This window comes from Mustela lutreola, chromosome 9 (genome assembly GCF_030435805.1).
Source record: "Mustela lutreola isolate mMusLut2 chromosome 9, mMusLut2.pri, whole genome shotgun sequence".
Classification (NCBI taxonomy): Eukaryota; Metazoa; Chordata; class Mammalia; order Carnivora; family Mustelidae; genus Mustela; species Mustela lutreola.
The window spans coordinates 131,161,014-131,288,629 of NC_081298.1; the positions used below are offsets into that span (position 1 = coordinate 131,161,014).

The window sequence follows — 127,616 nt, forward strand, 5'->3', positions numbered from 1 at the left end:
CCCCATAAGATGCATCTCTTCTCTGATTCCGACAACAGCAGTGCAGGAATCACCCCTGGAGATGACCCCCAAGTCATCGTGCTTGTGAGGATAGCCCTGATCCCACCGGGCTGATGGTGACAAGAGCTCCCTGCGCGGGACAGATAGGGAGTGCCAAATTCTGGAAACCAGGTCACGTCAGCCTTTGCATGTTCTTCGCCTCACCCAGCTGCTTCAGAGGTACCAGGTGACTTCACCACCTCCAGCTGCCAGGGAGAAGACAGCCATCAGCAGTTGCCACTCCCAGAGTCCTACAGGAAGCCGAGCTGGCCCTGTGGCCCAGGCCTAGGCAGGAATGGATTAGGCCAGCCTGTGAGACTTCGGGGTTAGCGTGTCCCACTATCGTTCAGTGGATGTTCCATTGTCCTCCAGGCCTCAACAGGGTGAGAACTGGCCTTGAGTGTCAGGGACTGAGGTCCATTCTGAATTCCCAACATGACCTGCTGGCTTAGAGTCTGGCCTTCTCTTATCTCTACCAGAGAACTCTTCACCCACCAACATCCCTAAAGAAACGCCCCTGAAGATATGCCCTGAAAAGACCTATCTTGCTCCATTTCCTGCTGCTTCCCTGGGCCCAGCCGGCTTCCTTGCCCCCGACAAGCCACACAGCCTGAGCCAGCAGCAGGCCCTAGGGCAGCTGTGGAGGGAGAATCCATGGGCAGACCAGGTTCTGGGGCTAGAGCACAGAGCAGCAGGTTGTGGAAATGACCCTCTGTCCCCTGGGGAGTTTGCAGCAGTTAGAACCGGACCTGAGGTTCTAACTCCTCACAATGAGGAGCTGTGGTGGGAACCTCCAGGGGCTGCTAAGTGCTTCCAGAGTCACCAGCCCTCGGTGACACAGGCCACACTGGTCCCTAGTGGACGAGGTGAGGCAGCCCAGCGTCAGCATCCAGGGAGAAAAAAGGAAGACCCGAACTGAAGGGGGAGACGTCGTCGGCGCTCTCCTGAGCAACCTGGGCCCCTCCCTGTGGCCTCCTCAACTTCTGGAACTGTCCTCTGAGGACTAAAATCCTGCTTGGCCCACAGCACAGGCTCAGTGAACACCTGCCAAGTGAAGGGATGAGTCTGAAGGCGCAGCCTGCTCGCCCTCAGAGGCTGCTCCTGTGGCGGAACAGCTCGCGGCGTCCAAATCCTTGGTCAGGTTGTCCCCCTGTGCCCTCACCGTCTCAGCCCCTGTTCCTCAGCGAGCGTGTCCCTTTCACCCGTCTCACTCGGCGTGGACAGAGTCGGGGCTTGGGAGGCCCCCATGATTCTCTCTTTTCTACTAGTCTGGGCAGAATCCTGCACTCACTCCTGTCGGACTGGTTTGGATGGCTCCATGTCACCGGGCCTGCGCTCCCAAGAACAGGATCATGAACACCTCACAGCGACTTCTCTCTCTGGCACAGCTGAACCAATGTCACTTTCCCGGGACCACGGCCGCTGTGCTGAGGGCAGAAGCAGGGTACCGTGTGAGGGGCTGCGCCTTCCTTGACCCATCTCCTCGAGCTCTGGAAAAAATCCTTTTTTTTTTTTTTTTTTTTGGAAAAAATCCTTATAAACTCCTTTTTTCCCCCCAAAAAAAAATGCTTAGGCAAGTATGAGCAGAACCCTCCTGTGAGTTCATTCCTTCATACGCTGGCACGTGTGTGTGTGTGTCTGTGTGTGTGTGTGTGTGTGTGTGTGTGGTCTGAGGGAATGTCTCCAGAGAAGGTCTTCCTGATGAGGTGAATTTGAACAGAGACCTGGAGAAAGGGAGAAAGGGAGCCGTGTATTTGGGAAGAGTGTGTCTGTCCAGAAAGCAATTCAAAACACAAAGACCCTGAGGCAAGAGTGTCTGGGAGGTTTGAGGAACAGCCGAGCATCCGCATCCGGTGTGGCTTCGGGGAGGGCGAGAGCGGTAGAGTTCAGAGGTAGCAGGGCTCTAGATGTCATGGTAAAGATTTTAGATTTATTCCAAGTGACCTGGAAAGCCATTACAGGGTTCTGAGGGTAGGAAAGACACAGCCAACTTCAATTCTTAGACAGTACACTACACGGTTGGTCTTTTATAGAGAGCTCACCACAGAACTTAAATCCTTAACATCTCTATTGATATCACCATTGAGGGAAGACTAGGGATAACACCTTCAAAGGCCCACTTCCTTTTTAGGGTCTGGTTATTCTTTGTTGGTCACAGGTGATTATCATAAAAAAACCGCCCACCATGCTCGCCTCGGGCAGGGTGGTCCTGTTTGTTCCCTTATCTCTGGTTTCCCAACACCTCCACATTTTTGGGATTTCTGTGAGCCTGATCACAGAGCCCCTTATCTCTCCCTCCCTAGCCCGACCTGTCCTTTACTCAATTGTTTCACACATCTGTTAACCATTCTGGTCTAGGCTACACAGTTTTGGCTTACGTTTGTATTTCAAAAGAGGATTTGCTTCTCTCTAATACGCTTTATGAAATGCTGAATGCTGGCTGTACTCGTCAACCCAAGAAGACTACACGATGGGGCAGTTCTGTTTTCCTGGCTATGCTGTGTTTTCTCTCTAGGAGAAACTTTCTCTGTGAACTTCTGCAGTGGGAGGGGTATTTTAAAGCCCTTTGACACATACAGCTCACCGGAGACCGGAGACCCTGGAGACCTCGAACACTGAGGGTGAGTGAGTTGGAAAGACTCATTTCCTCTGCTACAACAGCTGGAGGGAAAACTGTTTCTTCATCTGCTACCCTTAATACTTCATTCTGGTCACCAAATATGGGGGGGAGGGGTTCCCCACACCAAGCAATTCTCTGTAGGTAACAGCTGGGTGTCCTACAATTCAGTTCAATTCTGACATGCCCTACCTGGAGTTAGAGCATACCCCGCTGGTTAAGGGCTAGTCCCAGAAGACTTCAGCCCCTCCCCCACTCCAGTTACCAATTACAAGTCCACCAGTTTGCTTGTCACATGTACTGGATATAAGTCACACCCATCTTGGATTTGATAATTGGCTACAGCAGCTCACAGAATTTACGGAAAATGGTTTACTTACTAGATTACTGGTTTATTATTAAAGGATACAATTCAGAACAGCCAAATAGAAGAGGCGCTTAGGGCAAGATACGGGGGAAGAGGTGTGGAGTCTCTTTGCTCTCTCCAGCTCCCCCACATGTTCACCAGCCCAGAAGCTCTCTGAACCCCATTGTTTAAGGTTCTTATGGAGGCTTTGTTATATAAGCATGATTGATTATATCACTGTCCACTGGTGATTAATTCAACCTCTTGCCTCCCCAAGAGATATGGGGATGGAGCTGAAAGTTCCAAACTTCTAATTACCTGGATGGTTCCCCTGGCAACCAGCTCCCAGGTTAGAGGTTTTCCAGAAGTCATCTCATTAACATAAAGTTAGATATGATTGGATGGGACTTCTTATGAATAACAAAAGACACTTTATGGGGCGCCTGGGTGGCTCAGTGGGTGAAGGCCTCTGCCTTCAGCTCAGGTCATGATCCCAGGATCCTGGGATTGAGCCCCGCATCGGGTTCTCTGCTTGGTGGTGGAGAGCCTGCTTCCTCCTCTCTCTCTGCCTGCCTCTCTGCCTACTTGTGATCTCTGTCAAATAAATAAAGTAAAATCTTAAAAAAAAAAAAAAGACACTTTTATCTCTCTCAAATCATGAAATTCCAAGGATTTTAGAAGTTCTGTGCCAGGGATGGGGATGAAAACCAAAAATATATTTTTCATTATAATTTACAGTATTGCACTAAGCCTGGTATACTTCTAGGAGGTTTTCTTTGTTTCTTTGTTTCTTTCTTTTTTTTTTTTTAAGATTTTATTTATTTATTAAAGAGAGAGAGATCACAAGCAGAGGAAGGAGCAGAGGGAGAGGGAGAAGCAGACTCCCCCCTTGAGCAGGGAGCCTGATGCAGGGATTCTGTCTCAGGCAGGATCCTGGGATCGTGACCTGAGCCAAAGGCAGATGCTTCACCAACTGAGCCACCCATGCCCCCTACCAGGAGGTTTTCAATAATATTTTGTATATATTTTTCCTGTGGGAATCCATCTCTAGTTTAATGACAAATGGGAAAATCAACTTTCAAAATCTCTATTTCCGGCCATCTATAAAGTAGAAGATTTCAGTAGATTTTCCTTGACACTATGGACTGGTGGTAATTTATCTTTTAATTTATGAGCATTTTTTTGACTCCCTGACTCAACACACAGCCTGAGAATCACCCTAATGGCATGCGAGTCATACTCTGGGAATTATGGAGGTGTGGCATGTCTGAGACACTAGGGAGTCTCCTGGTCCAGTTTTGCCCTTGCCTAAGTCAGAGACATTGGACAAAAAGTCCTAGAGCTCCCTGTGTCCAGGATCTATTCTTTTTTTTTTTTTTTAAGATTTTATTTATTTGACAGAAAGAAAAATCACAAGTAGGCAGAGAGGCAGGCAGAGAGAAAGAGGGGGAAGCTGGCTCCTTGCTGAGCAGAGAGCCCGATGTGGGGCTCAATCCTAGGACCCTGAGATCATGACCTGAACAGAAGGTAGAGAGGCTTAACCCACTGAGCCACCCAGGCACCCCCAGGTGCACCCCAGGATGCACCCCCAGGCATCCTTGTCTTATTTTAAGACAAGGAAGCCCTACTCCCTAGTATGTCCAAATGCAAGAACCAACCAGGTCTCCCCCTGAGAAACTATAACTATAAGGAAGACCTCACTCTACCCAAGAACGCTCCTATTCAGGGAAATGCCTCTGGCCTTCCCTGTAATACTCAGTTGGCTTCTCCTTTGGGGCATGGCACATACAAGGCTATGACAACACTGGCCTCACGCACAAACATTCAGAGAAGATAAACAAACCAGCCCACAGCTGCCACAACTTCCTCCAACTAGAACAACTGTTCCTAGAACGCCATACTGTGATTCAGATCTCCACTGTTTTACTGCCTGTCATGGAAGCATTAATGGGTAGTTAAGATTTAGCTGACAGCGGGGTCTTTATTTTGTGTAGGCTTTAGAGCCAAGGTGGGGATTCAAGCCTGCACTGGCCGTGTTGTTCCTGACAATACCACAGAATGACAGAAGGTAAATTTGGAAATGACTTTGAGACGGGAAATGGAAGCTTTGGAGAAATGCTCTCCTTGAGACTGGAGGCCTCACTTGGAGAACAAGAGATGACTCCATGTTATGCGAGGTCACCCGCTAAGACTAACTAAGACAACTTTCCTCACAGTTTTGAAAATGAGGAAGTGATATAGGCCAATCTTCCACAAATACACAGTTCTTAAGAAATTGGTCCTGGAAGGGGAAAAGGAAGGAAAAGAAAGCTTACTGTGGTTGGGACTCTGGCGTGGCTTTCCTACTGAGAGAGGGCTCTCACCAGACTGCTAGGATAGAAGAAGACAGGAAGCTTAGTTGATGTTGCCATGGTCTGCCATCTCCCGGGCGCTCTTAGTGGACAGATCAAGTTGAACAGCATGAGAGTAGAATGAAATCCTTGAATGGGTACCATGGGCTTTGCCAAAGAATGTTCAGGAGGATCTCTACTGAGTGACCAGAATCTAGGTCCTCCAGCAAGAATCCAACTTCGTGCTGAATAAGCTTGTTCCCTCCTCCACCATGGTTTCCTTCGGCTACAGAAAAGTGGCATGAAACTAAACCCCCTGCTCATGGATCCCAGATGAGTGAGAAAGCTCACACTTGCTAAACGAAAAAGAAAGTGTGCCAGGTCTGCCTGTGGTGACCTTGAGCAGCGAGAAAAATAAGTGGCCTTTCCCCTAGGGAGTTAGGCCAACGCATGACAAGGGGGGTGAGGGGAAGGACACCTCATACAAAAGGCAGAAAACCCGGTCTGAGAGAAACTACAATCGAAGAACAAAGGCACTCTACCAAAAACTTGTTCAGGAACATTCACGGCACCATTATTCATAATAGCAAAAAGGTGAGAACAACCCAAATTTCCATTATTTACTGAACGAATAAACAAAATCTGGTATATCCATGCAATGGAATATTATTTGGCCATAAAAAGCAATGAGGTACTGATGCGTGCTCCAGCGTAGGTGAAACTTGAAAGCATTATGCTAGCGACACCTGGGTGGCTCCGTTGGTTAAGCATCTGCCTTTGACTTAGATCCCAGGATGCTGGGATCAAGCCCATTGGGCTCTCTGCTTCTCCCTCTCCCTCTGCTTGCCGCTCCCCCTGCTTATGTTCTCTCTCTGTCATATAAATAAGTAAAATCTCTTAAAAAGAAAGCACTGTGGTAAGTAAAAGAAGCCAGTCACAAAAGATAACATTTATATCATTCCACCTACACAAAATATCCAGAAGAGGCAAACTATATAGACAAAAAGTGGATTGATTAGTGACTCTTTAGGACTAGGGAGTGGGAAGATAGCAGAGTACTATCCAAAGGGTACTTGATTTCATTCTGAAGTGATGAAAATATTCTAAAATTGTGCTGGTGGTGGCACACATTTGTGGATACCCTAAAACCCACTGAATTGTGTACGTTAAATAGGTAAGTTTTGTGGCATGTGAATTATAGCTCAAGAAATCTGTTTTCAATAAAATAAGAGCTAGAGGGGTGGCTGGGTGGCTTGGTCATTAAGCGTCTGCCTTCACTTCAGGGCATAATCCCAGGGTCCTGAGATCAAGCCCAACATCAGGCTCCCTGCTTGGTGGGAAGTCTGCTTCTCCTACTCCCACCTCCCATTCCCCCATTTCTGTTCCCTCTCTGTTGCCTCTCTCTCTCTCTGCCAAATAAAATCTTTTTAAAAATTTTTCTTAAAAAAATAAATAAGAGCTAGTAATGCTGTCAAAGAGACTCATTTAAATCAACCACCACCCCTCCAAATAGCTGCAGAAAAGATGCAATAAAGGCATGGGAAAAGATTTTTTTTAAAAAGTCACATTTTCTGCAAAAGCTTATGCTGTACTATTTCATCACAAAACTTTAAGAAGTCCTAGAAGGTGATGCATCAGTTTAGGACCTGTCAGGAAAACAGAGACCACATGGGTTAATTTAACAGAGGGAATATAGGAACTGCTCAGGCTGATAAAACAAAAGGTGTGAGGAGAAGCATGAGGAGGGAGTCGAGTTAGTCATACAGTTGCCATCCCTGGGGAAACCAAGAAAAGAGGGGGACGTTAGCTGAACTTAGAAACAAAGGAGGTGGCCCACAGAGTTGGGACTTGGACCTCTGGGGAGGGGGCACCCTGGTTGTTTCTACTACCTCGGGATTTGGAGAGGAGTCCTCAGGGGAGCAGGGTCTCAAGTCCTCTGAGGAGGGGGGCACTGTTCAGCCACTGCTCAGCTTTCCCAGGGAGGATCAGCAGCCTGGTTCTGGAAGCAGGCAAAGAAGTCAGAAACTGGAACCAACTCCTGCACTTGGGCGGAGGTGCTGCCTTGGGATTCTGCTAACAGGAATAACAAGTGGAAAGAGCAAGAGGCTTCTCTTTCCCATCTTCTCATCTCTTTCCATGTGCCCACTATTGACAGTGTTTACCAGGTTGCCCACTGGTGAAGAAGTGTTTGCAGAATCCCAGTCTCAGCACCGCAAAGTTTGGAGCTGGGAGACAGTAGATTAATAGCACAGATGATGAGGAAATGTCAAAATGAGATGAAAGGGATGATTGCAGAGCTAAGGAAACATCAAGACCAATGGTGACATTGCACCATTGACATTTTGGCTGAAAACTGAATTTATCACATGGAGAAAAATGCTTGATGTAATCATAGAGAATTCGGAAGAAAAAGACAAAGATAGTAAAGTAATTAGCAAGGAGATGATACATGTGAGGGACAAGATTTTTTTTTCCCCCAATTTCTTTTTTTTTTTCTGAATTTATTTATTTATTTGACAGAGAGAGAGAAAGAGACCGCGAGAGAGGGAGCACAAGCACAGAGAGTGGGAGAGGGAGAAGCAGGCTTCCCACAGAGCAGGGAGCCTGATGCAGGAGCTGAAGACAGACGCTTAATGACTGAGCCACCCAGGAACCCCCAAATTCTTTTTTTTTTTTTAAGATTTTATTTATTTATTGGACAGAGAGAGATCACAAGCAGGCAGAGAGGCAGGCAGAGAGAGGAGGAAGCAGGCTCCCTGCTGAGCGGAGAGCCCGATGTGGGCTCGATCCCAGGACTCTGAGATCATGACCTGAGCTGAAGGCAGCGGCTTAACCCACTGAGCCACCCAGGCGCCCCAACACCCAAATTCTTTTTAAGAGTGTCTTCTCATTGGCTTTAAGTTGTACAAGATGTTCCAAATAAGAATAACTGTTATCCATGAAGTAGGAAAATCAAAGGTCAGAAAAAAAATATTCAGGGTTGTTTTGCAGAAATATTTCCCTGAAATGATTAAAGAACTTAATTTTAAATATCAGAGTTATACTGTAATAACAAGAAAATCTGTTAGGAACTGATTGACAGCAAGATACGTTGTGGTTAAGACATCAAACTTCAAACGTAGAGAAAAAAACTCTTAAGTAGGTTAAAATCAAATCAGCTGAAGACTTGATTTGTAGAAGTTAAGAGTCTTCCATAAGCACAGTGTCCACAAAGTTCTGGGTGTGAGGGCATTGGAGGGTGCAGGGAGACAGCAAGACTCGAGAATAGTCGTTTAAGTTTCAATAAAACAGGAAGGCATTTTTTAATCTTCTTTTATTTAAATTCAATATTAACATACAGTGTATAATTTCAGAGGTAGAGTTCAGATCAGTCTTTTTTTTTTTTAATATTTTATTTATTTATTTGACAGAGAGAGAAATCACAAGTAGACAGAGAGGCAGGCAGAGAGAGAGGAGGAAGCAGGCTCCCTGCCGAGCAGAGAGTCTGATGCCAGGTTCGATCCCAGGACCCTGGAATCCTGACCTGAGCCCAGGGCAGAGGCTTAACTCACTGAGCCACCCAGGCACCCCCAGTGATACATCAGTCTTACACAACACCCAGTGCTCATTACATCACGTGCCCTTCTTAATGTCCCTCATTCAGTGACCCCATCGACCACCCCCACTTCCCTTCAGCAATCCTCAGTAGTTTGTTTCCTGTTTTTAAGAGTCTCTTATGGTTTGTTTCCTTCTCTGATTTCATTCTGTTTTATCTTTCCTTCCCTTCCCCTATGATCCTCTGTTTTGTTTCTTAAATTCCAAGTATGAATGAGATCATATAACTGTCTTTCTCTGATTGACTTATTTCACTGAACATAATACCCTCTAGTTCCATCCACATCCTTGCCAATGGTAAGATTTCCTTTTTTGATGGCTGTATATTATTCCATTGTATATATACACCACAGCTGCTTTAACTGTTCATCTGTCATTGGACATTTGGGCTCTTTCCATAGTTTGGCTATTGTAGACAGGTCAGCTATAAACATTGGGGTGCAGGTGCCCATTCGGATCACTAATTTGTATCTCTGGGGTAAATCCCTACTAGTTCAACTATTGGGTCAGAGGGTAGCTCTATTTTCAACTTTTTGAAGAATCTCCATACTTTTTACCAGAGTGGCTGCACCAGCTTACATTCCCACCAACAGTATAAGATCTCCCCTTTCTCCATATCCTTGCCAATATCTGTCTTCTCCTGGCTTGTTAATTTTAGCCATTCTGACTGGTGTGAGGTGGTATCTCGTTTATTCATTTGACAGAGAGAGAGAGAGCACACAAGCAGGCAGAGTGGCAGGCAGAGGGCAAGGGAGAAGCAATCTCCCCACCCACCCAGAAGGGAGCCTGATGTGGGGCTCAATTCTAGCACTCTGGGACCATGATTTGACCTGAAGGCAGAAGCTTAACGACTGAGCCACCTAGGTGCTCCTTTCTGCCCATTTCTTGATTGAATTATTTGTTCTTGGGTGTTGAGTTTGATAAGTTCTTTGTAGCATTTGGATATTAGCCCTTTATCTGATAGGACATTTGTATATGCCTCTCCCATTCTGTCGATTGTCTTTTGGTTTTGTCCACTATTTCCTTTGCTGTGCAAAAGCTTTTTATCTTGATGAAGTTCCAATAGTTCATTTTTGCCTTTGTTTCCCTTGCCTTTGGAGCTTTGTCTAGGAAGGCATTTTCAAAACTTCAGGAATATCAGGCTTTCAAAAGATTGCAAATACACTCAAATTCTTTGTAGCTTCTCTCATCAAAAGATAAAGTCTGTTTCTTCATCTTTTTAAAATCTGGGCTGGCCTTATGATTTGCTTTGGCCAGTGATGCAGCAGAAGGGCCATGACGTGAATTCCAAGCTGGCAGTTTCCATTCTCACTCTCTGCCACCGTGCAACCAAGCCTAAGCAAGTCTCCAGGAGGGGCTGTGGGTGTCTTGGTTGACCACCAGACCTGAGCCTCACAGCTCCAGCCAGCCTCGATACCAGCTGGCCAGCTGCTCAGGTAGTTCCAGAAGAGATCAACTGAACTTCCCAGTTGAACCCAGCCCAACTGACCAACCCATAGAACTGGGAGCGAGGAAATGATAGTGGGGCGTGGTTTGTAACCCACGTAAAGGCTAACTGATAAATGATGAAATCCATGTAACTGAATCAAAATCAAATCAGAAATGAAGAAGCTATACATGACAAATACATTTAAATACTGAAATTAAGAAAAAGCAAAAGAAAAATGGATAACAATAGAATGTAAATGGTATAAACCCTGACATGATGAAAAATAATACGAGTCAAAAATTAGGAAGTACGGGGAAGAGGTAGAAGGAAGCGAAAGAGTGTTAATTTCTCTTTCATAGCACGGAACACACTACTGAGCAATGCTGGAGCACATAGTTGAAAAAGTCCCTCTGTCCTAGTATGATTTTTTTTTTTTAAATCAAGTTAACCTTTGAGAAAAATCTTATGAATCAGTCTCTCTGAAAATGAAAAAATATGCATCTGAGCAGTTCCTTCACTTCTTTTGTTAAATTCAAGTAAGACTGAGTTCAACACTGTATTTTATTTTATTTTAGATTTATTTATTTGACACAGAGAGATCACAAGTAGGCAGAGAGGCAGGCAGAGAGAGAGTGGAGGAAGCAGGCTTCCCGCTGAGCCTGAGCCAAAGGCAGAGGCTTTAAACCACTGAGCCACCCAGGCGCCCCTATTTCTTGAAATTTTTATAAAGGGCTTATTTACTTTTTTAAAAAAGAGATTTTATTTATTTATTTGACAGAGGGAGAAAGAGCACAAGTAGGCAGAGAGGCAGGCCGAGGGAGAGGGGGAAGCAGGCTCCCCACTGAGCAGGGAGTCCAATGTGGGGCTCAATCCTAGGACCCTGGGATCATGACCTGAGCTGAAGGCAGACACTCAATTGACTGAGCCACCCTGCTTATTTACTTTTATAAAGACCACAAAGTTGGGTGGCTCAGTGGGTTAAGCCTCTGCCTTCAGCCCAGGTCATGATCCCAGGGTCCTGGGATCAAGCCCCACTTTGGGCTCTCTGCTCAGCGGGGAGCCTGCTTCCTCCTCTTTCTCTCTCTGCCTGCCTGTGATCTCTGTCTGTCAAATAAATAAATAAAATCTTTTTAAAAAATAGCGAAGTTGTAAAAAGAGTTTACAAGAAGTTTCATTAGCAGTCCCAATGGAAAGCAGTATTTTCATAGAGAATATTAAAATGGCATTATGCTCCAAGATTAGTCTGTCTAAACTAGAGGTATGCAATGGCTACATGTTATAATCACCAGGGAGCATTTTTTTTTTTTTTTTTTTTTTTTTTTTTTTTAAAGATTTTATTTATTTTATTTGACAGAGAGAGATCACAAGTAGGCAGAGAGGCAGGCAGAGACAGAGGGGGAAGCAGGCTCCCTGCTGAGCAGAGAGCCCGATGCGGGGCTCGATCCCAGGACTCCGAGATCATGACCTGAGCCGAAGGCAGCGGCCCAATCCACTGAGCCACCCAGGCGCCCCATCCAGGGAGCATTTTAAAAAATATCCATATCCAGGCTTCAGCCAGACCAGAACCATTCAATCAAAATAGCTGGGAAGGGGCCTGAGAATGATACAATTCAGATGTTCCCCCAGGAGATTCTGATGTGCAACTCTGGCTGAGAACCACTTGTCTTAACAGGCCATATAGAAACATTCCTATGACACAACGTGTGTTGCTTGGAAATCAGGCTACTCCTTCCACCCTGTGCCTTTTCTAGCCCACAGGGACATCCAGAGGATCTGTTACTAAAGAAGACAAGGAGAATGAATACTCTTGGTGAGCTACTAGCAGATAGAATTCCTGTCAGCTTGAACTGCGGGCAAGATGCTTTCTTGTTTACGTACAGAAGTAGAGAGAGCCAGGCTCCCCCCACACCCCCTTGCTTTGAGTTGACACGTTTTTGTGTCCCACAGGCTCTAAATGAAAAACACACCCACGACAGAACCAGTTCCTATCAAGTGAGAGGGAATTTTTGTGATTGATTTACCAGTGCTTCTTATACTTTATTAAGTAGAGAAATTGCCCAGGAGTCTTGTTAAAATGCAGAATTTGATTCAGTAGTTCTGGAATGGGGCCAAGATTCTGCATTTCAAACAAGTTCCCCAGGTGATTAGAATGGCTGTCAGGCATCAATTACAATGTCCACCTTAACTATCAGGCACACCTGATATTTACAGTAGCTGAGGAATGCATTTTTTTCCTTGTAGGTGAATATACGAGAGAAGCCAATTATAATCAGAAGGCGCCTAATGAGCAAAGCCAGATTGCAAAGCGTGTGTGATGGCACAGAAGCAAGAAACTGCTCACATGCCAGGTGAATCAGGAGCTGGAGGTAGGCGGAGTCAGGCCGCTGAAGAGTTGGACTTTGATCCGAATTCTGCAGAGCACAAAGCCTCGAAAAGAGATTTACCGGAAAGAAAAGTCTTCCATTGTTAAATTTGTTTGGGAAGTGCTATACACACTACGTCCCTCACTTACATATTTACAAAGCATAATTTGTTTTTAAAGATACTAAGAAGGCTTTTGTCAAATAAAGATAATACCTCATAAACAGTACAGGTTATATAATTTGTGGAGCCCAGTGCAAAATGAAAATTTATCTTTTCCTATTAAGACTTTCTGGAAGGCGATGACAGAGCATTAAACCAATTGTGGAACTCTCCTAAAGCTTCTAAAGCTTCAGGCCTTGTAGGACTGCACTGGTCACATGCCGGTGAAGCTGCCCTGTTCCTGGGGATATTGGGAGCATTAAGTGAAATAATGTATGAAAAGTGCTTTAGGGGCACCTGGGTGGCTCAGTGGGTTAAGTGTCTGCCTTCAGCTCAGGTCATGATCTCAGGGTCCTGGGATCAAGCCTCACATGGCATCAGGCTCCCTGCTCCGTGGGTAGCCTGCTTCTCCCTCTCTCTCTCTGACTGCCTCTTTGCCTACTTGTGATCTCTCTCTGTTTCAAATAAATAAATAAAATCTTTGGGGGGATAAAAAAGTGCTTTAGTGCTTACCTACTGTTAGCACCACTACCAAAGCTACAGTTGGGTGTCAAGCCTGGAATCACCACTACCAAAGCGGCTACCAAAGCTTATATCCTGTAAGCACTAAATAAATAGTAAGGATGGTTTTCACATAGCTTTTAGTGAGGACTCTTGGTTGTAATAGAAACTGACTTCATTTAGCTTAGGCAAAAAAAAAGCAGAATTTGTTAAATGATCCAGGAATGTGTTTCAGAATCCAAGGGTAGAAGCTGCTAGCAAGGTACAGGAAGAAAGGGCTCTCTTTTCCTCTCTCAACTCCAGTTTTCTTTATGGGTTCCTTGTCCACACTGTGGGAAAAATCAGCCCAGAGGTGCCAGGTTCAAGAGACTTCCCGGAGGGATACTGGGGTCTCTTAGTCCTAATTTCACATGCTGAGGGAGGACTCTGATGGCTCCATCAATTTCCACCTGGATGAGGCAACTGTACATAAAGACTCTTCATCTATTATCAGCCCAGTGGAAGGGGAAGAAGGCAACGTATGCGCATCTCAGTGTCTCCCATACTTACCTGATCATGAGACATTTCTTGAAGGAACATCTATTAGTATTGAATAGAACATACTCGGGAAATGCTGTCGTGGGTGATAGGAAGCTATGGAATGGCTAAAGGAGAGGCGAAAGAGCCAGGAATCAGATGTTCATTTTAGATGGCAGGGAGCAGAACTGACTAGACCAAACAAGACTGAACACAAGAAAGCAAAGTAAGAGCTCGCTCTAGATATCCAGACCTGGGAAGCAAGGCTAGTATTAATGAGGATATACGAGGAAAAACCGTCTCCAGAAATATTTGGGAAGTGAAAATTCGGTATGGGGAGAAAGGTATAAGAGAAACAGACAAGGATGTATCAAAGGGCTAACTTGGGGTACTCAATCGGTTGTGGTATACCAACTGTTGAGCTAACACAAGAATTGGGCGATGGGTCTAAGTTGTTTCTGTTTGGTGCCAGGAAGAATATTCAGCTGGAAATATCTCGAAGCCTGAAATGTGGGCCACAGGTAAAAGTCTTGAGGCAGATTCAGATATCACATGCTTTCAGTAATAATTAAAAACCGAGAAGTTCAGGCATTCAACATATAATCTTTGAACACTACTATGGTCCAGGCCCTGGGACACACACACACACACACACACACGCGCGCGCGCGCGTGATAAAACACTCATCCTCCTGCAAGCCCATCATGGAGCTTACAGTCGCCCAGGAAGAAAAATCACACAGCACTCCTTTTCAGAACTACAGAATGTCAGAGAGTTGTGCCAACCATGGAGAACAACACAGTGCCGGTGCCCCTACCACATGTCGGCTGTGTGACAGGGCCAGACTACGGTTGGGTCTCAAGCCTGGAATCATCACTACCAAAGCCACAGGGACAGGACGGTGGGGATGGGCGTGCGGACCTGACGGTGCACTTGGCGAGCGCGGGTGATGAAAAATCGGGCGGCGAGTGAGAATCACTAGCCCAGAAGGACCTGGGTCTCCTTTGTGTTTACCCCGGCCAAGCACTGCGCGCCGGCAATGTGCTGAGCTGGGTCCACTTGCCCAGGAGGCAACTAGAATGACAGTCCATTTTAAGGGGTTCACTTTCCCACCCCAAATGCGTCTCCATCGTCTTGTTGCGGGGAGAGAAGAAGGATGAACCCTATGGGCCTGGATTACTGTCCGGCTCCTGTGGGTGCCAGCACCCCAGAGGCGAAGTTCGAGGAGTACTGCGCGGTCACAGGCAACTGACATCCGCACAGGCAGCGGCGAACAATGAGCTACCAGGGAGGAAGCGAAGGGTAAGCGAATTCGGAAGTCGAGGCTGCACGCGGGAAGACAGAGGCGAACGCGGAGCTCGGCGACACCACGCCTGCGCCGGTCGAGCTCCCGAGCGCGTCCCCGCCTGGCGCACCCGCCGAGCCTAGCACCAGCTGCGAGCCCGCAAGGTGAGGGCGGGGGAGCGCACGCCTAAGGGACGGTCGAAACGCGCGAGCGCAGAGAGCGTGCGCACGCGCAGAGCTCCCGCCGGCCGGGGCCAGAAGCGCGGGAGAAGCGACGAAAGCCACTGAGAAGAGCCGCACGTCGGTGAGTGCTCCCCCCTCCCCTTTCTCCCGGAGTGCCTTGCGCGCGGCCGGTGGGCGGGGGGGGAGGGGAGGGGAGGCGGCGGTGGCAGCCATGTTGTTGTGAGTCTCTGTGTCTCACCCTCGGTACTTCGGTGGTTCGGAGGAGGAGGGGGAGGAGAAGGAGGAGGTGGGGTGGGGGGGAGGGAGGTAGGTGGAGAAAGAAGATATTGCCGCCACCGAAGGCGGAGGAGGGAAGGACGGCCAAGAGCGACGCCGCCGTGTGCCCAACGGTCGGTGTCTCCGGCTGAGGCAGCGCGGCCGCAGCAGCCCCGTAAGTCAGTCCGCGTTTGCTCCCTCTCCCCGTGCTCTGGCGCCACAGAAGCTGGCTTCCTGGGCTTTGTGTGGCCGTCTCGGCGGGAGCAGCCCGCAGGGCGGGAGGGCGGACAGGCCTGGGGGAACCCAGGGCAGCTGCGGCCTGGGGCCCGGGGCCCGCTCGCACAATGCGGGGGGAGGGGTGCCGGAAGGGGGTGTGCGCCCGGCGCGGGCGGGGGGGTGCTCGGCTCTCCCGCTTCCTTTCCTCCCCCACGCCTCTGCCTTGCGGCGCTGGGGGGCCCACCCCACTAGTCCTGGGTTTCTGGGCGCTGGGGGTTAGGGACCGAGCTGTCCGTTCAGCCCATGGTCGTTAAGAGGGGGGGAGGACGGTAGATCCAGAGAAGTGTGCGAGTTGGAAGTGGGCGAAGAGGAAGGAGTGGGTTTATGAAAACAAATACGGGAATTCTTGGGGGCCCGAGTGTGTCCAGGAAAAGCTTTCGGCAGACAGGTGTGGATATGAAAGGAACAGCGACTTGGGTTAGTTAGACTCTTAGGTGCTATTATTAAGGAATGTTATGTTCGTTCCTGGAACAGGCTTTGACACTCAGATATAGAAATTGAAATGAAAGAAAAGATTAGAGGCTTCAGATATTTTAGCAGTAGTTAGTTTGGGCCAAATTTGCGGATAATTGTTAAAAGTTTTATCCCAAACGCTTGTAAAAGTTAGGCTGCTTCTGAGAACACAGCTAGGGAAAACCCTATTTCTTAACTTAGGTTTTCATTCTAACACATATTTAGACATCATGAGGGTTAATATTACCAGCATATAAGGTGTAATAAGACAGTAATGTCAGTTAAAATCAGGATTTCGGGTATTGTGAGATCTTAAGAAAAGTGATGGTTTTTTTTTTTTCGTTTTTTTAGAGAAAGCTTTATTAGACAAATGCTTTTAAACGCTTAAGAGAACTGTTAATATTTGTAAAGGTATATCAAGAAAACAGTTTTAATAAAGGAAGTTACCTAAGGATTTTAAAAGCTTGTTTACTGCTTAGATTTCGTGTTTAATAGGTGACTCACCATGTGACCTGGAGTATCAGAGGACAATTTAAGGAATTCTGGTTAGAAATCCTATTTAGAATACAATTACAAATATTTTTAATGGGCTTACGTTTCTGTTGTTATTCTTTTAATACTTTTTTTAAATAGAGGATTTGCTTCATTTGCACAGGCATAGTGAATAGTTGTTAATATTTCCCTTTGCATGAATGTCTTTTAAAGTTCAATTTTTGGTGAACTTTATTTATTTAGAATTGTCTTTTGGTGTCCGGAAGGGCGGTTTTTTTACCCAGCAAAGACTTACACTGATTTAATAAATTAGTTGTATTTCAGAATCCTGGTTTTTAAGCTTTTTAAGTTCTTTTTTCTTATTTGTACAAGTCTGGCTGTTAATCTTCAAGTTAAATTTGCTATTAACAAACTTGAACATCTTCAAGAAAATTGAAACTTTAATTTTTATACGTAGTTTTCTTAATTTGAGTGTAAAGTTCCCTTAGACGTTTTAATATTTAGTAAGGTTTTAGCTTAAAAGTATAAATTACTGCCATGTTTAAATTGGTCTTACAAGGTTGTCCACTTTAATAGACCAACTTTTCTTTGGCACTACAAGCATATAAGCCAAACTATGCAGTCTCAACAAAGATAATACTAGGATTTTGTGTCCCTTAAACCTTCCATACTTGTTTATAAGTCCTCCTGGTGTTGAAATAATAATTTGTCTTCCTGTGTATGTACTTAGCAGAAGCAACTATGATCAGGGATTTGGGCCAGGTGTGACATCAAAGCCAATCTGGTCAGTGACCAGATAGTCTTGCTTTCTATGGATATTGATAAGATTTTCATAATTTCAAGTGGATGTTGGTTCCTGTCTCCCGGACTCAGGTTCTTTCAATTTGTTGGATTTCTAACAGAGCAAACTATTCTCTTTTTTTTTTTCATGTTTTTAAGATTTAGGATTATTTTAAATACCTGAATTTAAATACCTGGCTTGAATTCATAGTTTTTTTTTTTTTTTTTTTTTTTTTTTTTTTTTTTTTTAAATTTTTTTTTTTTTAAGATTATTTATTTATTTATTTGTCAGTGATAGAGGGAGAGAGAGCGAGCGAGCACAGGCAGACAGAATGGCAGGCAGAGGCAGAGGGAGAAGCAGGCTCCCTGCTGAGCAAGGAGCCCGATGTGGGACTCGATCCCAGGACGCTGGGATCATGACCTGAGCCGAAGGCAGCCGCTTAACCAACTGAGCCACCCAGGCGTCCCTTGAATTCATAGTTTGTGGCTGTTGTACTGGTAGGTGTATGATTAATATAAAAATTGCACTAATAATTAATAAATTGGTTTGTGATGTATTAGGTAGATTTCTTGCTGTTTTTGAGAAGGTATTAAAAATAGTCCGGCTTGGCCCCTCTTGTCCCGCTTTTTTCACTCTGGCCTGATGAATTTGTAAGAAGGAACTGTTAAGACTATGGCTTAGCCTCTTTCCTCTCTTTCTCTTTGGAAGTCTGCCCCCTGCAGAAAGTGCTTTGTTCTGCTTCTTGAGGCCAGCCACCATGATAGACTGCCCCTTTTTGGAGGACCATCAGTTGTCCAGTGCTATCTGTGACCAGTTTAGGATAATTAAGGGGCGTGGTGGTAGGAACCTCTCTGGCCTAGGTCTAAATTAGTCATTCGATTGTAGCTTGGTCAGTAAAAGGAGAAATTTAAATTGCTTGCTATCAGTCTAGTTCTGTGTCTCTCACTTCTGAATTCTGATGTGGTGGAAAAGTTTCCCTTCAGACCTCATTATTTAGGAGCTAATATTTTTTTAAGATTTTTTTTATTTATTTGAGAGGGAGACAGAACATGAGCAGAGGGAACAAGACAGAGGGAGAAGCAGACTCCACACTGAGCAGGGAGCTGGATGCCAGACTCGATCCTAGGACCCTAAGATTATGACCTGAGCCTAAGGCAGATGCTTAAGACCAGCCCACTGAGCCACCCAGGTGCCCTAGAAGCTAATATTTTAATAATGATATTTATATTTAGGAATATAGATGGACCTTTTTCACTTGAAATATATTGTTTCTGTAGTGGGAAAGTGAATTTTTGCAGATTACTTTTGAAGCCTTTCCAATGAAACAGTATAGAAGTAGTACATAGGTAGTAGTTCATGGTAAATGCTTTTTTCTTCTTAGAGTTTCAGGTAGCGGTATGTTACCAGACAAAGTTAGTGTATTTTTTTCCTTAGTGACTTTTTTGTCCAACTCAGCTACTTTATAAATGAAAGCTAAAACTTGTCTAATTAAACAGTGTCACCTACTAGAGAGTCATTTTATTTATTTGTCAGAGAGAGCGAGCAAGCACAAGCCGGGGAAGTGGCAGACAGGAGTAGCAGGCTCCCCATTGAAAAAGGAGCCTGATGCTGGACTCAGTCTCAGGACTTTGGGATGACGACCTGAGCTGAAGGCAAATGCTGAACTGACTGAGCCACCCATGCGTCCCAAGTCATTTAATTCTTAATGAAATTGTGGACATTTTTGTCTTCCCTTGACTTTTTTTGGGGGGGGGGTTTATTGATTGATTGATTGGACAGAGGGATAGAGAGAGAGAGAGCTACAAGTAGGCAGAGGGAGAGGGAGATGCAGGCTCCCCAACGAGCAGGGAGCCCAGTGCCCAGTGCAGGACTGGATCCCAGCCAAAGGCAGCAAAGGCAGATAGATGCTTGACTGAGCCACCCAGACGCCCTTGTTGACCTTTTAAAAAAAAAAAATTTCATTCATTTATTTTGACAGAGATCACAAGTAGGCAGAAAGGCAGGCAGAGAGAGAAGGGGAAGCAGGCTCTCCACCAAGCAGAGAGCCGGAGACACAGGGTCTCAAGTCCTGAGTCCCAGGACCCTGAGACCATGACCCGAGCTGAAGGCAGAGGCTTCAACCCACTGAGCCACCCAGGCACCCCATGTTGACCTTTTTCTTTTTCTTTTTTTTTTTTTTTTTTTTTTTAAAGATTCTATTCATTTATTTGACAGAGATCACGAGTAGGCAGAGAGGCAGGCAGAGAGAGAGAGGAGGAAGCAGGCTCCTGCCGAGCAGACAGCCCGATGCGGGACTCGATCCCAGGACCCCGAGATCATGACCCGAGCCGAAGGCAGCGGCTTAACCCACTGAGCCACCCAGGCGCCCTCTTTTTTTTTTTTTTAAAGATTTTATTTATTTATTTGACAGATAGAGATCACAAGTAGGCAGAGAGGCAGGCAGAGAGAGAGAGGAGGAAGCAGGCTTCCTGCGGAGCAGAGAGCCCGATGCGGGGCTCGATCCCAGGACCCTGGGACCATGACCTGGGCCTAAGGCAGAGGCTTTAACCCACTGAGTCACCCAGGCACCCCTGTTGACCTTTTTCTTAAATGAAGTTTTACTTGACCATTTCCTGGCTCCTTTCTGTATTTTTCTAAAGTGCTTTAAAGAATTAAAAAAGTGTGGGCTATTCAAGCACATTGGTAAAGTCATGGTTTCTTTAGTATATTTCACCTCTGCAAATGCAGCTACTGTAATCCCATCCATTTTTAGTTTACATATTATAGATTTTTACTTCTTATTCACTTACTGTTCTCTTCTGGGAGATTAAAGATGTTGGAGTAGAGTACTAGAAAAATGGAGTAGAGTAATAGAAAAACATACAAATGGGTACACCTTACGTTCATATCTCAGGATTTCACTGTAACTGGCAAGCATAAAAAAGGGGAAGAAGTGTGAAGGGAAAAGGGGTAGGTAGTACTTGGAATGTCAGAATACTTTGGACTGACAATGGGATAGGGAAAGAAAAAAGGCGGTCGTTATTGCCTACCTAAGGTGAAAGGTAACATTTGAACCATAAAACTTGCATTCCAGGAAGGGATTTGGTGAAATTGACTATAAAATGACACTTCAAAACCATCCTTGAAGATAGATTTTTGTGATTTTTTTTTTTTTTTTAAACATACATTTATTTGAGAGAGTGAGAGAGCACACAAGATGGGCGGGTAGAGAGAATCCTCAAGTGGACTCCCTGCTGAACATGGAGCCCAGTGCACTGCTCCATCCCAGGTCCCCGAGGTCATGACCTGAGCCCAAATCGAGAGTCGGTGCTTCATTAACTGAGCCACTCACGCACCCCAGATCTTTGTGATTTCTACTGTATCTCATATAAAGAGCTCTAGATCTCAAGGTGGTGGTCTTGTGATTTTAGGCAGTGGTTTTGAAAGACTTACTTAGGGATCAGTGGAATACTGTCTCAGCTGTGTAAAATGCTACTGGTTTTATTCATTCAGACATTGAAAAGGGTGAATAAATAGTAGAAATAAGCTGACCTTAAGTATAGGTCTTTGCTAGGCAGTCAGATAAGATAAGGCAAATTGTAGGTAGAGAAAAATATGGATGGTTTTGTTAAATACTAAAAATGACATTTTTAGTATTTAGGTAGGAGCCACTTGTGTTTTCCATTTTGGTGACCAGTTCATTTATTACCATCTGTTTAGTATCTGTCAGCACTTTGAAGTTTGAATAAATGTAAAATACTAAATTTTCTGTAGTACAGTCTGAATCTTTACAATCTGATATAAATAAGATTTGAAAGTTTGAGAAGATGATAGCTAAAGTTTTCTCTGGAGATGTTTTCTTGGACCACCTTGCAGTTCAAGTGTAATAGATTGCTGAAAATGAATCCAAGGGAAAGTCTTAACGTCCCTTTGTTCACTCCTACACTAGTAGAAAGGGGAGTACTGAGTCTAGGAACTTGTCAAAGATAAATTGTTTGCTAGTTTGTTGTTGTTGTTTTTTAAAGATTTTATTTATTTATTTGACAGAGATCACAAGTAGGCAGAGAGGTGGAGGGGTGGGGAAGCAGGCTCCCCGCTGAGCAGAGAGCCCAATGCGGGGCTCAGTCCCAGGACTCTGAGATCACGACCTGAGCCAGAGGCAGAGGCTTAACCCACTGAGCCATCCAGGCGTCCCCGTTTGCTAGTTTTTATTGTGAGTCTGTTGGAGAAGATAGTCATGGATTATTATTTGAGGAATATTCAGTCCCATTTGTTACCCTGGATGTTCAAAGTTTTATTTTCTTATCAAGGTAGACTACCAGAAACTTGGACAATATTTTTGAGATTTGTAGGCCTTTGATGTGCCAGACTTCCTTTATTTTTTTTTTTAAAGATTTATTTATTTGAGAGAGAGAGAGACACCACAAGTAGGCAGAGAGGCAGGCCGAGGAAGAGGAGTAAACAGGCTCCCTGCTGAGCAGAGAGCCTGATGCCCAGCTTGATCCCAGAACCCTGAGATCATGACCTGAGCCAAAGGCAGAGGCTTAACCCACGGAACCACCCAGGCACCCCCAGACTTTGTTTAGATATCGGAGGTACCAGGTCCTTGTTATTGAGTGTAAAATTAAAAAAAAAAAAAAGACTTGGAGAAATGAACTTAGTCAAGGGATAGGTGAAATGGCTTCATCGAGAGGGATTAGTGTGGGTAATGACCCTGATAGGAGAGAATGGCAGAACTTGACGTGGAAGTAGGGAAAATTGAGAAGATATGACTAGACAGGGCGTCTCTGTGGCTTAGTAGGTTAGGCATCTGCCTTCTGCTCTGGTTGTGATCCCGGGACCCTGGGATTAAGCCCCATGGTAGGGTACCCTGCTCAGTGGGAGCCTGCTTATCCCTCTGCTTGTGCACTCCCCCTGCTTGTGTGCATGCATGCATTCTCCCCTCCCTCAAAAATTTCAGTTTAGGGGCGCCTGGGTGGCTCCTTTGGTTAAGCATCTCCCTCAGGCTCAGGTCATGATCTCGGGTGTGGGATCAGCCCCATGTTGGGCTCCATGCTCAGTGGGGGAGTCTGCTTCTCCCTCTCCCTCTTCACCTCCCCACCCCTCGTGCATTCTCTCTCTGTCTCAAATAAATAAAATCTTCAAAAAGATTTTTATTTAAGGGGCGCCTGAGTGGCTCAGTAGGTTAAGCATCTAGTCTTGATCTCAGGGTTGTTGTGAGTTCAGGCCCTGATTTGGGCTCCATACTGAGCTTGGAGCCTACTTAAAAAAATTTTTTTAGACTTAAATGCATATAAATTTCATTTAAATTCTGCTTAGGAATATTTCTTCAGAGGCCTTTTTTTGGTATATAATTTAGGTAATCCTCGAAACTTAACAGATTTGGTTTCTCTTTTCAGACATTTGTTTAAAATGTCTGAATTTCTAGGCATTTGTTTTTTTAAGTTATTTATTTATTGTTAAGGCTTATTTGTTTATTTGTCAGAGATAGAGTGCGCACAAGCAGGGGAAACCAGGCAGAGGGAGAAACAGACTCCCTGCTGAACAGGGAGCTTGATGCAGGACTCAATCCCAGGACCCTAAGATCAGGACTTGAGCTGAAGGCAGACGCTTAACCAGCTGAGCCACACAGGCACTTGGAAAAGTTTTTTAGACCTCCAACATCTTTAAGAAACTGATTAGGTTAAAAAAGAAGGAAAGAAAGAAAGAAACTGGTTAGGTCATCTCGCTTCAAGTTACTGGGAAAAAAGTAATCACCAGTTCAAGGCTTGTTCATGAATATTTGAGGGATTTAAGAGTCACAACTCATACTTACGACCTAAAAGATTACTCTTATTTAACTGAAAAGTTTGTACAGCTCATATATTTTTTTCATAGACTACCCATAGTAGTCATCACAGACTGAACATATTCTAAAACTTAACTGTTGTAAGTTTTGGCTTTTCCTAGACAAAAGTTAAGGGAGTTGAAATGTTAACATTTTTTTTTTCCTTTTTCTTAGAAATGACTAGAAATACTGCTCAAAATAACTTCTTTTGCATTAACATATTTACAGAAGAAAGTTATGATAATACTGGATTAAAGTTAAGCAGTTTTAACTGTAGGACTTACTGTGTGAGAATGAATTCTGGAATGACCATGTGCTCAGCTTGCAAAAGAACAAATGGATACCAGGGAGCAGTGTATCTTCAGTGTATTGGACAGGGAACCTTATTTTAAAGAACATTGTGAATTGGTGATTAGGGAAAACACTTTGGAAAATTGTGGTCTAAAGAAAAAAAGTACCGGACTCCAGGGTGACTCAGTCTATCTACTAACTGTATTCCTTTTTTTTTTTTTTTAATTTTTAAAGAAGATTTATTTATTTGTTTGTCAGAGGGAGAGCTTGCACACAGGAGCATAGGCAGACAGAGTAGCAGGCAGAGGGAGAAGCAGGCTCCCTGTGGAGTAAGGAGCCGGATGTGGGACTCTATCCCAGGAGGGTGGGATCATGACCCGAGCCACCCAGGCATCCCTCTACTAAGTGTTCTTAAGCTCAGGTCTTGAAGTCCTGGGACTGAGTCCCTTATCAGGCTCTCTGATCAGTGGGGAGCCTGCTGCTCCCACTGCTTTTGTGTTCTCTCTCTCTCATAAGAAAAATAAAAACATTTAGGAAAAAAAAAATCTTAAAACTGCATTCAAGTCTGCTGCTTTGAATGGTTTTTATTTTTTCTCAGTTGTCTCAGACCATGCACTGAAATGACTTCCTTTAGTTCTGTTACAGCCTTTTCTTTAGGATGTTTCTCCTTGGTGCTATATTGGTTCTGATTGATTATTTGTAACAGTTGAAAATTACTAGATAACTATTTGAGCATTTGAGACAAGTCTTCACTTGTTGGGCATTCAACCTAGTACTAAAGTGAATTGAAAATAACACAGGATCACTTACTTGTACTTTATTCTATGATAAAGTCTCTGAACTGTAATACATTTAAATAGTATTAATACAGGACCTTTAAAAACAAAACAACTTGGTTTTGCTAACTTTAGTGAGCATTACAACACAGAAAAAATGTAAAGATAAAGCCAGTAAGTACCTCCTCTCCTATCAGAGTTCAATTCAGTGCTTATTTTGTCATAGTCCACACAGATACATAATTGTATTACTCCTTTCTTTTAAACAAAAATGGCTTCATATGATACAACTTAGGTGACTAGGTATTTTTATTTACTATCACAGACATTTTACTCAATTTGTACCTGTATCTTAAAACATTCAGTATATAGATTTTTATTTTGCTAAACCATTTTTCTGTTGAGTTTATGTTTTTATTTTTCATTTAAATTCAGTTGATTAACATATAGTGTATTACTAGTTTCAGAGGTTTCTTGTTCAGTTCTTATTTTTAACCACTGCAAGCAGTGCTGCAGTAAATGTTCTGTAGTTTATTCTTTTCATGTTGGTGTTTATGTAAAGTTAATTCCTTAGTTAGAAGATTTTATGTTGATTTTTTAAACAAGAAAATAGTCATTCATTATGGTAGATCATTAATACTCTAGAAAGCACTTATATTTTAATTTCATATATACATATTTTTAAAGATTTTATTTATTTATTTGACAGAGATCACAGTAGGCAGAGAGGCAGGCAGAGAAAGAGAGGAGGAAGCAGGCTCCCTGCTGAGCAGAGAGCCCGATGCGGGACTCGATCCCAGGACCCTGAGATCATGACCTGAGCCGAAGGCAGCGGCTTAACCCACTGAGCCACCCAGGCGCCCCTTAATTTCATATATTATTTCATTTATTTTTCATGATAATCCTATGAGGGAAGCATATACTCATATGCAAGTGGGGAAACACGACCAGTATTCAAGTGTTCTGAGATCATTCACCTCGTTTAGGACAATGAAAGAACTATATTCTGATCTTTTGATTGAGATTCTTCTGTTACATCATGATGAATGATTCAGAATTTTTTATTTGGAAAAGCAATAGGGTGTTTGTGGATATATTTCTTAGCTCTATAATGTGTAAGGGTCTCAGTCCTGGCTGTACAGGGAACATCATCTGGAGAACTTTAAAAAAAAAAAAAAAAAAAAAAACAGTAAAAATCTGCACCTGTTTCCCTGCCCCGACTAACTCAAATAAGTTTTATATAAGTGGGAACTGAGTGTGCAGTTTTAAATCTTCTGCCTAGATTCTGATGCACTGAGGGTTTGAGAACCAGTGGCCTTGAAGTTGGGGTGCTTCATGCCAAATCTTACTGTGGTATGTTTTACTGATGGTTAAGCCTTCAGGGCACAAAACTTAAAAAGTTAGCTTCTTTTAGTGGTTAATCTCATTCAGTCATAATTTGTTCACATTGTTGTTAGGAATGAAAACATAGAACTGGATGGAGTATTTTGGCTTTGGGATTGAGATCAGTGATAGTCTTGGGCAATAGGAGTAATAGAAAATTAAAAACAAAACAGCTCACTATGGGGTGTCTGGGTGGCTCGGTTGAGTGTCCAGCTCTTGGTTTCAGCTCAGGTTATGATCCTAGTAGGGTCATGATGGAACAGAGCCTCCATGCTCAGCAGGAAGTCTGCTTAAGCTCCTCTCCTCCTGCCCTGCTCACAAGTGCACTTTCTCAAAGATCTTTTTTATTTTTAAGATTTATTTGAGGCAGAGCGAGGGCAAGTGGAGGGAGGGGTAGAGGGAGAGAGAATTTCAAGTAGCCTCTGCACCGAGCATGGAGCAAACCATGGGACTCAATCCCAAGGCCCTGAGGTCATAACCTGAGCCAAAATCAAGTCAGGTGCTTAACCAACTGAGGCATCCAGGCATTCCCAAATAAATCTTTGAAAAACAAAATAAAAATACCTGAAAAACAGTTCATGTTTTTTTCTAAACTTTGCCAGTACTTTCTCAGCAGAAACAATACTAGGAGATTTACTTTTTTGAAAGCAAATAATATGGGGGTGTCTGGGTGGCTCAGTTGGTTAGGCATCTGTCTTCTGCTCAGCTCAGTGATCTCAGGGTCCTGGAACCGAGCCCTGCATTGGGCTCTCTGCTCAGCAGCGAGTCTGCTTCTGCCTCTCCCTCTGTGATCTCTCTCACTTACACTCTCTCAAATAAATAATCTTTAAGAAAAAAAAAAAAACTAGAAGTATGAAAGTCAAATACATTGAGGGGTTTAAAAGGTATGATTTGGTTGGTTCCTTTTTTTTTTTTTTAACACTTTGAGGAATATATCAAAAGTGTAGGGTAGGACTAACTGAGATAAGTGGTTGGAAAACTAAGTGCAGTGCCTTTAAATCAGGTGATGAGACAATATTTAGATCTACAAATATTCTGCTTTTTTATTTTTAAAGATTTTGTTTATTCATTTCACTGAGCCGGGGGTGGGGGTTGTGGAGGGTGGGGGGGTGTACAAGCAGAGGGAGCAGCAGGCAGAGAGAGAGAAGGGGAGAAACAGGCTCCCATGCAGGACTTCATCCTAGGATCTCGGAGCTGAGCTGAGCTGAAGGCAGCCAACTTAACAAACTGAGCCACCCAGGGATCCGTAGATTTCTGCTTTTTTAAAACCCAACGTGTCATGAAGGTGTGGCTAGAGATACTAACTATAGTTGGTATTGGGTATGCATGTAAATCCTTTATACTTCCTTAAAAACCCTTAAAAGTTTACGAATAAGACCAGAATTTTTTTTTTCCCAGAATATTTTTCTTTTAAGTGATGGCCTAGTTTATGGGAAAGATGTCTTTCTGGTATGTTTCTTTGTAAGTCATATATAGCTTATGTATATTTATTTGACACAGTGAAGGGGGCAACACAAGCAGGAGGAGAAGCAGGCTCCGTGCTGAGCAAGGATTACCCCCCCCCTGCCCCGCCCATGTGGGGCTCCATCCCAGGACCCCGGGATCAGGACCCAAGCCCAGGACAGTCACTTCACCAGCTGAGCTACTCAGGTGTCCCATGTATAGGTATACTTAAAAAATAGTTGATGGAGGGGCACCTGGGTGGCTCAGTGGGTTAAAACCTCTGCCTTCGGCTCTGGTCATGATCCTGGTGTCCTGGGATCAAGCCCCATATCAGGCTCTCTGCTCAGCAAGGAGCCTGGTTCCTCCTCTCTCTCTCTGCCTGCCTCTCTGCCTACTTGTGATCTCTGTCTGTCGAATAAATGAATGACATATTTAAAAACAAACAAACAAAAAAACTTGATTGACTTCTACCATGTATAAGGCCATTGATTTCCAAGCTCACTTGACAATAAGAACTAATGTGTTAAGTGATTTCCAGCATGTGTATATTAAAGTATCTTCGAAGAGATAAGTAGTGAGTGGGACGTATTGAAGGAGTAAGTAACTCCTAAATATACAATAAAAATTATACATTCCTTTTTCCCAGATGTGTTACTAATAACAGTTGTGTCACAGTTTCTGGTCGTTTCCTCTGTACATACGTATTTATTTTATCCTGTTTTTACAAAAGTTGAATGGTAGCCTGCTTTTCACCTTACCTTTTCACTTATGTCCTGGATTTTTTTTCCCATATATGCCTAAATTTATCTCATGTTTTTAAATGGACTCATAGGTGATAATGTTATCAGTTTCCCTTCTTGTTACACACTATCCTTAGTGTTCTTCCTTTGATCCCCTCCCTCATTTCATGGAACATTGGCGTGACCAGAATAGTTTGCATAATTGTGCTACATGTTTTTTTATCCTAATTCTGATAATAGAGAAGTTTTAAAGTCTTAACAGGTGGGCACCTGGGTGACTCAGTTGGTTAAGCATGTGCCTGTGGCTCAGGTCATGATCCCAGGGTCTTTGGAATTGAGTCCTGCATCCAGATATCTGCTCATGTGGGGATCCTGCTTCTCCTTCACCCTGCTGCTTCCCCTGTTTGTGCACTTGCTTGCTCGCTCTCTCTGTCAAATGGATAAATAAAATTTAAAAAAAAAAAAAAAAAGTCTTAACAGGTAATAAGATATTAGTACATTGAAAAAACAAAAACAAATTACATTCCATGGAAGTTAAGAAAAAGATTGTTTGGGAGTAGGTTTGATGGAGAAAGTGGCATTTGAGCCAAACTTTGAGTTTGCAGTATTTGCATATAAACAGATAAATGGTAAAGATCTGTTCAGGGGACTTGAATAGTAAGCTAAAGGAGATTGGGGTGGGGGGCTTAAGAGAATTGTATAATTAACAGATAAGCTGACTTTCAGTTTATGCTTGGTTGATATGGAAAAGAACATGGAACCCTTGGAATCTTGACAGTGTAAAATCTGCCATTTTAGTAGTTTTGTCTATTAGGATATGGAAATTGGCCACAGTTACCTTACTTGCAAAGTAAGAATACAGTATCTACTTTGCTAGATAGTGGTAAGAATCAGTTATAATGTGCCTAGTACAGCCTCTGGCATCACATGGAGTGTTAAATAAATTTTGTTCCCTGGGGGCACCTGGGTGGCTTGGTTGAGCTGCTGACTCTTGATTTTAGCTCATGTCATGATATTAAGGTTTGTGAGGTCAAGCCCCATGTTGGGTTCCACACTTAACAGGGAGTCTGCTTGAGATTCTCTCCCTCTCCCCACATGTGCATGCTCACTCAAGATTTTTAAATAAAATTTAAAAAAAAAAATTGTTCATTTTGGGCACCTGGGTGGCTCAGTGGGTTAAAGCCTCTGTCTTCGGCTCAGGTCATGATCCCAGGGTCCTGGGATCGAGGCCCGCATCGGGCTCTCTGCTCAGCTGGGAGCCTGCTTCCTCCTCTCTCTCTGCCTACTTGTGATCTCCGTCTATCAAATAAATAAATAAAATCTTTAAAAAAAAATTGTTCGTTTTGGGGGATGGTATTTGCTAAAAATAGTCCAAAGCTGTTTGTGTTCATTTGGAAATCAATTTTGGGGGGGGGTGTTCATTGGCCACTTGTCAAAAATATGGTTGAGAAAGTAATCAGTGATACTAAGTTTATACAATAACTTAGACCCTAAGTCAGTAAACCTTGTGGAGAGTAACTACCTTTGTAAGCTGCAGTTTATAAATGTTTTGTTCAAAAAAGGAGGACTGGTTTCAGATTGTACTTATCCCTCAGGGTCCTGCTTGAATACCACCTGCTTCACATGGTCTTCTGTCGTGTTGTTATATATAAATTTTATTAAGCTTTATTATGGAACTGTTAAACTCAGAAGAAGAATAATGCATTGCATCTTTGGGTATCTATCACTGATATTCAACCTTATGTGAAATCTAATGTTTTACTTTTTTTTTTTTTTTTAAAGATTTTATTTTTTTATTTGACAGACAGAGATCACAAGTAGGCAGAGAGGCAGCAGAGAGAGAGGAGGAAGCAGGCTCCCTGCCGAGCAGAGAGCCCGATGTGGGGCTTGATCCCAGGACCCTGAGATCATGCCCTGAGCTGAAGGCAGAGGCTTAACCCACTGAGCCACCCAGGCGCCCCTAATGTTTTATTTTTTATAGAAGACTATTTCAAAGCAACTCCCAGACTCGAGGCCAGTTTAACCTTAAATTCTTCAGGGCGCTGAGTGGCTCAGTCAGTTAAACGTCTGACTCTTGCTCTCAGCTCAGGTTTTGATCTCAGGGTTGTGAGTTCAAGCCCCTCATTGGGCTCCACAGTGGGGATGAAGAAAAAGATTATATTATGTATATATTTGCATAAATTCTCTTCCTGATAAAGACTCACTAAAATATACATTTCACGGGGGCTGGGTGGCTTAGTCTGTTGAGTGGCTGCCTTCTGCTCAGGTCCTGATCCTGGAGTCCTGGGGTTGAGTCCTGCATTGCCCGCTCTGCTTAGTGGGGAGTCTGCTTCTCCCTCTGTCCCTCACTCCCCTCTCATGCTCTCTCTCAAATAAATAAAATCTTTATTTTTTTTAAGATTTAAAAAAAAAATCTTTTAAAGATTTTTTAAATCTTTAAAAAAAATCTTACAGATTTTAAAAATCTTTTTAAAGATTTTTTTAAAAAAGATTTTATTTATTGATTTGACTGAGAGAGATCCCAAGTAGCTAGAGAGGCAAGCAGAGAGGGAGGGGGAAGCAGGCTCCACACTGAGCAGAGGGCCCAATGTGGGGCTTGATCCCAGGATCCTGAAATTATGACCTGAGCTGAAGGCAGAGACTTAACCCACTGAGCCAACCAGGTGCCCCATAAATAAAATCTTTTTTTTTTTTTTTTAAGATTTTATTTATTTATTTGTCAGAGAGAGAGAGAGCACGCGAGCGAGCACAGGCAGACAGAATGGCAGGCAGAAGCAGAGAGAGAAGTAGGCTCCCTGCCGAGCAAGGAGCCTGATGTGGGATTCGATCCTAGGACGCTGGGATCATGACCTGAGCTGAAGGCACTTGCTTAACCAAACTGAGCCACCCAGGCGTCCCAAAATCTTAAAAAAAAAAAAAAAAAAATTCTCTTGTGATTATTACCATTAACAAAATTCATGAATATTGTATATACTGATTTTGTATTTATATTTCCCTGATTTTCTCAAAAGTTTTTTTTTTATAGTTGATTTACTAAAATCATGATTCAGAGAAGGTTTCCATAATATATTTGCCTTTGAACCTCTTAGTCTGAATAATACTCTTTTTTGTCCTGTCCCTTTTCTGTCCTCTCCCTCTCCTCTGGATTAGATGATTACTTGTGTTATCTGTTGACTTTGTGCTTTTATATTGCTCATGTTTCTGATAAACAGTATTTAGATCTGGTGACTTTATTAGATTAAGGTTTAGTGGGTTACTTTTTTGAGACAATTTTTTGTAGGTGGTGATGCTGTTTTATATTTTATCATGGGACATTTATTTGCTTATTTTACTTTTAAGATGATAGCATTAAATCACATAAAATGTTAATTTAGAAATACTCCCTTTGGGGGAGCTCATTTCATAATATATCTTTGATATTTCACTTGTATCTTTGACTCTTTAGGATCACTTTGTGTTATCTAACAGTTTTTTCTAGCATATCGTCTTTACTTCATGTTAATTTGACCTGCTTCTCTCAGGTGTTACCTAAAAGTGTCAAAAACCAGGATTGATTGAGGTCAATTTATTTTGGAGATCTTCTAAGCAGTATTTCATATTTCAAAATAAAAGGATTTCCTTAAGCAGTATTTTATTTCTCCAAAAAAAGCAATTGTAAGAACGCCTTGTAAAACAAGAGACTTCATAAGGTCGCAGATACATGGTAATTTTCCTTTGAGAGAATTTTAAGGAAAAAAGAATATTGCTTCATATTTGCATATATGTAAGTTAAATATTTATTCTATTTTGCCTCTTTGAAAATATGTTCTCTGTGAGATTTATCCTCAGAGCTAACACAGGCTTGCATGGAAATACTTGATAAATTTGTATTTACTGTCTAAATGCTGATGTTGGAATAATCTAATTTTTGATCTTGCTAGAAGATTTGAGGTAGGGTCTTTGAAGAATTCTGGTTTCTGGAATCTATATTAATACTCAAGTGTATGTGTGCACGCACATGCATGCCAAATTTCATTCAAAATGTAAAACTTGACTTTTCCTTGGTATAGTTGAGTCAGTAATACTGACTGGGAAAACAAGCCTATATAATTACCCCATGAAGTATGTGGACAAACAGGTAGCAAATATTAAAAAATGTTAGTGTGGTTCTTGGCTCAACTACTAGACGAGCTAAGTGACTTGTTCAATACCATTAGAAAGTGTATGATTCAAGGCAAACAAAAGCAAAAATGAACTTACTGAGACTTCAAGATAAAAAAACTTACACACAGAAAGGAAACAGTCCACAAAACTGAAAGGGACCCTTGGAGAAGATATTTGCAAACGAAAGGTTAGTATCCACAGTCTATAAAGAACTTATCAAATTCAACACCCAAAAAAACAGTTAATGCAGTTAAGAAATGGGCAGAAGACATCAATAGACAGTTTTCCAAAGAAGGCTTCTTTCCAGATGACTAACAGCCACATGAAACAGTGCTCAACATCATTCATCATCAGGAAAACACAAATTAAAACCAAGATGAGATGCTACCTCACACCTGTCAAAATGGCTACAGTTAACAACACAAGAAACAAGAGATACTGGCCAGGATGCAGAGAAAGGGGAACCCTCTTGCACTGTTGGTGGGAATGCAAACTTGTGCAGCCACTGTGGAAAACAGTATGGAGGTTCCTCAGAAAGTTAAAAAAAGAACTACCATGTGATCCACCAATTGTACCACTAGGTATTTACCCAGAGGATACAAAAATACTGATTCGAAGGGTATGTGCACCCCAGTGTTCATAGCAACATTATCAACAATAGCCAGACTATAAAAAGAGCCCAAATGTCCATCAACTGATTAATGGATAAAGAAGAGGTATATATATGCAATGGAATATTACTCAGCCATCAGAAAGAATGAAATCTTGCCATTTGCAACAGCATGGATGGAGCTAGAGTATATTGATGCTAAGCAGAATAAGTCAGCCAAAGAAAAACAAATACTGGGGCGCCTGGGTGGCTCAGTGGATTAGGCCGCTGCCTTCGGCTCAGGTCATGATCTCAGTGTCCTGGGATCGAGCCCCGCATCGGGCTCTTTGCTCAGCGGGAGCCTGCTTCTCTCTCTCTCTGCCTGACTCTCCACCGACTTGTGATCTCTCTCTCTCTGTCAAATAAATAAATAAATAAAATCTTTAAAAAAAAAAAAAAAGAAAAATACTATATGATTTCACTCATGTGTGGAAGTTAAGAAAGGAAACAGATGAGCATATGGGAGGGGGAAAAAGAGAGAGGGAAACAAACCCTAAGAGATTCTTCATGACAGAGAACAAACTTAAGGGTTGATGGAGGGAGGTGGGTGGGGAATGGGCTAGATGGGTGACAGCTATTAAGGGGGGCACTTGTTACAAGCAGCACTGGTTGTTGTACGTAAGTGATGATCACTGAATTCTATTCCTTGGAACCAATATTGCACTGTATGTTAACTAGAATTTAAATAAAAAATTTTCAAAGCCTCAGCATTTAAAGTTACACTTAATAAAACGTATACACACACACACACACAAAAGAAAAGTGTTATGATTCAGTTCATGCCTCCAGAAAAAGTAAATTACTAGGTGTTGATGGTGATTAGCAGAAACTTGCAATGTTGGGGTGCCTGGGTGACTCCGTTGTTAAGTACCTGCCTTCGGCTCAGGTCATGATCCCAGGGTCCTGAAATTGAGCCCCCTCATTGGGCTCCGTGCTCAGCGGGAAGCCTGCTTCTCCCTCTCCTACTCCCTCTGCTTGTGTTATTTCTCTAGCTATGTATCTCTCTGTTAAATAAATATATTTTTAATATGTTAAATAAATAAAATACTTTTTTAAAAAAAGAAAGAAACTTGCAATGTAAAATCTTTGAATGTTAATGGTCTACTACAGATACTTAAGCCTGGATAGGTTTACCTTTCTCATGGATAAGAAAAGGTATTACTAAATAAATTTGTTGATAAATTTGCCAGAGTGGTTTAATATGCTGAAGAAATGAAGATACTCTTAAGGACTTTAGCTCTTGTTTGTTTGCAGTGGATACCATTATAGCTCAATGATTATGTCTATTAAAAACTGTCCAGGGGTGCCTGGGTGGCTCAGTCGGTTAAGCGTCTGCCTTTGGCTCAGGTCATGAACACAGGGTCCTAGGATCAAGCCCCGCATCGGGCTCCCTGCTCAGTGGGAAGTCCGCTTCTCCTCCCTCTGACCCTCCCCTTTGCTCATGCTCTCTCTCTCTCTCTCTCTCAAAATAAAATCTTTAAAAAAAAAAAAAAAAACCAGGAAGGATGATTACTAAGAATATTTCATAAGCCTCTTAAGTAACTATTCACATTGGCTTATAGTTAATTAAGTTTTCATGTAATTTTGTGTTTTTTGTAATCGATGCACAAGTAGCCTTCAAGTGTTACAGGACTAATATGGAAAAGTAGTGCCATTGGGAAGTTGTTATCAGACATTTTATGTTGATAAATGTCTTCTTTGTTGCAGAAAGTCTGAAGAAGAGCCTTGTTAACTATCCCATTAGAATGAGCATTGTGTATTAATATATATGAAGGATTTTTAAGCAGGTTTTGTGATCTGAATTTGCATTTCATACCATAAAAAATACTTCTTTTTATTCAAGATATATTGAGCATGTATAGATAGCTAAGACACAGTTCCTAGCCCCTTTGACCCCAGAGCTTAATTTCTACTATCACCTTAAAGTAGAACTAATTATACTACTATGAAAATGTGATTAGTGTCCTGTGGTAGTAGAAAGTGCTTTAATACCATTTATTGTAGCTCTGAGTGGTTTTCCCCAACTTATTTTTTATAGTAGGCATGTGGTGAGGAATTGGATCAGATGTCTGAGAAAAATTAGTACTTTTAATCATATAAATGTACTTAATAAGGCATATTCTTGGTTTTTTTACACAAACTTATTTGAAAACCTTTTGACTTATGTGTTAGTAAATATAAAAACTCAGAACTTAACTAAGTTGTTGTTTGAGGTGCTTTATCTGTTTTTCTCAGTAATTAGCAATGATGCTGCCTACAAAAAGTTGGCTTTTTTGTTGTTAAATTTTGGAATTTCATGGGACACTGTTGTTATTTTAAGGAAACAAAGAATCAACCTCAAAACTTAACTTTTTAATTCAGATTTACCTAGGATTACACAGTGTCTCGGCCATAGAAAAGTTTCTGTTATGTATCTCTTACAGAAACCAGATCCAGTTATTTGTTAAATAATATTGGGGTAGTTTCATGGCTTAATGTCGCAAACAAACAAACAAAAAAAGTGAAGACAGACTTTACACCCCAGGCAGTACTGTATACCATAACTCTTGGATACATTTTCTTCAGATTAACATAGCCTTTTCGGTATGCGTGTCTGGATGCTAGATACTCTTGTTGCTTGTTAGAAGAAAAAAGTGCTCTTTCATCCTAAAATCTTAACCATTCCAGATAAAGTTGTTAAATTCATGTCCAAATTTTTTTTCTCTTACCACCAAATGATACCAAGATTTGTAACTGCATAGGACATACAAGATTGGCATTTTTCAGGAATTTTGAGAGTCCCACTTAATGGTATATGTCACCCCCCACCCCCTAAACTTTATTCTGTTACTGATACGGAGATTATTGGCCTGAGAGTTTGTGTTTACTTTCTGTCCTGTTGTTTTGCCCACTTTCTCCTCCAGTCTAATTCATATATATTAATACACAGTGTCTTTTATGGTAGCACCGTAACCTGCAAATCTGAGTTCGAGTGTTTACTTTGTTTTCTTTTGTATTTTAAAGTCTTTTCCTCATAACCTACTGAGTCACCTCCATTTAAATGTGACCTGTAATACCATTCATTAGAAGAAGAAAATATTCCTGGGGATAGTATAAATGAAAAAGCTGGAAGCAAAGCCCTAATGTTTAACTTTTGGCTTGCTCATATTTGAAAGTGGATTATCTGCCTTTGATTTTTTGTGTGTGTGTGAAGCAGTCAAACCGAATCCACTAGAGCAAAGATCAGCAAACTATAGTCCAGATCCAGCCCACAACCTGTGGTTTTTGGTTCACTTTCTAGAATTGGTTTTTAGATTTTTAGGTGGTTGGGTGGAGAAAGAGCAACATTTTGTTACACATAAAAAATACACGAAATCCAGATTTCACTATTCATAAGTAAAGTTTTATTAGGACACATTCATGCTCATTTATTTTGATACCTGTGGTAGCTTTTGTGCTACAGAGGTGTGTTGAGAACAGAGATCATATGACCTGCCAAAGCTAAAACGTTTACCATCTGGCTCTTCACTGAAAGTTTTGTTGACCCCTGCCCTGGGGCATGATTCACCACAAAAGAAAGAATGGATCCTTGAGACTATGTACATTTATCTGGAGGTTCTTTAACTCACAACCTCATTTACTTTGACCATAGATTAAAACCTGGAAGTAACCAAAGAAAGGCTTCAGTAAAGCTCAGGTCCTTCTTTACTCTTGAGAAAATTTCTTGTTTTCTACTCTGGTGTTTTCATTTTTCTTTTCTTTTTTTTAAAAAGATCTTATTTATTTATTTATTTATTTGACAGATCACAAGTAGGCAGAGAGGCAGGCGGGGGTGGGGGGCAGGCTTCCTGCGGAGCAGAGAAACTGATGCAGGGCTCGATCCCAGGACCCTAAGATCATGACCTGAGTTGAAGGCAGAGGCTTTAACCCGCTGAGCCACCCAGGTGCCCCTATTTTCATTTTTCTTTCTTTCTTTCTTTCTTTTTTTTTTTTTTTGTTAATTTTCACTTATTTATTTATTTATTAAAGTTTTTATTTATTTATTTATTTGGGAGAGATACAGTGAGAGAGAGAGCATGAGGGGCGAGAAGGTCAGAGGGAGAAGCAGACTCCCCATGGAGCTGGGAGCCCGATGCGGGACTCGATCCCAGGACTCCGGGACCGTGACCCGAGCCAAAGGCTCGGTTGCTCACCAACTGAGCCACCCAGGTGCCCTGTTTTCATTTTTCTTAGTAAAAATCTCCCTCTGGGACCCCTGGCTGCTGAGCCACCCAGTCAGTTGAGCGTCTGTCTGCCTTTGACATTGGTCATGATCCCAGAGTCCTGGGATCAGGTCCTGTGTTGGGCTCCTTGCTCATCAGGGACCTTGCTTCTCCCTTTGCCTGCCATTCTCCCTGGCAGGGTTTTCTTTCTCTTTCTCTTTAATAAATAAATAAAATCTTATAAAAAGATTCCTCTTCTTTCTCTCATGGACTTGTAGAAAGGTAATACAATACAGATAAATAGATGAAAAAAAACGGTGTACTCTGATCACTTAAGGACTGTATGAATTTTGGGTTATTTACTTTCAGTCTTTTTTGTGTTTTCAAATACTTACTTGAAAGCACACAAGTGAGTGTGAGTGGGAGGAAGTGCAGAGGGAGAGGGAGAAGCAGACTCCCCTCTGAGCTCGGATCCCCCGCACCAGGCTCGCAGGACTCCATCCCAGGACCCCCAGATCATGACCTGAGCCAAAATCAGATGCTTCATCAACTGAGCAACCCAGCCTCCTCTCCTTTCAGTCTTTCTTAATGTTACCATCTAAGCATTTTCTTAATTTCAAATTCAAATATTTTTAGTAGTTACATGATACTCCATTTTATAAATGTGTTGTATGGCGGTTATGTGGTTTATAATTTCAGAATTTCTGTAATCTGCAAGCAGCACTACTGCAAGCATGCTTGTAATAAAGCTTTATATATAAATATATATATATTTATATAAATAAATATATAAATATATTTGTCTTTACAGGTTGTTTCCTTTTGGAGACTTCTCAGTTTCCAGTATCTCTGGTTGCCTCAAAGTCTGTCCTTTGGTTCTTCAAGCCTTTAAGACTGGATTCTTTATAGGAAATTTGGCACCCTACCTCCAAACCCAGGCCTGTCCTCAGGCAAAAAAAAAAAAAAATAAAAAATAAAAAGGCCAGGGCACCTGGGTGGCTCAGTTGGTTAAACAACTGCCTTCAGCTCAGGTCATGGTCCCAGAGTCCTGGAATCGGGTCCCACATTGGGCTCCCAGCTCCATGGGGAGTCTGCTTCACCCTCTGACCTCCCCTCTCATGCTCTCTCTCACTTTGTCTCTCTCTCTCTCTCTCTCAAAATAAATAAATAAAAATATTTAAAAAAAAAAAAAAGGCCATTAAAAAACTCACTCTATGCCAGTCCTTTCTTTTAAGTGTAGACTCTCTTCCAGTTTGGTTTTTTGTTGTTTTCTATTACCTTCAGGTTTCTCTTTTGTCTAGAGTATATAAGTATTTGCAGAGGATTTAGGTTAAAGGAGCTACACCTCCAATTACTGGGAAACTTGTGCGATTCATTTTAACTCTTTTTTAAGAACAGTGATCATATTTTAACTTTTTTTTTTTTTTTTTTTAAAGATTTTATTTATTTATTTGACAGAGAAATCACAAGTAGATGGAGAGGCTGACAGAGAGAGAGAGAGAGGGAAGCAGGCTCCCTGCTGAGCAGAGAGCCCGATGCGGGACTCGATCCCAGGACTCTGAGATCATGACCTGAGCCGAAGGCAGCGGCTTAACCCACTGAGCCACCCAGGCGCCCCAACTTTTTTTTTTTTTCTATAAAATCTAACACATTGAAGATGTCCAGTAAAAGCTTACTGAGTAAATGAAAGGGTGAATAAAATACTCATTTTGTGAAAACCATTAATGAATCCAGCTTTTCTAACAAGAAAATAGCTTCTCTGCCATCCATATAACTTTTTTGATATAGTATCTGTTCAGATCTTTTGCCCATTTTTAAATTGGGTTATTTTTAAAGATTTAATTTATTTATTTGGCAGATCGCAAGTAGGCAGAGAGGGAGGCAGTTGGGGAGGGAAGCAGGCTCCCCGTTGAGCAGAGAGCCCTTTGTGGCTCTCCATCACAGGACCCTGAGATGATGACCTGAGCTGAAGTCGGAGGCTTAACCCCCTGAGCGACCCAGGCGCCCTGGGTTATTATTTTTTGAGAAAATTTTTTTAAGAGTTTATTTATTTGATGGAGAGACAGTTTGGGAACACAAGCATGGGGAATGGGAGAGGGAGAAGCAGGCTCCCCACTGAGCAGGGAGCCTGGTAGTGGCTTGATCCCAGGGCTAAAGGCAGTCACTTAACAATTGAGTAGTCACCCAGGCTTCCCAAGAGTTTTTAAATACATTCTTGATACAAGTCCTGTATTGGGATATGTGATTTCCAAATATTTTTCTCCTGGTCTGTGGTCTTTTCATTATCATCAGTGGCTTTCGTATAGCGTGTTTTTATTGATGAAGTCAAATTTTTTAGACATTGGTTTTTCTTTTATTGACTCTGGTTTTGATGTTAAAAATCATTACCAGATGCTAGGTCACACAGCTTTTCTGTTGTTCGAGAAATCTTATAATATTAGGTGTTACATTTAGGTGTATGATCTATTAGTTAATCTTTACATTAAGATGTAAGGAATGTGTTGAGGTTCATTTTTTGCATATGGATATATCATTGTTCAAGTATCATTTGATGAAAAGATTGAAGAGCTTATTTATTTATTTATTAAAGATTTTATTTATTTATTTGACAGAGAGAGATCACAGTAGACAGAGAGGCAGGCAGAGAGAGAGGAAGGGAAGCAGGCTCCCCGCTGAGCAGAGAGCCCGATGTGGGACTCGATCCCAGGACCCTGAGATCATGACCCGAGCTGAAGGCAGCGGCTTAACCCACTGAGCCACCCAGGCGCCCCTGAAGAGCTTTTTAAATAGTTAACTTTTTTAAAAAAGATTTTTATTTTCATTTTTTAATTTCACAGACAGAGAGATCATAAGTAGGCAGAGAGAGAGGGGGAAGCAGGCTCCCCGCCAAGCAGAGAGCCTGATACGAGGCTCGATCCCAGGAGCCTGAAATCATGACCTGAGCCGAAGGCAGAGGCTTAACCCACTGAGCCACCTAGGCACCCCAATAGCTAACTTTTTAAAAAAATATTTTATTTTTATGTAAGGTCTACACCTAACGTGGGACTTGAGCTTACAACCCCAAGAACAAGAGTTGCAAGTTCTATGGACTGAGCAGTCAGGCACTTTAATAGCTCAGTTATGAACGCTTATGTACCCAGCACCAATTTAAGTGTTCTTTGTTACTTTTTATGTACCCAGCACCAATTTAAGTGTTCTTTGTTACCTTTTTCAGCTTTACAGTAAGCCATGTGGCAGGTGCTACTGTTACCCTCCCATGAAGATACTGGGAAAAAAGTTTAGGTTACTTGTCCAGAGTTCTAGAGGTAGTAAGCTGTGAGAACTATAATTTGAATACAGTTGTGTCCCCTTGTAAGCTTAGGAGTTTGACCTTATAAGTCAAGGATTAAAATACATGAGTTACATGAACAAAGTATAATTAAGAAAGATAAGTGATTACACTTTGGAGATTAGATTATATGATGGGAATATGGGAGAGGATCATAATATTTTAGGTAAGAGATGGTGGTAGTCTAAACAGACAGCTGGTGGGGCACCTGGATGGCACAGTTGGTTAAGCGTCCACCTCTTGATTTTGACTCAGGTCATGATTTCTGGGTGGTGAGATCAAGCCTTGTGCTGGAGCTGAACCCGGGGCAGGGAACTTGCTTCAGATTCTCTCTCTGCCTTTCCCTCTGCTCCAACCCCCCCAAAAAAAAACCTTAAAAAAAAAAACCTCACAATAATAACCAGACAGATGGAAAATAGATATAAGTGAGGTTGATATTAGTCATAGGATATTGGTGTAAGAAAGGAAAGAATTAAGTTATAAGTGGGGAAGAAAGAAGAGTAAAGTTGAAATTTTGCCCAGGGAATGGGAGGAAGGAGATAATTGGAAATTTTTATGAGGAGAGAGATTTTTGTTCATAAATAGAAATGTTAGAACCAGGGTCCTAAGCATATATATAACAGTGAGAGTGGATTAGATTGCACAGGATAAAGGGCAGAGAGGAGACTACCAAGGATAGAGTACTAGGAAACACTAACATTTAAAATGAGTTGAAGAGACAAATGGAAGTCTGGGAAGAAGCCTGAGAAAAAGCAGCTGGGGGTGGGGGGCAGTGTGAGTAGAAGAATTTTAAGAGACAGAATGGGAACAAAGAACTCCTCCCTTACAGGAAGGACGGAGTGCTTTGTAATGTCACATGCTGTGGATTTTTAAAAAGAGAGAGACTGATTGGGGGAAATAATAGGATTATATTGTAAGACCCCAAAGCTCAGAAAGCTAAATTTGTAGTGGCCTCAGTGTTGAGTGATTTTTCCGCCACAGTGCTTAACGGTAGGAGGTAAGGGCCTCTGACTCCAGAACACATTGTCATGTGAATGATAAACTAAACAATTAGAAAAGGAAAGACAAAATACACTTTAGTTTTAGTGTAAGGAGAAAGGAAAGGAGCTCCTCTTAAGGAAATTCCAATACGTTCAGTGAAATTTTTTTTTTATCATTGGTATCAGATCTACAAATAATGAAGTGCTGAGAAGTTTTGAAAAATGTTAACTGAGGTAAAAAAGTAATTTTGTAATTGGAACTATAACAAAAAATAAACTATTTTAGTATTTGAGCTTGCTTCTTTTCTTCTTTACTTTCCGTCTATTTTGTTCAACTAGTAGGGGTTTCTCTTGATACACAGACTAGCCCAAGAACTTTTGACCCCAGGGTTTTAATTTTAATATAGATTGCTATTATGTGCTTTCTTTAGGAAAATCTGTCTTCATAGAGAAATCAGTTTTTGCCTGTCTCCGCTCATGCTAATAGCAGTAATAGCAGCAATGTAATATAAAAATATTTGATGCAGTCTATTTAAATTTTTCTTTTTACTAATTTTTGTTTTTGTTATTCAACAGGTTTGATCTGTGGATGAAATGAATCATGATTTTCAAGCTCTTGCATTAGAATCTCGGGGAATGGGAGAGGTAAATATTTATTAATACTGAGAATGTGTACCTCACATTGATTATTTGAGCCATTGAGACTTATTCTTGAAAATCATAAGTATTCTTAAAAATAGTGGTTATGTCTTCCACATGTGGGTTTTTTAAAATCTTGGATTATACAGTTTTATAGTTGTGGTGATTTCAGTTTTTGTTTTTTTAACCCCTAGTGGTAATTTTTAGTGAGATTGTGTCTAGTTGATTTGATTGACTTGGTTTAGATCACGTTTTATATTTTGGTAATGAACAATAATTACTTTGCTCTGAAAAGAGCCTTTCTTTATCCTTGTCCTGCTGTTTTATATATGTATGCTGTTTGCTTTTGCCATACTTAATTGTTCACTATTCTCTCTTCTAAAAAAAAAAAGCTCTCCTTGTTCAGTGTTTGCTTAATAAACTTCTAATCCTCTACAAGACTGTACTGAGAAATGAGTCTTATCTATTGTCCCATTGCTATCTGTAGAATTACTTCCTCTTCTGACTTCTCATAGATCTTTGTACATATTTTTATTATATTACTTTGTTACAGTTTTTATATTAGTCTCTTATATAGATTGTTAGCTTTGAATGACTGACCATAGTGAGCATTCTGAATTTTTTAACAGATTTTATCAGTCTTGTTAAATATATGATTTTCTTTGGGGCATTCCATTTAACTGTACCATTACATAATTTAAGGCATAAAAAATGCTTAGTTTTCCATAAACCTAAAGAATATTTAGAAAACTTTAATTGCTTATAAAAACCCTTGTGGTCACATCTTTATTTTGTCGTGTTCTGTAGTACTAAACTAATTGGACTTTGCTAATAGAACATAACCATGAACAGACATAAGATGTGTAATAACTGCTTGCTCCTGGAGATTATTTTACTTTGGTAGATTAGAGACCTTCCTGAGACTCACTCCATCCAATGCTGTGCTCTTCAGATGCAGAAAAAGAGTCCAGTCACTCCTCTGGGCCACAAGAGGGCACCCTGCAGCTAGCTAACCCTTCCCTTCTTCAGAACAGCGTTTTCCAAAGAGTTTGTCATTTTCAGAGGACTGATTTAAGGGTGAGTTAAGGTGCTTAAGCATAAGTATTGCCAAAGTAAACTTGTTAGTCTAGTGCATAAGGTAAAATTATGGTCCCTAAGAAAGATTTGAAAGAGGGAATAATTTTTTAGTCAAACAACAACAAACTAGAGCTTCACTGCAGTACAGTGGCTACTTAGGCTTTATTTACGCTATGGGCGAATAAAAAGAAGCAGTTGAAAAGGGCTTTTTGTTTCCTTCCCTGCTACTTGTTTTCTTAGGTTATTCTGCTTTCTAAAGAAGACCAGTCTTAAAAGCAGGTTTGAACAGTGTTTCAGCCAAGTCTGTGACAAACTTGAACTTGTTTTCTTTTTTAAGATTTTATTTATTTGACAGACAGAGATCACAGGCAGAGAGGCAGGCAGGGGGTGGGGCAGGCTCCCCGCTGAGCAGAAAGCCCTTTGTGGGGCTCTATCCCAGGACTCTGGGATCATGAGCCCGAGCCAAAGGTAGAGACTTTAACCCACTGAGCCACCCAGGCACCCCGCGAACTTGAAAGAGCAAGTGAAGTCACACCATTAACTTAATTCTCTTAGACCGACCCTCCCCTCCAAGCACTTTACTTCCTACATCTACATTGTATGTGTATTTACCGATTGGCTTATTTCCCCCCTCCCTTTCCAAATAGTTGATAAAGGTAAAGACATCTTTGCAGGTAAAAAAAAAAAAGTTATGATCAGAAACAGTTGGAAGAGTTTCGTTAGTTATTTGGGGGTGGAGGAAATATACTTGAGGTTTTTGGGGAAAAGAAGCTGGGTTGGAATAGTATGTTAATCTAAACTTAAAGCTAGGCTTTCTTAATGGAAATTTCAGATATGCCAAGTAAAAATGGCTAGGATAAAAGTGGCTAGGGTTAAGACTACCTGCTTTTTTGGGCAGATAGCAGTACATCAGTGCTTCTGTGAACTTCATTCAGTAGAAATGTATTTTTAAATAAGCTGTTATCACTAATTATTTTTTCTTAACAGTTTACCAGCTAATTCTGTTACCTCTAAGAGATAGCTAAGAAACTTCAGGTTTCTGCCTCTGGGTTCTCTCTCCCACAAGCCTTTCTATCTTTCCTCATCTCACAGGCAGCAGGGAACCTTCTGGGATTTCCTTCTTTGCCTGTCTCTCTCTCACCAGTCTTCTCCTCCTTTCCTGACAGGTGAGGTTTTTTTGTTTTTTTTTTTTATCCCAGAATTCATTCATTTTAATAAATTAAAAAATAGCCCTGAGTTTCTGGCTCTTCAGTTTTCTAAAATTGCTTGTTTTTTAATGTGACATCTTTTTTTAAAGCATTGCTCTATTCTTGACTTTTTCTTCAACACTAAAGTTTTCTTTATTATATCTTAAATTGTTTAGATCTTTAATGTAGGAAGCACTGCATTATGTATAGGACTGTTTTCAAATGTACTGGGTTTTATAGATTGAGATACCTTTGCTGGCCCATCATCAGAAGGGCAGTCTTTCTATTTGGTCATCCAGAAATGGGAACAGATCTGTATTCATCCATTCATAAACTCATTCTTTCCATATTTTTCATAGCATGTTCTTGTCAAAAAACACTGATTTGTATTACATCATATTGCTTAAAAAGAGCAAAGGTAATTCATAGGAGGTTGGACTCAGCTTCATTAGTATAGTATATTAAAACCACACTGCAGAGACACATATCTGTTATTTTACATGCACGCTTTATGTTCCTGTTTATTTTTTTTAAATAGGGGGAAAGAGGCCTCTACCTGAAATTTTTTAGGAAACCCAGAATTTAACTTTAAGTCACTGAGTTAATGTGTTTTATTTGGGGAATATTCATAGCTTAGTATGATAAATAATGCTCCCTCTTTTCTTACGCAGTATGTGTGTATGTATGTATTTATTTATTTATTAAGGTTTTATTTATTTATTTGGCAGAGAGAGAGAAAGAGAAGTCACAAGGAGGCAGAGAGGCAGGCAGGGGGCGGGGAGGAGCAGGCTCCCTGCTGAGCAGAGTGTCTGATGTGGGGCTCCATGCCAGGACCCCAGGACCATGAACTGAGCTGAAGGCAGAGGCTTAACCCACTGAGCTACCCAGGCACCCCAGTACACAGTAATATTTAAAGAAAATTATGTGCCAAGATCCCAGGTGGTGTGGTGAAGTGGAATACTGGATAGGGAAGTAAGGAGACTTCTGTTTTCCCTGATCTACCACTAGTGCTATGACCTCAAGTAAGACGGCTTCTTTGAAGACAGTAATAAGAATTACCTTTTGTATGAATTATATGTATCTCAAATGTTACAGCTCTGACCTGAGCTTTTAGGGATGACTGGAATGGAAACCAGCTACTTGAAGACCGATCATAGTTTTGTCTACATAAATCTTTATCTTAACTATTTTACCTTAAACTTTATCCACTATAATGAATACCCACATTATATAGGCTGAATAGCTTGATAATACCATTAAAGTTTATTATATCTAGTGGTATTCTACTGAGAATTTTCAGAAATGCTGATGATTTAGACTGATTGAAAAGAACCATCTTCTGTGGTAGTTACGTGTAAAGAGAATGAGCCGTGTAATTATACAGATTGATGGATTCACTTCCTGATGCTGCCACTTACTAGCCACATGTATAATGTTGGTTCTGTTTCCTCATGCAGAATGGGACTGTATTAGGCATCTGTTGTTTATTTCATGATCCACCTACAATACTCAGATGGACTTGAAAATATAATGAATAATGACAGTTCTTAAATCAGCCAGTTAAATGTTGCTGGTTAGTATGTAACTTATATTTTACAGTATTAGAAGATTACTAATTTTTAGTAGTAAAGATATCTAATACTTATGTGTCTGCTGTGTGCTAGATACTGTTCTAAGCAGTTTACATAAGCTATTTCATTCTAGCCTCAAGAAGCTCATGACAGTTGCTTTGTTATTATACTTAGAGATGAGGAAACTGAGACTCAGAATGGTTAATTAACTGGCCCAAGATGATGTATAGTAGTGATGGAATGGATGCCTTGACTATTTACAATAATGCTTCCTATTGGAAGTGATGACGTCTACTGTTTTCTGTTAAAGCATATTAGGAATGGAGAAGATTTGGTGAAGTTGTAAGATTTGAAAAAATGAAAAAGTGTTGCTTTCTTTTATTAACAGAAGAGATTAAAGTCTGCAAGAGCACTCTTCTGGGGTTCTAAAGAATTACCTTGTGTTTTTTTTGTTGTCTACAGATTTAGTTATTAACATTTGTGCCCCTCTTTTCTGAATTTCCATTTATAGAGAGAGTCATCTTACATCCTGATTTGCCCAGACAGTCCGGATACATATCTGTTGTCATGGCATAATTATTATTATTACTGTTTTTTAAGTTTTATTTATATGACAGGAAGAGAGAGAGAGGGAATACAAGCAGGGGGAATGGGAGAGGGAGAAGCAAACTCCCCGCTGAGCAGGGAGCTTGATGTGGGGCTTGATCTCAGGTACCCTTGTCATGGTATAATTATTAATAGCACCCCCTTCCTCAAAAGTGTCCCACTTTGGATTTTTATGAACACCTTAATTTAAAACACCATATTGCAGACATAAAGCCTTTCAAATTTTTTTGATTCTTAGGATTATGTTAATTTGGTTGGTTATGTGATTTTTTATGTAACAATTTGCATTTAAAAAATCAAGTGTACCTCTAAAATTCTAGAGGAATTTATTACATATTTTGAGGCAGCATGCTAGGTTTTGAGTGATTTCTTTGAAGATGGAGAGGGCAAGCCATAAATGCTTCTTGAAAGAAAGAACTAATAAAATGGTGGACAGTTGGGGGATGAATTTGTATGTTCACCCTGTCGTTTCTGACTTGGGAGGACAGAGTTGCAAGTTGACAAATACTGAATTGACCTTGGTTTAAAGCTTCTGTGAATTATGGAACTAATACAAAGTGGTAGTGGATCATGTATTGTACAGATCTTTAAGATCTCTTAGCGCTTGTTTTCTGTAATATTCTTCCCCATTTCTACTGTAGTAAAAGAGTCTCCAGGGGCAAATCTCTATTGCTATTCCAACCAGCATACTGCCTAAAATCTTTTTTTTTTTTTTTTAACTGTTCTATCCTGAATTATTGCCTTCCCCTATGTTTAGCTCATTTTCATTTTATTCTTGATCACAACTAGTAGTTTCTGAAAGTATTTGGAATCATGTCTAAACTGTCACAAAAAGTTGTTTCTAGAAAGCACAGGCCTCAGTCAGAAGAAGTGTTAATTTTATTAACTACCAAATTGTTTTCCTGTGCATGATAACTTACACATATTTGCAAAATGAAAAGATATTCTTAGTATAGTGCTTGGCAGAAAGTAGGCATATTGGATAAGTGCTTAACTTTTTTTTTCCCCTGGTTGTATAATTTTGTATTTTAAAGCAGGGATACACTCTACTAAAGCACTGCATGGCACTTTATCACAAAGGCTTTGGAATGGTCTCAGAGAGTTTCTATTATTTCTGCTACCTTAGAAGATTAGTTTTAAGTCTTAGAAGACTTCTGTGTCTATGATGACTGCTTCTATTAAGTCAAAATTTTATTCTCAATCCTTATTTGTTACTGTTACTTTAATATGAGTCTTTTCATGATGTATGAGATAAGTTTATTTTCTCAGGAACCATAATTTTAAGGATTAAGTTGGGTTTTACTATGAATGAATGTTCAGTTATTTATATCAAGTATAGTCTTTTAGTATTATATTAATCAGCTTTGCATTTTGTTTGACCTTTTATAGTGAGATTTAAAACAACAGCAACAAAAACCCCGAAGGAAGAGGTTGCAGATTATTGTTTAAAATGTCTGTGCTTTAAATACAAATCATTTGCAGCCCAGGATGTTCCTAATGTGGAAAAGTGATTCTTTTTAAAATAGCAGAAGTTGTTTTCCTTTAAGATCAAATCTATTTAGTTTAGCAAAAAATCTGTAGATTAGGAACATGCACAAATTGAACTTTCTCCCCTGCCTTCAAAGCTGCTTCTGTAGTACTACCATTTACCTTATTACCCAAATTTAAAATTTTATCAGTCTCCTCCCCATTTGTAATCAGATTCTGTTGACTGCTACTAAATACAGATAACTCTCAAACCATTTTATTTTTCTAGTTCTTTCTGTTACTACCCTATTTCAGTTCTTACCATCTTGGCCCTGTCATAGTTCTGTTAAACTGATTTCCTTGTCTGTAGTCTAGAATATCCATTATTCTTATAGCTTACAACTTGAGTTGTTTTCTGAAATGTAATGTCACTCTTAACAACCTCTCTGGATTCCCTTTACTTCAAAGTAATGTGTACTTTCTTTAGCTTGTCTTTAAGTCTCCTCAGGATCTGATCAAGAAAGCTTTACCAGCATCATCTTTGACATGCTCTCATCTGTTCATCCATCTCATACCTTCTTGTACACACAGTGCAATTTATTACGTTGGGCCTTTGTTCATGATATGCTTTATCTTCCTCGCCTTCCACTCACACTTTCACCACCCGCCACCCCCAGTTTTATTTCTCAGATCCAGTTCAGGTTTAATGGAGTTGGTTTTATTACATTTAGTATGTTTGTGAGCTCTCTGAAGATAAGGTTACCAAGACCCTAAGGAGGCAAACACAGGTAATTTAGTGTGATAAGTGTAGTGTAAAAAGTATACGGGTTTAATTATGAGCACTGAAAGACAGGGTACCTAATTAAGGGCTGAGAGGGAGGAGGTCTTAAAAATGCTTATTTAAAATGCCAAATGCATGTCTCAGAAAACCAGTCTCTTGTTTTCAAACAGACATATCCCAGTCCATCTTCTCTGAGTTTCAGGGAAGGTTGAGAGGAGAGGCTTGGATAAGTATCATTAGGAATTAGCCAGATGTACATTTTGAATAATCAGTAAATCATTGTATCAGCACAGTTTTAATGTGCTGTGTGTGTCATATATATGGTAGATAAAGCATGGGGCTTTTAGATTATTTCAGAAGTATTTGAGGTTCCTTTCTGTGTGTCTTCCACCATCCATAGGTTCCTGATTTGGAATTGATAGATTGCTAGCATTCCAGACCTAGGAAGAGTCATGAAGTTAACTTCCATTGAATAAGTGAAGATGAATTTTCTATCATGGAAGCTGTGGCATAGGAGGTGATCCAAGGGCAGTCCTTGGAAGTAAAGGAGAGGTTTTCATCTTTTTATATAGATGTTTTTATTTATATTGAGTACAAAATTTAGTAAGTTTTTTGAAAAAATTTACAAAGAAAGTCACATGGTGGTAAAACCATTTTAATTATATAGACAAGTCAGGAGGGGACTTTGACTAGGGTTCAGGTTTTTAAATTACTAGAGCCAGTCCCCAAACATTAAGTTGGGATTATTTTCTTTTTAACAAAACAAAATAGAAAATAGTTCTCTCTGAATTTTCCTTAGTATTGAAAACTAATTTCATATTGGTGGTAAGTTTGCTTTCACAAACCACGTAGAATTAGAATAAATTTGCAATTAGAATGAAACTTAAATTAATATTTTTTCCCTCCCGAATAGCTTTTGCCTACCAAAAAGTTTTGGGAACCTGATGATTCAACAAAAGATGGACAAAAAGGCATATTTCTTGGGGATGATGAGTGGAGAGAGACTGCCTGGGGAACTTCTCGTAAGTTATTGCTGTTATGTGTGAGAATTACGACTTGACTTGAATTTTTTGAAACCCTGCCTATCCCGAGACAGTATTTAGAACAAATTTGTGATGTCTTTGTTGAAAATTGTTTAAGTCATTATAATGTATATTTTTAATATAAATTAACCCTTATCTAATGGTCTGCTTGATAATTAGAAGCATTTGTCACAGTAAAATACTACTGGATGATAAACTAACCTTAAATTTTGAGTGTAAATTACCTGGGTGTTTCTTTATTCGCCCTCTGCCCTCCCCCCCTACCCTTGTGCTTTCTCTTTCAAAAATAAATTTAAAAAAATTTTTTTTAATTAATTTTTTTTAAGATTTTTTTTTTTTTTTTTTTTTTTAATTTGTCAGAGAGAACAAGTAGGGAGAGCTGCAGCCAGAGAGAAAACAGGCTCCCCACTGAGCAAGGAGCCTGATGTGGGACTCAGTCTCAGGATCCTGAGATCATGACCTGGGCTGAAGGCATACACTTCACTGACTGAGACACCCAGGTGTCCCAAATACAGTCTTTAAAATAAAATAACGTGTGCTTGAAAACTTGACTGGCAGAAATGTTTTGATTTTTATTTTGAAGGTTGAGTGCTTAATTACTTTATTTACTAGAAGCAACTATTTTTTAAAGCATCTGAAGCAAAACATTTTGAGCACAACATGGTAATGAGAGATTATTTCTAAGATGAATGGTTGGGAAGTATTTTTGGTATGTTATATTTGGAGGACAAGCAATAAAACATTTAAGCAACATACTTACAAACTTGACACTAAAAGAAGTATGTATTTTGAATTTCTTGTGCCACTTCCTTTTGTAACTTAACTTTTTTTAGTTGTAGGGATAAAATTTTAAAGATAAATATTAGTCTTTACCCAGAGATATGAGGAAGTTAGGAATGAATAAAAGATAAGTTATTTTGTTTATAGAACAAACATTTATTGAATGCCAAGTATGTACAGATATGAGTAAGATATTCCTTGTTCTAGAGGAATTGTTCTAAAGAAGAGTGTTTCCATGACTGCAAGAGACTTTATCATATAGTTAGTTTCTCTAGCTGAAGTTACCTTTTCACCCTCATGTTCTTCTGTTTTTTTGCTCACTTTAACTCTTTACCCTTCATATCACTTCCTTTGGAATTCACTCTAACACTGGGAAGGATTAATGCCCCTTATTTCTGTTTCCATAGTATCCTGGATCATTTTTAATGATGCACTTTTACTCTTTTATGATTGCCTTATATTAAACCCATGATCTCTTTGAGGGCAGGAACTGTCTTTTTCTTGGATTCCCCATACATAGTACAATGCCCAGCATACAAGAGACTATAAACCAACATTTGAAGTATATTAATGAATGGGTGAATGATTGAATGAAATATAATAATGACTAATCCCTTGTGGATAAAGGTACTACAATGGAAATGTTTTAATATGCCTTAAAAAAGTAGTAGTCACTTAAAAACATAGGGTTAATGAAATGATGACTGAGTACCACTGTGATAGTTCAGCCTCTTAAGGACTAGACTTAATATTGAGTATTAGATGTGATAACAAATGAACCAGAGTTAGCTTACTGGTGCCTTAAAAATTTTTTTTTGGTAAGTCTATTTGAATGTTGCCTCAAGTGTTTTATATTTGTATTCCATTTGTTCTCTAATCTTAAACATTGTTTTTTTTCTTCTTGTTATAAAAATGTAGAAAAGGGAGGCAAAGTGGGGGGCTTAGGAGGGTAGAGAAGGGAAAAAATGAAACAAGATGGGATTAGGAGGGAGACAAACCATAAGAGACTTTGTTTTTATTAAAAGATTTTTATTTATTTATTTGAGAGAGAGAAAGAAATCACAAGTAGGCAGAGAGGCTGGCAGAGAGAGAGGGAGAAGCAGGCTCCCTGCCGAGCAGAAAGCCTGATGCCGGCTGTGATCCCAAGACCCTGGGATCATGACCTGAGCCGAAGGCCAATGCTTAACCAACTGAGCCACCCAGGTGGCCCTCCATAAGAGACTCTTAATCTCACAAAACAAACTGAGGGTTGGTGGGGGTAGGTAGGGAGAGGGTAGTTGGGTTATGGACATTGGGGAAGGTATGTGTTATGGTGAGTGCTGGGAAGTGTATAAGCCTGACAATTCACAGACTTGTACCCCTGGGGCTAATAATGCATTATATGTTAAATTTTTTAAAAAGCGTACAAAATGTATAGAAAGGTATTCATACCAGAGGAATAATTTTTTTGTTAAAAATGAAAACCTTTAAGCTGGGAGGGACTTTTATTTATTTATTTATTTTAAAAGATTTTATTTATTTGAGAGAGAGCAAGCTGGGGGAGCTGCAGGCAAAGGGAAAGGAGAAGAAGGCTTACTGTCAAGCAGGGAGCCCAATGTGGTGCTTGATCCCAGGGCTCTGGGATCATGACTTGAGCTGAAGACCCGATGCTTAACCAACTGAGCCACCCAGGAGCCCCTAGAAGGGACTTCTAAAAATAATGTTTAGGTGACAGTTTTTACACCAAGAATAGAAATTCTCTGATATTGACTGATTTTTTTCCAAACTTGTTTGTGTTTATAGTTGTACAGCCATGTGTTCTGAATCCATCCAGTATATATAACTATGAGCTTGAGGTGTGCCCCTGCCAGTTTAGGAGTTACTTTTATTCTTCTAGGTTTCACTTCTAAAGATTTTTGGTTTGAATTATAATGAATCATTAAGAAAGCTTTAACATTGGGGCGCCTGGGTGGCTCAGTGGGTTAAGCCATTGCCTTCGGCTCAGGTCATGATCTCAGGGTCCTGGGATCGAGTCCTGCATCGGGCTCTCTGCTCGGCAGGGAGCCTGCTTCTCTCTCTCTCTCTCTCTCTCTCTCTGCCTGCCTCTCCATCTACTTGTGATTTCTCTCTGTCAAATAAATAAATAAAATCTTAAAAAGAAAAAAAAAAAGAAAGCTTTAACATTTAACAAGATGCTATTGGCAGCTGAGCCTTCAGGTTAACGTTTCTGTCTCCATTGACCTTTCTGGTTTGACAGTTCTTAATCAGCTTTTTACTTTTTTTTTTTTTTTTAAACCAAATGACTTGCTTTCTGTGTTGCCAAGAAGTGTGCCCAGGCCAGCGAGTCTCAGCAGTATTAAAGCTTTTTTTCAGGATCATAATAACATTCAAAATAAAACAGGATGCTGATTTTTTACCTTAATATGTTAATTTATGTAGATACATTTTGATTAATTTAAAAGTACAAATGTATAATTGTGTTCTTCCTTCCAAACAGACCATTCAATGTCCCAGCCTATTATGGTACAGAGAAGATCTGGACAGGGTTTTCATGGAAACAGTGAAGTAAATGCAATACTGTCTCCGCGATCAGAAAGTGGAGGCCTTGGTGTGAGCATGGTAGAATATGTATTAAGTTCTTCTCCTGCTGATAAATTGGATTCTCGATTTAGGAAGGGGACTTTTGTAAGTATTTTGAATAAAGAAATATTTAATAATTAATCTGGTTGTTTGGTTATCTTTAAGTCCATTTATTTTTTTTTTTTTGGCTCTTCCCAGAGCAAAGGAAATCTTGGTGCTGTTGGAGCTCTGGTTTTCTTCTCTTGGCCACTTCTTGAAATACATGAAATAGAGAACCAATGGGAATATAATCTTTTAGCCATGTTACAAATATCAACCATATTAGTTAAGAAACATAATTTGCAAGATTACAGTTGTTTATTCATGGTAGTGCTTCATGTAGAAGTAACTAAACAAAATCATATGCCTTAAGTAGAATTTTAATCTTGTCTGTGGTGTTACTGCTTTTCCAGCACCGCTATAGTTAAGGTTGCCTTAGCCCTTCTGTTATAAATCACTGTTTTGTGCGCAGTTTTTTGGCCTTTGATAAATTAGTTGATTACAACATTAAAATAAGATTCAATGCTTTTATTGTTTACATGCACTATAGTGTAGTTTTAGGTCACCTTATGGTGCCTTTTTTTGTGTTCTATTAAATATTCAGAATCAAACAGATTCTTTTTCCTCAGGGCACTAGAGATGCTGAAACAGATGGACCTGAGAAAGGAGATCAAAAAGGCAAGGCTTCTCCATTTGAGGAGGACCAAAACAGAGATCTTAAACAAGGAGATGATGATGATTCTAAAATAAATGGCAGAGGTTTGCCAAATGGAATGGATGCCGATTGCAAAGATTTTAAGTAAGACTTTAACTTTCTCAAGAAGAAAAGCATATCTTCAGGGATGGTACTAGTAGTTGATGTGATTGATTTAGATATTTTCCAATTTTGTTTTATTTTATTTCCCTTTGTATCTTGTGTTAATCTAGTAGATTTATTTTTTTCATAAGGAGTATTAGTTGATTATGCACCATTAAAAAAAAAAATTCCTCAAAATAGTCTCAAACCGTGCATTTCTTTAAAGGAGTAATGTTAGAAGTTGCTGTTATCTTTCTGCTAATATGATAGTCTAAATTTTAACTTTTTCCTCCCTGCTAAAATTTAGTGAATTTTAGGCTTAATCTGTTTTTTCTTGGCAGACTCCTTTGGGGTTGCTCTTGAGCAGCTTTCTGTGGAGTTTCCTCTTCCTTCTATCCTTGTATTGTATCCCCCACCCAATCTAACTCCTAATCTCAGAAATGAGGAAATATTATTTCAGGAGCTGTGACCTTCCTTATTAGTGTTCCATTATTAGAATTTATGGTAATACTTAATATTCCTGATTTTAGGAGGTAAGGAACATATTCGAGACTTTAAAAAGTTAGCTTTGCGCTTAGAATTCTGTAAGTTGTAACGTTTCAGTTGTTTCTTTATGGCAGTTAAATAAGTCTTTTCTTCTAGCTTTGATCTCAGATTAGGCAGTATACATTTACCTAGATAATAGGGAGTTGTTTTCTTCATACTGAATTCCTACATTTTACACTTCAATAGTCAGATGCTTTGGGGCTTATACCTGAAAAATGAGCTGTTTCATTGAGATCCTGTGAACCATGGAATCTCAGTTAACTGAGTATAACCATATATGTGGATGGTATGCTTTTAAATTTATTGCCTTTAATTATCAAAAGCAGAGTGACAATGCTGCTTAAAACAATGCCATTTGTGTCTGTTGTAAGTGCAAAAAAGCATCCAAAACCAGTAAACCTCTTTGATAAGAAATACATTTTAATGTTTTTCAATTTGTTTTAGAACCTTACCCTGATTTTACTTTTCTGCAATTACCTAATCTTAAGTTTTAGTCAAGGGCATATATTTAAAACTGAGTTTATGAGCCCTTCACAGTATGCATTTATAATTGAAGTGTTAATACACCATTAACTATAGCAAGAAAATAGCACCACTTAGTAGCGCAATGCCTTTTTTCTGTTATATCCTCTATTTATTGCTATATTAGAGTTATTTGTTTGAAAGGCTATGCTTCTCCATAATACGAACTTTACTACATTTATTAGCATTCCAATTTTACTCCACTAAGTTTGGGGTATGCATTTAAAGTTGTTTGTGAAATATTCTAGATGTAGTATTGTGCTTGATAGGGTAAAAATGTTTTGGGCTAATAGCTGTGGCCATATGGTCACTATGCTAACATATCACTAATCTGTACATTAATTGATACAGCATCAGTATATAATCACTGGAGTGTAGAACTGAAAGGAAGTGAAGAACTATAGCAAGCTTTACTTTAAAATTAAAGAAGAACCTTTTAGGTTTTTTTCCCTTCCCATATATATTTTTTGAAAGAAAAACCTTCAAATATTCACATGAAAAATTAGGTATGGTTAAAATGGGAAAGGAATTCTTCTAAATATTGCAAGGATAGTGGTTGATTTTTAAATAAAATGTAAGTTCACCTAAATACCTGGAAACCAATTCTTAAAATTAAGTAATTTCGTTAAGTAATGACTTTGTAAAATGTTCCTTGCATGTTAGGAAATTTATCTCGATGTGAAGCTTTTGAACATGGGGGAAGAGTTACATAAGTGTTAACAACTGGCCCTGAAAGCCAGGTGAAATAGTTACTGTTCCTTACTTAATGTACTTAATGTTTGCATATACTGTGAGCTCATGTTCTCAGAACAAACTTACTTCTTGTGACGGAAAAGATCTTGCCTAAAATATTTCTGCAGAAGAAAATACACTGTAAATGAGGATAGATTATGTCTAGGCATAAAGTAAAAATAAGCTTTAGACCATGAAAGATGTTGATAAGAAGGGAAAAGCCGATGCTCAATAAATTTTTTGAGAAAATTAAAAAGGCTTGTTAGTAGGGGAAATTGCTGTTTTAATATGAAGTATACTCTTTTCTATTGTTATACATACTTAATTCTTGGTAAATATGTTATAAATTTCTATTTCTGGTGTTTTTTTTTTTTTTGTGGTGGTTTTTTGTTTGTTTGTTTGTTTGTTTGTTTTGTAAAGATTTTATTAACCTAGTTGATAGAGAACAGGAACACAAGCTGGGGGAGTGGGAGAGGAGAAGCAGGCTCCCCACTGAGCATGGAGCTCAACTCGGGGCCCTATCCCAGGACCCCGGGATCATGACCTGAGCCAAAGGCAGATGTCTAATGACTGAGCCCCCAGGCGCCCCTCTTCCTGATGATTTAAACTGTAACATTTTTGTGGATAAAGATGGTTTTTGGAAAGTTGTCATAGAGGCTTTTCACACTTCCTTTTTTTGCCCTTACTTGAAACAATAAGCACAAGAAGGTTATGTCTCTAGTCTCATTTAAGAAACTAAGGCCTGGAAGATGAAATGATATGCTCAAAATCCTATTTAAAGACAGACTGGAGTCAGCCTTCATCTTAGTTCATGTCCTTTTGCATTGTATCTCATTTTACACTCTAAAGTCATGAAAGCCATCCTTTATGGCCAGTTTTGTTTTTTTTTTTCTGAACCATTATTAAGCAGGATATCGTGGCATAATTTTATGCTGGTGGAGAAGACCGGAAGTGTGGTAGATGGGTTTTGGTTTTGCGTCTTCCCATATTTGTCACTTGATAGTCTGCTATTCAAACTTACCATTCATTTTGTCTGATTTGAAAAAAGTTTCAGGTAGTCTAAGCCTAAATTGTGATATTGGCCAATTTTCTTAAGTGTAAAATTGAGTTACATCTTTATGCTATTCAAATTAGGGAGAGTGATCGTTAGTAGTGTGAACAAAGCAAAACCATGTCTGTTCTTAAGAGGAAGTTAAATTAGAAAAAAATGCTGAAGTGGAGTACGTTAGTGACCTGGTGTGCCTGATTTGCCCTCTGTATTTTACCACCATTTGGTTTTCATGATTTTCTTACTTTTCCATTCCAACTGTGACTGACTGACTACTTTTACTCATAAAGCCTTTCTGTTTTCTTTATATAGTCGTACTCCTGGAAGTCGTCAAGCCTCTCCAACTGAAGTAGTTGAGCGCCTGGGCCCCAGTACTAATCCCCCAGAAGGATTGGGGCCTCTTCCTAATCCTACAGCTAATAAACCACTTGTTGAAGAATTTTCAAATCCTGAAACTCAGAATCTGGATGCCATGGAACAAGTTGGTCTGGATTCCTTACAGTTTGACTATCCTGGTAATCAGGTACCCATGGACTCTTCAGGAGCTACTGTAGGCCTTTTTGACTACAATTCCCAGCAGCAGGTAAAGTGTGACCCTCCTTTAAAGAAGCTCCTCTTTTTTTTTTTTTTTTTTTTTAAAGATTTTATTTGTTTATTTGACAGAGATCACAAGTAGGCAGAGAGGCAGGCAGAGAGAGAGAGAGAGGAGGAAGCAGGCTCCCTGCTGAGCAGAGAGCCCGATGCGGGGCTCGATCCCAGGACCCTGGGATCATGACCTGAGCCGAAGGCAGAGGCTTTAACCCACTGAGCCACCCAGGCGCCCCATAAAGAAGCTCCTCTTAACTGTGTGTTGGCGTAGCCTGAACTGTGTGTTGGTATAGCCTGAAGTGCATTGACCTGAATAACAGGAGTATTCTTAAATACTTGATGTTTTAGAAATAAAATGTTTTTATGGTTGAGAAAGTGATTGAGATCAGTGTTAAAATACATTATTCACAGCTTTCTAAATAGAAATGAAATGCTTTGAGACTAATCTTGGTATTAAATATTTTCTCTAATAGCTCTTTCAGAGGACTAATGCGTTAACAGTTCAGCAGTTAACTGCAGCTCAGCAGCAGCAGTATGCGTTAGCTGCAGCGCAGCAGCCGCATATAGGTGAGTCCAACCACTTTGATGAGACTGTTAGAAAGTCTTGTGTTAGTGTTAATTAGAACGCTTCAGTTTTCTTTTATTGAATGGTGTTACGTCGTGATGTTTCAAAACATCTCATTGAGATCAAAGAGTAATTAATTACATGGCAAAAATAAAGATTAACTAAGAAAGAACCATTTCTGATTATTGTATCCTTGATGAAATGAAAATCTGTATAACTTGATGAAAGCTGTCAGCACATAAGTTTTTTTCTCAGTGTGAAGTTGAGTCAGACACTTGAAAGTTCAAATGTAGGTCTATTATCAATCAATATTTATTTATTTTTTTAAGATTTATTTATTTATTTGACAGAGACACAGCGAGAGAGGAACACAAGCAGGGGGAGTGGGAGAGGGAGAAGCAGGCTTCCCACTGAGAAGGGAGCCCAATGCGGGGCTTGATTCCAGGACCCTGGGATCAGGACCCCAGCCTAAGGCAGACTCCTAACACCTGAGCCACCCAGGCGCCCCCAAAATGTTTATTTTAAAGAATTACATTCCCAGGAAATTTCCTTAAAATGTTTTCTTCATTAAGTTATTTGGGTCTTTGGCCATTAGCTTTCAATGTGAATTACTGTAATTATGCATTTGTTACTGCTGAAGCATTGGTACATGTTGTCCATGTTGGGGTTTTATGTTTGTGTTTTTACTTTTTTTTTTTTTTTTTTTTTTGAAATAATTATAGATTCACATGGAGTTGGCAAGGAGAGTACAGAGAGGTTCCCCACCAGCTTTCCCTATATGGCTACATCTTACATAATTATAGTATAGTACCAAAACCAGGAATATGACATTGGTAAATGTATATATATATGTAGTGTTATTTTATCACGTGTAGATTTACATACCTGTTTTTATGCCTGATTTTAGCTTATCTTAATTTATTTTCTGTGACTTAATTTATTTATGTGACTGTATTCCACATAATCTATGGAAGCAGGCTGGGGGCAAGGTGGGGGGAGGTGATAGAAACTAAGTTGATTCTCTTCTCTTATCTTTGTATTGTTCTTTGTCAATCCAAGAAGGTCTCCTAGGTCCCTGTTTTATTTTTGGTTTTAATCAAAGGTGACCACACGTTTCTAGATGGTTTCTTTCTTTTCTTTTCTTTTCTTTTCTTTTCTTTTCTTTTTCTTTTTCTTTTTAAGATTTTATTTATTTATTTGACAGATAGAGATCACAAGTAGGCAGAGAGGCAGGCAGAGAGAGAGGAGGAAGCGGGTTCTCTGGCTAAGCAGAGAGCCAAGTGCAGGGCTCTAATCCAGGACCCTGGGATCATGACCAGAGCTGAAGGCAGAGGCTTTAACCCACTGAGCCACCTAGGCACCCCTTCTGGATGGTTTCTAATAGCAGCATACATTCTTTGCCCCCAGCTTCCTTTATTCCTATACTTAAGTCCTCCTCATTAGAAATGTAGTGATTCAGGCGGCATCTGGGTGGTTCAGTCGCTTAAGCATCTGACTCTTGATTTAGGCTCAGGTCATGCTCTCAAGGTGATGAGATTGAGCCCCTTAGAGGGCTCAGCACTGAGTCAGTTTAGGGTTCTCTCACTCTGCTTGTGCGTGCATGTGTGGGTGCTCTCTCTCTCTTTGAAATAAGTAAAAAAAATTTAAGAAAAAAGAGTAGTGGGGCACCTGGGTGGCTCAGTGGTTTAAAGCCTCTACCTTCGGCTCAGGTCCTGGGATCCAGCCCTGCATTGTGGGGCGCTCTGTTCAGCAAGGAGTCTGCTTCCACCTCTCTCTCTGCCTCTCTGTCTACTTGTGATCTCTATCTCTGTCAAATAAATTTTAAAAATCTTTAAAAAAAAAAAAAAGAGTAGTGATTCCTGTTTTCTATACAGATGGTATAACCCTTTTTTATTTCTTGAGGCTTTATGGTATGTTTTAATATGTGACAGGCTAGTATACCCATTGCTCTGCTTTTTTGAAGTTTTACATTTTCTTTTGTTAATTGCCTTCTTATATGCATTTTAGTAATTTGCTTATTTATTTACTTCCAGAGATTGGGTTTAAATTTTAAATTAACTTCTAGAAAATCTACTTTGTTATTACATTAAGTAATAAACCAGGACCAGGACATGGTGTATCTTTACTTTTGTTAAATCTGCTTTTGTGTTGTTTATCAGTACTTTAAAGTTTTTATCACCTACGTTTGCATATTTCTTGATAAATATGTTTTTAGGTATTTTGTCTTTTGCTGACCTTGTAAATGGCCTTCTGTCTTTTATTAGATCTTTAAATTGGTATCTGTGGAAGCTCTTGGTTATAGCAGATAGTAAAGTTTATAAGTATTTTCTAATTGAATCATTCTTGTGTTCATGGAATAAAAAATGCATATAATCTCTTAATGAGCTCTTTTAGTTTGCTCATGTTTTATTTAGGATGTTTGTATCAGTAATGTGTACATAAAATTAATCCTTAAGTTTGCATATTTTATATTTTTCTCAGATTCTGGAATATGATCACTGCATGAAAAGAATTTAGAACTATTTCCCCTTTGAATACCTTAGAATATTTCAAGTAACATTGGACTCCTGTTGTCTTTAAGTCTTGGCAGAACTTTGTGAAGCCATCTGGGAAACCATGCACATAAATTTGAAAACCTGAATAAAAATGGAACTATTTCTAAGCATACTTTACAAAATTGACTCCACCTTTTAATCTTTGTTCCATAGTTAAATATATTGATTGTTGACCATCAGTCTTAGTATCCAAGTTTGCCTAGTCATCTCTTGTCTGGCTGAAAGCCCGTTTTGGAACAGCATTGTACAATAGAAATGTAATGTGTGCCACATAGAATTTTAAATTCTTTTGTAGCCACATTTTTAAAAACTAAAAGGAAATAGGTGAAATTAATTTGAATAGTCTATTTAACCCATTATATAAAAAAATGTCATTCTAAATGTGACCAGTATATAATTTACTATTGAGAAATTTAAATTCTTCATATGAAGCTTTCCAAATTAGGTATGGATTTTTCCACTTTAAGCTGATCTCAATAGACTAATCACATTTCAAATACTCTGTAGCTATATGTGTTTTTAACGTAATAGACAGTGTGGCTCTAGAAGATTCTTCTAGAGTGGGGATTGACAAACTTTTTTATAAAGGCGCAGATAGTAAATATTATAATTTTGGAAACTATATGGTTTCAGTCACAACTACTCAACTCTTGTGTTAGAGCACAAAAACAACCTTAAATGACATAGAAACGAGTATAGCCGTATTCCTATAAAATTCTACCATGGACACTGTAATTTGAATTTTACATAATTTTCATGTGTTAATAATAACTATTATTATTTTCAACTACTAAAAATGTTAAAACTGTTCTTAGTTTATCAAAAAATTGGTAGCATCCTGGACTGGGCCAGAAAGAGATAATTTTAAATATAGTGTATTTTTATTTTTTCCTAAATAGCTATCTACACTGAGAAGGGAGAGAAAGAGAAAAGAAAAGGGATTGTTGAGGTGGTTTGGAAATTTTGTAGTATAGGAAATTGTGAGTAAAATTGAAATAAACTGTATAGCCTGCAGAGGGCTGTAGGGGGCAAATAAATAGAGGGCCTACACACACCGGGATTGCAGTTTGAGTCATGCTAACCATGGGTATAGTAAGAGCACCCAGGTCACAAATATAAGTAAGACTTGGTTTGGAGACTTCATGATGTGTAGTTGGCAATCTTAATACCACCTGATGCACAGGTGAGCATAAGAGAATTTCTCCAGTAGTATTGCAAACAAAATTCACAGTGCAAACAAGAAAGATGAGCCAGAAAGCAGCCAGTTGTGTAACAAACAGTAGAATTTACACCCACAATGTAGAAATAAGGGAACCTTAAAGTTTCGGAAAGAACTTTCAAAGGTGATTCATAATCTTAGGAGATAAAGAACTTAAAGCCATCAAAAATCAGCAGTCTTGAAACAACGAAATGGTGTGAAAATCAGCCATTTCAGAGTCTTGTAAGTAAAAAGACCTAGGTGGGCTTCATTATTGAGTAGCTGTCACGTAGGATGAAATGTACTGGAGAATGAAAACTTAGGAAATCTCCAAGAACACTAAACCCAAAATGATCAAAATGATCAGTACTTAGCAGAGACAGAGAAACTAGAAGCTAAGGATTGGAGTCAGTAGTAACTAAAGATGTGCAAAGCATAGCTGACTATACCTTTTCCTGAAGTCTCGAATAAATGTGGACAAAGACCTTTGAAGAAAACTCAAAACTTTATAGTTTTGATGTCCCTTCATCTAAATTAATTTGTAGATTTAATGTATTCTTGGTTGGAATCCCAGTAGGATTTTTTTGGAACTTTAAAATTTGTTTTTGATGTTTGTCTTAGAAAAGTAAAACAAGAAAATTAATGGAAAACTAAAGTGAAATAAGGGGGACCTACTCAACCATATGTCAGAAGTTACTGTTTTCAGTGATTGAAACAGTGTGGTACTGACCTAGGTATATACAAGTAGATAACAGAAAAGAACACTTCACAGTAGACACATGTGCAAGGGTGTCTGTTTAGTGTGCAGGGTAGATTTTAATTTTTTAAAATTTTATTTATTTGACAGCACAAGTAGGCAGAGAGAGAGAAGAAAGCAGGCTCCCCACAGAGCAGAGAGCCCAATGCGGGGCTCAATCCCAAGACCCCAAGATCATGACCTGAGCCGAAGGCAGAGGCTTAACCCACTGAGCCACGCAGGCATCCTGGTAGATTTTAATTTTAATTGACATCTCAAATTAATAAAAGAATGTATTTGAAAAATAGCTTGGAGATAAGTGGGTCCTCTTCCTGGTAGATATAAAATTTAAATGAGAATGAGCCTCGGTGGCTTAGCCGGTTAAGCATCTGCCTTTGGCTCAGGTCATGATCTCGGGGTTCTGGGATTGAGCCCCACATTGGGCTTCCTGTCAGTTGGGAGTCTTCTTGTCCCTCTCCCTCTGCCCCTCCACACCCCACTCTCTCTTAAATAAATGAATAAAATCTTTATTTTAAAAAGTTTTTTGTTTTAGACTCTAGTTCTTTGTCTGTTAGAGAGAGAGAACTTTATCTTAAAATTTTTTATTTATTTATTAGAAAGAGCCAAAGAGATCACAGAGGGAGAGGGAGAAGCAAACCTGCCTCTTAGCCCAGAGTCCAGTGCAGGGCTCAATCCCAGAACTCCAAAAACATGCTCTGAGCTGAAGCCAGACACTCAACTGACCGAGCCACCCAGGCACCCCTAAAACAAACAAACAAAAAAAATTGTTTTTTTAAGATTTTCATTTATTTATTTGACAGCAAGCCAGAGAGCACAAGCAGGTGGAAAACAGCAGAAGGAGCAGGAGAAACAGGCTCTCCTCTGAGCAGGGAGCCCAATGTGGGGCCCCAGCCCAGGACCCCAGGATCATGAACTGAGCAGAATACAAACGTTTAACCATCTGAGCCACCCAGGTGGCCTAGATTATCTGTTGACATAGAAAGGGATCTGTGGTTAATTGGCAAGTGAAAACATATTAAAGTATCATTATAGTCTACAGTATAAAATGTCTTTGTGTGCATTTAAAAATGTAGAAGGACGTATGTTTTTATTTGTGTGCATGTATAAACACGCAGATACAAACACATTTGTGTATATATATGTGCAAACATAAATAAGTATGTATTTATGTAATACACAAGCATATTTGATGTCTAGTACGTTGCAAATATTTCTTAAATGAATCGTGAGCTTAAAACAAGTAAGAAACTTCTTTCAGTGGAAGGTTCAATATGTATCCGTTAGGTAGAACTAATTCCTTGTTTTTCAGCTATCTGAAATTTCACATCTAACATAAATGTAGAGAAAGCTATGTTAAAATTATTTCTAAGGGCGCCTGGGTGGTTCAGTGGGTTAAAACCTCTGCCTTCGGCTCAGGTCATGATCCCAGGGTCTTGATCCCAGGTCTCAAAAATGTTTTTGAGATTTTTGTGGGATGTATATGTATATATGGCCACCAGGTCGATGTGAAATATATTTCATACTGTGGGTCACAGTCAAAACATTTAAAAACTGCTGTAATGTAGAATGAAGTTTCTGAATCTTGATTTTAAGGTATAGATTTTAAGATAAGTGTTTCTTTTAAATACGTTTCATAAAGTTAATTATGTCCGCATGTTTTTATATTCCTATGCCCCCTTCTTAATCATACTTACTTACTTATTAAAGATTTTATTTATTTATTTGACAGAGAAATCTGAAGCAGGTGCAGGGTGGTGGGTAGCAGGCTCCCTGCTGTGCAGAGAGCCTGATGTGGGGGCTCTGAGGGTTCAATCCCAGGACCCTGATCTGAGCAGAAGGCAGAGGCTTAACCCCCTGAGCCACCCAGGTACCCCTATTTATTTATTTTTAAAGATTTTCTTTTTGGGACACCTGGGTGACTCAGTTGGTTAAGTGTCTGCTTTAGGCTCAGGTAGTGATCCCAGGTCCTGGCATTGAGTCCTATTATCTGGCTCTTTGCTCAGCAGGAAGCCTGCTTCTCCCTCTGCCTGCCACTCCCCCTGCTTGTGCTTGCTGTCACTCTCCCTCTAACAAATAAATAAAATCTTGAAAAAAATAAAAATAGTTTTTCTTTTTAAGTAATGTCCTCACCCAACGTGGGGCTCAAACTCAGTAACCCCAAGATCAGGAGTCATATGCTTTACCAGCTGAGTCAGTCAGGTACCCCATTAATCATATTTTAAAATTGAACCTTTTTGATTACTTTTAACACGCCCCTTTTATTATCTCCTCACCTTCAACTCGTCTCCATTATTTTCCAAAAGACACGCCTCTGGTAGTACCTTATGGTAAATATTACACACAGTGATTCCTTGATACCAGCAGTTCTCTTGTCTAATAGGTATTGCAAATGAATATTTTAAAATTTTTCCTAGCCTTTACGAAGTTTACATTGGCATACATTAGATGCAGAAGTTGCCTTAAAGTCACTATACGGCTGAAAGCCCTTCATTTTTCTTCTGTTGCTTTTGGGGTAAAGTCCAAACTACTTACGTTAACCCAGGAAGATCTTCATGGGTCTTCCTTCTGATTATAACTTGTTTTGTCTTCTCTTGCCCTAGAGCCACGCTTCATCCTACCTATTGCTTCTGAAGCTTAAGTACCCCTTCTTTCTGTGCCCATAGCACTTACTGTACTTTTACACTAATTGCTGATTTGCTTGCTGTTTTTTCTCATTGGATGGATTGATTTCTGAGGGCAGATCATATCTGACTTCACTGTTGAATCCTTAGCATATTGTACAGCTTAATAAAGATTTAATGAAAAACTACTGTTGAACAATAGTAGTTCTAGCTCTCAACATTCATTGTGTACCTCATATTCTCACAAAAAATCCTCTTAAGATGCGGTGATACAGCTGTTCATAAATGAGGAATCTGAATCAGGTTGTGTTAGTTACATGCCCTAGCTCATTCAGTTAATCAGAATTTGAACCATTACATACTCTCTCCTCCCCCACTCCAGATGAAGTATAGAAATGATTTTACCTAATGAAGAAAATCATGCTTTTCATTTTCACTCATTATTTCTCCCTTTTTATACGCAGCTGGTGTATTCTCAGCAGGCCTTGCTCCAGCTGCATTTGTGCCAAATCCATATATTATCAGTGCTGCTCCTCCAGGGACTGACCCATACACTGCGGCGGGATTGGCTGCCGCAGCAACATTAGCAGGTACCTCACTGTCCAGCCTTGTTGCTTATTATGGATTTAGTTTTAATTCTGGTATAAACTTTGTTTTTGTCTATTTGGTCAATTTGAAGTACCTAGGAAATGAAACATTTATCTGAAATGAGCTGAAGTTTCCAGAGTTAGATTACTATTTTTCCTATTATAGTGCTAGGAAACAGCCTAAGCCTGGTAACTCTTTCCTCATGCATAGTTGATGTACATTTTAATTTTGTAGTTTTGGAAATCTTACATTGTCAACTGCAGATCTTCCCTTTTGTGACCAGTGCTATTAACCACAGAGACCTGGCAAAATAACGTCACTTCTCATAAAATAAATGGGGGCTAGGTGCTATAAATACCCATGTCAGGGAGAGTATGAGGTAAAGGAGCTTTAGCAATCTTGAGAGAATGAGTATTTAGAAAGTAGTTAGTTTATTTAGCTATTTAAAAATGTGCAAGCCAACTGAGGGGCAAAATGGAGAATTGGAGTTGGAAAAGAACTAACTGCCAAAACTGAAACTACCACTAAAAATCTAAAATGAAAGCCAAAACTATACAATGTTATGTGTTAGTGGTATAGCCATAAAGCTGCGAGGCAAATATTTTTAAACCCAAAACTATATTTATTGCAAGAGTTATGTGCTGGTCAGGTACCATCCTGTTGAGCAAAGCAATTTGTTGATTTTCTGTACGATTATGAGGAGGTTATTTTAGACTAAGTTGGGTATAGAGACAAATTAATGAGTCTAAGGTATGGGTTATTATGTTGGTCACAGGCAGAAACAAGGTAATATCAGCTACAGAGATGTATGTTCACTGGAGTAAGCCTGCCAGTTGAATTTCATAACTCTAGACTACCGTGTTTTGTTTTTTTTTACTTTGTTCACTGATACGAATTGTCACTGATGAATAAGACCGTTTTAAACACCACTGCTGATAGTTACTATCATGACCAAAGAACAGTTACTCTTTTCTTGAGATTTCTGTACTCTTTATTTATACTCAAGACTTAAAATATTAAGAAGTCAGAAAATAAACGTTAATTTCAAATTTTTGTTTGATAGCTTGCTTAGCAGACGGGAACTCATCTGTCATACTTAGTAGTTTCTCGTATAGATCTGCATGTGATTCCATAAAGAAGGGATGAACTGTCTTGGTGCTGGTTAACTGGATGTTAGTATGTAAAGTTTTGGTTTATCATACAATCTATGGAATCGAAAGAAACTCCTTTAAGAAATTGTTAGTTTTGAGAGTTAGCATTCTAGGCATTCTTAGGCAAAAGACCAGTGCTACCCAGTAGAAATACAATTTGAGCCAAATAATGTAATTTAGGTTTTTGTAATGGCTACCTTAAAAAGCAAGTAAAAAAACATAGAATTAATTTCAATATTTGATTTAGCCAAAATATCTAAAATATCATTTTAATATAATTTTAAGTTACTAATAGATCTTTTACACACACACACACACACACAAAACCACTCTGGGAGGAGTCCTCAAAGTCTTGCATATGTATCATACTTCCAGCACATCTCAGTTTGGGCTATCCAGTTTTTTAATTCTTATGTAGCCACAAATGGCCTCTGGCTTCTGTTTTAGACAGAGAGGTTCTAGGTAGGTGTCTTGACTTTTGTTTTGATAATGTATTCTTCCTTCATAAATCCTGTTAATAGTTCTCATTATAGATTGGTTTAAATTATCTTCAGAAATATATTTTATCTAAATTTTTTTAATGCTTTTTACTTTAGTTGATTCAGTCAATTGTACTGGGGTTTATTTTCCTCCAAAACAAAGTAAAACCAAGAGTTTAACTTTACAAAGTGTTAAAATATTAAAATCATATCTGTGGGATTTTAGGCCCTCTTTATTATATCAGTCAGTAATGATGACATCTTACTCATCAGCTTACTAATGGTGGGCCATGTTGTGTACATGGTCTTTTCTCTCCTAGAAGCAAATATTACCTTAAAGTAGAATAGAACAATAACAATTAATTCTATTTTTCCTACTTTGCTTTCACATGTCTGTCTCTGCTTTGTATTACCTAATTCTTTTTTGTCTTTTTTTTTTTTTTAAGTTTTTTTAATTTATTCATTTGACAGACAGAGAGATCACAAGTAGGCAGAGAGGCAGGCAGAGAGAGAGGAGGAAGCGAGCTCTCTGCTGAGCAGAGAGCCCGATTTAGGGCTCCATCCCAGGACCCTGAGATCATGACCCGAACCGAAGGCAGAGGCTTAACCTACTGAGCCACCCAGGCGCCCCAGTTCTTTCTTGGCTTGACTTACTAGTCCATTTTCCTAATCATATAAACACTGAAGTTTCATTTGTTTTCATGTGATTTTCAGTTGTTTTAGGAGAATTGTGACTAATTCTGTTCCAGATGTGAAAAATATGTTTAATAAAAACTTAATTTAAAAAAGAATATTTTTAAATGGAAGATTTACAATTCAAGTAACAGTTGTAGTGAGCTTGGTACCAGAATGTTTCCTATTTTTATGTTGTAGGTTGCAGATAAAAAGATCAAGTGTTTTTTATTGTTTTAATTCTTTTAGTAGTCAGAAAATGACCTTTTTAATAAAGAGAATTTGAATTGAACATAGTAAACCCTACAATTTTAAGAAATCTAATGTTTCCTAAAAATACTATATGTTTTCTAGTATCAAACCCATCAGCTGGCATTCAGTAAATGTTGCATAGATTGCTAAGTGTCCTGTCAATTCATTGGCTCTCTTGACTTTAGCTTTATCATCTCCATTAAGGCCATTGCTGTCACTCCTGAATACTTTGTCTTTTAAAGTCATATCTGAATGAGACTGTCCCCCTAATAGAATCAGAAAAAAAATAGAAAGTATGTAGCAGGTGTTAAGTGAGAAGAGAATTATAAGGACATTTGCTCTAAGTCTTAATATACTGTTCCTTTTTATGATCTAATGGTAACTGACTTCATTTATCTATAAAATGTAAGTAACTCTTTTTTTGGGGGGGTGGGGTGGGTTGTGGGGTTTAGGTCCGGCAGTGGTTCCACCTCAGTATTATGGTGTTCCGTGGGGGGTGTATCCAGCCAATTTATTTCAGCAACAAGCTGCAGCTGCGGCAAACAACACAGCAAATCAGCAAGCAGCATCACAAGCTCAGCCTGGACAGCAACAGGTATAGGCCTGCCTTCATTAAATTAATACCTGGAGAGTCTTGAAATTCCAGGAGTTCTTTGTTTTCAAGATCTGTGTCTTTTCATCTTCTTCAGTGTATAATATAGTACCTAGTATCTAGTTGGTATACAAGTATATGGACTATATTTTTTTCTAATTATATGAATTTAAAGATTTGGCTGTATTCTATTTCTGTGTTTCTGTTATGAAACTGTCTTGAAATTTCTAGCAATTTTTAATTTTCTTTTCATCCCCTCTCCAGGTGTGCTAATTTCCCTATCCAAGTAATTATCACTTTATTTTCTTCTCAGTACTTAAATTACTATTTTGAATATTACTATATATCTGATCAGGAAAGGATTCCTGCATACTTTATATTTTTAAGCAAGAGGAAAATATTTTCACTAAACATTAGATTTAACTTCTTAAAATAGAAAATATTTATTGCACAGGTGTCCCTATCCCTCCCCAACCCCCCGCTTTCCTGGAACTATTTTAATAAATGTGGAAACACTATTGATTTCAGAATTCTGGTTGTCAGATTCTTCATAATTACACCGAAGAAGCAGTTTAATGCCAAGTACAGGATTTACTTGACAGCTAAATTTTGTCTAAATTTCCTTCATATATTTGAATACTATATTGATGTTGTATTGAAACTGTCCTTTGGCTCAGTTCTTGTAGATTATACTACAGCGTGATTTAATAAATTCTTTGGGCAAACATGAAAATATGCTACCTGAACAAGACACAAACCTATGTGTGAGGCTTACACAGGTGGTGTTAACAGTGAATCCCCCTTGTCCTGAATTGGTATCTGTCTTTGTGAAATAAATATGATCTAAGATTTTGCCATTCCTCCCTTCAAATAAATTTCTTACTTTAATACTACATTGGTAAGTTAAAGAGCACAAATACTAGAAATAATTTTTCCCAAAGGCCTTCTAAAATCTCCATATTACTTAAGATTGTTCTAGTTGTCAAGAGCCAGTGATTGTGTTTTTGAATTTAAATATTTTACATTTTTTCATGCTAAATCAGCATTTCATTGCACATAATAAATATGTTCAAAGACTATCCAGAGATCCTTTATCATATGTACAGAGTTGCCTGGGATAAATTTATGTATCTGTTATTTGATAATTTCATTTTTAAGGAAATCATTTGTCCTTTGTAGGTTCTCCGAGCTGGAGCAGGTCAGCGCCCTCTTACTCCCAATCAGGGCCAACAAGGGCAGCAGGCAGAATCACTCGCAGCAGCAAATCCAACTTTGGCCTTTGGTCAGGGTCTTGCTACCGGCATGCCAGGTATATAGTTAGTTAATCGTAGAAGTTTGCATATGTTTGAAATGTTAAATGTAGACACTCACACTGAAGAGTGAAAAAAAATCAAGAAATGTTTTTAGAATCTTGCTTACATTGTAGTTAGTATCTTAGAGCTCAGATGCCAGTAGTTGAAATCAGTACTATTGTGAGACTTAGCAGGGATGGCATACATGTACTAGGGTTCTTAATGTGTCCGTTTTTTTCTTCTGTTTATGGCATAAGCTGTAGCATTCTCCCAGCTCACCACAGCCCAGAATTCTGAAGCAGTCCTTCAAGAAATAAAATCAGTTTAGAGTTGGCACGTAAGATAAATCTTGTTTCTGTTTGCCATTGCAGCCAAAGAAAGTCATTTTGTTAATACTGAGAAGTTTGCAGCTAAAATTTTCCACTTTGAACATTGTTCCATTGTGTTCAGCTCATTTTATAGTATTGTTTTTTTTTTTTGGTTTTTTTTTTTTTTTTTTTTATTCATTTGAGAGAGAGACAGTGACAGAGAGGAGAAGGTCAGAGAGAGAAGCAGACTCCCTGTGGAGCTGGGAGCCCGGTGCAGGACTCAATCCCAGGACTCTAGGACCATGACCTGAGCTGAAGGCAGCCACCTAACCAACTGAGCCACCCAGGCGCCCATAAACTGTTGTTACTTATAACTTGGACAGTGTCTTTGAAAATATGCCTATGAAAGCCTAATACAAAGAAAGTTACAAAAATTTCTTCCCATTAACAGACTACAACTCTCAGAAAGGGACAGCAAAATACATGTTTTTGTGAAGTAGATTTTTTTAATACAAAATTATAGATACAAATTTACTACTTTAGTAATAATGGAAAAAAGGTAGTTTTTAATCTGAAACAAGCAGCACTTGTTAACATTTTCAAAGTGAAATTTAAAGCTGCATTTGAAGATCAGTAGGTAATAGGTCACTTCCTATTCTACATTCTCTTCACTCCTGAAGACTCACTTTCTCTTTTAAGTATGCTATTTTTTCAGTCTTAGTATATGAGTAGTTATATAGATTACTTATTAATGAAATGTGAGTTCTGGTTTCCATTTCATCGTAATGCAGTTATATTTTCTATTCATATCACTTAGGAAATGTGTTTAAAGTATGGGAACATATGTCATTGAGGGTTTCTTCTATGTGTTCTGTGCTGCTGAATACTTCTGTATGTTACTTTTAAGGATTTCTCAATTCATTGCATTCATTCTACTTTCTCATTTTATCATCTTGTCTAGCCCTCTGGATAAAGAGAAGATGTTAGTACTGCAGTCCCTGAAGTACAAATAATAGAATGGATGTGGTTCTCATTTTCTTTCTTTCTTTTTTTTTTTTTTTTTTTTTTTTTACCCCAGCCATGTACTTGCTTCAGGGAAGCTGCTTTCCTGGAGCCATTGTGGATTAGAGACCTTTGAGAATGTACTGGGAAGCTGAAGTTGTAGATATGGAGAGACATGGAAACAAGGCTAAAGGGAACTGAGCTGAGAGTTTATTGAAGACACTGCTAAGACTACTCTGGGTTCCTCTTTCTTTCTTTTTTTTTTTTAAGATTTTATTTATTTATTTGACACAGATCACAAGTAGGCAGAGGGCGGTGGGGGGGGAAAGCAGGCTCCCCGCTGAGCAGAGATCCCGATGCAGGGCTTCATCCCAGGACCTGAGATCATGACGTGAGCCAAAGGCAGAGGCTTAACCCACTGAGCCTCCCAGGCACCCCTGGGCTCCTCTTTCTACCCCTCACTTAACTTTTAAGCGCTGCTTCCATCATTCCTTTGCAGTAATCCTAACATTAACTCAGTAACAATTGCAAATTGTGACCTCCTTTCCTCCATTCTTAATTTTCTCAATTCTTTGTTGTATTTGATCATATTGACGATGTCCAACTCTCTACAACTCCTTTGCTGTTATCTACCTCCTGTGATATTTTATTCTCCTGACTTTCCTACCTTACTCATGCTTTTTATCAGTCTCACTTTCCTCTGTGTATAATGGAAAGTATCTTCCTTAAAAATGGAAGATAGTCTGGCTAGTGATTAGACTTTCTGGAATCAGGTCTGCCAAATTGTTGTATCCCTTAGTTGTGTGACCTTGGTCAAGTTACTTTCCTCTTTGAACTGAACTTCCATTACTGGGACAGTAGATACTTTACTTTTTTGTCAGGAAAAGTTTATCTACTTTGACCTTTTCAGCCATCATCCTGACACCAGTATACTAAATGAGTTGATGTCTACATCTTGGTTTCTTTGCTGGACACTTAACACATTTCTGCTTTCATATAGGACATTACGATGTGTGCGTTTCAGCCACTCCTCAAACTGAGGAGTCAAAAAATGAACTCTCTCCCAGATTTACTTACCTTTCTGTGTACTCTATTTCACTATTAATTCCACTATCCTCTTTTTTCCCCAGTACCCAAACTAGTTTTATTTTCAACATCAACTAAGTTTAAGCTGTCCCAATTTCTGATACATACAAATGTATATTCACTTAACTAGATATACACACATATAAATACATACAAACATAATTCCTATCCATAGTAATACTTTTGAGTTTTATCTATACAATTAATTTTAAGTCGGGTCAAATATTTCCTCTTTTACAATAAACCTAATCTGTTCATGAGACTCTTCATTTGGTATGTGGTAAGGAGTATAATCCTCGATAAAACTGGGATGGTCAGAACTGCCCCTAGCCCATACAGGGTACCTTGGTACAACTTAGAAAATGAGCCACATTGTCTCAGCCTGGTGAGTGGAGCCCTACAGGATTTCAGCAGTCATGGGTTATTTCAGCAATGTACCCTTGTACAGGGCATGATCTCCATGTAGGTGGCCATCCTGGGGGTGCTGCTCAGTGGTGGGGCAAGCAGAAAGGAGTGGTCAGGCCACCTTTGTACAGTTTTACTCTTGTTCAGAAAGACTGATTTAATTTGTCTGGCTGAATTTGGTCAGATGGGGGGTTGTCTCTTCTTCAAACCATTAATGTTGATTGAGCTCAAGAGAAAGGTCTCCTTGATGGAAGATCATATTCACACTCAAGTTTGCACATGGTTGTGCTACATGTAAGTGGACTTTGAAGGTTTAATCTTAAGAAAATAACCCAGTGTTGATTCTTGACTCCTGAAAATTATGCTGTCCATCTGGCTATAGTGTTGAAGTACAAACTAGAAGGTAGGCCTATTCCACAACTATTAAGATGAATTCACACTTGGAGTGGGAGCTCAGACCACTGCTCTTGAAGCCTCGGCTTGGCCGCATTTACCTAGGAGTAGTGTGGAGGGGTTGAGGGGAGGAGAGAGAAGCTAGCAAGCAATCTCTGCTGCGCCCTGGCCCCAGGCCCATGGGCCAGAGAACCAGGGCCATGGACACCCCTATCTGCATACCTCAGTGAGGCAGGTGCACTTGGTTCCACACCCTCAAGGCTGTCCACTATCCTCTGGAACTAGAAACTTCTGGTTTCAGCCGCAGTATCATCTTCAACTCTTGATTCTCTTCTGTGCTTCACATTAAGTAACTTGTCTGTTCTTACTCATTCTGTCTCCTGTTCATTTCTTTTATCTCTGCTGTTCTTGTGCAGCCTTTTCCTTATCCTCCCACTAACTCTGCCTCCAGGCTTTTCTCTTCATCTCTTTATTCTCCTTTCACTTATCATTCAAAAATACAGGTTTATACCATTCTGGTTCTTAACAGTTTTAGTGATCTAGTCCCAGACTGATTGGTAGTATCCTTCTATAGTCCTATGCTTTAACACACTAGATCATATTCTGCCCCTCAAAAATACTTGTACTTTTATGCCTCTAGCCCTACTAACTAATGGCTTTTCACTTAAGTAACCTTTTGTACATTTTAAGCAGAATTGAGATGTAGAGTTTAACATTTCCCTATTTTTAACGTAGGTTAATAAACATTTTGTAATTAGCTTTGCTTGTCATTCTTTTTTTTTTTTCTTGTCATTCTTTAAAATCCTTTCTATGATATCTTCTTAATCTCTTTACCAGTGCTTTTTCATTAATAATTACTCTTCCTTTTCCCATCTGTAGCACTTGCACCTTTCTTTAGTACTGCTGTCTGCCTTGCATTTCATTAGCTATATTTGTGATTTATTTTCTTTAGTCTGCACTTACTACCATGTTGAAAGGTAGAAAATGCCTTAGAGTGGAACAGCTTTTTCTATTTCTCCCTGAAAGGTAGTTTAGTAGATCAGTGTCATGTCTTAAAATGGCATCTTAGAATTAAGGAAATGGTACATTACCTCCTCTACTATACAGTTTTTGAATATGGAGACCATGACTGGTTTTTTTGTTTTTGTTTTTTAGCTCCTGTGTCTTTTTACACTTGCTCAGTAGTAGAAAGATAAATAGAAGTTAGAAGCTTTTGAACTGAATGATCATGAAAATGCTAAAAATTTAAGCTTATGAACTACACCTAAAACAACATAGAAGTGGGGACTATAAGAGGCTCAAATGCGTACAGTAGAAAGTAAGTTTCTATAGGAACTATAAAAGGAAAAGAATAAGCCCAAAGATTTGAAAGAAGAAAACCAAATGATAAAGGTGAGAGCTGATGTGAATGAAATCAATGGCAAATCTACAGTAAAGAGTCAGGTTATACCAAAAGTTACTTTCTTTGAGAAGACTTAATAAAATTGATAAAACTCTGACTTATCAAAAAAATTAGAACAGACATAAATAGCCATTATCAGAAAAATTAAATAATCATTGGAAGGTATTAGGAACAATCTCATATTAACAAATGGAAAATTTAGACCAAATGGACAAATAACTAGAAAAATGTAACTTACCAGACTGGAGGCTATATAGAAAATCTGAAGTCCATTCCCATTAAGAAAATCAGTGAAGTAACCAAAATTTTCCCTCAACAAAATCTTAAGGCAAACATTAAGTGCTGAATACTAGGTATTTGAGGAGGAAATCATTTCTATTTATTTTATTTTTATTTTATTTTAAGATTTTATTTATTTGACAGAGAGATAGCGATAGAGGGAACACAAGCAGTGAAATGGGAGAGGGAGAAGCAGGCTTCCCACTGAGCAGGGAACCTGGTGCGGGGCTCGATCCCAGGACCCTGGGGTCATGACCTAAGCTGAAGGCAGACACGTAACGACTGAGCCACCTAGGCACCCCTAATTTCAATTTTTAAAATTCTAGGGAATAGAAAAAGAGGGTTTGCTTCCCAAGTCATGTTACGGTACTAGCACAATCTAAACACTAAATAAATAATAAGTGTATACTCTGTCAAAATACTACTGGCATTTTTCATAAAACTAGAACAAACAATCCTAAAATTTGTATAGAACCAGAAAAGACCCCAAATGGCAAAAGGAATCTTGAGAAAGAAAAGCATAGCTGGAGGCGTCACAGTTCTGGACCTCAGACTATATTACAACGTTGTAATCGTCAAGACAGTATGGTACTGGCACAAAAATAGATGCATACATAAATAGAACAAAACAACCCAGAAGTGGCCCCACAACTGTATGATCAGCTCATTTTCAACAAAGCAGGTAAGAATATCTGGTGGAAAAAAGTCTCTTCAATAAATGGTTTTGGGAAGATTGGACAGCTATATGCAGAAGAATGAAACTGGACCAATTTCTTATACCACACACACTAATAAATTTAAAATGGATGAAAGGAAAAAGAAAAAAAAATGGGTGAAAGACCTGTATGTGAGATAAACCATCAAAATCCTGGAGAAGAACACAGCAGCAGCCTCTGACATCAGCCATAGCAACTTTTTACCAGACAAATCTCCTGAGGTAAGGGGAAACAAAAGCAAAATGAACTACTGGGACTTCATCAAGATAAAGTTCTGCACAGCAAAGGAAACAGCAAAACAAAAAGGCAACCTTCAGAATAGGAGAAGATGTATGCAAATGACATCTGGTAAGGGGTTAGTATCTAAAAATCTATGAAGAACTTAATCAAACTCAACACCCAAAAAACAATCCAGTCGAGAAATGGGGAGAAGACTTGAATAGTCATTTTTCCGTAGACACACAGTTGATTATACTAGACACATGGAAAGCTACTCAACATCACTTGGCATCAGGGAAATACAAGTCAGAACTACAAAGGGATACCACCTCATACCTGTCAGAATGGCTAAGTTTAACAATACAAGAAACATGTTGGTGAGGATGCAGAGAAAGGGGAACTCTAATACACTGCTGGTGGGACTGCATACGGGTGCAGCCAATGTGGAAAACAGTAAGGAGGTTCCTTACAGTTAAAAAATAGAGCTACCCTAAACAAACAAACAAAAAAAAATAGAGCTACCCTGTGGTGCAGCAATTGCACTAACTAGGTATTTGCTGAAAGGATGCAACAATACTGATTCGAAGGGTACATGCACCCCGATGTTTAAAGTGGCATTATCAACAATGGCCAAACTGTGGAAAGAGCCCAGATGTCCATTGAATGATGAATGAAAGATGTGTGTATATATTACTCAGCCATTAGAAAGAATGAAATCTTGCCATTTGCAATGATGTGGTTGGAGCTAGAGTGTATTATACTAAGTGAAATAAGTCAACCAGAGAAAGATAAATACCATATGATTCAATTATATGTGGAATTTAAGAAACAACAGATGAACGTGAGGTAAGGGGAAAAAAAAGGGAGGCAAACCATAAGACAGACTCTTGTTAATAGAGAACACACTGAGGGTGGGTGGAGGGATGGGTATTAAAGACAGCACTTGTAGGGATGCCTGGGTAGCTCAGTGGGTTAAAACCTCTCCCTTTGGCTCATGATCCTGGGGTCCTGGGATCAAGCCCCACATCTGGCTCTCTGCTCAGTGGGGAGCCTGCTTTCCCCTCACTCTGCTTACTTAATGATCTCTTTCTGTCAAATAAATAAATAAATCTTTAAAAAAAAAAAAAAAAAAGAAGGCAGTTAGGCTGAGTGCTGAGTATTGTATGTAAGTGGTGAGTCACTAAATTCTACTGAAACCAATATTACACTATACGTTAACTAGAATTCACATAAAAACTTGAAACATAAAACGTATCTTCAGTATTAAGTAGAAATAAAAACGTAAATTTACATTGATTGGAAAGTAAAAATCATTCTACCGTAATACTTCTTAGTCTTCATCTCTTCATAAAATCTGCTTTAAAATTACAAATCCTTAAACAGCCAAATATTTGGGGGGGCACTTGGGTGTTTCAGTCAGTTAAGAGTCTGCCTTCGGCTCAGGTCATGATGCCAGAGTCCTGGGATCTTGCCCCAAGTCAGACTCCCTACTCAGAGGGAAGCCTGCATCTCCCTCTCCCACTTCTCTTGCTTGTGTTCCCTCTCATTGTATCTCTCTGTCAAATAAATCTCCAAAAAAAAAAAAAAAAAGTAAAATCTGTCAAGGACCGTATAGAGAAAAATTACAGGCCAATCACACTTAGAAATAGGATTTAGAAAAAAAATTTTTTTTTTTTAAAGATTTTATTTATTTGTCAGAGAGCTTGAGCACAGGCAGGCAGAGAGGCAGGCAGAGGCAGAGGGAGAAGTAGGCGGACCGCTGAGCAAGGAGCCCGATGTGGGACTCGATCCCAGGATGCTGGGATCATGACCTGAGCCGAAGGCAACCGCTTAACCAACTGAGCCACCCAGGCATCCTAGGATTTAGAAATCTTAAATTACATATTAGCAAGTCAGATCTCGCAGTATATAAGCAGAGTAATACACGATGAAGAAGTTGATTTTATCCCAAGAATTCACAAGGAACTTCAGGAAGTCACATTGTGTAATTTGCCACATTAAAAGATTAAAAAGAAAGCAGTCTCAAGGAAGGAATTCTCTAAAGATACATGAAAGGCATAACAAAGTCATATATTGATTAAAAACAAAAAGCCTCTGGCAGGTTAGAACTTACTTAATATGCTAAGGGGGGAATTGACTCCCCCCTCCATGATTAACTACCTCTTTATGGGAAATATTTTGAAAAGTTTTCTTCAACATAAACAGTCTTGAAGCACTGAAAAAATAAAATTAAATTTAAAAAATAATTTAAAAAGTTTTCTTTAAGACTGGGAACAAGACAGGTTTCAGCATGTTAGAGACCCTAGCAATTGCTATAATATGGGAGAGAGATAAGAAAATTCTGTAAAGGAAGAACTAAAACTCACTATGAGAAAATACAATTGTCTATTAAATGATAAAGTAGATAAAGTATTAGGATTTTTTTTTTTTTTTTTTTTTTTTTTTAAGATTTTATTTATTTGTCAGAGCGAGTGAGAGCGAGCACAGGCAGACAGAGTGGAAGGCAGAGTCAGACGGAGAAGCAGGCTCCCTGCGGAGCAAGGAGCCCGATGTGGGACTCGACCCCAGGACGCTGGGATCATGACCTGAGCCGAAGGCAGCTGCTTAACCAACTGAGCCACCCAGGCGTCCCGATAAAGTATTAGGATTAAAGTGTTAAGATTTTTGGATATGAAAATCAGTTTAAAAATCTTTTACTAGCATATTGTTTGAAAATTTTAAAAAAAAATTGGGGGGAAGTGAGTAAGAGCATGAGGGGGGGTGTTGGGGTGAGGACCAGAGGGAGAGGCTGAAGCTGACTCCCTGCTGAGCAGGAAGCCCCATAGGATTTTCAGGATCCAGAGATCATGACCTGAGCCAAAGGCAAATGCTTAATCATCTGAGTCACCCAGGTGCCCCTGAAAATGAAAAAATTTAAAGCTGGTTACTTAGAGCAGTAGCAAGTACTTCTGGCTAAATTAAAAAAAAAAAAAAATTAAAGATTTTACTTATTTAGGAGAGAAGGTCAAGAGGGAGAAGCGGACCCCCCGTGGAGCTGGGAGCCATATGTGGGACTCGATCCCAGGATTCCGGGATCATGACCTGAGCCGAAGGCAGTTGCTTAACCAACTGAGCCACCCAGGCACCCATAAATTAAAAAAAAAAATTTATGGAAGTGTGATTTCTATGAGAAGCAGGTTTGCTTAGACATTAAAGGATGCCTAAACAGAGATACATCTGAATAGGTCGATACTTTAAATACGTCACTTCTCCCCCTGTTAACTTGTAGTTTCAGTCATTTCCAAACAGAATTGCTAACAGTTCTTCCTATGGTATTTGACAGCTGGTAGGAAAATTTAATGAAAATGCAAGGGGTCAATCAAGATAAAGCCACACAGGTTTAACAGATAAGTAAAAGGACTTGCTCTGTTCTGACTTCCTCTAAAGCTGCAGTTAAAATTACTGCATGAAGAGAGAAACAGACCAGTGGAACAGAGTAGAGACCCCAAAGGTGAGCTCCCCAGAGAAATGACACCTAAGAGCAAAGAAACCCTACAAAGCTTTAAGGAGGGGAATAACTTGTTTTACAAGAAAGGTGAAATACAGTTGATTGGGAAATAAGATGAAATTGAACCTCAGCCCTACTTTGTGTTAAATAACCAACTCCATTTGGATTTTTAGACCTATATATGAAAAGTGGAATTTTAAAGCAATTAGAATATAGGGAACTTATTATAAAAATAAAGGAAATAATAAATTTGACACCATTACCGCAGACATCGCTGTAAAGAGAATAGGAGGTCAGGCTAGGAATGGAAAAAGATATTTGCTACATATTAAAATAGTGAAAGACTTAGATACAACATAAAGAATTTTAAACTACTAAGATAAGGCAGCCCAATAGGAAAATGGGTAAAAGACTTGAACTAGCCCCTTCCAAGAGAAAATCCAGATGTCCAGTTGGCATTTGAAAAGTTGCTCAACCTCCTTCTAGGAAGAAATCAAAACCACAACGGATTACTTCTGTTTATCTTCCAGATTAGCCACATTTAAAAGTCTAAGAATATAAAGTGGTGTTAATGTCACAGAGCAGTTGAAATACCAAAGTATTAAGAGTGTAAATTTGCACAATCATTGTGTCAACTCCTTAGATGACATACCTTGGAGTAGGAAAATCTGCATACTTTATGTACCAGGATACATGTACCACAGTGTTTATAGCAGTACTATTGGCAGTGTCCCCAAATAGGGAATGGTGTAAATGTAGAACAGATGAAGGCATTGTGGTATCGATCCAGTGAGGTGCTATACAATAATGGAAATGTATGTGTCTATACATACATGCAAATTTTTAAATAAACCAAAACAAATGATGGTTAAGGAGGGAGGCATTTATGGGTAGTAGAGTAGTGTGTAACATGAAGAGATTATGGTAGAGCAGGGACATGAGAGAAAGAGTTCTGGGCAGTTTTCTATTTCTTAACTTGGATGGTGGTTACAGTTATTTTGTTGTCATTGTACTTTTCGGTTTTGTACTCTTTATGTGTTTTATTTCAAAATAACAGTAAATTCTTAAACACAAAGTATTGTGCTTTGTCAGTAGAGTACATTTTCTGTACTTGAAAGAAAATTAACTCAGCATCCACTTTCCCCCTATGGCTCTTTCTACAGCAGAACTCCTCAGAAGCATTGTCTGTCCTTGTTTGTGGTTCTTCCATTCTTGACTCAATTTACCACAGTTTGGCTTTCATCCCTTACTGTAATGACATCCATGTCGCTAATCCCATTGGTCCATTCTGAATTCTTAATAGCTTTTAGCAGCATTTGACATACTTGATCATTGAGCCTTCACTGAAATTCTTTATCCTTTGGCTTACAAGAGGCCACATCTCAAATTCTTTCATCCTTACTGGCTATTGCTTCATGGTTTCTTTCCTGATTCCTTCTCTCTCCAACCTCTTTTTTTTTTTTTTTTTTTTTTTTTTAAAGATTTTATTTATTTATTTGTCAGAGATAGAGCGCGAGCGAAAGCGAGCACAGGCAGACAGAGTGGAAGGCAGAGTCAGAGGGAGAAGCAGGCTCCCCGTGGAGCAAGGAGCCCGATGTGGGACTCGATCCCAGGACGCTGGGATCATGACCTGAGCCGAAGGCAGCTGCCTAACCAACTGAGCCACCCAGGCGTCCCTCTCTCCAACCTCTTAATGTGAAGTTCTCTGTCCATAGATCCCTTTTGAATTTTCTTGGTGATTTCATCGTTTATAGCTCCAGCCTGGTCTTATCTTCTAAAGTCAGGACATTCATTTATTTATTTATTTATTTATTTATTTATTTATTTATTTATTTTTAAGATTTTACTGATTCATTCATGAGAGACAGGGTGGAGGGGGGTGGAGGCAGAGGGAGAAGCAAATTCCTTACTGAGCAAGGAACCTGATGGGGGACTCGATCCCAAGACCCATGGATCATTACTTGAGCCGCAGGCAGACACCCAGTAACTGAGCCATTAGGCGCCTCTAAAGTCATGACTTCTCTTTGACATCTCCCGTTGGATATCGAATAATTTCTCAGATTATCACCTTTATTCTGTGAGGAGAGGACTTGAAAGCTCTGCATTCCTTCCTAGATTTGCCCTATATGTCTATTCATTTATAATGAAACATTGCAAAAACAGTCAGAATTACTTACTTAATTAAAAACAACCTTTGCATGTGAAAGGGTTGGTTGAACTTAAAACTAACAGAGGTTGTCAGTGCCTTTTTGCAAATGGTTGTCAGACTGCTGAGCCTGAATCCTTGTTGCAGTATAAGACAGCCTTTTTCAACTTGACTTCTGGGAGGGGAGAAGCTTTCCTGCTTAAAGTATCTTCTGTATGTAGTTAACCTCTCTCCTGTGCCTCTAGAGTGGTACTTATATGCTATCTTTGGGAGAATTGGCAGAGTAGTCACTTTTCTGTTCACAATAGTTCCTTTCTGCTCTGTAGTAAAGATAAGGAATCCCTACTTAGAAAGGCTGCTAAGATGTAGACCTCACTCTCCTGTAGTTCTGAATAGCACAAATTGTCACCTGCCTTGTGCTTAAGGCTATCCTAGAACTAATGCCTCCATGATTTTTAGCAACATTAGCTTGAGAACCTTTACAAAAAGAGTTACCGTACAATTTTAAAGTATCTGTTACATCATGACTTAAGTTTTTAAATGGATGCTTACAAATGAAAGTCTTAATTGAATGCTGGTAATGAGGCACTTGGTTTAGAACTTCATTAAAATTGCATAATAATTGTTACAGTGTTCTGCCTTGCATGCCTTAGTTTTTCCTCTTCCTCTCAGAACTATTAGGTAATATTTTTCAGGTATCCGTGCTTGATAGCTGGTAGTTTCTGTATCGAAGGTACCTCAAAATTCTGTGGTCCATAAATGGAAGGCAGCTCTTAAAATTTAGAGAAAACAATTTTACTTTCACTGTATCATGTTTCCATATATTTTAAATAATATCTTCCCGGATGTGTTTGCTTTTCATATTATAACTACTCAATGATTTTATATTAACAGTATGTAATTATATTTTCTGGTTGATAAACATAAAAGCAGGGGTAAACAAACATGCATGTTTCTATAATGTTTTCATTAGTAAACATTTATTTTAATATTATCTAGGCTATCAAGTACTAGCTCCAACTGCCTATTATGATCAGACTGGTGCCTTAGTGGTTGGCCCTGGAGCAAGAACTGGACTTGGAGCTCCAGTTCGTTTAATGGCTCCAACACCTGTTTTAATTAGTTCAGCAGCAGCACAAGCTGGTAAGTGTAACTGATGTTTTCAGGGATAATCTTTTTGTGGTGTTCTTTTGAAATCATTTAAAAATAGAGAATAGTCTTTTGAGCAGTTTCAAGAAGTATCTGAAATTTATTTTCCAGCAGCGGCCGCAGCAGCTGGAGGGACTGCAAATAGTCTTACAGGCAGCACAAACGGTCTCTTCCGGCCCATTGGCACTCAGCCACCACAGCAGCAGCAGCAGCAGCAGCCGCCAAGCACGAATCTGCAGTCTAATTCATTTTATGGGAGCACGTCTTTGACTAGTAGCTCCCAGAGCAGTTCTTTGTTTTCTCACGGACCTGGCCAGCCTGGAAGTACATCTCTTGGCTTTGGAAGCAGTAGCTCTTTGGGTGCTGCTATAGGCTCAGCCCTCAGTGGATTTGGTTCATCAGGTAAGTTGCCTTTTAAGATGAGTGTACTCTGCTAAGTGGACATGAGGTATACGTGTGTGTTGAATAATAAATATTAATAGCTTGTAGCGTAGAAAGGACAGGAATATAACACTGGTTTATTAGTTTAATTTTGTAGCAAAAAAACTGCCTCCTGCAAATCTTTTAAGCATTTATGAGTGTTTAGCTCATTTCAGGCAACCCATCTTTTACTAAGCTATAGTCATTTTTCCCTGGCTTTAAGAATTGTATTATTGAAATTTTTGTTTTAGGAAGGTTTGTTTGGAGCAATATATATTATACTAATGACTAGCTCTTCCTTATTCTCTATATAATGATTGAGGAAGTAAATATTTTGCCATCTTAAATTTCTGGTATTTTAAAATAATTGTCTTTGTGTGCTTATCAGGTAGTTTATTCTTACTAAATAAATGCTAGTGGTTCATTATGATTTTCTTTAGTTGGTATGACATATAAAAATAAAATGAAATATTCTAAACAGAAGCCCCTAGGAAACTACCAATGTACTTATCTTTTAGACTAAATAATTGGGCCTTTATCCCTAAAATTTCATCTAAAAGGATGTTTCTTCCCATATCCTAGTTTTATATATACTACTTAAAAAATTAAATTTGAAGTATCTTCACAAAATAATTTACCCACAACAAAGTGATTTTGTAACTGAGGAATGACTACCTGAAGTCAGAAGAGGCCTGCATTGACTCCCCAGTGACAGACCTTGTGTTAGCATTCTCTGAGGTTTCCAGAGTAGTCAGGAAACATGAGAGGAAAAACAGTGTACCCTAGGTCTGTTGGTACAGTGAATTCACAGCCTTTTCTTCATGAGGGACAGGGGCAGTTTATTCAGACCTCAGGAGATTTTCCATTTTTGTTAAGTTCTAGAATCTATAATACCTGCTTCTTACCTATTTTCCCACCACCTTAAACTGTATGGTTTTCTGGTGAGGAAAATGGCAAAACTAACATGGGCCAGTTTTTATTAAGTATGTTTGCCTATTTTCTAAGAAAGGATCTTCTGAACTTTCAGCATTCATACTTACAAGAGGAATGGTCTAAAACAAGTAGAAACTTTTAGATGGAGGATGCTTTTTATAATAAAGTATAATAAGGAAGTAATGACAGTTGCAGAACAAAAAGTTACCCAGAGAATGGGCACAAGAACTTCTAAGGGAAAATCAAATGACCATGGAGACTCTTTAATCTTTTAATTTTCCTACTTGAGTTTTTCATTTCTTTTGGAGTTCAATATTTGACTTCTTCCCAAGCACTCCCATAGGACTCATTTTTTGTTTCTAATACACTTGACAAGCAATTTCCTCAAGTATCCAACATGCTAAAGAAAACCAAAAGAACGTATAACTTAACTTTGTAGAAATAACTAGTTTCTAGAGATTATAGAGAACAGAGAAGAGCTTTGATAAATCTCCTGTTCCCTTTTCTTATAAAATAATGTCATTGATGGTCTGGGATAGATTTGTAGGCCCCATTAATCCAGTTCTTTTAAATTCCCATTTGTCTCTTAGCTGCCCCCAGCATTCAGGAACGGTTGGCATGAACATTTGTTCCCTACAGATACTCCTGCAGATGCCTCTGTCCCCAAACTGATCTTCTTCATGCCTCCCTTATTTATAATCATTGCTTACACAATCTGACTGCTAGTCTGGGTGCCTCTGTTTACCTTGCTTCAGAGAGCATGAGCAGGTGCCGCTCCTGGATGCCAGTACATAGTCTGTCATCTTCCCCTTCCTCTTGGACATTTTCTGAGAGTTCATTGGCGTGCTGCACGTGTGTACTCTTAAAACAGGTCTACCCACGGCGGTTTCACCTTATGGCAATTCCATATCTCTGCGAAATTTAAAATGATAGTGCGGTTATGTGCACATACACACACACAATCAGACACATTCTCCTACGTATATGAGGAAATTAATAACACTTACAGTATTAAATACCCTAGCTTATAACACAGTCGCCTAGGAAGCCATTATAATATAGTAATTAAGTCATCCTTTCTATGACCCATTATTTAGAAAGTATTGCAAGTTTGTAATTTAACATTTTGTGCACAGTTGACAAGTGATTAGTGACTCCACTGTTGGTCTAACCTTCTAGATATTTTAGGTATACTTCGTTTCGTATTTCATAGTCGAAGTGTTGCAGAAAATTTAGGCATATAGTAAAAGTTAAGGGGCCAGATTGTTTAGGTTTAAAATAAAGCTATTTCTGAATTACTTTTAAATGTTTGGCTTGGCTTTTCCTTTTTGGAGGAAAATAATACTGCATGTGTCAAAACTATGGGGGGTTTTTTGTTTTTGTTTTTTCGCCAGGGGACTGACAGAGCTACTGCTCTCATTAGAGAGCTATTGTCTTTTCCTTGTCAGTTAAATTGTTTTCTGAAATAAATAGGAATTTTAAATTTAGCATGTTCTGGAACAATCACTTTGACAGTGTCCTTTTAAATTAAATTAGCATAGTTAATGTAGCATATGTTTGACAATTTTGCCAAAAGCAACTCAAACAGAAGTATTTATTCCATTAGTGTTTATATTTGGTTTTGCTGTTAGAATGCATAAAGTTAAATAGTATCCCTGGTACGGTATCTTAAAATGTGCAGTTTTCAATAAAACGTAAGTCTTTCAAAAGAAACTGTACTGTCTGGTATAAAAGGTTGACTTTTTGTTTTAATATTTTGCCTCATACAGTTATGTGAGCCTGGTATTTTTCTTTTATAAGAATCCTCAATTTGGCAAAACCAATGTAATTGTTTTCTATCTGTATTATTAGCTTAACTTGGTCTACCCATCATGTGCTCTGCTTAATTTTTCTCTTAATTTTTTCATTTATACCCTAATGACCTACTTATAATTGACTTGTGATTAGAAAACCAAGACCTAATAGAAACTTTAAAATTCTCTTGAAAAATGTTAACCATATTGGTCCGAATATAGAGCTTATTCTTCAAAAACTTGACAAGGAACGTAATATCAAATTCTCTCAGCTGTAAAAGGCATTTAGTTAAAAAACAAACAAACAAAAAAGGCCAGTGTTCAGAAATAGGAAAAAAGCACTTGAAAATGTGGCCTCTAAGTGAGACTTCAGAATTGGGAGTTTTGGACAATCCTTTTAAACACTTGGTAAAGAATTTGATTATCCAGATGTGTTGATTAACAGATCTTGGGTTATTTTTTTGAGCATTCATCACTATATGGTAATGAGATTCTACCATCGTTTTATGATTTTGTGGAGTACAAAAGGAAAAAAGGACTAGAAGGTTGAATTTGGAATTAAGTAAAAAGAATTTAGTATGTAGTTCAGTGAGAGATGTATTATGAGAGAATTGTATATTAGCTAAGGGGAAAAAAAGGTTTATCAGTCTTCACTTGAGTAAGGGGCTCATAAAACTGGTAGTAGATATTTAGGAATGGAAGATCCCAAGGGGTAAGTGAAAGCATGTCTTTGGTGTGATAACAGTAATGAGAGCTATTAGTTTTCTAAAAGGAAGTTTAGTTTTTCCTACTTATCTATTTTGTAACTTGTTGAAGGATAGGAACTATGTGTAATGTGAAAAGTACCGAAAAGTTAGTTGTCATCTGTATTTTGACTGATATTCGGGCCAATATGGACTTCAGGACTATGGTTTGAACACAAGCTAGAAGCCAAATTAAATGTGAATGGTGAGGGAAATGTATTAATAATCTGTTTATCAGTGTAATCCTTTCTTGGCATTGAGTTGAAGTCTAAGAACTTGATTCCAGAGATTAGGACACTACCAAAATTTAACCTTACTGGAATTTAATCTCCAGCATCTCCTAAAGCAGACACCTTACAATTTCAGGGTTTATAAATCATACCAGGGTATTAAAGCACAGTAATCATATGTGTCAATGGTAAATATGTGTGAAATAATAAACATATGAGTGCTCTGTTAAGTATTTGGTTACTTTATTGGGGTGCATTTATACCCTTTTATGATTAATAAGTTAGTTTATATAGTTATCACAGTAATTATCTTCTCCATAATGTTTCTAAAAATAATTATTGTGATCACTTCTGTTATTTCCCAGCAAGAGTTGGGGATAGGTTTTATTCAGTTAACACATGTATGTAATTAGGGTTTTTTTTATTTCTTCTTCAGTTGGCAGTTCTGCAAGTAGTAGTGCCACAAGGAGAGAGTCTCTATCTACTAGCTCTGACTTGTACAAAAGATCTAGTAGCAGCCTAGCACCCATAGGGCAACCATTTTACAATAGTCTGGGATTTTCCTCCTCTCCAAGTCCAATAGGCATGCCTCTGCCAAGCCAAACTCCAGGACATTCACTTACGCCACCGCCATCACTTTCATCACATGGATCCTCATCCAGTTTGCATTTAGGTAAAAAAAAAAAACCAAAACCCTTTTTATTTGTATGTATACATGTAAGTGTGTTTGTGTGTGTGTTTATAATATATGTAAAATATTTAATGTTGGATAAAACATGCCAAATTGCTTTTGCTTTTAGATAATAGCCTTTTGAAAAAGTTCTACTTTTGTGAAAACTCAAAGTGAGGGTCTAATGTACAGTAAGGTAAAGACCCCTGTGTATCTTATGTTTCTTTTATGAAATACAGTGGTGTGTTTTTTCTTGTCTGTGCTTTTGATTTGTGTGTGTTTTAGATCATCTGAAAAGTCAACTGTTTAAACATGATAGTAAAAGAAATTTCACTGTTGCAAGTTTTTGCACACCTAAAGGAAAACATTAGTCACATAGTTACTGAAATCCAAATAATTTAGTTTAGTACAATGGTTTCTGCTTTGGCCTTTGAATGCCTGGCGATTTTACCAAAGGTTGTATCAGGGTATATGATTTAATACGTTTGTGAGTTAAGAGTCTTAAGGGTTTGGTCCATATGCTCTTACTTTTGAATATGTCTTTTAAGAAAAACAATGTTTTAGGCTTGTTATATCCTTGAATTTGGAGCATTTAGAACTTTTGTATCTTTCTGTATGTTAAAATTGCCCCCTACCCCAAGATTATTGAGGTGGTGGTTACCCTTTTCCCTCTCCAGGAAATATTTACTCATGTAGTTAACAGAATATTTTTAAGAGATTTTGGATATCAGAGGCTATGTATGAATCTGTGTCTCTTTAAAGAAAGTATTTGATTAAAATTAGATTTCGAATTTTTGTAATTTTAGTTAACTCAAAACTGAGATTTGTGCTTGGAAAGATTAAATCAGCTTGTGATTTAAAAAGAAATGTTGCTGTTGTTAGCAAAGATAAGTTAGTGATTGTATTTGACCCCTGTCCCCAGTCATAAGGGTATAGCAGTTTTTTCCTAAAGTTAACGTAAGTGTCCATGTAACAAAGGGATCTTTTGCATCATTTAGATACATCTCAGGGTGAAGTGGCCTAGATTTTTAAAGGCCGGTCCTGTGCCCCAAGTTCTGGGTCCTTGCTCTTTTGTAGATATTAAATATATACAACTATTTATTTGATTTTTAAAGGCCGGTCCTGTGCCCCAAATTCTGGGTCCTTGCTCTTTTGTAGATATTAAATATATACAACTATTTATTTGGGTGGGGCCCTAAGATCTCCTATACAGCACTATTTGTGTAAACTTAATCAGTTTTTAGCCTGACACCTTTGTTCATTTACCATCTTTTCTTGATCATGGGAGCTGCTTAGTTCCTGATCTATATTAATACTCTACTCGGACCTACTCATTCCCACCACTCCCATGTAAGACATGCTTTTGAAACTTTGAAATATACACAAAAATTTGGAACATAGCAAGCCTAAGGATAGGTCTTTCATAATAGTTTTGTGTTTTATTTGTTAAAAATTATATTTGTCATGTCCTGTCCTTACATAGGTAAGTTCCAGATCAGATTCCTGTCAATTGTTATAGCTTATGTTGTGCTTTAGGGCCTGTAAAAATGGCATTAATTATTCTACATAGCTTATTTAGAAATTAGAAATATATATGACTTTTTAGATGTATCTATAATTAAATAGCAAGCAAGGTATTTTTCTTCAGACTAAAGAATCCAGCTGTGTAGGTGCTTAGGAAAGAAATTCTTGTTACTTAAGAGAAATAGTCATCACTTGGGCCAGCATTTCTGCATTATAGCCTGATACTTCTGTACGCAAAATTAAATGCCTTAGTTTAAATGCATTAGCTGGAAATCTGTTATTTTAATACACCTCTGATTGGAATTATCTGTAGATTATTTTCTTTTGTATTCTCCCAGTTTCCTTTAGTTTTAGTTGTTGTATGGCTGACAATGTTAACAAGGACCATATGGACCCTGGCAGGTTGGAATAATTTAATAGATTTCATAAATTTGCTCTTTATGTAGTGTTCATATAATCTATTTGCTTTCATCTGATTGAATCACAGTACAAGACTTACATGCTCTCTGGTCTAAGAACATAATTTTTAAGTTGTATGTTCTTTAGTGGATTTCATCATGAATCAAGTTATCAAAGCAGATAATTTAGAAAATACCTATGGAAATGAATTTGCATATCTATTTTTAGAAATAATCTTCCTCAGATCACATATTAAGAATAGAGTATCATGGGGTAGGAGTTCTCAATTTCATTATAATTGGTTGGAATTAATTGGGTCCATGTTATTGTCTTGAGAGATTTTCAGACAGGTAACCATTATAGTTATTGATAGGCCTTCCTGATACCTACATTCTAAAAGTCTTGAATGACACCCTTTTTTTTTTTTTTCTTCAAACCAGCTCTCCGTTTGCTAGTTAATTGATTAACAGAAAGGGCCTAATAGCAACATTGTTGTGTGCTTCTTTCCAAAAAAGATGTTTACTTTTTTAAAGTAGTTGTCATTTGATCCACATAAGTATTTTCAGTTTATGACTACTATTCACTTTTTCATTAAAGAACAAATATTTCAGGGGCGCCTGGGTGGCTCAGTGGGTTAAAGCCTCTGCTTTCGGCTCGGGTCATGATCTCGGGGTCCTGGGATCGAGCCCTGCATCGGGTTCTCTGCTCAGCAGGGAGCCTGCTTCCCTTCCTCTCTCTCTGCCTGCCTCTCTGCCTACTTGTGATCTGTCAAACAAATAAAATCTTTAAAAAAAAAAAGAACAGATATTTCATTTGAACGGTTTGGGTTCATTTTTTATGAACTAAAATATTTCTGATTCGCAACCTTATTTTTTAAGATACTGAAGTCAGAAGCATGAAAAAATTTTATTCTTCCATTTCCTAGTACAAAAGATAAAATTCCTTTTTTTTTTCTTTTTTAAAGATTTTACTTATTTATTTCGCAGAGAGAGAGATCATCAGTAGGCAGAGACAGTGGGGAAAGCAGGCTCCCTGCTGAGCAGAGAGCCTGATGCTGGGCTTGATCTTAGGACTCTGAGATCAGGACCTGACCTGAAGGCAGAGGCTTATCCCACTGAGCCACCCTGGTTCCCCAAAATACCTTTTTTTAAAAACAAAACTATACTGTCATCATATCCTTTTTTTTTTTTTTAAGATTTTTAAAAATTTTTTGACAGAGCACAAGTAGGGGGAGCAGTAGGCAGAGGAGGAGAGGGAGAGCCTGGGATCATGCCCCAAGCTGAAGGCAGACGTTTAACCGAACGAGCCACCCTTGCGCCCCTATCACATTTTTAAAAATTAATAATATCTCATTATTCTGTTTTCCCTAATTGACTTAAATGTCTTTTTGATGTGCCCTTCAGTCTGAAGCCATTTCCCCTTCCTCTGTTTTTTCTTTCCATTTATTTGTTGAAGAAACTTTGTCCTGTTGAATTTCTCACATTCCTAACTTTGTTGATTGCTCCCCCATAGTAGTATTTAATGTGTTCCTCTATTCCCTGTATTTCTTGTAAAATGAAATTACATCTAGAGGCATGGTTTTATGGTTTGTTATTTGCTGTTTTTGGCAAAATGGGTTCTGTATTTTCTTGGCTGGCACCATATCAGAAGACCCATCTCTGGTTGTCTCCATTTGGGAGCTTGTCAGCCTGATCCACCTAACGGCGTAGCAGCCTTGGATCATTGTCTGTTTTTTCAGAGGTTGCAAAGTGGTAATACTCTAATTCTGTCATACCTTCAGCATTTATTAGCTGGAAGTTCTTTATGAAAAAAACCGTTAGGATAATGCTTATTTTCTAACTTAAGAGAATAACTTTTGAGAATGAGTTGATGCCCTAGCATTTTCTGAATGTAACCCCTGTTCTTTTAATCATCATTGTTACCTGTAAATTGATGACTTAGGGTAGTGGATAGCTTTTAGTCCACTGCAGTCTGAGAGGTACCAATTTCATAGCTTTTTTTTTTTTTTAAATCTTGAAATTTTAACATCTGGGGTGCCTGCGTGGCTCAGTTGGTTAAGCGTTTGCCTTTAGCTCAGGTCATGATCCCAGGGTTCTGGGATTGGGCCCTCTGTCAGGCTCCCTGTTCGGTGGAGAGTCTGCTTTTCCCCTCTCCCCCAACCCTCCCCCCCAACTGTGTGTTCTGTCTCTCTCTCAAATAAGATTTTTTTTTTAATTAAAGATTTTACTTATTTATTTGTCAGAGGTAGAAAGAGCTGGTGAGCACAAGCAGCAGGAGCAAGAGAGGGAGAAGCAGGCTTCCTGCCAAGCAGGGAGCCCGATGTGGGCTCGATCCGAGGACCCTGGGATCATGACATGAGCTGAAGGCAGACTCTTAACTGACTGAGCCGCCCAGATATCCCTCAAATAAGATCTTTTTTAAAAGATGTACCATCTTTGGCCATTTGGAGCTCTTAGGATGGACCCCTATTTGACTACAGGTTTTTAAAAGCAGTGTTTAAATACTGGGAATCAAAAACAAGTGGGAAAGGAACAAGGAAAGAGAAGAAATTTAAAATTAATGGCTTTTATCTTGAAATGCAAAGAGCAGTGTCATATTCTGTGCTTCAGGTCAAGTGTTAAACATTAAATGAATTATTTTTTCATGCTATCTTAATCTGTAGAGCTGGGGGGAAAAATCTACCTGTAGTTGTTTTCTTTAATCATTCTCTCTGTTAGAAGTCAGTATTTTATTTTGAGGTACTTCATCTTGGAAAAAACATTAAGTATTCCCAGTATTATTTTGTTCTTCTTGGAGCTAGCTAACAAATTCTTTCCTTCTCTGTTCCTTTTTCCTTTTTAAAATAAGCTTTTAAAATGCGTTAGTGATTTCTGGTTTATTCTTACCTTTGTGCTTATAGTAATCAGGTTGATACGCAATTTCCTGGGTATAAAACAACATTGTGTATTTTTATTTAACTTAGGACTTAACGAACTGATGGTTTATTCCTTGTACCTCTTTTTTTTTTTTTTTTTAAAGATTTTATATATTTATTTATTTGTCAGAGAGAGAGAGGGAGAACACAAGCAGGCAGAGTCAGAGAGAGAAGCAGGGTCCCTGCTGAGCAAGGAGCCTGATGCGGGACTCAGTCCCAGGACCCTGGGATCATGACCTGAGCCAAAGGCAGCAGCTTAACCAACTGAGCCACCCAGGCATCCTGAGTACCTCTTCATTTTTGAACTGGCTTGTTTTTCTTAAGAAAAAGGTACTAAAAAGTGTAATTGAAGCTTTGAGGTCAGTCAGTGAAATTAGTTTATTAAAAGGTAGCAATCGGTTCTGACAATTCATTGTCTTAGAGTCAGTAATTAAATTCAGTACTTTTATGGATTAGGAGATTTTATAACCTATTCTCTAAGATTTTATTTGAGAGAGAGAGAGAGAGCAAGTACGGGGATAGGTAGGAGGAGAGAGAAAGGGAGAAGCAGAGCTGAACAGGGAACCTGAAGTGGGGCTTGATCCCAGACCCTGAGATCATGATCTGAGCCGAAGGCAGACGCTTAACCAACTGAGCCAACCAGGCATCCCACCTATTTTTCCTCCAATTGCAGAAAATTTCATATTAAAAAATTAACTGTTGGGATCATTTTTCCTATTAAGTAGAAGTTAATGTCTATTAAAATTCCAGACCGATTTTGTCAGCTCCTTCTCTTAGAATGAAATGCTTAAAAATTAAAACAAGTATGACCAAGTTGGTTGTATGGCAGTGTAGAGTTTTTCTAAGTGTCATATGTGGTCCTTAAAACAGGAAATAATAAATTACTTTGAAGCTTTCATTAAAAGCACTGTTACCCTGGGATGCCTGGGTGGCTCAGTTGATTAAGCGTCTGCCTTAGGCTTGGGTCAACTGAGCCCCACATTGGGCTCCTTGCTCAGTGGGGAGTCTGTTTCTCCCTCTCCCTCTGCTGCCACTCTGTCTGCTTGTGCTTTCTGTCAAATAAATAAAATCTTTTAAAAAAAGGTACTATTACCCTTTAAGTAATAGTTTACCTGTAATTGAATAGCATTTGAATAGTTTTCTATTTCTATTTATTATTTCATTTTCATCCTAATTCTTTAATGTAGACTGGCTGAGCAATACGGCCATTAAAGATCAGAAAAATATAGGTCATGGCACCTGGGAGGCTCCGTCATTAAGCATCTGCCTTTGGCTCAGGTCATGATCCCAGGGTCATGAGATTGAGCCCCACGTTGGGCTCCCTGCTCAGCCGGAGCCAGCTTCTCCCCTGCTGTCTGCTGTCCTTGTCATTGTTGTCCTCACCCCCACCCCGCCTGTGCTTTCTCTCTCTCTGTTAGATTAAAAAAATAAAACCTTTAGGGGAGCCTGGGTGGCTCAGTGGTTTAAGCCTCTGCCTTCAACTCAGGTCATGATCTCAGGGTCCAGGGATTGAGCCCTGCATCTCTGCTCTGTAGGGAGCCGGCTTCCCCCCCCCCCTCTCTGCCTGTGTCTCTGCCTACTTGTGATCTCTCTCTCTCTGTCAAAACAAACAAACAAAAAAACCTTTAAAAAAAATAGTTTTGGAGGATAAAAGTTTATAGATGAGAGAAAATTTTTAAAAGTCTTTTCTTTTTGTATGTGTTCTTATTTATGTTTTTTTAATTTTTTTGTTTCTTTGTTTTAAAATGTTCCCCTTGCCCTTGATAGGAATTTTACAAATTGGAGTTTCTTTAAAATTTTGCTGATTATATGTCATTTGCTGTCATCTTACTAGTTTCCTTTTTATTTGTTGGCCCTCCCTTCACATTTGCATTTCAGCTCCCAGTTCAGTTATTTACCTTTTTCTTTTTATTGATGTAACAAATAAGTCCTCAAGTGCCTTAAAAATTCTTTTAATCTACCAAGATTTCACCTAGAATTTACATCATTTTGTTGTTCATACACTAACCAATGTACATTAAGTAAACAGGATCAGAAATCCGGCTCTTAAAAGGTATGCACATGTACTTCAGGAGAGATCTGTAGCTTTAGCCAAATACTCTTTGAAAATGAAAACAGCATGTTCATGGGGTGACATTGAAAATTGACACATACAGTGAGAATATTTCCATGTGTGTTTGTTTCCTTATAATGTATCCAGGAATAGATCCAGGGGAGGAAGGGTGAAGAAGACGGGGCACCTGGCTCTCTCAGTTGGTTTAGCATCTGCCTTCAGCTCGAGTCATGATCTCAGGGTCCTAGAATCAAGCCCCACATCAGACTCTTTGCTCAGCGAGGAGTCTTTTTCTCCCTCTGCCTTTACCCCACAGCTTGTGCGTTTACTGTCTCAAATAAATAAATAAAATCTTTAAAATCTTTTTTAAAAAGGAAAGAAGTTAAAGAAGGCAAATAAATGGATGAACTTAGAACGTTTGGGGGTTGAAGAATTCATTATTATAAAGACAACACCTTTCTTAGGTTGATGTATAGATTTACCCCAGTCTCAAGAATTTTTCAGGCTTTTTAAAGAAATTGACAAGCTGATTTAAATAATATAAATGGAAAGACAGCCGAGAACAGTCAAGACAATCTTGAAGGACCAAGTTAATATCAAAATAATTACTGTAAATTTACAGTAACTAAACTTGTGACATTAGCACAAGGATAAGTGGACTAGAATAGTGGATCCAGAAATAAACCTCATTTGGTTACCTGATTTGGGCCCACTGTGCCACCCTGACATATTTGGGAAGGACGGTCTTTTTAGTAAATTGGACTAGAGCAATTGAATATCCAAATAGAGAAAAATGAACTTTGACTCCTCTTACACACTACACACAGACAGACACACTTTATTCTCAGAGAAATTAAATAACTTGCTTATAGTCACAGACTTAATAAAGAACAGAAATCTTGAACCCAAGTCTATCTGGTTTATTCCAGGATGTTACACTGCTTCTCAAAGAATGCTTTTATTTCTGTCTAGAATCTATCTAAATAAATATTCCCTAAGTTCAGAACTTTACTTTTAAAGTTCAGAACTTTTAATAAAATAGTGGTGAGTTGGTGGGAAAAGTGAGTTTAAATATTAGTATATTGGCAGCTTTATGGCTTTCCGCTTGTTAACAATTGACCTTTAATCTGAATTAAGTAATTTTTACTCAGTCTCTTAAAAACATTTATAACTAATTTTTAAATTAAAACTGATGATACAGGGTCTTCTTTATGTGATACTTTATATAGAACAGGAATTAGCTTAATTTATACTGAGATTAATCCACATTTTATGTTAATCTTTCGTGGGTAGTTTTATTGACCTCCATTTTAGAATTTTTGTGTCTGATCAGAAACTTTACTTATTAGTTCATTCAACCAATAAAGAACACCTACGTGCTACACTCTGCTTGACTAGAGATGCTTCTTTAAGGAAAAAGACATCATCCTCACCCACATCATGGAGTTCGTAGTGTTTGTAGTTCATAGTGTTGTGTTGAATGTAGAAGACATGTATACCAGCACTGAAAATACAATGATTGTAGTGCTCTTTCCTTATTGCACTTTAATTCCATTTTATAAAAACATAATAAGTCTCTCCATTAGAATTACCATCTTTCCTTCATATAAATTTACCACAGACTATACTTCTATTAGAATTATATTAGAATTCTGGCTTTATTTTAAATAAGAAGCAAGAAAGCCCAGGCCTTTCTCCACAGCTTTAAAAGTAGTAAGATCTTAACAGAAATTTGAGTAACTGAATTTGAGGGATTTTGTTTCTTTGTTATTTTATTGATGAAACTGTTCTTGGACATTGGCTGCTTTTCTTTTTTCAGAAATTATTTTACATTCTACTTGGATTTCTATACTAAAGCATCATTTGGTTGTTCATTCAGTGTGTTTTCTGATAAGTGTGTTAGGATCATCTCTTCAGAATACTGCTCTTTGAAAAGCTTCCTGACAGGAATTTTTATTTGTGTGTATGTGTGTTCTGTGGGGTTTTTTGTTGTTTTGGTTTTGGTTTCTTTGGAAATGAGTTTACGTCTAGGTTTTTCTGGGTTAAATGTATCTTTCACATTACCTTCCCAGTTCAGCCCTCTTCCCACCAGTGTAACAACCCCATCATGAGAGAAAATTAGTGTGCCTGTGTTTGTCTAGGATCAAAAGTTTTTGTTTTCCCCAGTAAGTCAGGGCAGCTGACTATGAAATCACAACAGAAATCTTTTAAAAGAAGTATAGATGTTGTATGCAACCTGATGGTTTGTTAACTGTCACCAAAGGTATTAGCCAAAGAGAGGAATTGAAGTCAGTTCTGAAAGGGTGGTTTGGATCAGGCAGTCAATGAAGTTCACCCCACTACTTAGGATTTGGGGCTTATAGGCAGTTTTTATTTTATTCAATTAATTTATTTTTTAAAGATGTATTTATTTATTTATTTGACAGACAGAGATCACAAGTAGGCAGGGAGGCAGGCAGAGAGAGAGGAGGAAGCAGGTTCCCCTCTGAGCAGAGAGCCCGACTAGGGGCTTGATCCCAGGACTCTGGGATCATGACCTGAGTTGAAGGCAGAGGCTTTAACCCACTGAGCCACCCAGGTGCCCCTGATAGACAGTTTTTAAAGTGCCCTCATTTTCAACAGAGAGGTAGCTTTTCCTAAAGATTAAGGTGCAGGCAGTTTTTGAAACCAAACAAAAAGTAGCCTTTTTGTTGGAAAAATGGGTATCAGCGAGTGAGTTAGTGATAGAAATTATGTAATACTAGTCTGAAGACTATAGTTCATATGTTAAAACACCAAGTCTGTTTAAATGCTCTTTTTTAAAGGAGGGAAGGTTATCAATATCAAATACCTTGTCATGATGGTCTCCCTCTTTATATTTTTAGAAAGTTTACACCTAATTAGAGGCTAAAAGGTAAGGTTACTTTTAATTGCTTCTAGAAAACAATTACAAGCAGTAGAAATGGAAACAACAGATTGTTATTTTGGCTTGTAGTTTGCATCTAATGTTTGCTTTACATATTGTCATAAGATGTACAACTTTAATGTTGCATACCAGCCATGTTCATGCTTTTTGCTTTATATATTAATCTATTAAAAATGATGTGGAAGACTGTGCCTTTTTTTTTTTTTTTAAAGATCTTATTTATTTATTTGACAGAGACAGACAGCGAGAGAGGGACTGCAAGCTGGGGGAGTGGGAGAAGCACACTTCCTGCTGAGTAGGGAGCCCAGCCAGTGTGGGGTTTGATCCCAAGACCCCAGGATCATGACCTGAGCCAAAGGCAGACGCTTCATGACTGTCCATCCAGGCACCCAAGACTGCTTTTAACTAGAATTGTATTGGTTTTGGGGGCACCTGGGTGGCTCATTTGGTTGAGCATCTGACTCTTTCTTGTCAGGTCATGATCTCGGCTGAGGGAACGAGCCTAGAGTCAGGCTCTGCGTTCAGCAAGGAGTCTCCTGGAAATTCTCTCCCTCTCCCACTGCCCCTCCTTTCTGCTTTCTTGCTTGCTCTCTAAAAAAACAAGTAAATAAAATCTTTTTTAAAAACCATATTGGTTTTTAAACTCACTGAAGCCTCAGTCTTTCTCCAGTAAATTTTTGTGTCTTTATATGGCAGATATGTAATTAATAATGATTAGAGAAATTTTATGTGATTTATTCCCCTTGTAACTTGAACTTGAAGCATATCCCAGATTTTAAGAACATCATACAGCATTTAATGTTCTTCATGAGGTATAGCAGAATGCTTTAAGTGAATTGCTAAGACATAATGGTTTAAAAAAAAAAAAAACCCTCAGTCTAATTACTATTTATGCATCCTTGAATAAGGTATTTAGTGTCTCCAAACCTATTGTGTCACAAGTAAAATGGAGATTATTTTCTTGTCCCATAGGGTTGGTAAGAAGATAGCATATGTATTAGTTTTCTAGGGCTGCTGTAACAAACTGCAACTGGGTGGCTTAAAACACAAATTTATTGTCTCATACTGCTGAAGGGTAGAAATCAAATCAAGGCAGGGCCATGTCTTTTTGAAGACCAGAGAGGGCAGTCCTTGCCTTTTCCTAGCTTCATGTAGTTGCTGGCAAACCTTGGCATCCTGTGGCTTATTAGCTACAATCACTCTCATCTCCGCCTGCCTCATCATGTGACATCTCCCTATGTGTCTCTGTCCTAAATGTTCCTCCTCTTAAGAGAATACTAGTCATTGGGTAGAGGCTCAGCCTAATCCAGTATGACCTCACTTTAACTTGGTTATAAAGACCCTATTCCCAAATAAAATCAAATTCACAGAAACCAGGAGTTAAGAATTAAACGTACTTTTGGGAGACTCAGTTCAAATCTATATAGGCTTTCCTCTGGCTTCCCCGGTTCATGTTTTGCCCACGTGCAGAACATAATTCACCCAAAACCAGCAACCCCAGTAGTGGGAACCCATCCTCCCATCAACTAGGAGTTTAAAATCTCATCTAAATAACTCAGAACTAAGTCCAAATTTCATCTTCTCTGTCAGGTGAGACACTGAATATGGTCCATCCTGGATAGAGAAGAAAATTCTTCTCTATCTGTGGACCTATGAAACCTACAAAACGAGTTACCTGCTTCTAAAATACTATGGTAGCTCAGGCATAGGATAGATAGTCCTATTGCAAAAGGGAGAAATTGGAAGGAGTGAAGCAAGCAAGTGTGAATGCCAGCAGGACAAATCCTATTTGTTACAAGGCCAGAGAAGAATCGTCGGTGGCTTCGATGCTCTGTCCTCTAGATCTCCTGCCGCCCCACCTCTCCAGCCTCAGAGTCATTCTTCATTTTGTCCAATCTCTGATCCGATCAGGCCAGGCTGGCAGAATTTTTTTGTTGTTAGAAAATTCTTAAAAACATTGCTAGTCTGCCATTAATGTCAAGAGATTGTCCAGCCACACCTATTGGCTCTCTGCTGTCAGCATTCTATCTCAATTACCTAAGATTTTTTTTCCGTATCATCAAATGCTGGTTTTCTTTTGCTTAACAGTTCCTTTGAATTACCTCTTTCTCTTGTTTTACCATAGGCAATTAGGAGAAACCAGAGCACACCTTTAACATGTTGCTTGGAAATCTCAGCTAAATATCCATGCCAATTCTGTTTTCTACCCAACAACACGTTTCAGTGTGTTCCCCTGTTTCCTGTGACGTGTTTTTCATTTTTGCGAGACCTCACTTGCAGCATCTTTAGCATTCATATTTCTACCAACGTTCATGACAAACATATGTGTTCTCGAAGATGGTAGCAGCTTTTGATAGGTGCTCATCACATCTATTTGAGTCCTCACCAGAATTGTCTTTAATATCCACATTTGTGCTGTACCTTTCAAGGCAGCTTAGCCTTTTTGTTAAGCACCCCCAAATTCTTCCCAACCCCAGAATCACTTCATTTTTAGCGCTTTTTGTAGTAGCACTTTACTCTGAGTACCAAAATCAAGTTGTGTTTCCCAGGGCTGGTAGGGCAGATTACCCCAGCTGAGTGTCTTAAAACGAAACAACAAACTCAGGGAGGCACAATTTCAAGACCATGTAGCATTTTATGCAAAGTTAACATTCTCTGTCCAAGAAAGAGTGCTCAATAAATGGTTTCTGCTTTTTTAAAAGGACCCTCATGGACCGTCAGAGCCTAGCGCATAGTATCAGTTAGGAATATTAAGCTATTAAGTGGACTTTCTAAAGTAGGTAAAGAAACTGATTATGTTGAACACGTAATAAACCCTATTTAAAATGATGGCACAACTTAGGACAGAGTTCTGACCAGTGTGTCCTTCAAGAAGTTTTTAAAGTTAGGAATATGTAACCAACATCCTAAAGTGATTCATGTGCATATTGAGAAGCACTGCTCTGAAGTCATTTTTCCTACCAAAGTATAATATATGCATATAAACATAACAAGTCAAATTATTCATGGCTGTTATCATCTGCTCTAAATGTTCCATGTACTTCGTTTAAAAAGTGATCATAGAAAACGTACTGAATTGAAAGTACTACACTTGATCTTAGCCAGAAGGGCGAGAAGCGATGAACTGAAAGTACTAAGCTGACCTGTTCATGGGGTTGAAGTAACTAAAGTTAATGTCATAAAGTAAAATGGACTGTCCTCATTTTAGATTCTTTCTCCCACTCTGTATCATTGATTATTGCCTGCTCCAATTAACTGGTCATCTTTGGTTATCAGCTTATGATTTCTTGAGCTTTCTAGAGCCCTGTCTTCTGAAACAGGCACTGTCTAGTAGCTTATATATAGTTGTACCCCTTTTAGGGCCCCAGATCTACTAGAATTACCATATTTATTTAAAATAGGGGTTGACAACCTGGTATAAAATGAAACCTTGAATTATCTCAAATTATAATTCATTAGCCTCCAAACTCTTCTATCAGAATAATCTTCAGATTTGATTTTTTCAAAATTTTGTTTTATTTTCTAAGATTTTATTTTTTTATTTGACAGAGATCACAAGTAGGCAGAAAGGCAGGTGGGTGGGGGGAGCAGGCTCCCTGCTGAGCAGAGAGCCTGATGCAGGGCTCGATTTCATCATGACCTGAGCCGAAGGCAGACGCTTAACCCACTGAGCCACCCAGGAGCCCCTCAGATTTGATTTTTTTAATAAAAATTACCCACGGAGAGTAACTCAGTAGGTCTTGAGTAAGGCTCATAAATCTGTATTTTTAAAAGAAGACACAGATGTGATAGGGTGAGGAACTGCCATTCCAGGTCCTCAGGAGGTAGAAAATCATGAAAAGAGTAGTCAGGTTTATTTACTTTGTGGTGGTTTCAGTTGTTACACTGTTTTTCTTCTTTGTTTTTCTTAGTATTTTATAATCTTACATTTTTAATTAATAATAGGATTCTGAAACAACAGACTTCTCAAGGAAGTTAATGAAAATTGATAAAATCATATTATTTCTACTAGGATAATTGTATGGTGTTTGGCTTACTTAGTTGTAATGAATGAACTTGAAAAATTCTTATGTAAATAGCGTGTAAAGGGCAGCACACTGTTGTTTCATAACCTCAAGCCAGGAGTCCTGGCTGACTAGCTGCATGTCACCCTAGTGACTTTAAATAATAAAGATTATTATAATAATAATATAATAATAAAGATTATAGTACAAATCTCCATGTCTCATAACATTCTTATCCAAGTAGTGATTAAGAAGTGGAAAATAAGGGGGGATGTCAGAGATGAATTGAAGGACTATTTTCCCTTTAACACATTTGATGCAGAAACATACCTGATCAGAGACTATCACTAGCAATGGTATGAATATAGATAGCCTGTTTGTGTGTTTGTCTTAATTTTGGAATAATTTTAGACTTTCAGGAAAGTTGTAACACTGATTGAAAAACATTCCAATTCTAACCTTCACCCAGATTTTCCTAATGTTATTTTACCACATTATCATTCTTTTCCCCCCTCTCTCTCTGCATAATCCTTTCCCCTCACATCCAGTTTTTTCCTTGATACTTTGGAAAGAATGTTGCAGATACGTTGTCCTTTACCCATAAATAGTTCAGTATATGTTTTCTAAAATAAGGACATTCTTTTATGTAACCCCAATTATCAAAGTCAGGAAATTAACAATGATACAATACCACAATCAGATCAACCAACTTATTCAAACTTTGCTCTGGGGAGGGGAAAGAGTAAGGATTGGGAAGGAGATTGATTAGGGGGCTGACATACAGCAGCACTCACTTGTCATGGCTCTTTATTCTTCTTCAGTCTTGCACTGTTAGTCTTCTATGACTAGGCATTTTTGAAGAATATAGGCCAGTTTTGTAAAATGTCCTACAATCCCATAATCGGTTTTGGATGGCACGCTTTCATTGTTTAGATAACTAGATTTAATGTGTTTAATGTATATTATCAATTGGGTTTTAAATGCTTATTCCATTTGTAAAGAAAGAAAAGTGTCCTGTCCTGAGAGAATTTTTTTCAATTTTGCAAAGGAAATACTAATTAAGACTTTCAGGACTGAAATTCTGAGGTTTTTAAAATTCAAGGCAATTTAGCATTGTTAAACCTTTTAAGTTGGCAAAGAGTGTATTAGGTGTTTGGTGTTCGGGAGCTGAGAGGATATAATCAAAGCATATCTAGACATGGGAGAAATTTCTGTTAGATATTAGACATACCAGATAAAATTGGCAGTCATTATTCCTGTGGTACTATATCGTGGGGGTATCATAGAGGATAGGTATGTATTTTGAATTTGGTGTTGAAAATTTTCAGTTCATTAAGGTCAGAGAGATGTAGGATTGGGCCTTACGTTTGAGGTAATAATAAGCAATGTATTGAGGTAATAGGAGGAGAAGTGAACAATTAAATTAGGATTCTACTAGGAAATGTGTGTGGGAAATCGGTTCAGAATAATGACTTGAAAATTAAGCTGAAGATGTTAGAGAATGTACTCTAGCAGGATGTTTTAATGTAAAGTGACATCATCAAAGTAGCTTTGGATGAGACATTGTAGTTGTTTCTTTGTAAAAACAGATTAGAATGAGAAGCAGAGCACCCCTATCCTACAAAAAGAACTGTTAGAAATTCGAATGGGCTAGTGAACAGTTCATGGCACTGTATATTCATGGAACTTTATAAATAGAAATAATAGGAGCTAGAGGATTAAGAGTACTGAGGAAATCAGTCAGCTGAGGTCACAATCTCGGGGTGGTAGGATCAAGCCCTTTGTTGGTCTCTGCACTGGACCTGAAGCCCCATTTAAGATTCTCTCTCCTTCTTTCTTTCCCTACTCTTCTGCCCCTCCCCCCTAAAAAAAAGAGTGCTGAGGAAATCAAGACAGTATAAAAACACTGAATTCTTTCACTTTTTAGATTTTTTTAATATATCAACACTGAGATAGTAATACAGACCTTGAGTGAATATGAGAATTTGATGTTAGTGGCTTCAGTGTATAAAATGGTTTGTTAAATTAAACACTTTTAAGAAAGACAGTACAGAACTGGACTTTGGGCAGTTTATGTTACATAAAATACTCCCGAATATCATTGTGTAACCACTGTGTGTCAGACATTGTTTTAGGTGCCAGGTATCTAGCATGTAGGTAGGTGAATGTAACTTTGTAGCACTTAACTTTGGAAAGGGGACTGGAAAGTCATGTAAATCATAGTATGTATAATTTGGATGGTGGGAAGTTCAACCAAAAAAAGCTAGAACAATGGGGACTAAAAGTAAAAGAGGAAATGTGCTAATACAATTCACTCTCCAGGATTGTAACTCTCTTACTACTCCTTGCCCCTATAACTGTTTTTGCCTTTAAATGCCTCTCTAACTTTGCAACTTTGCACTGACAGTGTGTCCTTGGTATCATCTCTGGCTTGTCTGGGTTGTATACTTAGCACTACTCTGCATTGAGATGGTCTACAGTAGCGTAAAGCTAATGGTAAATTTTGTTTGAGCTACTAAATCTGCACTTCATGGTTTTCTGTACATTTTTCTTTTTTAAAAGGACACTGTCAAGTACTTTTAAATGGTTATTTGTAATAACAATTTTCTTCTCGTATTTTTTGTTTGTTTCTATTGACTGCCCTTCCTTTAATTTTCTAGTTTGAAATGGAATATTAGTTAACGAGGTTTTTTAATTTGTCTCAAATGATCAAGATTAAAGTTCTAGGAAAAATAAATGTTTATTTCTATTTCTTATTGTAAAATAATAGTATTTTATGGAGAGTGTTCCTTTAAAATTTTAAAAGTATTTTAGAATAAGATGTAATTTGGATTTATTATTATTTAATACTGTGGGTTGTTTTTTTTTAAAACTTCAAAAAATAGTCAGTGTGTTAACTTCTTTAAGAAATGGTTTTTTGGGAGCTCCTGGCTGGCTCAGTCAGTAGAGCATGCAGCTCTTGATCTCAAGGTTGTGAGTTCAAGCCCCACCTTAGGCATAGAGTTTACTTTAAAAAAAAAGAAAGAAAGAAAGAAAGATTTTCTTCACATAGAGGTATATATGATTTAATGCATCTTTTTATATACTAGTCCAAAAAAAGTATGAGTTTAGCCCTCAGTGCTTCATTAACACTGCAGATAAATTTCAACCCAACTCTCAGTGACTTAAAATCTGAGTTTGCTAGCTATTGTAACCTTGTTAATACTGGAAATTTTGTTGCTGGTTTCAGTGTTCTGGTATTGATACTAGTATGTATGATATTAGGTGCTATAATTATAATTGTGTTTTAAACTAAGCTTCCAAGAACAAATAAAAGTTTTGTGTATGACATTAGATGTTAAAATTATTACTTAAACTGTCAAAAACAAATATAGGTTTATTTTTCTTATGTTTTCTAGTCTTTTCCCCCCAGATCCTATAGCTACACACAACATTAAATTAAAATGTGTGAGATTTCTCTTTCAATTTTAATTTCCTGTTATAATATATAGGAATTGTTAGTGGAATGAATTTTTTTTTTTTATGAATTTTTAGTTAAGTAACTCTTAACTTGAGGAATGGCCTTGTCAAAAATATTTGCTGACCACAGCTGCTTTGTTGTAGGAGGCCTGACAAATGGTAGTGGTCGATATATCTCTGCAGCACCTGGAGCAGAAGCAAAATACCGAAGTGCTTCAAGCACTTCCAGTCTGTTCAGCTCCAGCAGCCAGCTCTTTCCTCCTTCTCGACTTCGGTATAATAGGTCTGATATTATGCCTTCTGGCCGAAGTAGATTATTGGAAGATTTCAGGAACAACCGTTTCCCAAACCTTCAACTTAGAGACTTGATTGGACACATAGTTGAGTTTTCTCAAGACCAGCATGGTTCTAGGTAGGTGATTATCATTTATGATACTCTGCACTGTATTTTTGCTTTGAAAATTACTGCCTTGTAAGAGCATATTTTTCTTAACTGGGGTCATTTAATCTGCATGAAAGTTGGGAGTTTTTAAAAAAATAAATACCTGATAAGGATTTTTTTTTTCTTTGGTATTAATACAAATGATAAATATCAAGGTTTTTAAAAATTATTTATGGTTTCCCAGTTTTCTGTAATGAGAATATTTTTATAGTGAATATATAGCAGTGCCTTTTTATTGGATTATTTTTATTACTTTGACTCACTTTAATTTTCCTTTTAAAATAATGCTCTGAAGTACATCTCTGGACTTAAGTATTTGTCCCTGATGTAGACTTTGTCTAAAAAAAAAATTAAAAAGAAAGTTAAGTGTGCTCCTTTATAGATTTGTATTTGATGTGATGTGGGTTGAGATATTTCACTTGTAACACATTTATTAAATTTGAATTGTGTTTTCCTTTTATAGTTTTATTTTATCTCCCTGTGGTTGAAAATTCCTTAAGAGTAGCACATCAACCTTATATCACTCATAGTGGGTAGATTTTATTTGTAAGAGCTTCTTTTATTGGGGCGCCTGGGTGGCTGTCATTGAGTGTCTGCCTTCGGCTCAGGTCATAATCCCAGGGTCATGGGATCCAGCCCTGCATTGGGCTCCTTGCACAGTGGGAAGCCTTCTTCTCCCTCTCCTACTCCCCCTGCTTGTGTTCCTTCTCTTGCTCTCTCTCTTTATCAAATAAATAAAATCTTTTAAAAAAAGAAAAAAGAGCTGCTTTTATTATGCTCTAAGCCTAGATATTATTTAGTAATATTATGAGAAAATATTTGAATATCCAATAAACTATCATTTTTCTTCATTGATTATAATGCAGCCAGGACTAACTTAAGTGTTAAACTTCTTTATGTCCAGACTTTTTACCTAACTAGTAGTTATTTCAAATTAAGCTGTTAAAAAGGAAAAAAAATAATCAAGGTGGTATAAAGAAATGTTTCATAACTTTTGCCTTTTTTTGCTTTAAATTGACTGTTCACAGTACTCAATGCGTTAGTACTATTTCTGGAAATAAATTTATGTGTATATATGTGGGGGTGTGTAATAATACTCAAGTCAGATTTTTACAGAAGCTGTTTCCAGTGTGTTGTCATGGCTTGTGAAATTTTTTCTACATAGATTCATTCAACAAAAACTAGAGAGAGCTACTCCAGCTGAGCGACAGATGGTATTTAATGAAATTCTACAAGCAGCCTATCAATTAATGACAGATGTTTTTGGAAACTATGTTATACAGAAATTTTTTGAGGTAAGCACACATACGTGTTTGTATATCTATCCAACTATATGTTTTTAATGCTTAGAAAGGTCCAGGAAGTTGGGTAAGAGTCATATAAAAATATGTGTACTTGGGGGGCATCCTGGGTGGCTCATTTGGTTGAGGGTCCTTTTTTGGCTTGGGTCATGGTCTCAGAGTCCTGGAATCAAGCCCACATTAGGCTCCCTGTTCAGTAGGAAGTATGCTTCTCCCTCTGCCCCTCTGCCTGCTCATGCGCTCACTCTCTCTCTGAAATAGATAAAACCTTCAAAAATAACATATTTTATATATATAAAGCTTTATATATAAAGCTCATTACGTGTGCGTGCGCACGCACACGCACACACACACACACACACACCCCTATATAAAACTCATACATATATGATCTTGGTAGAAAGTATTTGCAAATGCTCTATCTGATAAAAGATTTTATATCCAGAATATATAAAGAACTCCTAAAACTCAACAGAAAGACAACCCAATTTAAAAAAATGTACAGGAGGGGGTGCCTGGCTGGCTCAGTCAATAGAGCGTGCAATTCTTCATCTCAGGGTTGTGGGTTCCAGTCCTATGTTGGGTGTAGAGATTACTTAAAAAATCTTTAAGAGGACTTGAATAGAAGATACACAAATATATCTCTATAGAAGATACACAAATAGCCAGTGAGCAGCACATGAAAAGAAGCTTACACAGTTAACATCAGAATATAGTTGAGAATTACCTGGTTTGAATGTATGACTCAGAAATTAAAGGAGATTTTGTTTGTTTAAAGTGAAGACGGAAGATGTTTAAAAGAATAACAGGTGGTTAATGTATTAGTAACAAGAAAATTATAGATAGTGAGACTTAACCCCTCAAAAAAGTAATACAGTTATTTCAGGCAGCTATGGATTTACCTTAATTTTTCTTTTCTTTTTTTTTAAGATTTTATTTATTTCAGAGAGAGAAATCACAAGTAGGCAGAGGCAGGCCGGGGGTGGGTGGGGAGCAGGCGCCCTGCTGAGCAGAAAGCCCGATGTGGGACTTGATCCCAGGACCCCAAGATACGACCTGAGCCAAAGGCAGAGGTTTAACCCACTGAGCCACCCAGGCGCCATTAATTTCTTTTACTCAAATCCTCCTTCCTACATGATTACCAAATGTGATATTTTTAAAATAGAATGAATAGGCTGCAAACTGGGTTTTTCAGGTTTAATGAAATGATATTATGGTTTATTTTAACATTAATTTCTTTTCCATCAGTTTGGGAGTTTGGATCAAAAATTAGCCCTCGCTACTCGTATCCGGGGTCATGTTCTGCCTTTAGCCTTGCAGATGTATGGCTGTCGTGTTATTCAGAAAGCATTAGAGTCTATTTCATCTGACCAGCAGGTAATTGTAAGTTAAAACAAAATTTTTGTATTTTATTTTGGTTTTTAAATTCTTACTTTATAATCTTGGAGTGAAAATTAAATATTTCCACAATTAGAATAAAATACTTTAAAAAAATCTGTCTCAAACAGTACATTATTGTTACCCAGTAGATCTTTGATCTGTCCTTTATTTGCTTCATCTTTTCATCTTTAAGTGAAGATAATTCAGTGCCTACTGTGTGGTAAGCAGAATACTGCATGATGGGTATTTTTGCTATACTTGCTTATTTGATTTTCTGTAGTACCAGGAATACTGTTCACTATTTCCAAAGTGTACTTGGATTGTACTTAGTTCTACCATAAGAATAAAAAAATGTTTCATTGAGTAGAGTGCTCTTTATTTTTAAGTTTTCTTTTAATTCTAGTTAACATACAACTGTGGAGCACTTCACAGATTTGTGTGTCATCTGTATACAGGCGCCGTGCTAATCTCTGTACCATTCCTGTTTTAGTATATATGCTTCGGAAATGAGCACAAGGATAAAAAAAAAAATTTAAAACCAATTGCAGTCTTATATGCCACTTAAAAATTACATAAATAAAGTTCTTAAAAATTTCATTTAAAAAGTTCTTTAAAAATTCAGTAGGAAAAGTAACCTAAGAATTTTATTAACAAGAGTCACAGTTTTTAAGGTAAAGAGGGAAGAGAACACATATAAATTAAATGGGAGGGGCGGTTGGGTGGCTCAGTGGGTTGGGCCGCTGCCTTCGGCTCAGGTAATGATCTCAGAGTCCTGGGATCGAGTCCCACATCGGGCTCTCTGCTCGGCGGGGAACCTGCTTCCTCCTCTCTCTCTCTGCCTACTTGTGATCTCTCTCTGTCAAATAGATAAATAAAATCTTTTAAAAATAAATAAATAAATAATAAATTAAATGGGAATATACTGTATTCTTGATGAAAAAAGTCTTAAGATTTTATTTTAAATTTTAAAAAGATTAATGTGAATTCCCATCATGTGCTCATGGGAATTATAACTGATCAGAATAGACAGGAACATATTAATAGGATGAGGATAAATGCTGATCTGCTAGATTTTTAAATTGTGAAGCATTATCACTAGTGTGGTTCTTGTAGGAGATTAGGCAAACTTTAGAAATGGAATTCATAACCCCAAATAGATACCATTATAAATAAAATGTGTGTGTGTATAAAACTAGTTTATGTAATACAGTAAACTTAGAGTAAAGGAAATAATTATTTCTTTTTTTTCTTTTTTTTAAAGATTTTATTTATTCATTTGAGAGAGAGACAGTGAGAGAGAGAGCATGAGCGAGGAGAAGGTCAGAGGAAGAAGCAGACTCCCCATGGAACTGGGAGCCCGATGCGGGACTCGATCCCAGGACTCCGGGATCATGACCTGAGCCGAAGGCAGTTGTCCAACCAACTGAGCCACCCAGGCGTCCCGGAAATAATTATTTCTTAAAGGGCATTGGTAATTAGTATATTTGGGAAGAGATTACATTTGATTCTCCACCCACATATATTATTATATAATAAATTCCAGAATTAAAAACAGTAATAATGCATACATGGATATGTGTGTGTATGTGTAAAAATTTGTGAGAAAATAGTATTACTTCGTGGAGGAAATCCTGAGTTCTAGAGTAATTGAAGATACATCACAATGGAAAAGATCAACAAATTTTAATTATTGTAGATGCTTACATAACTGCTCTACCATAAGTCTCAAGCTCATTTAGATACTTTAAAGAATGAGATCTTGGGCATCTGCGTGGCTCAGTTGGTTAAGCGTCTGCCTTCGACTTGGATCATGATCTCAGGGTCCCGAGATTGAGTCCTGAATCTGGCTCCCTACTCTGGGAAATCTGCTTTTCCCTCTACCCTTCCCCTTTGCTCATGATCTCTGTGTCTCTCTCTTTCTTTCTCTCTTTCAAATGGATAAATCAAATCTTAAAAAAGAATGAGATCTTGCCACTAGAAATAACATGAATGGGTCTAGAAGGCATCATACTAAGTGAAATAAGTCAGAGGAAGGACAGATTCCTTTGATTTCACTTACAACATGGAATCTGCTAAACAGAACTAACAATAAACTCTTAAATACAGGGAACAGACTCTTGGTTCCCAGAGTGGTGGTAGGTGGCAAGTGGGGGAAGCAATAGGTGAAGGGGGCAGTAAGAGGTATAAACTTTCAGTTAAAAAATTTAAAAATAAAAGATAAAAAAAAGTCATGGAAATGAAAAGTACAGTGTAGGGAATATAATCAGTAATGTAATGGTGTTTCATGGTGACTGTATCTTTTGTGGTAAGCAGTGTGTAGGGTGTATAATTGTTGAATCAGGTGTTGCACACCTGAAACTAATATAACATTGTCCATTGTACTTCAGTAATAAAGATATCTTTAATGTCTTTAATATTTGAAAATATAAGTCAGTGAGAATAAGCCTTATGTGCACCTGTTAATGTGTTCTTTGGAGACTTTAGAATATTTTATTTTGTTACTTAGTTTATAGCTAAATATCTGTGTTATGTCATAGCTTAACAGAATTCCTGTAGAGTTACGTCAGTATGTAGTTGAGAGTTCTTTGGGTGAGACTTTAAAGTGATAACTTCATACACTGTTTATTTTATTTTATTTTTTTTTTTTTTAAAGATTTTATTTATTTATTTGACAGAGAGAAATCACAAGTAGATGGAGAGGCAGGCAGAGAGAGAGAGAGGGAAGCAGGCTCTCCGCTGAGCAGAGAGCCCGATGCGGGACTCGATCCTAGGACTCTGAGATCATGACCTGAGCCGAAGGCAGCGGCTTAACCCACTGAGCCACCCAGGCGCCCCATCATACACTGTTTATACTCCATTTCTTCACAGCACTGTTTCCTGTTGGCACTAGTAAGGGATACTGGTTATCATGTGGCTGCCTGTGTTTTTCTCTAAGGATTAAATGTTTATTTAATAAACGCTTATAATTTTATCTTAAAAAATGAGGATCACTAGCTGGAAGAAAATGCAGTTAGTCAATAAACCTTACTGTAAATAAGCTTAACCTTACTGGTAAGCAAAGAAACAAATGAAGGAAGTTATTTTTGCCAGTTAAATTTAAAAAAATCTAAAATTTCTCTAGAATTCATTTCCAGAGAGAGACCTAGGTGGCTCAGTCAGTTAAATGTGTCCAACTCTTGATTTCACTGAGGTCATGATCTCAGGGTTGTGAGATCAAGCTCCACGTCACTCCCTTGCTGTCTGCCCCTCCCTCCGCTTGCATGTATTCTAAGTAATTTTTTTTTTAATTAAGAAATTATTTTTGAGGGAAGGGGGTTTCTAAGTAGAGAAAAAGTATAGAATTCTGAATTATATATATTGTTAGCTGAGAAGGATAATGTAGAAGGTATATACAGTGAAGAGAATTGTTTAAATATGGCAGATTTAGCATCACTAGCTTATTTTTCAGGAAGTGTCATTTACATTACAGTCCTGTAAAATGTTTTGATCTCACCATCAATGACTTGGACAGGGGCAGATTTTAAACTTTGATACCTAAAAAATTGCAAAGAAATTTTGAGTATACTTTTGTACTCTATATTGTTAATCCTGATATCTTTCCTGATGAGGTAATTTTGTAAATGTCATCTTCTTTTTGCAGAGTGAAATGGTAAAGGAGCTAGATGGTCATGTTCTCAAATGTGTGAAAGATCAGAATGGAAACCATGTTGTGCAAAAATGTATTGAATGTGTTCAGCCACAGTCACTACAGTTCATCATCGATGCTTTCAAAGGACAAGTAAGATTGATTTTTGCTTACTAATCAGGGCATTCTTTTAGAATTTGAATGTTAACATATTTCTCGTAAGTCACAAGATTACAAACATACAAGACGAAACATTAAATGTACAGTGATTTCTGCCTCTTTCATAGAGTGCATCAGTTAGCTTCTTTTTTTTTTTGAAGCTGAAAACTATAGAAATAGTTTAATAATATTACTTTAGGATTCCAGCTCTTCAAATTATAAACCCAACAGTGTTTTCCAAATTTTTAGGGAGAAGGAAAGGAAGGAAGACTTCAGATCCTTTAGTAAGACACAGAAAATAAATAACAATAAGTAACTAATACATAGTAATAAATAGCAGCTAATTATATCATGACTACCCTCATCTTGTAGTCTATATTCGTTATTACATGCCCTTCATCTTCTGGTTTGGTACCTTTTGTTCAAAATGTCCGTTAGCTCCTGAGGTGCCTGGGTGGCTGTCAGTTAAGCATCCTACTCTTAGTTTCAGCCCAAGTCATGATCTTGTTGTGGGATTGAGCCCCACATTGGCCTATGCTCAGTGTGGAGTCTACTTCAGATTCTTTCTCCCTGTTCCTCTTATTCTCTCTCTCACTCTCTCTCTCTCTCTCAAAGAAATAAAATCTTTAAGAAAAAGGGGAGGGCTGGGTGGCTCAATCGGTTAAGGGTCTGCCTTCAGCTCGGGTCATGATCCCAGGATCTTGGGATCGAGTAGCATCAGGCACCTTGCTCAGCACGGAGCCTACTCCTCCCTCTACCTGCTGCTTCCTCTGCTTGTGCTCGCTTTCTGTCTCTCCAACAAATAAATAAAATATTTTAAAAAAGAGAGAAAAGAGAGTATCTGTTAGCTCCTAAACTGAGCACCCCACTTTCCAGTCTTTACTAACAGGTTGATGGTCATACTGAAGGTGACTCCCCACCCTTCTAGTTTAAATGAATTCTGCATGTCCTCAGGAAACTGTCTATCTCATAAAACTTTCCAACAATGTCAGATAATGAAAATGCATTTCTTCCGATTGTTTTAAGGTGTTTGTACTTTCAACTCATCCTTATGGCTGTAGAGTGATCCAGCGCATCCTCGAGCACTGTACTGCAGAGCAGACCTTACCTATCTTAGAAGAACTCCACCAACACACAGAGCAGTTGGTGCAGGTATCAGCTCCCTAATAGTCTTAAATGTTTGTGTTTTTGAAAATGGTTCAAAACATAGGCAAATATAATGTATTGCTAAATGTAGAAACACATAGTGAGACAAAAAACCTGGTATATTCTCCTGCATGTATACTGCTGAATTTTTAGAAAAAATAATTAACATCTTTTTAAAGAATAATCATTATTCTTAAAGAAAGTAATTTTTAAATTTTGTACTTAGGATCAATATGGCAATTACGTTATTCAGCATGTACTCGAACACGGGCGACCTGAAGACAAAAGCAAAATTGTTTCTGAAATCAGAGGAAAAGTGTTAGCCCTGAGTCAACACAAATTTGCCAGGTATTGCAATATTTTCTGATTCCAAGGGTCAGTTCTTCTAATTCTTTGGCTTTCTTTACTAAACAAAGTAATACATGTAGACCAGCATTAGAATATATCTTTCTTGGGATACCTGGGCGGCTCAGTGAGTTAAGCGTCTGCCTTTGCCTTGGGTGTCCTGGGATGGAGCCTTACATCAGGTTCCTTGTTCAGCAGCAGGCCTACTTCTCCCTCTGCCTGCCGCTCCCCCTGCTTGTGCTCTCTCTCTGACAAATCTTGAAATAAAATTTTAAAAATAAAAATAAAGTAAAAAACTTTAAAAAACATAATCTTTATTTTAGGAGAGGGGGAAAAGCACATACCGAATGTTGCTTTTATTCTCACATGACAAATTTGTTTGCCCACAAATAATCCATTTTTAAAGTCTCTATTCAGAAAATGATTTGTCTCCCCAAACCTATAAGTGCAAATTGCTTAGTGCATGTTAATGAAAATCTCAGACCTTACTGATGACCTGGGTTCCTCTTTTTTAAATTATCATTATTTTAAGAGGCATATAATTAAACTTGTGGGTATCCAGAATGGGTTCTTCTATGATACTAATTTCTGTTTTAAAAGTAAAGGATAAGAGAATTACAAGGGAATACTATCTTGACTTACGTCTTCCGATGTGTTGAGCAAATTCTTTCAAAAGCAAGGATATTTTGCTGTAAAGAAAAAAGTAACAAAATACAGGGTGCCTAAGTGGTGCAGTTAGTTAAGCATCCAATTCTTGGTTTTGGCTAAGGTTATGATCTCAGGGTCAAGATTGAGCCTGGAGTTAGTCTCTGTATTTAGCCAGGAATCCAGTTGGGTTTTTTTCTCCCTCTGTTTCTGCCCCTCCTGCCCCTGCAGGCATGTGCACCTTCCAGCTCTCAAATAAGTAACTCTTCAAAGAAAAAAGTAAGACTGGGTGGCTCAGTCTAGGCGTCTTCCTTTGGCTCAGATCGTGATCCTGGGGTCCTGGGATCCAGCTCTGTGTCAGGCTCTCTGCTCAGTGGGGAGTCTGCCTCTCCCTCCCCTCCTGCCTCTCTTCCCCACTCTTCTCCACCGCCCCTCGCTTCCTCTCAAATACGTAAATCTTTTAAATAACTTTCTTTGAAAGTGTATTATACTTAAGTGTATTATACTGTGTATATACTTAATTTTCAGCAATGTAGTAGAAAAGTGTGTTACTCATGCCTCCCGGGCCGAGAGAGCTTTACTGATTGACGAAGTTTGCTGCCAGAATGATGGTCCTCACAGTGCCTTATACACCATGATGAAGGACCAGTATGCCAATTATGTGGTTCAGAAGATGATTGATATGGCTGAACCTGCTCAGAGAAAGATAATCATGCATAAGGTAATACAGTTTATAGCACTTAAAATAGATGATTTGTTTGTGTGACTCAAGGCTACAATTTTAGCTTATTTCCTCTTCTGTTATAACTGGAGGGGGAAAAAAAATCAGTGGATAACCTTTGAAAAATGTAGGTATGGTGTACCATTTTCATTAAATCCCTAAAGGAGTCTCAATAAAATTGCATTCATTCTTATCTTTTTACCTGTCTTTAGCATTGCCCATCCCTGTTTTATTTAAATATATTTGGTTTGCTATAAAACATGGGTTGAACATTAATTTTAAAATCTAATTAGGTTTTCTCACTAACCTAATACATTTTCCTAAAGAGAGAATTTATTTTGATTGGATTTTTTTTTTTTTTTAAACAAGCTAGTTTCTCCCTAGAATCTAATAATTCTTATAATGCATTGATTTCCATGGGAAAAGTGCTAAAAAGAATCTGGACGAAATGCTACATACTGAAATCTTTTTCTAAATCAATTCATTTAAGAAACCGGTGCCTAGGGGCGCCTGGGTGGTTCAGTGGGTTAAAGCCCCTGCCTTCGGCTCAGGTCATGATCCCGGGGTCCTGGGATTGAGCCCCGCATTGGGCTTTCTGCTCCACGGGGATTCTGCTTCCCCCTCTTCCTACATGTGATATCTCTCTCTCTGCCTACATGTGATATCTCTTTCTCTCTCTCACTCTCTGTCAAATAAATAATTCTTAAAAAAAAGAAAAGAAGAGAAACAGGTACCTGTTGGCTTGGTTCAGATAAATGTCTGCCTTCAGGGGCGCCTGGGTGGCTCAGTGGGTTAAAGTCTCTGCCTTCAGCTCGGGTCATGACCCCAGGGTCCTGGGATCGAGCCCCGCATCGCGCTCTCTGCTTGGCGGGGAGCCTGCTTCCCTTCCTCTCTCTCTGCCTGCTTGTGATCTCTGTCAAATGAATAAATAAAATCTTTTTAAAAAATAAAAATAAAAAAATAAATGTCTGCCTTTAGCCCAGGTCATGATCCGGGACGAGTCGCACATCAGGCTCCCTGCTCATGCCCTGGCTTTCTCTCTCTCTTTCAGATACATTAATAACATCTTCAAAAAAAAAAAAAAAAAAAAAACCAACAGGACATATAACTTATTAGGACCTCTTGTCATATAAAGAGAAATATAAGATCATAAGTTTTTTGCCTTTTTAAAAAAGTAATACTTCTGCTTAAAAATACATACTTGTTCAGTCGTATTTTTAAGAACTAACTACATTATTTAACCAATACCATATTTATGACATTTGGATTGTTTCTAGTTTTATAACTGTCATAAGCAGTGCTGTATATAAATGTCTTTGCATAACCATCTGTTTTTGTGGGATGAATTCTTAGGTGTGGAATTGCTGATGCAAAGTATATGAGCATGTTACATGTTGATAGATACTACCAGGTTGCACTCAAAGAATCTGTACACGTTTGCACGTCTACCAGTGTATAAGAATGCTTGTGTTGTCATGATCTCATCAGTACCAGTTACTTTTCCTTAGAAAATTTTTGCCAGTGTGGGCACCTGGGTGGCTCAGTCGGTTAAGCATCTGTCTTCAGCTCAGGCCATGATCCCAGGGTCCATGTAGGGCTCCCTACTTAGCGGGGAACTTGTCTCTTTTTCCCTCTGTCCCTCCCCTGATTGTGCTCTTTCTCTCCCTCTCTCTCTCTCAAATAAAATGCGTAAAATATTTAAGAAAAGTTTTTTTGCCAGTCTGTGTAGAAAGATAATGATATGATTCTTTTCATTTGCATTTTAAACTATTAGTGAGATTTTGAACAATTTAAGGGGCGCCTGGGTGGCTCAGTGGGTTAAGCCACTGCCTTCGGCTCAGGTCATGATCTCAGGGTCCTGGGATCGAGTCCCGCATCGGGCTCTCTGCTCAGCAGGGAGCCTGCTTCTCTCTCTCTCTCTGCCTGCCTCTCCATCTACTTGTGATTTCTCTCTGTCAAATAAATAAATAAAATCTAAAAAAAAAAAAAAAAAAAAAATGTATTAGCCATCACATATCTGATTGCTTATTCATGTCTTTTGCTCCATTTTCTATTGAATTTTTATCCAAGAGACTTGAGCTAGAAAATTCTGTCTTCATCAACTTTAAGAGCTTAATAGTTCACTAGCGATGCTTTCCTGCTGTGTTTAGAGCCCCTCTGCTGTTTGCATTTGTAATAGTGTAGAAGTAGTGGTTTATTTATTCATTGAACAATTGTGAGAGTAGAAGTTTGGAGAGATTGACTAGAATGAACTGCCTTTGCAAACAATTTTTTTGTTTAAAGGATTTGAACATTAAAATCCGATTATTCTTCTAAATCACTGAAATTTAGGAGTGCTTTTTTAAGATACCAGAAAATAGGATTTACTAAGGAGATTATTTGTTTTTCAGATTCGACCTCACATTACTACTTTGCGCAAATACACATATGGGAAGCACATACTGGCCAAGTTGGAAAAATATTATTTGAAAAATAGCCCAGATCTAGGGCCTATTGGAGGACCACCAAATGGAATGCTGTGAAGGGAAAAGAGAAAGAAGATGATGTAACCATGTGAAAAGAACGTTTCTTTTGTGAATTATCAAAACACAACTCAACTATGAATCTTCAAAATTTTTTTTAAAGCAAAACTATTTATTGACTTTATTCATCCATTTGTAAATTTTTTAAGGTTCTTGTGTATATTTGGGGGGTGGGGGTGGTGAATTATAAATTATATTCAGCCCTGAGTGGAGACCTATCAGATTGGATTGCTGGCAAAGCACAGAATGCCTGTATATGATGTAACTATCAAAAAAAAGCTGTCACATATTTTGTAAATTTTTACCTTGTAAAGTCACAAAAATAGTTTTTAAAGGAAAAAGTACAGTATTCTTTTAATAAACTGGCTTGCAGTCTGGTAGGTCTGTGGACCCCATAGCACAACAGGTTTATAGAGATGTATATAGAAATATAGTCCTTAATTTTTTTTTTTGTCCTTCGTGTGAAGCCTTTTATAACCGATTAACAATCAACTGCATAAATATTATTAATATTTTAAAAAAAAGTTAAGTTGTATTTTGGTAATTCACAAACTATCATGCAAATAAAAAAACCGGCAAGTAAGATAAGAATTAAATGATTTGAGATGAAAAGAACTTAATATTATTTACAGGATGTGATTTTAATACAAATACTGCCCTAAAACGTCTCTGGCGATGTACAGATGTATTGTATATACTCACATATGTAATTGTTGTAAGAGGTAGAAAAAAAACAAAATCATGGTGACACTTCCATTCAGTTAAATGCACTAATTGAAAAGTTAAGTCCCTTTTTAACTTTTCAGTTTGGTTTGCAATCTGAGAAAGAGTGGAAATTTGTATATTGTTTTTCTTATAGAATACAAGGACATGTTGAGGAAGTGTTGAGCTTTATTTTGCTTTTTCATAGTAGATTTTGAGAAGGTAGGAACCAGATAGAGGTGAAAGGGGCCACTGAAAAGTGAATTCGATAGCTCAACATTTAAGCATGACTACATATTCAGATAGCTTTTTTTGCTTCCTATAAATATATGCATTGTGTGTGTAGTAATAGATGTAAGTTTACACTTTGAAAGCAAATCTTGTTTCAATGTTTATTATAAAAGCCTTGCTAATTTAGTAGTGATGCTTTCCTTGGTTGTACAGGTGTACATTTGTAAACCTTCATGCTGTAAATGGAATTCGTTTTCTCTCTTTGGGAAACCTTTGCATTTTAGTGTACATTTATGTCCCTGCCCTCTTTGACCTGGCATATAGTGTTGTATAATGTAAATTTATTTCTCCAAATTGAGAGTGATTTTTTAAAAATTTTTTATCTTTATATGGTTTCAGAAATATGAACCAGCTTTCTTTTTATTATTGTGGGAAACATTTTCTTTTATAACATAGTTGTTGACTCTGTTAATATGGACATACTAGGATTTGGATCACTTTCAAGAAGTCAGGGTACTGTGCATAACAGAAAGTATTGGACTGAGATATTTGGTTACCATGGAGGCCAATGCTTTTTCCATCTTATTAAATGTGATGTGATTTTTTTTCTTTGTACAGAAGAGTACTGTATTTTTGAATAGCCTATTCCCAAGTAAGAGCAAATCTGTATGATAACATTTTTTTCTCTGGACATAAGACATAACAGTAACATGATGTACATTTACAAGCGGCCTTATGTACATTTCCCAACAATCTTTTTAAGGCAAAATTGTGACCATATGTGTATAATTAAAATCGTTTTTAATCCTTTGCCTATGAAAATATTTTGGAAAAAAAACTTGCTTTGTATATTCAGTTTCTGAAAGATAAAAGAAAGTGCTTTGTATTTTGTTGAAGTCAGTATTTTGTATAAAACCATTTATGTTGACCCACTTCTGTTTAGTGCTGAAAACTAATGAACCATGCTATCTCTTTCGATTGAACATGTAAGGGATTTTTTTATTAGAAGTCTGCAGAAGAAAAGCATTCTTCTGAGCACAATATTGAATAAAAAGGTTTTATCACTTAGCTGTTCATATCATGAGCCTAAAAATAATGGCATAAAGTTTGGGGTGCCAGGCATACTTTTTCATGTTTGATGTTGAGTTATTCTAATTTTCTAACCCAACATTCCGTGTTGAGTCCATTAAATCCAGCCACTTGTCACTGTCCCCTCTCCTAGTCATACTGGTTCATAGCGTGTCCCGGTCACAGTGGCAATGCTTTCCTCCCACATGTAAAGCTGCTCTCTCCCACCCCATCCTACTTTGTTTTGCTAGCCGCAGAGTGTCTTGGCCCCGTGTTGAAATTTGTTCCCAGTATCAACTCATGATTGTGAGCTGATACCCAAGTTGTTCTTGCTGGAGATTGGTAAGTGACTTTGCTGGATTTGCATAGTTGAATTCCTGGTTTTCCTTTTTCCTACCCTCTATTGGCACGGGCAGTTACCGCTGCAAATTTAGAAAGCCCTAGGGGATGGCTGGGAGATGGAACCTTCTTAGGGTTTTGCTGTTTCCGTGTATCCCAGTGTTGACACCCCAAACTTCCCAATACTTTGGGGCCTATTCTAGAAGAGTGTCTATTACTGTAGAAATTTTATGGTCTGCCATTTTGGTGCCCACCTCTCTGATTCCATTGTAAGTTGGCTTGGAGTTTGCTAAAATCGGAACATCACATTTCAGAATAAAGAAACTTTAATTGGGCAGAACCACTTAGACTTTACTCTTGAGTGTCTCCTTTTGATATGGATTGTTTCTGGACCAGTTTGTCTAAGTCCTGGCTCTTCTTGGTTCATATGAAATAATGTTATCTTCACTTTGTATATTATGTATAAATTAGAAAATGAAAAATGTGTGAATAACATTGTATGAAATAAACCTGGTCTTGTGTTTTTCTCTAGATAAAACACCCTTCTGTACCTCAATTATAATTGAGATTGCCCATTCACGTTTACTCTGATTTAAGGAAAGGCAAGTATTTTTATCACATGGATGCAAATCTGGGGCTACTGATTACTCTGATGGTATTTCTATCTTTTGATTAGTATTTAGGATCTCTTGTCTAATTACATAGAGTGATTACACACTTCATAGGATGAAACTTTTAGCCTGTTTCCTTGATAAAATGATACTCAAGGTTGTTTTGAGGATTAAATTAAATCACTTACCTTTACCTATAGGTGTTTGTTTCCTTTCCACACGAACTTCCAGAGACTGTTGTCTAAAGGAGAAAACAGTTTGGGTTCAGGCTTGGATTTGAAGTTTACCTTGCGACTTACTTTGTGACCTTGGGTGTGTTAACTCAGCCTCAGTGTCACCCCCGGTACCATGGATGAGTACTATTTAGGTCATTGATTTTAAGAGTTGAGAGTATCTTAAAAAGATACATAGAACATAGAATGCTAATATATAATATATAGAAATGCTAACACTATTTCCGTTCTCCTCTCCCTTATAGCTATTCAGTTTTAGGTTTTTTAAAGATTTCATTTATTTGACAGAGATCAAGTAGGCAGAGAGAGCAGGGGAAGCAGACCCCCTGCTGAGCAGAGACATCCTCCCCACCCCCCCATGCGGGGCTTGATCCCAGGACAGGCAGAGGCTTAACCCACTGAGCCACCCAGGTGCCCTGCTATTCGTTTTGTTTTAAACCATACAGATAATTTGATATAATCCAAAGTAGAGATCGACATAAAACTACAAGCATTTGGGGCGCCTGGGTGGCTCAGTGGTTTAGGCCTCTGCCTTTGGCTCGGGTCGTGATCTCCGGGTCCTGGGATTGAGCCCCACGTCCTGGGATTGAGCCCCACGTCGGGCTCTCTGCTCAGCGGGGAGCCTGCTCCCCCCACCCCCCGCCTCTCCGCCTACTTGTGATCTCTCGCTGTCTATCAAATAAATAAAAATCTTAAAACAGTATGTGCATTTTCATCATACACATTTTTAATTTTATGCCAGTTTTAATTTCATCTTGTTTTGTTTCTGTTCTAAGCTGAAAGCAACCCTTCTGGAATTGTTGACCTATCCCACATCTTAGAGATGAAATTAAGGGACCCTAGAAAAAGTAAATATACATCGTCCAATCCTAGATTACTAACCTAAGAAAGTCAAGTTTCCTAAGGTTACCTGGATAGTAGTAGTTTTAAGCGCCCTCCTGACTCATTTCCCAGGAAGGTTGTGGTTGGCGGTGAGCCAGGGGGAGGGTGAAGGATCCCCAGGGGAGCAGTGTTCACTGTCTACCTTACTGGCTGGCTTTCCAGGTCCGATTTAACATCTGATGGGATTTGAATGCTCCAGACAGGGAACGACTGAACACAGGTGAGAAGCAGGGAGCACTGTGGCAATGGGTGCTCGCCTCCAGGAGGCTGCCGTGCGCAAGAGCGCCCAGCGCCGTTGTGTGATCCCGGCCTGCTAGGCTTCAGGGTTACCCATCCGTAAAGTTGGAACACTGTCGGCTACTGGAGTGGCTCAGCCGATTAAGCCTCTGCCCTCGGCTCATGTCATAATCCCAGAACCCTTGGATGAGTCCCACATCAAGTCCTATGTTGGGCTCCCTGCTCAGTGGGGGGTCTGCTTCCTCTGCCTCTGCCCCTCCCCCTGCTCACGCACTCATGCTTTCTCTCTCTCAAAATATTAAAAAGTCAGAATACTCAGCTGCACACAGAACCTTGGATCTGAGTGTTTGGTACTAAGAACCTAAGAGACCTACAGACAAATCTTACAGGAGGCTCACAGTTTGGTAACATTTTTGTTTAACTTCATTACCTCCATATCCTGTAGATAGTTTCTCATTTCTTCAGTGTTTCAGTCACAGAACTTTTTTTTTTTTTTTTTTTTTCTAAATATTCACCAGGAATTTAAATCAAATGAAATGGACCTGTAGTTTGAAGAAAAAATGGCTAGGTTGAGCTTAATTCAAGTTTTCTTGGACATCAGTCTTACGGTTCAGAATCAGGACTCTGGGATCAGCCGAGATTCCAAACCTTTAGCTTTACATCATTAGGTAAATGGTTTCAACTTTTAAGCCTTCCTCTCTTCATGTGTAGGCACGGGAAATGAGACCTACCTACTAGAATTGCAAATTGCAAGGATTAAATGAGATATGTGGTGAGTGACTTCTGTTACAGTGAGTTAACAAAAGATTGGGGGAGGGGTTTTAATTTGCCTACATGCAGCCTCAAAACAGGGAGATTGGAGCTCATTCATGTTTCTGCATATGAGCCGATAAATCTCAAGTCGGTAGGAAAATAAAGATATGATTAAGGAATTTAACAGCATTTTAGTTATTGGTACATTTAATCTTTTGGGGGGGGCGGGTACTAATACAAGTAATAGCTTTGCCCTGATGGCTGCCAGGATGTGAATAGGGAGTTGCCCGATGTCCGGGAGCAGTGGAGTGACCTGTCTGCGTGGTGGGCAAAGCCTGGAAGTAGCAAGAACCTGGAGGGAGGGCGAGGTTGGCCCTGCAGATGACAGACGTCCGCATCGTGACGTCCAAGCCGGTCTCACCTCAGTTTCACCCCAGGTCTTTCATGGGAAGAAGCCCTGAGAAGTTGGGTCTCAGCTCCTGGTGGGTTCGTCTTACACCAAGGGTCAGGGGGAAGCATGGGGATCACCCTGGAGGAGAGGAGGGATGTTGGGGAGCCTTCCCTGCCCCCACTTTGAAAGTCAGTTCTGACATCACCCAGGACACCTATTGAGTAGAATGCAGTAGGTTTCACCGAAGAGAATTAGAAAAGAAGGCCAAAAATACACCTTTCTAGTAGTAGAAATACTACTAGAAATATATCTTAGAAATGTTTGAAATACATTTCCTTATAACTCCTAGGTTAGAGATAATCTCATCTGGAATAAACCATTTGGGCTAACTTCAAAATGAGTAGCCGTGCTGTGTATCAAAGCTTGGGGTATCAAAGGCTACTCAGAGAAAAACATCTCTGCAAGAAAGTCTGTAGATAATTTAAGAAGCTAGTAAGAGGGGGACGCCTGGGTGGTTCAGTTGGTTGGATGACTGCTTTCGGCTCAGGTCATGATCCCGGAGTCCCCCGGATCGAGTCCCGCATCGGGCTCCCAGCTCCATGGGGAGTCTGCTTCTCCCTCACTCATGCTCTCTCTCACATAAATAAACAAAATCTTAAAAAAAAAAAAAAAAAAAAAAAAAAAACTAGTAAGGGGTGCCTGGATGGCACAGTCAGGTGAGTGGCTGACTCCTGGTTTCTGCTTGGGTCACGATCTCAAGGTTGTAAGAGCAAACAACACCGAGGCTGGGGCCCGCATGCTCAGCACAGAATCCCCTTCAGATTCCTTCATCTTCTGCTCCTCCCCCTCCCTAAAACAAATCTTTTTTTAAAAGGTAGTAAAAAATTACAAAAGAAATAGAAAGGATTAATAATAAACTCCACAAAAAAGGAATGGGTTTGACTGGTTAAAAAGAAAAATGAGACATACTCTTGGCAAATCAGAATTTTATTTTATTTTATTTTTATTTATTTTTTTTTTAAGATTTTATTTATTTATTTGACAGAGAGAAATCACAAGTAGGCAGAGAGGCAGGCAGAGAGAGAGAGAGGAGGAAGCAGGCTCCCTGCTGAGCAGAGAGCCCGATGCGGGACTCGATCCCAGGACCCTGAGATCATGACCTGAGCCAAAGGCAGCGGCTTAACCACTGAGCCACCCAGGCGCCCCAGAATTTTAAAAAATAGGTGAAAGACACAACTGGGATTTATGAAATTGCAAGTTTTTTAAAATTATAGAACATTATATAAAAAGTCTCCCTATAAGGGCGCCTGGGTGGCTCAGTCAAGTGTCTGACTCGATTTTGGCTCAAGTCATGATCTCGGGGTGGGGAGACTGAGCCCCGCACTGAGCTCTGTGCCCAGCAGGGAGTCTGCTTAGGATTCAGTCCCTCCCTCTGCCCCTCCCCCTATTCAATCTCCCTCTCAAATCTTTTTTCTTTTTTTTTTTAAGATTTATCTATTTCACAGATCACAAGTAGGCAGAGGCAGGCGCAGAGAGAGGGGGAAGCAGGCTCCCTGCGGAACAGAGAGTCCGATGCGGGACTCAATCCCAGGACCCCGGGATCATGACCCGAGCCAAAGGCAGAGGCTTTGACCCACTGAGCCACCCAGGCATCCATCAAATAAATATTTTAAAAAACAAGTCTAACTATAGATTAAAAATCAAGTTTCCTAGGGAAATATCAAGTTCCAGAATTAAGGAATAATAGAAAACATAAATAGACTAATAACTATAAAAGTAAAAAGCTAGTCAAAAGAATCAAGTTGAAGGTCTCACATTGCTTGATGTCAAAACTTACTACAAACCTACAGTAATAATACTGTAATAATACTAATAGTAAAACAGTAAAACTGTTTGCGGGGCGCCTGGGTGGCTCAGTGAGTTAAGCCTCTGCCATCGGTTTAGGTCATGATCTCAGGGTCCTGGGATTGAGTCCTGCATCGGGCTCTCTGCTCAGCGCTGAGCCCGCTTCCCGCTCTCTCTCTGCCTGCCTTTGCCTGTGATCTCTCTCTCTCTGTCAAATAAATAAATAAAATCTTAAAAAAAAAAAAAAAACACAGTATTTGGATGTTAATGACACATTGTGATCATTTTACAATATATACAAATACTGAATGATGCATGTTATACATCTGAAACTAATACAGTGTTATATTTCAATTATACCTCATTTTTTTATTTAAAAAATAAGTGTGGTACTAGCACATGTTTATAGCAGCATTGTTCACAATAGCTAAAAGAAACAATCCAAGTGCCCATCAATAGATGAATGAATAAACAAAATGTGGTCCATACATATACTGGAATATTGTTCAGCCTTAAAAAGAAAGGAAGTTTTTTGACACATGCTGTAAGGTGAATAAACTTGACATTATGATATGTGAAACCACAACAAGGCATACTATCTGATTCCCCTTAGATGAGGTTATTTAAAGTAGTTAAAATTATAGAAACAAGAGTGGTTTCGTGTTTAATGGGTATAGAGTTTTAGTTTTGCAAGATGAAAAAGTTCTGGATATCTGCTGTGTAACAATGTGAATTACTACTGAACCATACACCTAAAGATGGCTAAGATCGTAAAAAAGGAAAAGGAAGGGAGGGAGGGGGAAAAGAAAAAGAAGGAAAGAAAAGAAAAAAGAAGGTAGTCAAAGATGTAGAAGGTCATGAGCCCAGACTGTTTAAGGGATAGGTTGTGTAAATCTTTTTTTTTTTTTTTTTTTTTTTTTTTTTTTAGGATTTTTATGTATTCATTCGAGACAGATACAGAGAGAAAGAGCATGAACCAGGGGAAGGGCAGAGGGAGAGGGAGAAGCAGACTCCCTGCTGAGCTGGGAGCCCAATGCAGGTTTCAATTCCAGAACCCGGAGACCATGCCTGAGCTGAAGGCCAGTGCGTAACCATCTGACCCACCCAGGTACCTCAAGTTCTGTAAATCTTTAAGGAACATACAATGCCTACCTAGTTTATGTACATTTTACGGAGCATGGAAAACAATGAAAATTTCCCAGGTTATTCTACAAAACTCTAACAACCTTGAAAACAAAACGGAACTAAAGTGCACACAAACCATAAAAGTGGGCCATTTTCATATATCATAGATGCAAGACTTTTAATATGTAAATCAGTCCAATGCGATTGCATTCCTGTATTAGAGATTAAAAGGCAGTCTTAACATTTACCCAATCATTACATTCCTACCTATTTACCCAAATGAGCTGGAAACTTAGGTCTACACAAAACACTGCACACAGACTTTTTATAGCAGCTTTAATCATAATTGCCCACTTCAAAGCAAACAAGATGTCCTTCAGTAGGTGAGTGGTTAAGCGAACTGACACATGCAGACGACGGAATATTATTCAGAGATGAAATGACCCATCAAACCATAGGACATGGAAGAAGCTTAAATGCATATTGCTCAGCAAAAGAAACCAATCTGAAAAGGCTACATACCATATGATTCCAACTACATGACATTCTGGAAAAGGCAAAACTAGACGGTGAAAAGATCAGGCGTTGCCAAGAATTGGGAGGAGGTAGGAAGAGAGCAGAGGGGCAGTCGGGATTTCTGCATGTCTTACCACACTGTGGTTATGTGACCTGGGGAGAAAACAAACGTCCAAATCAAGGCAGGCCCTTTCCAGTCTCCACAGAGGTCAGTTTTGATCCTGAAATCATGAGCTGGTACCAGAAGCAGTAACAGCAGTAGCTGGAAAGTACAGGACACTTACTAAGTGCCAGGTGTTAAGTGATTTGCATATATTCTCCCATTTCCCCCCAGGACAACTATGTTAGGATGGGACTGGTCTCTCTCTCTCTCTCTCTCTCTCTCTATATATATATATATATATATATATATATATGTGTGTGTGTGTGTGTGTGTGATTTGATTTATTTATTTGAGAGAAAGAGAGTGAGCAAGAGACAGAGCACAAGCTTGGAGGGGAGGGAGGCAGAGGGAGAAGCCAGCACTCTGGGATCATGACCTGAACTGAAGGCAGACGCTTAATCCACTGAGCCATCCAAGCGTTCCTTCTTTTTATTTGAGAAAGAGAGCTGGGGCGCACCAGCGGGGGGTAGCGGGGGAGAGGGAGAGAGACAACCAGACTCCCTGCTGAGCCGGGAGCCTGATCCCAGGTCTCTGGGATCATGACCTGAGCCAAAGGCAGCCACTCAGCAGACTGAACCCCACAGGTGCCCCAGTTAGGGACTAGTCTTATACACCTTTTACAGATGGCAAAGCTGAGGCTTAGAGGGCTTGGATGACTTGTCCAGGGAGACAGGGCCAGAGCCAACCCACTTGGAGGCTGTGCAGAGGCTCTCGGAAGTCAGCCTCCCGCAGGGCCCAGGGGCAGCTGATGTGGGGAAACACATGATGCACTCCACGAGTCACGGCTTTAGCTGGTTGCGGCCCTGAAGGGTTGGGGGTCCTGGCTTACTAGCCCTTCTGATTCTGATTCTGCTAGAAAACCAGAAATCTGGATTCCTATATACAATTTCCTTACGGAAATCTCTCCTTTTTAAAAAAACACTGTGAGGGCAAAACATTTCTCCAAGCCAAATGCTGCCTTGGGGGCTGTTGGTCACCTCTGCCCAATATAGTCCCAGTACCGGGAGGCAGAGACACCTTCTGTCTGTGCGGTGAATGCGCCACGCGCCCGGGCTCCATGCTTGTACCCGCAGCCACAAGCCTTTTGCTGCCTGCCTGCCTGCCTTCCCCTTTAGAGCCCACCTGAGAGTCTCCCCGGGGGCCTTAGAATGCCTCACTTCTCTGCTAGCTCGGTTTACCAGGCCTGCCCCCAAGAGCTAAGTGCTGTGTGTGTGATCTCTCCTGTAATTGTCACAACAATCCGAGTTCGGGAGGCTTCAGCACATTGGTCCAGGTCACAGGGGAGAGGGCTGCGAAGCTGAGGCTCTACCTACCTCTCCCAGACCCCTGTCCTGTCCTCAGCATCACTGACATGCAGGCCTGCTGTGCCCAGGCTAAGCCCTTGACGGTGCTTATCTCATTTAGTCCTACTCCTCTGTGTAGGTACTGGTAGTTCCCCAGTTCTTAGAGGAGCAAATCAAAACACAGAGAGGCTAACTTACTGGCTCAAGGTCACACAGCTGAGGCCCAAGCTAAGAACGTGCTGGAGGAAATTGCATCTTGCTGCTAGCTGA

The 127,616-nt window shown here is 38.8% G+C and overlaps 1 protein-coding gene and 1 non-coding gene across 9 annotated transcripts; one reads left to right on the forward strand and one right to left on the reverse strand.

Moving 5' to 3' along the window:
* The first annotated feature begins 15,634 nt into the window (after positions 1-15,634).
* Positions 15,635-120,111, forward strand: PUM2 (pumilio RNA binding family member 2). Of its 8 annotated transcripts, none has more exons than XM_059132559.1 (21): positions 15,635-15,792; positions 41,916-41,984; positions 49,581-49,689; positions 52,967-53,154; positions 53,718-53,887; positions 57,045-57,315; positions 57,794-57,887; positions 65,481-65,606; positions 68,611-68,753; positions 69,930-70,059; positions 82,485-82,628; positions 82,746-83,036; positions 87,190-87,426; positions 104,826-105,093; positions 106,289-106,418; positions 107,673-107,807; positions 111,445-111,582; positions 112,615-112,740; positions 112,961-113,082; positions 114,253-114,445; positions 116,836-120,111. In XM_059132559.1, the coding sequence occupies exons 2-21, from the start codon at positions 41,934-41,936 to the stop codon at positions 116,965-116,967; spliced, it is 3,198 nt and encodes a 1,065-aa protein (XP_058988542.1). In that variant the 5' UTR covers positions 15,635-15,792; positions 41,916-41,933; the 3' UTR covers positions 116,968-120,111. The 8 variants fall into 8 exon arrangements, with proteins under 8 accessions (XP_058988542.1, XP_058988544.1, XP_058988543.1 ...); XM_059132561.1 differs by having other exon boundaries at positions 107,673-107,801; XM_059132560.1 differs by having other exon boundaries at positions 82,749-83,036.
* On the reverse strand, positions 108,215-108,318 carry LOC131808708 (U6 spliceosomal RNA). The gene has a single exon (XR_009344914.1). It is a non-coding gene; the product is annotated as a U6 spliceosomal RNA (small nuclear RNA).
* Positions 120,112-127,616: the final 7,505 nt, after the last annotated feature.

Excerpts from the sequence above, each read along its gene's own strand:
- PUM2 (XM_059132559.1), top strand. The coding sequence starts at position 41,934 with ATGAATCATGATTTTCAAGCTCTTGCATTAGAATCTCGGGGAATGGGA. Across the intron at positions 57,888-65,480 it reads AGCGCAGCAGCCGCATATAG|CTGGTGTATTCTCAGCAGGC; the intron begins GTGAGTCCAACC and ends TTTTATACGCAG. Across the intron at positions 111,583-112,614 it reads TCGATGCTTTCAAAGGACAA|GTGTTTGTACTTTCAACTCA; the intron begins GTAAGATTGATT and ends GATTGTTTTAAG.